General features: G+C 50.9%; 2 protein-coding genes, 1 long non-coding RNA gene and 1 pseudogene across 7 annotated transcripts in view; 2 read left to right on the top strand and 2 right to left on the bottom strand.

Moving 5' to 3' along the window:
* Positions 1 to 62,439: 62,439 nt before the first annotated feature.
* On the top strand, positions 62,440 to 62,761 carry LOC131998716 (transmembrane protein 216-like; annotated as a pseudogene).
* Positions 62,762 to 68,868: 6,107 nt separating this feature from the next.
* Positions 68,869 to 83,609, bottom strand: LOC131999072 (uncharacterized). Of its 4 annotated transcripts, none has more exons than XR_009399004.1 (5): positions 83,520 to 83,609; positions 82,073 to 82,188; positions 73,944 to 74,058; positions 70,310 to 70,461; positions 68,869 to 69,150 (listed from the first exon to the last, which is right to left on the bottom strand). It is a non-coding gene; the product is annotated as an uncharacterized LOC131999072 (long non-coding RNA). The 4 variants fall into 4 exon arrangements; XR_009399001.1 differs by having other exon boundaries at positions 68,869 to 69,120; XR_009399002.1 differs by having other exon boundaries at positions 68,869 to 69,120; positions 82,079 to 82,188.
* Positions 83,610 to 83,633: 24 nt separating this feature from the next.
* RGMA (repulsive guidance molecule BMP co-receptor a) lies at positions 83,634 to 128,359 on the top strand. The gene is made up of 4 exons (XM_059371632.1): positions 83,634 to 83,879; positions 101,917 to 102,032; positions 117,904 to 118,418; positions 125,917 to 128,359. Exons 1-4 carry the CDS (start codon positions 83,866 to 83,868, stop codon positions 126,637 to 126,639), a joined length of 1,368 nt encoding a protein of 455 aa, XP_059227615.1. The 5' UTR covers positions 83,634 to 83,865; the 3' UTR covers positions 126,640 to 128,359.
* Positions 128,360 to 137,966: 9,607 nt separating this feature from the next.
* The window catches only part of CHD2 (chromodomain helicase DNA binding protein 2), a 121,486-nt gene continuing 116,942 nt past the window's right edge, over positions 137,967 to 142,510 (bottom strand). For both annotated transcript variants that reach the window (XM_059371630.1, XM_059371631.1), the window contains one exon: positions 137,967 to 141,541. In XM_059371630.1, coding sequence (XP_059227613.1) covers positions 141,208 to 141,541 — 334 coding nt within the window. In that variant the 3' untranslated portion in view covers positions 137,967 to 141,207. The remainder of the gene's footprint in view (positions 141,542 to 142,510) is intronic.

Below are 142,510 nucleotides of genomic sequence, written 5' to 3'. Positions count from 1 at the left end.
GGATCAAAGGGTGGGAGCTCCACATCTAGGGCCCTAAAGGAATTCAGAGTCTAACTGGAGATGCAAGGGACATGGACACAGTGGTAAGCCCGTAAATTGGCTCTCTGTGGGGGAAAGAACCCGTGATGGATGAGTTTAACAATTTCCATGCTATAAAATATTCCCACCATGGCCAGGCTACCAACATGATGTCACTGACCCCAGAGGTGAGAAGAGATGCCTATAAGCCAGTTCCAGGACAAAACTGCATGAGCTTGAAAGGCTAAAATATATACCTATGTGTACATACATAAATGTGTGTGTATGTATGCATAGATGTACATGTGTGTATTTTAGCTCCTTGTGTTCATGTAGTTGCATGTGTGTATGTGTATGTACATATAACCAGACGAGACAACCAGAGCAGACACTTACTGAGTAGGCAATCCTGTCACCATCATCTCCTTCATCATCAATATTTACTGAACATTTACAATGGGTCCAGCCCAGTGTTCAATGTTTTATATGCATTGCTTTACAACTCTTCCTAGGAAGAGATGTCATTACTACTGCCAATTTTGCTATTTTGCCCTTGCGAAAATAGAGTCTTGAAGAGGGAGATAATTTGTCCTTGGCCATTCAGGGCAGTTAGTGGTGAAGCCTGGATCTAATCAGGATCTATCTGATTACAGAGCACAAGTTCTGATGACTGCCCTCCCTCCAGCTTCATGCCAGGGAGTGAAGCCTCAGGGCTCCACACCTTGGATTCCAGGGGGCAGATTGGCCTTGAGTCCCCAGCGTGGACTGGCATTCCTGCCCAGCCACATGACTCCCTTGTGTGACCAATGAATCTCTTCTCCGGTATACAATGAAGGCTAGTCAGTGACACCTTAAGTTGCCCTTAAACTTGCTAGATACTCCTCTCTCCATTTAGCTCTCTTCCCTTTCCTAACAGAAGCCTCCCTGGGTCTTCCTTCTTTTAACTATAGCTTTCTTGTGCCTATGCATTTACATTTGTCTTTGGAGCTCTTTTTTTTTTTTTAATTTCTATCTCTTATCCATAATCATTGATAATTCTTCCTTTGAAATACGAGAGACAAAGAATGAGTATAACTGAAAGGAATGATAGAGAGAGGCAGGCGGAAAGCTCAGGGGGATGGCCAGATAGCGGTGTGTCAGCCAGGCGAGATCACCATTCGAGAAGCACACACGTGTTTATAAACAGCAGAGTCTGTGTAGGAATTCTGCAATAATTCACCCATTCCTTGACCCTAGGGTCTTCAATCTAGTTCCACAACAGAGAGAACTGAGAATCTTGGACAGCTTTGAGCAGAACACCACTGAGAGGATGAAAGAACTAAAGAACGAGATCAGTGATGGCAGGTTACACACACCAGGAATCTTCCTGCTGACGTAGGAGGCTGAGGGGAGAACGGGACCTCATTTTCCACTGAAGGAAGGAATGAGAAATTTTTTGAGTGAACTCCATGTGCCGGGCACTATGTTTAGCATTTTATGTACATGATCTCCCACAACTTACAGTAACCCTTCAGAGCTGGCTGTAGTGAGCTCCATGCTTTCCTATGGGGAACATGGTGTCCATGGGAGTTTGGGAACTTGTTCCAGGAACACAGTGGGCACATGAAGAGTCAGAAGGCAAAGCCCCATCTCATGACATATCTTTTCCACTTTACAGACTGCCTCCTCTTGATGGGGCAGGATTCCTCAACTATAGCCCTGTTGATATTTGGATCCATATCATTCTTTGCTGTGGACACTGCCCTGCACATGATAGGATGTTCAGCCCCATCCCTGGCCTCTACCCACTGGCAGCCAGGACAATCTCTCAGCCTTGCGAGCTGTGACAACGAAAAACATCTCTAGACCCAGCCAAATGTACTGGGTAGACAAACCCAACTATGGTTAAGAACCACTGAGGTAGAGGGAATTCATACCATGTCTAGAGCCCCTGTTCTCCATTTCCCCTAAGGACGTTTTCTTAGGCAGTACTTTGGCCAGAAATAGGTAAGAATGTACTAACCAAGTAAGCTATTAACTTTGGCACATTTCGCTTTACATAGTGGGCTTCCTGGAAGCTGGAGAATGGACAAGACAACCAAGGCCATTCCTTCTCAAACAGAATTTTAAAAAGAGCTGACACTGGGGGTGCCTGGGTGGGGCAGTCGGTTAAATGCCCTACTGGTGGTTTCAGCTCAGGTCCTGATCTCAGGGTCGTGAGTTCAAGATTGTGTTGGACTCCATGCCAGTGCAGAGTCTGCTTAAGACTCTCTCTCTCTCTCTCCTTTTCCCCCTGCCCCACCCTCTTTGTCTAAAATAAATAAATAAATCTTTAAAAAAAAAAAGAGGTACTACTTATTGGGTGGGGAGCTTGAGTATTATTCTAAGGGCTTCAAATGGACTGATTTATCTAATCCCTGTAACAGCCTATGGTGAGTATGATGTGCATTCCCATTTTACAGATGGAGACCCTGAGGCAAAAGGAAGTAAGGAAACTGCCTAAGAGTTCACTACTAATGGGTGGCATGGTAGAACTGTGAACCTGGACAGAAGGCAGCCAGAGCCTCTGCTCTTAACTCCTCCTCCCTGATCTTGCCCCTTATTCCCATAAAGAGCCACGATTTCTTAGAGCAGCAAGGATGAGACTTATTCTCTGGGAACTATTGTCACCAGAACTAACCTTGCACAGAGAGGCTGAAGAAGACTTTCCAGCACACAGCACACCCTCCCTCCAGCACACAGCCAAGAAGACAGCACTTAGTGAGAGTCCTGGTCCCAAGGGTGGTGATTGCAATATCTGTGGCTTCCATGTAATGAAAATTCTGAGATCCCAACCCCAAAGATTCTGATTCCACAGCTGTGGGGTCAAACCCAGGAATCTGCATCTTAACAAGCTCCCAGGCCCTTAATGGTTCTGATGAACTTGTAGAGAAATGAGGCCCTGGGACTTTGGATCTGGGTCAGCATAAAGGCCTGCTATGCCCTGAATGTGTGCGTGCCCCCAAATTCCGATGCTGAAATCCTAACCCCCATTGTGATGGTATTAGGAGGCGAGGCCTTTGGGAGGTGCTTCAATCATGAAGGTGGAGCTCCCATGAAGGGGTCAGCGTTCTTCTACAGGAGACCCTGCAGAGCTCCCTTAGCTCCTTCCACCATGTGAGGACACAGTGAGAAGACACGAGCTATGAACCAGGACAGAGCCATGCTAACATCCTGATCTTGGACTTCCCAGCCTCCATAACTGTGGGAAATAAATTTCTGCCATTTATAAGCAACCCAATCTGTGCTATTTTGTTGAAGCAGCCCAGATAGACTAAGACAAGACCCTAGCACCCAGGGGACCCAATAAATCAGCATGATCCCTGGGCTAATTTCTGCAGGTGGTGGCTTTCCTGAGAGAGATCATGAGATCAGCAGGTTGATTAGTGCTGCCTGCCACGGGTACAGGAATGAGCATAAAGATCTGCTTGAAATGTATCTGCTGACCCAGACTGAGGGCCAAGGTCAGCTTCATTAGCCGTTCCAAACACAAGATCTGTCTTCTGCAGCGTCTGGCAAGAGGGCTTACCGTAACAAACTATACTCCTTCCATGAGATACTGGCTGGCACACCTCATGCAACATTTGTCACAGCAGTCATTAAGATTAAAGCAGGATTAAAAGGCTGAGTGTTGTTGATGGCAACCATCTCAGGCCTGCCTTGACGCTTTTCATGGCCTTCATTTACCACTCCTCACTGAGTGCCCATAGAGAACCTTACTCTCCTACTGAGAGCACATTCAGCAGCTCGGCCCCGGAACCCAGGCTGCACGGGGATGGTGGGACAGACTTTCTGCTCCTCTTGCCCCTCTACAGGAATCCCCAGTCCCGCCACCTGCCAGAGGACTTAGACAGCAGGCAGATGGTCCTCCAGAGACTGAAGTAAAAGAAATGCCTCGTGAAACAAGGAGCTATGTCCACCTTGTACATCTGTCTGCCCAATATCCAACACACAACTGAAAGGCCATAGGAGGACTAAGAAATATCTATGAGAGGAAGGAAGGAAAGAAGGAAGGAAGCGGGAAAGAAGGGAAGGCCAGATAGGAATATTTATTTTTTTTAAGATTTTTTTTTTTTTTTTTTTTTTTTTACTTAGAGAGAGAGAGGGAGGGAGGAGGGAGAGAGAGAAGCGCACAAGCCAGGGGAGAGGAAGAGAAGCAGACTCCCTGCTAAACAGGGAACCCAATGCAGGACTTGATCCCAGGACTCTGGGATCATGACCTGAGCTGAAGGCAGACGCTTAACTGCCTGAGCCACCTAGACGTCCCAGACAGGAATATTTAAAACAGTTCTTGGGAGAAGTTCTGTTCACATGACAAGAAATATGTTCATCATCACAACCCTCTCAACGTCCGTGACAATTCCATCCTATCCCTCCACCCTCCATGGCTGGTCCTATGAGGTCTGCCCTTCCCAGGCCAGTGGGGCCTCTGTCCCCTCCCTGATATTCTATCTTTCCCCTACGCTACTCTGTTCTCCATCCCCAGCTCTTCGTAAACATCAACAAATCATAGCGAAAATTATAGTGAAATTCACCCCATGTACCCTTTAGGCCCATTTTACATGGATTTCCTTGTTTTGTCTTCCCAAGAGCTCTGAGAACTATCTTCGTCCTTACTTTACCCTTTAGAAAACCGAAGTCGAGTTGGCCTCCTCCATGAAGCCTTTCCTGACTGCCCCTGGCTGATAGTTCTGTGCCTTCCTCTCACTTCCCAGCCTCCTCTGGAGCCCATCATAGCCCCCGCAGGCCCCGGCATGTCATTCTTCACCTGTGTGTGGGTATGTCTGGGGTCCTATTGATGGCCACGACTATCATACTATATCAGCATCCCAGAGCTGCCACAGAAAGTACCACAGACTCGTTGGCTTCGACAACAGGAAGTGACTTCCTCACAGTTCGAGAGGCTGGAATCTGAGGTCAAGGTGTTAGCAGGACTGGTTTCCCCTGAGGTCGTTCTCCTCAGTTTGCAGATGGCCGTCTTCTGTGTCCTAATCTCCCCTTCCCACAAGGACTCGAGTCATATTGAATTAGAACTTCCTGTTACTTTAATCACCTCTTTAAAAACCTTACTTCCAAACAGAGCCACATTCTGAGGTCCTGGACTGGGTTAGGACTTCACACATGAATTTGAGAGAGTATAACTCAGCCCCTCACATGTGAGTCATGGTTCATGGCCCACAAGGAAGAATCACATTTGTCACCTCATCTGGCTGTATGGAGGTAGCCGGGGCTGTACGGAGAGGAGGTATGATGATTATTACTATTTTTAATCATCCTCCTCACCTCAGCCTTCACTTCCTGACAGGAAGGCCACAGCTTCACCCAGGGAATGGCCATTCCCAGCCACAGCAGGAAACCTCTCTTCACAAGGTCTTCACACCTGAGAGGATGGTTACCTCAAGGCTGAGTGAGCTGACCCTGCAAAGAACTCCCAGGAGGTGCTCCTTCTTCCCCCCACAGCACCCAACACTGCCCTTGAACTGAGCTGGGGGACAGTTGGTCAGTCCCAAGACTGAGGAAGAAGCCACTAGAAGCTACCTCCACACCCAGACAGACAGCTCGAAGTGCTGTTTGCACCAGAGAAGGCAGAGAAGAAAGAGCTGACGTGAGGTGCTCACTGTTCCATAGTGGCCAGGACCTCATGGATCTCTTCCTTGGGTCCCTCCTGGCTGGAAGGCTCCTGCCTGACCCTGATTCAGGTCTCTGCTCTGCCACACTGAGGCCCATATTTGGCCCAATGTGGGGGCCGGGGCCGGAAGCACAGCGAGGGGGAGACGCTGGGGGCCTGGCCCCTCTGAAAGGCTCCCCCCTCTTCCCTGCCAGCTGAGGAACCCTGCTTCTCAGCAGCAGGGATCCCTCGGAAGCTCCTAGGGGCACACAGGGCAAACCTCTTTTCCCAGACCCAGCCAGGCGCGGTTTCTTCCAACAAATCAGGCCTTGGTGCCTCTGTGTTTACGCCCTGACCCGTGGTTGAGGCCTATTTTCTCTAAGGCTGTGACCTTACCTCCCAGGACGCCTGCCATATGTCTGTTGATTTTTCTCCTTCCTGTCTTCTCAGTTTCCCCATCTTTCCCATCTGCAAATGGCATTTCTTTGGGTGGGGGGAGAGGCCCCAGACCGCAGGTATGTGTCCTGTCTCTGCCCGGCCCAGTCAAAGGCAGATGCCTGCGGTGCCCGGTCCTGGCGAGAAGAGAGGAACGCATCCCGGGCGTGTGGTCAAAGGAAAACCCTGCTCCTTCATGGCTGACTGTTTCAGGGGGCAGCTCTCTCCTCGCCTGGGACGATTTTTACTTTGGAAAGATGACTTCTCCTGTCTGGGGGCTCCTGCTCTGCCTAGGGAAACAAGGGGAATGAAACCACCAAGCGGTGTTGAGCCCAGAGAGTCATGGGTTCAAATCCTCTGCCATCCTGTCTTAAGTGTCCCGAAACTTCCTCCTCTGGAAAGGAGGGATGCTCTGTGAGGGAGGGGGGGATGGCACAGCCACTCTGGCTTGGCTCTGGTCAGGGTGAGGTGGCAGGGTCCCATAATGCCAGCTTCTTTCCCACCCCATCCCACAGGGACCACACCAGCATGAGGACAGGCACTGGTGCTCCCATGCAGGGCGCCCTCCCAGTGTGGAGCCGCACCCTGGAGAGCTGCCCAGGAACAGTAGGCTCTGTGTCACTCCACATCAGCCTCTTGGGCCCTGGAGTTCCCTTCAGTCACCGAACCACACTGTCACATTTTCGGTTCAACAGTGGGGACGGGGGTGTCCTGTAGCTGTTTCCCACCTCTAACCCTCCCCTCCTTGGCCTTCCCCCATCCCTCTGTCCCCATGCCCCGGACCCAATGAACTCCTGCCCCACTTGTGGAGTTCAAGTCCTTCCGGTTCAAATCCCAGCTCAGTTCCTTACTGGCTGTGCGACTTAGGGAAGTGGCTTAACCTCTCTGAGCCTCAATATCCTCATCTGCAAAATCAGTGGGACTGGTGGCAACCTCCTCCTCCCCCAGCTGATGACGAGGTTAAATGAGAGGCCACCCCAGGGACACTGGTGCAGGGCAGGAGCTCAGTGGATTGCCGGGCCCCTCCAACAGGCTGGCACTCCTGGCGGGTAGGCAACGCAACCCTGGAGACCCTCCTGTGCTGGTGATTTATCGGGGCTCAGAACTCTGACCAAACTCCAATCTCAGCAGAACCATGGGTGATTTCTTCAGCCCCCGAGCCACCCTTGACCAGCAGGGGGAAGTGGCTTGAAATAAAACTTTCAAGGTGTGGCTTCTACCCAACTTCCCAACTCACCCCAACCCTCAACGTCCAACCCCACTCCCAGGTGTCCCCAGAGTTCATGCGGTGCCCCAGGCAAAGCGCTTCAACTCCTTGTGGGCGCACCTGACTCTGACATCACTGTGGACCCTGTGAAGGGACACAGGTCCCCCAAGAGAAGGCCAGGCACCAAGAGGGCACCCAGCAGTGTGGTCACCCGCACCGGGGAGCCTCCAGGAAGGCGGCAGAAACTGGGGGAGGGGTTGAGGACCAGCGGGGAGCAGTGGCCACCCCACAGACTCAGGGCTTTGTTTGTGCAAAGAATGGGGACACTTCGAGCCCTCACTGGGTGCCAAGCACTGGGCTAAGGGCTTCATATCTCTGTTTCTTGAGGGACAGAAACCACTGGGAATTGGCTGGCTCACGTCCCCAGAGGTTTCCTGTCTCTCTGTGTGTGTCTAGATGTGTGTCTCTCTTTCCTGTCTGTGTCTCTGTTTCTCTCTCTCTCTCTGTCTTTATCTCTGTATCTCTGTCCCTCTCTATTTCTATCTCCCTCCCTCCCTCCCTCTCTCATATCCTCAGAGGTGTTTATGCTGCGTGGGTGTTTTCACAGAGCTTTCCCCACTGAGCTATCATCTGGGATCTCTATCAGCCTCCACCTGCTTCCAGAACTGTGTGCAAACAGTAACATCCAGAGCTCGGGGAAACAGCGGGCATAAAACACTTTCTATTTGTTCTGACCTGAAAAGCCATACGATCTAGAATGTGTGAGAGAAAGTCCGAAAAAGGAAAGAAGAACAGATGGTCGGGCCTGGTCACAGCCTACCAGGAGCCTCCCAGACCCAAATACTGTGGCTTCATAGTACATAAAAGAAGCCCCCAGAATGGGCCTCGCGCCCCATGGTGGGTCTTTCTGAGCAGCCGCGCGTTGCCTGTCAGAAGAACATGTAGGCCTGGGTTAAAATCCTGGCTCTCCAGCTTTCTACTGTGTGACCCTGAACAAACTCCTGAACTTCTCTGAACCTCAGCCCCCTCCACTATAAAACAGGACTGATAATTCCCACTGTGGAGGAGTGCTGTGAGGCTGAAGTCCCTGGACGGCTGTTAGCCCGGTGTTTGGCACCCCACAAGGACTGGGGAAATGGAGGTGCCCATGTCGCTGGGCTGGTGGTGGTAGAGGCAGTGATGACAGTGAGGGGGTGGGGGAGGGGGGCCCAGGTGCTAACAGTTCTGGCGGCGATGGTGTCAGAGGCAGGGGCAGAGCTGGCTGTGTTGGTGGGAGGGGGATGGGGATGCTGGTGGTGGAGGGAGAGGTTTTAGGAGGATGCAGGTTGGGGGTGGTCATCCTAGAACCTGCCTGTCGACTTCCCTCCCTGCTACATCCTTCTTGAACATCAAGAAGCCTGGCTGTGTGATCCACAGTGTCCCTGCCTTTCAGGCGCACCTTCTCCCTCAGAGACTTCCAGAATCACCTTTCAGCATTCCCATCCCCTCAGCCTCATTCCCTCAGTAATTGCCCATGAGTTGCCTCCCCCTGGACACCACCGAGCCAGGCTCCATGCAAAGACGCATGCGTTCTTTCACCTGGCTCTGCCCCTGTCCTGTCCATGTCCTGCCCCCAAGCACAGCGTGGCTCCCTTACTGGCTCCCCTGCTTTTCTCCCCGCTCCACTTCCGGCTCTGAAAACCCAATCCCTGGGTTCCTGCCATACTTGAGATCTTGCACTAGGGAAACCAAAGTGAACAGCAAAAATACAGATTTTCTCCTCAACATAAACCAAGACCTTCTTCCTGCCTTGCCCCAAAGTTACCAGGAGGAGACCCCTCAACATTTAGAGAGCAAACTCTAAAAATCAAAGTAGCCTCACAATTACAAAGCCAACCTGGATTTAGAGCACGAGTATCAGGATTTGAGTGGCACGGAGAAAGGGAAACCCTCCTACACTGTTGATAGGAACGCAAGCTGGTGCAGCCGCTCTGGAAAACAGTATGGAGGTTCCTCAAAAGTTGAAAATAGAGCTACCCTACGACCCAGCAATCGCACTACTGGGTATTTATCCAAAGGAAAACATAGTGATCTAAAGGGGCACGTGCGCCCATATTTATAGCAGCAATGTGCACAACAGCCAAAGTAGGGAAAGAGCACAGATGTCCATCAACAGATGAACAAATAAAGAAGATGTGATATATTTATATAGAGAGAGGTCTCTCTCTGTCAAATAAATAAATGAATAAATAACCCTTTTTAAGAAAAAAAAAAAGGGGGGGGGGTGCCTGGGTGGCTCAGTAGGTTAAGTATCTGTCTTTGACTCAGGTCATGGTCTCAGGGTCCTGGGATCAAGCCCTGCATTGGGCTCTCTGCTCGGCAGGGAGCCTACTTCCCCATCTCTCTATGTCTGCCCCTCTGCCTACTTGTAATCTCTCTCTGTGTGTCAAATATATATATATATATATAATATTATATATATATTTAATATAAATATATATTATATATATAATATAAATATATATAAATATATTTATATTATATATATATAATATATATATATATATTTAGAGAGAGAGAGAGGAGTATTATTCAACCGCAAAAAGAATGAAATCTTGCCATTTGCAATCACATGGATGGAACTAAAGGGCACTAAGCTAACTAAGCTTTCAGAATAAGTCAGAGAAAGACAAATACTATATGATTTCACTCATATGTGGAATTTAAGAAACAAACTTAGAGGAACGCCTGGATGGCTTAGTCAGTTAAGCCACTGCTTTTGGCTCAGGTCATGATCCCAGAGTCCTAAAATCAAGTCCCGCATCGGGCTCTTTGCTCAGTGGGGAGCCTGCTTCTCCCTCTGCCTGCCACTCTGCCTGCTTGTGCTCTCTGCCTCTCTCTCTCTCTCTCACAAATAAATAAATAAATAAAATCTTTAAAAAAAAAAAAAGAAACAAAACAAAGGGCAAGGGAAAGAAACATAAAATAAAATGAAAACTGAGAGGGAGGGAAACCACAAGAGATGCTGAATTCTAGGAAATAAACTGAGGTTTGCTGAAGGGGAAGGGGGTAGGGAGATGACGTAACCCAGTGAGAGGTATTAAGGAGGGCACTCGACAGAGTGAGCACTGGGTATTATATGCAACTGATGATCACTGAACTCCACCTCTGAAACTAATATGTGTGTGCATGTGTGTGTATAAAAGAACTGAATGACACACTTTAAAAGATGATATGGACCCAGAGCTCATTTCACCCTTAAGTGAGCCAAAACTTCTTGAGAGACAGAGAGACACTGTCCCATTCAATTTTATAGAAAACATGTCATTCTTGGAGATTTCTGGAAGTATGATGCAAGGAAAGAAACAACAGGTCCAGAACCAGAGGCAAATTTGAGATAAATGTGAAGCTTGCCTCCATGAGGATGAAGGCTTGGTCTGTAAACCAGTGAAGACCTCGGCAAAAACGAGCCTTTTTTTTTTTTTAATATTTTATTTATTTATTTAACAGAGAGAGATCACAAGTAGGCAGAGAGGCAGGCAGAGAGAGAGAGGGAAGCAGGCTCCCTGCCGAGCAGAGAGCCCAATTCAGGGCTCGATCCCAGGACCCTGAGATCATGACCTGACCGAAGGCAGAGGCATCTGAGCAGCTTTCTAGAACAACCAAACTTTCATCCTTGAGGGCAGTGCTGTGGCTCCCAGCTGTCCCAGTGCAATGTCCGGGAGCCAATCTCATTCTATTTTCAAGCCCCCTTCTAAAAGCCAAAGTTGCTGTGAGCTCATCACCGGATGAGCTCCCCTGAGAGAGGGTCGGGAAGGCCCATACACTGCCATGAATTGTGGTCTGTGATTGTTATTAATGGAAGCCTCTGGTGCATTGAAATTAGTGGGCCAGCAAACGTTTTGCAGGGTAGCTCATGTATGTGTGTATTGTCCTGGGCCTGGCAGTCTATTCCTGGGGAACTTTCCAGGAAAACAGGGAATGGAGAGTTTTTGGTTTTGTGTTCTTTTTGGGGTTTGTTTGTTTGTTTGTTTGTTTAATCTTCTCTGCCCTTCCTTCTCTGACAAATTCCATTCCCACCAGCCAGGAAATTTGTACGGGGTACAGTCTTCTCATTTAGAGAAGATTGTGGTGACACAACACGGAGGGCAAGTATCACAATTTGAGAAATACTTGGGTTGGTTGGTTGCTAAGTCATTGAAAACCCGCACCCACCCTCCCCTCTACCTACACTTTGCACCTGCCCCCGCCTTACCTGTTTATCTTTTGAACTCAATTCACAGCTCCCTTTTCTGGAAAGCCCTTCTCCTACCGCCCTCTTCCTCTTCCACTTCCTCTAAGCGGTGCCAGAACAAGTTGAACATAAATCTCTAAACTCCGTTCACCCTGTGCTGGGATTCTTTCTTCGGCTACATTCCCTACACCGGACTACCAGCATCTATTGTTTTTTTTTTAATTATATATAATGTATCATATAATGTATTATTAGCCCCAGGGGTACAGGTCTGTGAATCGCCAGATTTACACACTTCACAGCACTCACCATAGAACATACCCTCCCCAGTGTCCATAACCCAACCATCCTCTCCCGACCCCCCGACCCCCAGCAACCCTCAGTCTGTTTTGTGAGATTAAGAGTCTCTTATGGTTTCTGACTATGAGCATCTTAAAAGCAAAGATGGGGCTTCCTTTCCGCATACCTCCGTGTCTCCAAACCCGAGGAAACTGAGTGAACCTGCTCACTGGTGTCGAGGTCTTATTTAGAAACCAGAATCTGCACGTTGCAGGTAACAACTGCATTGAAGGGGAGACAACTCAAAAGGAAGGTGGGCGTTTTGTCTGGAAATTGTCTAGAAATTGGAATTTAATTCCCGAAATCAGTGGTGATCAGGATACATGTCAGAAGAGGTCTTCTTCACATGCATGGCCTGAAACACAACAAACATAAAAGAGAATCAACTAGGGGCACCTGGGTGCCTCAGTTGGTCAAGCATCTGCCTTCAGCTAGGGTCATGATCTCAGGGTCCTGGGATCGAGCCCCGTATTGGGCTCCCTGCTCAGCGGGGAGTCTGCTTCTCCCTCTCTGCCCCTCTCCCCCCACTTGTCCTTGCCTTTTCTACCTCTTTCTCTGTGTTAAATAAATAAAATCTTTAAAAAAGAGAGAGTGAATGAACTGGATTGCCTAAGGGTCGGAACTTTTACAAGTGACTCTTCTCTGCAGTGACTCTGGTTCCCCAGGAACAGGGCGGTCTGCTTACTGTGGAGCCCATCTAGCTCAAACGCTTGGCTTCTTTCTTTTTCTCACTCTTTCTCTCTTACTTTCTTTCTCTCTCTCTTTCTTTCTTTCTTCCTTTTTTTAGAGAGGGAGAGCAGGGAAGAGAGAATGCTAAACAAGCTCCACACCCTCAGAGCTCCACTCAACGCTCCATCTCACAACCCTGGGATCATGACCCGAGCCAAAATCAAGAGCAAGACACTTAAGCGACTGAGCCACCCAGGCATCCCTTGGTTTCCTTCTTCAACAAATGATCACTGACGCCTGAAAGAATTACAAGATCGTCAACCATGCAACAGGGACACTCGCTTTCGTCCCCCATCTGTACCTCACCCCTCTGAAAACACGGATTTGACTGTGTCTCTAAGCATAGGCTACAAACCTAAACTTCTCATAGCCAGGTGGCGTTCCCAAAATCTTCCCTGCCACCGTCCACCACTGTCTGCCACCGTCCACCACTGTCTGCCACGTCCACCACTGTTAAAAGCCAAAGAATTCTCACAAGTCCCAAACCAGAAGGCTTTTGCACCTCATCCTTCCATGTTCATAGTGCTGTGTTTACAACCCCAACGTTTGGCCAATGAGGCAAAGGGAGCCTGTGCCTTCTTGCTAAGCAGGTAGGAGACATCCATCCATCCACCGACTCGGTGGGACACTCTCCTTTAAAATCACGGCACAGATGAACATAACACAGGAAAGTGACTCAGTTTGCCTTTCATCAGAGAATGTAGCTGGATGCCTCCCCTGAAAAATATCTGGACTGGATTTCAAGTCTGCAAATGACTTTTCAGCAACTTGTCAAGAGCACTGCTCCGTGCTGAATAAAGAATTTAAAATTATCCCAGAGAAAAACAGACAAAGCACCAAAAGAAGCCAGTTACAAAAGAAGAGGTACAAACAGCTCTAAAACATATAAGATGATATATTACTTCATCAATAATTTTTAAAAGGCAGATCAAGGGGCGCCTGAGTGGTTCAGTGGGTGAAGCCTCTGCCTTCAGCTCAGGTCATGATCTCAGGGTCCTGGGATCGAGCCCCACATCGGGCTCTCTGCTCATCAGGGAGCCTGCTTCCCTTCCTCTCTCTGCCTGCCTCTCTGCCTACTTGTGATCTCTGTCTGTCAAATAAATAAATAAAATCTTAAAAAAAAAAAAGGCAGATTAAATGACAATAAGTAACCAATTTATCACCAATCAAGTCACTACTGATATTATAAAATTAAACAAATGGTTCTGGAAAAGACACACATAAACTATTATCCACTGGAGGTAGGAATGTGAAATGGCTTCTTTCTGGCAGATTACTAAGAAAAACTGAGGGGCGCTTGGGTGGCTCAGTCAGTTAAGTGCCTGCCTTCAACTTAGATCATGAGCCCCGGGTCCTGGGATTGAGCCCAGGGTGCTGGGATGGAGCCCAGAATACAGCTCCCTGCTCAGCAGGGAGTCTGCTTCTCCCTCTGTCCCTCCTCCCCCCACGCATGCTCTCTCTCACTTGCTCTCTCTGAAATAAATAAACGAAATCTTTAAAGAAAAAAGAAAAAGAAATATTGCATCAAACCCCCCAAAATGTACCATCCTCTGACTCAGCAGTTCTACTTCTAGGAAAATATCCTAAGGTAATAATCAATGCTTATCTTTGCGACATATGTTCAGGGATCTATATCCCTGCATTGTTGAAATAGGAAAAATCTAGAAACAATGCAGTTGAATGTTATGAGATAAGAATATTACCATATGTACATTACTGTATGTACATACACAGAATATTATGCCGCTCTGAGAAGCCATTCTAATACAATAGCATGCAGCAAACATTTTCTTTCAAGTGCCAGAAATAAATATTTTCAGCGTTGTGAGGCCAAGAGGCAAAATCAAGCATATTATGTGGTACTTCTAACAACGAGAGCAAACAAATTCCCACAAACCTTCATTGACAAATTCAACATGCAAAAATGACTGAGTATGACTGTTTTGTAATACAGGCCTACTTGTGAGAATAATCTAATTCTTTTCAGACTAATAACATTTTGCTTAATTGGGGTTCAAAACCAGTTTTTCTTACTGTCAAATTGACTTCAAATGTTCATGTGTAAAAAGCATTCTCAGTTCACAGGCTGAAGGAAAACAGACAGCAGGCTAGATGTGGCTTGTGTCTTGCAGTCTGCTGACCCCTGCTAAGGAGGAATGTTCGTGAACGTGGAAGAAACTTCCGGAACTATCGGGAAGCGGACACTAAAATAGTATGAGCAGCCTGTGGGGTGGTCATCACACTGTTCACCAAATATTCTCAAGGAAACAACACGTGACTCTCAAGGGCCAGACTTGACGGGGGCGGGGGGGGGGGGGGCGTGGGGGAAGGGGAAATATTTGCAAATCACATATCTGACTCTGATCCAGAATTTATTTATTTTTTTAAAAGATTTATTTATTTATTTGACAGACAGAAATCACAAGCAGGCAGAGAGGCAGGCAGAGAGAGAGGAGGAAGCAGGCTCCCTGCTGAGCAGAGAGCCTGATGCAGGACTTGATCCCAGGACCCTGGGATCATGACCTGAGCCGAAGGCAGAGGCTTTAACCCACTGAGCCACCCAGGCACCCCCAGAATTTATTTTTTAAACACTCCTGATACTTAATAATAAAGAAACAAACAACCCAATTTATTTTAATGGGGAGAAGATTTAAAGACCTTTCACCAAAGAAAATATATGGATTGCAAATAAGGACAGTGAGACACAGTCAACATCATAGGTCATTACAGAAATGCACATTAAACCCGCAGTAAGATACACTTCCATACCTATCAGAATAGCTTAAGTAACTTTGTTGAAGATTTCATTTTTAAGTCATCTCTATACCCAGTGTGGGGCTTGAAATTACAACCCTGAGATCAAGAGTCCTATGTTCTACCAACTGAGCCAGCCAGGTGTCCCTGAAATAATTTTTTTAACTGACAATACCAAGTGCTGGGGAGGCAAAGGGGTAACCAGAATTCTCATACATTGTTCATGGGAATGAAAACTGGGACAGTCACTCTGGAAAAGTTTGGGAACTTCTTATAAAGTTGATCATATTTACCAAATGACCCCACAGTCTTGCTCATAGATATTTACATATTTTAAAAATCGATATTCACATAAAAACCTACATCTAAATGTTTATGGCAGCTTGATTGGTAATCCCCCAAAACTGGAAACAACCCAAATGCTCTTTACCTAGAGGACAGATACTCAAGCAGTGGTATATCCATACAATGGAATACTATTCGGTAATTAAAAAGGAGGGGACTATTGACAACAGCAACATGGATGAATTTCAAATGTATTTTCTTTTTTAAGATTCTATTTATTTATTTGACAGAGAGAGAGATCAGAAGCAGGCAGAGAGGCAGACAGAGAGAGGGGGAAGCAGGCTTCCCGCTGAGCAGAGAGCCCAGTGTGGGGCTCAATCTCAGGACCCCGGGATCATGACCTGAGCTGAAGGCAGTGGCTTTAACCCACTGAGCTACCCAGGCGCCCCTCAAATGTATTTTCTAAGTGAAAGCAGTCACACCCAAAATGTTACTTTTTTTAGGATTCCACTTACATGACATTATGGAAAAGGCAAAACCATGGGGCAGAGAACAGGTGGTTTCCAGGTGCTGGGGATAGTGAGGAGTAGATCGACTACAAAATGGAACACGAGGGATATTTTGGTCGATGGGGGGCGGGGGCAGTGACAGAACTGTTCTTTATCTTGATTGTGGTATTGGTCAAAACTGTGCTCAAAAAAAAATGAATTTTATTATATATAATTTTTAAAATAAGTTTTCTTAAGTGTTTAGTAACCATACCAGAAGAAAAAAGGAAAAATACAAATACTAGAGCCTAGACCATGTGGGTGGGCAGCTCAGTCCTGCTCAGCCAAACAGCAAGTCTCCCTGGGTGCAGTGCAGGAGCTGAGGGTGCACTGCCTTCCTAGAAAGGCATCTGCCAGCTCCTGACTCTGCCCTTTGCACAGTCTGGTCCAGCAACTCCCTGGGTCTGTAGGCAGGGGTTCTGCCACATGCTCCCCATCTTTCTATTTCTCTTCCGTTAAACCCAAATCCTCTTAAACAGAAGCAAACAGAAGTCAAGGGAAGAAGCCAAAGGCTCTTGGCAGAATTAGCAGCCTTGGTTGGATGCCGAGCTGTGCCCAGAGAGTAAAGAGGTAAGAACACCTCAAGAGAGATGACCCCCCACCCTCTTGTACAGCGGTGTTCTGCATGAGCCCCAAGCTCAAGGCCTATGCTCCAAGTCTGCATCCTCCTTGCTCAGTGTGCAGCCCCAAGCAGCACCCAGCCAAAGCAGGCCACTGACTTTTGTCAGTGTGACTTCTGTTTGGCTCCTTGATCCTAAGGTCTGCATCCTGGGGCAGGAGCCCGGGTTGAAGGTAGAAGATAAACATTAGACTTGTGTTACACAACCACACGTGTGGTCAAACATCCTAGCAAAGCCTGTAGAGCGCATGTACTGGATACGTGGTCCTGGCCCCAGGGTCACCCCACCCAGAGCCAGCAGGCTCAAAGAGACTGTGTGCTTCCAGCAATGCGTGACCAGTCTAACTAAGTTCAGTTCCACCCAGAACCAGGGCCGCAGCTCCCTGGGGAAGGTTGTGGGTCTCATTCAAGTTTCCAGTCGGCTTGGCAGCAGGCGTAGGCTTAAGTCACATAGGGTGGTAGATGAATGAATGAATGAGTGAGTGAGTGAGTGAGTGAAACTTACTGCGTGCACTGCCGTCTATATGTGTTAGACCAAATGATCAAAATTGGTGAATGAGGGCGCCTGGGTGGCTCAGTGGGTTAAGCCACTGCCTTCAGCTCAGGTCATGATCTCAGGGTCCTGGGATCGAGTCCCGCATAGGGCTCTCTGCTCAGCAGGGAGCCTGCTTCCTCCTCTCTCTCTCTCTCTGCCTGCCTGTCTGCCTACTTGTGATCTCTGTCTGTCAAATTAAATAAATAAAATCTTAAAAAAAAAAAAAGATTAAAAAAAAAATTGGTGAATGAAGCAGAAGGGCACAAAGTAGGTAAATTTGTGATATGTCCCTCCAAGGGCTGTGGGAGGATTCAAGGAGGGAATTCATGGAAAGCACTTAGGACAAGGCCAGGAGCCAGGCAAGTATCAGTGAACGGTGGCTATCGTGATCATTTTCCTAATCATTATCACTATTCTGCAGTATCAGAAGAACGAAGCAGCCAATGCGAAAGGAATGAAATGTGGACACTGCCTGCCTGTAAGCCAGGGACCCCCGACAGACCTAATGAAAGGAGCCGAATTAGCAGATTGCCCTGTAGTGCCTCTACCACTGTAATAACAAGAAAGTCCACTGAATAGATTTTGTAAGGATCCTTTTTCGCTCCCGAGCCTCCAGGAATGGCAGGCAGTAGCCAAACGTCTCCTGATAGCCCCATCTCACCTATTGTCCCCGGCATTCTGCGTGTTGTTGCTATTTGTGCATTTCTGTGTTTCTCCATCACTCTCTCTGAGCAAATCTGATCTCATCAGCAGCTAGGAAACAACCGGCTGTGATCTCAAGTCTTTGGAAGGTCGGCTGGAGAGGCAGCATCTTCCTAGCAACAGTTGCCAGGCAAGATTCTGAGGGTGGACTCAAGTCCCACTGGAGACAAGACAGACGGAGGGGCATATAATTGGTATTTGTTTGAATGGGGGGGTAGAAAGGAGTTGCCCCCACAAAGGGCATATGCAATCTCCCACTTGTGCACTGTTCATCCCTCTCGTTAGGAGCTCAGGCTGACCTTTTTGTTTTACTTGATGGTCATTCATTTTCCTAAAATATTCAGACTGAAAAATTATCCAGTCCAAAGTTCCTACTTCTGTTGAATGCAACATTCCATTTTTATAGCTAATATTTTGCAAATATCCCCCTTGCTATTCTTAGATGTAATTATAGACGTGTAACCTACTGAAGCCCATAATTTTAAAAATAAATATAATGCCCCATAATAGAAATAATATATGAAAAATCAAGTAATTTCTAATAAAATAAGGTGAATTTCAATATGCAAAGGCTTGTGAAAAAAAATACTTAAAAGACGTAACGAATAAATCAGATGTTTATATCTAGTTTCGATGTATTGTCCACATTCATTCTTTCTAGTTGACATTTTGAAGGAAGAGCTAAATAAGTACATTAACAACAGATATAGAATCACCAAGAATTCAATGCCTACGGGTACAAAGCATTAAGAAAGACATAGTCATCAGTGACATGATTTTTTCAAAATGGCATATAACTCTTGGTAAAGCTACAAATAAGACAAAGTGTATACTTCTTCAGGTTACATGTTACTGGCCTTTCTAGAAAATTCAGTGTATGCCAAAACCATGCAACAATGTGTGATTTTATATGTAAATATACACAGAGTTGGGTTTGAGACCCAGGTGATTACAAACAAGTGTTTTACCGACTTGAGAAAGGGTGCGGGGACACACAGTTTAGGATGCCTTATGCACTGTAGGATGCTATCACTCCCTGGTCTCCACCCTACTATCTGCCAGGAGAACCATTCCTAATTACTTGTGACAATCAGAAACATCCCCACAATTTCCAAAACGTTCCCCAGGAGCACCAGGATTTAGCCTAATCCCCTTCATCCCAAAGGTACAAACTGAGGTTCTTTGTTGGAAGAAAAGCCACAATGAAATTCAGACTCTTCTCACTCTCAAGTTAGGGATTAGAGCATTTGCTGAAACTTTGTGAAGCCCCTTCAGTCCTTGGATGTGTAAACCTCAGTTATGGGATGAGATATGTTGACATTATCCATGGTTCTATTTATCTCTGCCTTCTCTCCATTTTCAAAGGTAACCTTGATTTCTGATTGCCAGTGATTTCTCGTTGGCATTCACTTGTGAACTCTTTGGAAGCTCTCTGATTTTGGCAGAAAGGCATTGTTCTTTAGAGAAAAGAATCGTTTCTCCACTTGCTTATTTTGCTTGGGATAGCTCAACAATAGAATCTGTCAGTGCTCAGCCAGTGGAGGACAATGCAATAAAACCATGCAGAGGTCACAGTGAAGCGTTTTTATTTCACTCATAAGCCAAAAAAAAAAAAAAAAAAGTGTGATATTCTGATATATTATGAAATATTTATTTGAGGGACATCTGGGTGACTCAGTCAGTTAAGCCTCTGCCTTCAGCTCAGGTCATGACCCAGGGTCCTGGGATCAGCCCTGCATTAGGCTCCTTGCTCAGCAGGGATCCTGCTTCTTCCTCTCCATCTGCCAGCCACACACCCTGCCTGTGCTCTCTCTTTCTCTCTCTGTGTCAAATAAATAAAATCTTCTTTAAAAAAAAAATAAAAGAATAAATATATATTTGATTTTCATCCCCAGTTCCTGGACAGAATTCTTAAAACCCTGAATTTCTGAGAGATGGGGTAAGAGGAATGTGTTTTGTTATTCATAAACCCCTTTCAACCACACCTGAGTTTATGCTAATGAGAGGACTCCTGAAGGAAGGGGCTGGTTGCCAGGGAAACCAACATTGTGACCAGCGGGTAGAACTTCCAGCCTTGCCCCCTGGCCTCCTAGGAGGAAGGGCTGAAGGCTGAGTTAATCACTAATGGCCAATGACTTAATCAATCATGCTACATAATGAAGCCTCCATTAAGAAAAGTCCTAACTGAAGGGCTTGAGAGAACTTCCCAGTTGCTAAACACACAGGCGCTGGGAGGGTGGTACCCCGTGTTGGGCTGGCAGAAAGGGCTACTTAAGATGGCGAAAGTTCCCGCCACAAGACCTGAGCTCGGACAGGAGAACAAAGACCCAAGCAGGAATCTGAAAACCCTCCCGTCGTGGGCTCCCGTGAACCAATGGGACCCTGACAAGTGGGAATCTGAGAGCCCCGGCCTGGGCTCTAGTGGACCAATGGGACCCTGACGAGCAGGCAAAATATCCGAATAAGGGAAACTTGCCAAAAGACCCCTGAACTCCCCTCCAGGCCCCCTTAAAAGCCCCCTTCTCCCTGCCTTGGGCGCGACTTCCGCCACTCTGCTTTCCAGAGTCGGGGAACCTCGCCCGAGGGTGCCCACCTTCTCCCCGTGCAACTTTACTGGCTCCCCTTCTCCTGAGCCCTGAAACTTCCCTGGAGAGTGTTTTTAATAAATCTTGCCTTGCACCCACTTTGCCTGGTGTTGTGTTTATCTTGCCGGAAAAACTTTACACCCCGCAGACAGGGCACAAAAGCTCCACACCCCTTCTCCCATACTCTGCCCTATGCATCTCTCCCATCTAGCTGTTCCTGAGTTGTATCCTTTTATAATAAACTAGTAATCTAACAAGTCAACTGTTTTCCTGAGTTCTGTGAGCCACTCTAACAAATTACCAAACCCTTGAAGGAGGTTATAGGAACCTCCAAGTGGTTGGAGCCAAGCTGAACAGAAGTTGTGAATGACCTGGAGACCCACAGGTACCCTGGCATCTGAAGTGGGGGATGTGTAAACCTCAGTTATGGGATGAGATATGTTGACATTAACCAGCAGGGTCTGCAAAAACACCAGGTAGAGAGTGTCAGAACAGAATTGAATTGTAGGATTCCCAGTTGGTATAGGAAGGCTGAGACGTGGTTGGTGTGGAAAACCCACCCATTCAGCGAAAAGAAGGAAATAGTTTTTCCTTCAAAAGGTATTATCATGTCGTAAGAAAAAGAGTTTTATCCTCTGATTCACTTTCTTACAAAAAAGTATCAGATGTCATGTATTAAGATTATTATTTAAGGGAAACATTGAGGGACTGATATATGTTCAAAGGTGAGGCCCAGGATATGGAGGAAGTAGAAACTAGACACCAAAGGAGGAGAGAAGACTGAGTTGGTGCTGCTGAAGAGAAAGGGCAGGTTGGAAAGATGAGTTCACCCTTGGAAGTGCTCATGGACATCCATGTGGAAATGCCCAGCGGGCCTTTGCCAATGTGGTCTGAGCTTTGTGGTGAAGGAGCTGGGCGGGAGGCCCAGATTATTGGGTCATAATGAAGGATAAGGGAGTGGACACCAAAAGATTAAGTTACATCACCCCCACATAGACATGGGGACTAGGGGAGAAAATACAGATTAAGGCTAGAAGAAACTTCAGGAAAGCCCAAGGGGCAGAAAGAGGCAGAAGGCCAAGAAAGGACAATGAGAAGGAAAAAAGAGGAGAAAAATGAAAAAAGTGTTGTCAAAAAAGAAGAGTCACCAAGGACAAGGTCTTGTGAAGTTTTACAAAGTACGCCATCTTGCCGAATGCTCACCACCACACTGACAGGGAGGTAATATGATGAGCCCCGATTTATTCTTGAAACCACAGTGAAGAAAGGTTAAGGAACCTGCCCAAGAATGCACAGCTAGTAAGAGGCATAACGAGAATCTGAAACCAAGTCATCTGACCACAAAGACTAACCTCTTCCCTCCAGCTTAATTAAAGGAAACTACAGACTAAAGATTGTGCCCTAGAGCAAGCATTTATAACAAAATGCTAAGGAAAACCCAGATTTTCAGCCCATACAGCTGAGTTAGGGGGTAGGACAATTGTTCCAGATAAAGCCCCTCAGGTAGGGGGCAAAGCCGAGATGAGAGTGAGCTCTGCCATTCTCCATTCGTAATTCTCACCCTCATGCACTCCTCAGCACCAGCACGAAGGGGGAATATTTATCATTTTGGATTTTCTTTTCAACAAAGCGAGAATTATTCCCCCAAACAGATCTTCCCAAATGAGTAAAGGGATGAACAAAGAAAACATGAGTCCAATGTGGTATATAGAGCAAATGAATTTTCTATGAAAACGTGGAAAGCAAAAGTGACTGGATCACTGACACTAGTCATTTCTTGCTCCTAACTCTTAGCAGCCTGGTCATCCATGTGAAACAGCAATGCCTACACTCAGGACTGGTTAAGTAAGAGGACAGCCCATAAAAGAAAACCAAGTATGGACGAATTGATCCAAGCCATCCCACAAGAATGGAGTCCTGCCATTTTGAATCAAACTATCCTTACAGAAAAAAGATGAAATACCCATGGCTTGTCTTTGAGTTTGAGGGATATTTGATTTGGCCAATTTCCTTCAGGAGAGGAGAAATCCAGGTGATCCTCAAAAACAAAATAACAGTCACAGCCCTAGTGAGGCTGTGGTGATGGAGATGAGAGAAGTGGACAGATTTGAGAGAAACTCAAGAGGTAAAATGAATGAGACTTGAGCATGCATAAGGAGGGCAGTGAGAGGGAAGGAAGAGTTGAGGATGACCTGTCGTCACCTTCCTACAGAATGAGGTGAGTTACTGATTTGGGAAAAGGACAGGATGAGGCAGAAAGATCACAGTTTATGGCTGTGGACATTGAGTTCCATCGAGCCAAGACATCCAAGAGGCTGTTGGCATTGGTCAGGATTTCCAGAGAGGGGTCTGAGTTGAAATGGGAGCGACTGGGCCATCCTCATGGAAATGGTATCAGACACCATTACGGTGTAGGAGACCCCTGAGGTTTGAGAGAGACAGAGGGGATGAGAACACCTAGGATCCAGTACTTGAGGAACTCCCAACATTCAATGCCAATTAGAAGAGGGGAATCCGACAATCCAGCAATCCCGCAAAATCGGGGAAGTGTTACTTCACAGGAGTCAAATGAAGAGAGTGATTCAAGAAGGAGGGAGTGATCGTCATTGCGCAACACTATGCAGCCGTCAAGAGAGAGACTTGCAAAATACCCAGTGTTTACACGACAGATCATTCATGCTTTCAGTAGGAACTGTTTCCATGGTGTGGTGGGGACAGAAGCAAGATCGCAGTAGGATGCAGAGGGGCCGTAGGGAAATGAAGGTGTAACGGCTGCCAAGACCTGTCAACTATATCTCCCATTGTACTTAAACGCGGGCCATTACAAAAGTCTGCGCATGCGTGAACCCACAGAGGGCTGGCAAAGCTGGGCTCCACGTCCCGCATCCGGCACCCTGCCCCTCAGTCCTTGGTCCTCGGTCCTCAGCAGAGAGCCGTTCCTCTCCCAGGGCAGCAGGGAGGACACAACAATAATATGTCTGGGGGTGGCTTACTGGCAGGAAATGGGGGCCACTTTGGGGGCCCTGCTGGCTGGTAGCAGACCTTTGGGTTTTCCCTTTCCAAACTGGGGTTCTTTGTATTTTAAGGAAAAGCTTCACTGTCTTTTCTCACATGCCCACTGCCTTCCATATCAATACCATGATCAATAACCAACCTTTGGAGGTACTGCTACTCAAAGTGAGGTCCCCGCGGCAACAGCATGGCGTCACCTGGGAAGCTGCCAGAGACTCAGAAGGACAGGCGGTGCCTCAGACTTGCGGAATGAGAGACTGCATTTTCACAAGACACCTGGGGGGTTCATGGGCACTTTCAAGTCTGAAGGCATTCGTTTGAAGAACACATCCTGTGCATTTATTACTGATTCCTCAAGACAACTCTAAGTCGGGTGGATTATCCCCCACTTACACTTGGGGATACAGGTTTAGAGAAGCTCCATGCCCCGCCCCCCAGAGGGGAGGAGCCAGGACTTGAACCTCTCCTCTTCACCACCACAGTGCTCGCCTTGCTGAGCTGTGAACTCGAGGGAGCTGGCAGAGGGCCGGTCCCCACCTAAGAGCTGGGGTGCCAGGAGGAACCAGCCTGCAGGGATTCCTGTCCCAGTGAAACCAGCTCTGCACCAGTTAAAGCCCAAGGGTGTCTGGGGCACTCTGCTAGCCATCATCTCTACAGTTCGATGCATTGGAAGGAAGGGGGCAGGGCACTGGGAGAGAGGGTCAGGAAAAGTGACAGAGGTTGTGGAATGGAGTGGAACCTTGACAGATGGGAGTCCCCAGGCAGATCTAGAGGACTGAGGGTACATCCAGGCAGAAGGAGGCTGGCAGCAAAGGCCTGAATGCAGCAAACATTGGGGGAACGCTGGGTCTTAGCATGCAGCAAAGTCACCATGGAACCTGATTAAAAATTAAAGCCTGCCTCTCTGTCCTAATGACAATGACGACAAAAGCCAGCTCTGTAGATCTGGGGAGGAACCGGGAATATGCATTTTGAGCTATCATCCCAGATCATTTCTATGCACGTGGTCCGCAGAAGGAACCGTGAGAAATAAAACTAAGCCGGTGTGCATAGCTGTCCTCCAGGGAGGAAGGAGGAAGATGTAGGAGATGAGAAGGAAATAAGGCCTTGTATTCCTGGAGGCTAAGAGATTGGGGAGAAAAATCCAGCGTGGGAAGTCAGATGGCCCTTCAGAGCATCCTGATCAACAGCTTCCTTCCCACTGAAATACCAGCTTACTGCCACAGCATTGTTCCCCAAGGGTTAGTGCATAGTAGGTACAGAGTACTTCCAGAAGGGAGGGAGGAAGAGAAGATGGGAGGGCAGGGGGAGTAAGGAAGGAACAGTGGCCCGGTACAGAGTGATTTAGGAGGAGGTTAGGGCTAGAAGCCCCTTACTAGCAAAAGATAGGGACCTGTCTGCAGCAGGGGAATGGGTGTGGAGAGAAGGCACAGAACGTACTCTCATTCTGGCGAATTTGAGGCCACAGAGGCTTTTCAGTGCTCTTTGGAGGCATTTCTATATTTCTGGCATATTTGGGAATGTCTGTGAACCTAAAAAATATAGGGGACAGAATCAGGACTGAAATGTATGGCAAAGCCTGGCAAAGGCTTCCACCCCACCCCAACCCTGGGAAGAAGTATTCTTCATGCATAGAGAGCCGGGCCGCGGGATGGGGCTCCCGCCTCATCTGAACCAGAGCACACACCCAGACCAGGCGTCGCAATCATAGCTGTTCCAGCCAGAGGTTTCGCTCTGGGTTTGGCAGTCACTTTGGGGTTTCTGCATCCTAGAGACATTTAACTCTGTACTTAATTTAGGTTTAATAGGCAGCTGTTATATTAAATAGAGACCAGCTGAACTGATTATTTAAGACCCAGTTATGGTCATTTAACAACTGTGGTTTGACTGCTACATCTCAATAAAGGTTTTCCAGTACTCCGTGATTAGCACGATCGTGCCCTCAGCCACTGTCCTCGCCCTGCCGCTGATCTCTTTAACTGCTGCCTGAGGGCCTGGAAGCTCCCTGCTCTGCTTCTTCCCCTGGTCCCCAGATGGCTGAGCGTCCGAGAAGGAACAAGTGGCCACACAGATCAGAAACACGGAGCAGGAGGGCCCCGCCCTGCAGACAAGGGCTCTCAGCTGCACGCCAGCTCCGGTCTTCACTGCTGATCACCCAGATTCAGGACTTGCCTCCTAGAGGCAACTTTGGGTGGCTTTGCTGGGCAGCTAGGGGCCCACAGCTGAGCCCAGGAAGTGACTAAGGCACTTGGGAAGCCTCTAGGAGAAAAGACTCTGTATGTAAGAAAGAGAACCAGGAGGAAAACTGTGAGCATACAAATCTCCAGAAGTCTGTAGGGCCGTGTTACTGGAAGTGTGATTCACGGATCAGTGCTGGCAAGAAACCTGTTCGCACAGGTCCACAGACTGAGAATGAGCATTCCTGATCGTGGGCAGCCATGTGAAATTGCTGTGACGGCCAACATGAGATCAAAGCACCTGGCTGGTCAAGCAGGGTGTAGACGAGTGTGAACTCGTGCACAGAGCCGGTGCGCCTGACCTGGCCGGTGACCATTGCTGTGTACTGGGACCAAGTATCTGTCTCCCAGAGTTTAGAAACAGGCAAAATGATCTTTGTGCTCATTTTGAGAACCACTGCCGTGGGGTTATATCTCCCACTGCATTTGTCTCCTACCCTGTGGGCACATTTCAGGGCACACAGCAAAACTTTTAAAACCTTGATGGGTATTTACAAATAGTTACAATGGCAAATCACATGTGTATTTTTTCACAATTTAAAAAAAAAAAAAAAAACTTCCTTAACCTGGATATTTCGGTTTCCAGAATTAAATGGAACCAGTTGTTCCTTTTTAAAAAAATCAAGAAAACTATGTATATTCTAAAAATCACCTAATTGTACACTTTTTAAAAGGGAAATTTTATGATAATTTTTTGTGACTTGTATCGCAATAAAGCTACCATTTTCTAAAAGAGAGAGGATACATGGATATAGATGCTGGATGGATGATATAGATAGCAGTAGATATATACATATTTATAAAGCTGTTATACAGATTCATGAATATATGGATGGATGGATGGACGGACGGATGGGTGGATATAGATGACAGGTAGGTAGGTAGATAACAAAGAGACAGAAAGTCCATAAATGTCTTTCTGTGTCCAAACAAAATCACAATGGAGAGTATGCACAGATGTGGGTTTTATTTTTTAGATTATTATTTACTTGAGAAAGAGACAGAGACAGAAAGTGTGCAGGAGCAGGGGGAAGGGCAGAGAGAGAGGGAGAAGAAGCAGACTCCCCACTGAGCAGGGAGCTCAATGCAGGACTCAATCCCAATCATGACCTGAGACAAAGGCAGACACCGAACTGATCCAGCCACCCAGAAACCCTACACAAATGTGTTTTGCACAAACTATGCTGGACGGTCTTCTAGCCCTTCCAAATCCACTCTCCACCTGCTGTGCTGTGCCCCAGGAACTGGTCACTACTGACCACCTCACTCCGAAAGACATCCTCTAAAGAGTAGAAGTCAAAGAACAGAGAGGTCAGGGCACCTGCTGTCCAGCCCCCTGCATGCTGGGCTGTGGCTGGGCGGAATCTGGGTCTGTCCTGCATGGAGAACGCTAGTCCCAGTACCTGTGTCTTTGGGTGCTCACCACTCCCAGGTTGTTCTCCATAGTCCCGCTCACATTCAAATACTCCCTCCGCTAAAGCTTGCCTACCACCCTCCTGGTACGTGCCATCTGCCCTTTGCCAGGACTTGGATTGAGACACAATTCACATGGATCTCGTGAATCTCCTGCAAGGCACACCTCCTTGGTCCCGTTCCCTTAGAAAAAAAACCTTCCTCTTGGTGACAGACAAAATACTGGTGCACAGACCTAAGGGCAGGTATGAAATAGACAAAAATGTTAGCTGCTGTAGAATTACTGGAGAGCTTTATCCTGGGTAAATATATAACTTCTAAAAGATGTCTTAAATCTGCTTTATGCAACCTTTCAAAGGACAGACTTTTACCCAAGAGCTGCCAATACTCCAACCCAGACATACTGCTAGAGGGTCTGCATGGGGAAAAAAAAAGTATCTCTGAGATGAAAGCCCCACAGGGACGCCCAGGCCTATCTCTGACATTCACTGCTGAGTTCACGACTCATATTTCCGACTGTGCACTGAACATTGTTGCCTTGATGTCTCATAAGTGCCTCGGAATGTCACATACACAAAAACAGCCAGGAGCCTGGACTGCCCCCTACGCTTGCCTTACCCAAAGCAGCTGCTTTTGTCAGGCCTTCCTAAATATCTTAAAAGTCCATTAAATACAAAGGTCCATATTCTGCAGGATTGGGGTATGCATTGTATATGCTCCAGAAAGCGGGCTGCCAATGGCAATGTGGGATGCACAGAGGAATTTAAATATTTGACAGTTCTTCATCTTATCACTTTATGGTCAGTTTCTTTTTTATTTCAAGTATATTTTTAATATATTTTATATTTTCTCATTTGAAAACTTGACACTGTGTAACAAACCACGGTAAATACCAGTCCTGGTGTTGGCAACTGACTCGGGAGCAAGCACACGGACTCAGTTCTGTCAGTCCCCGAGCTGTGAGACAGGAGGTGTTCTGGGGATTTGGGGGGAAGTGTTCTTGTCCTTAAGGAAGATCAGAGCATGAAGTGGTCCCTCTTTCTAACCCCTGGATGTGCATTTGGCCCCAGTTACTCCTGGCAGCCTTCTTATAAGTGCCTAAGGAACAGTCTCAGCACGAAAGCATCTGTATTCATTTCCCGTTGCTGTTAACAAATTGCCACAAATCGAACAGCTTAAAAGACAAATGGATCATTTCTCACTTTCTGTAGTGCAGTCACAGCGCAGCTGGATTCTCTCCTCTGGGTCTTACCAGGCTAAAGTCAAAGTGATTCTTAAAAAGCCGATGGTCTTTGATGCTGATGCCACTGGTGATTATAATGTAGTAACAGAGCACCAGGTACCAAGAACGGTTCTGCAGCCTTACCTACATTAACACTTAATCCTGTGAGATGGGTGCAATTCTGAGCCCATTCTACAGAAGACAGAATGACGAGAACAGTCAGGGAACTTGCCAAAGGCACAACAACTGGCTACTGGATGCTGGCTCTGGTGCCAACCCAGGTAATTTGGCTCCAGAGTCTCACGACTCTGTGCCAGTGCGGGTCCTTACTGCTTAAGCGGACCCCAGATGAATTTGGCTTTGCAGCCCAGAACATTCTAATCAATATCAGTGGCATCAATCAGAATCTTCACAGTTTGCCCCCTCATGCATTCCCTATTATCCCTTTTACCTACTTTCCTTCTCTGGAAGATTTTATTGCTTTTTTTTTTCTAGGTGATCCTGAGGCCATAATCAATCCTGTCTAGGTGTTTTGTGAGCCCATCCAAGGCAAATATTCTCAACAAGACAGAAAATCCTACCAGGGAACATGCTAGAAATGGGGGTATAGGGGGGTCCACTGTCCATCATTTAGTGGCCAGGAGACCTGGATGCCAAAGGTCTCAGTCCAGAGACTCTTCTGTACAATAAGGAATTATCTTGCATCCACCACAACTTACAAATGTACTTACAGACATTCATGTGGGTAAAAAAAAAAAAAAAAAAATCTACTTAAAATATCTGAACTCAAAACTTAACTCCAGTTTAGGGACACTTAACTCCAGTTTAGTACCATGTACAACTCTTGATCTTAGGGTCGTGAGTTCCAGCCCCATGCTGGGTGTAGAGATTACTTTTTAAATATTTAAAAAAAAAATTTTTTTTACTCTAGATATAAAAAACAAGGTCATTTTAAAATAGTTTTCCAGAAATGCAACTCTAATAAAAAGTGTTCTGCTTAAAACTTTTTAGAAAATGTTAAAACATTTTTTTAAAGATCTTATTTATTTGTCAGAGAGAGAGAGAGCACAGACAGAGGCAGAGAGAGAAGCAGGCTCCCTACTGAGAAAGGAGCCCGACGAAGGGCTCGATCCCAGGACCCCCGGGATCATGACCCAAGCCGAAGGCAGCTGCCTAACCAACGGAGCCACCCAGGCGTCCTTGTTAAAACATTTTAACGTAAAATGTTAAAGCATTAACGTGTTTTAGAAAATCCTATCACCCCTGGCAATGCCCCTTGCAGCATGTCCGTTGTCAGTAAACACACCTGAAACAGATCCAGTCTGAAGTCACCACATCCACCACATCTATGAATGAGCGCAAACATACGTATATATTCAGCCCTCATTTATGCAACAAATTAATAGCTGAATGCTACATCAAAAACTAGTGACACTGGCTAGCCCTTACTTGAAAAGGTCAAATATTCGTTACGTTTCAAAATTAAAATATTATCCTACATTTCAAACAAACAGAAGTAAGTTACATTCTCCTGTAAGTTTTGTACTTCATTATTAAATACAAAATATCCTCTTACAAATATTTCTCATTTCTCCTTCATCTGGCAATGAAAGGCATATTTTTTAATTATCTGAGTAAGTAGGTGATATAGACTATGAATTTCATTTCAGGAGAGTAAACAAGGCATTGCCATATGATGGCCATGGAGAGGTGAGGCCCTTTAGGGTTGCCTGTCACCAGTCTGGTTTACCTACAACCACCATCTCATATACACGCTGTGCAGCACAGTCAAATAATTTCCCTCTCTCCCTCTGCTTTACAGGAATGTTCGAAAAAGAAATTAAATGGCCGGGGCACCTGGGTGGCTCAGTTGGTTGAGCAGCTGCCTTCGGTTCAGGTCATGATCCTGGAGTCCCAGGATCGAGCCCCACATCCAGCTCCCTGCTCGGCAGGGAGTCTGCTTCTCCCTCTGACCTTTCCCCTGACCTTTCTCCTTTCATGGTCTCTCTCTCAAATAAATAAATAAAATCTTTAAAAAAAAAAAAAAAAAAAAGAAATTAAATGGCCGAGTTCCTCCGAGGACTCATGTATTAGGTTTTGGTGAACGCATCTTCTATGAGCTCCTTTTGCAAATGAGGGAACAGAGGCCCCGAAAAGTCAGGACAAATACACAAGGGTCACCTGGTGCACTCCTAGAAACCCTTACCTCTGTGCCCTGGGCCCCTGGCAGCTTGGCCCATCCCCCAATGGCCCACTTAGAACCTCCCTGGTTTGGGATGAGTACCAAAGGAGGAAAACAGCAAAACAATGACCTTGGCCCACAGGCCAGAGAGGGATCATTCATACTCCATTAGAGTTCTCCAGAGAAACACAACTAATAGGATAGACAAATGGATATTTATTATAGGAATTGGCTCACACCGTTATGGAGGCTGAGAAGTTCCATGATCTACCATCTGCAGGCTAGAAAACCAGGAAAGCTAGTGGTATAATTTAGTTGGAATCCAAAGGCCTGAGAATGGGAAGAACCAGGGGTGTGTGTTTCAAGTTCAAATGCCCAGAAATCAGGGGTGGGAGGAGATAGTGTAAATCTCAGCCCAGATCTGAAGGTCAGAATACCAAGAGTGCCAATATCCAAGGGCAAGAGGAGATGGATGACCCAGCCCATGTAGGAAGAGCCTTTTTGTTCTGTTCAGGTCTTCAATGGATTGCATAATGACCCCCTGCTTGGTGACAGTGGTCTTCCTTACCCAGTCTATTGATACTAATGCTAATCGTTTCTGGAAACACCCTCAAACACATACCCAGAAATATTTTACCAGATATCTTGGCATCCCTTAGCCCCGTCAAGTTGGCACATAAAAATAACCATCATACACTCACTCAGCCATTCAACAGCCATCTACTGATTCCAACTATTCATCACTCACCAGCCTGAAGACTGAAGATTAACCTGGGGGGCCAGTATTAGCCAGCAGAAGAGAGAGAGATGTGTGCACAACTAGTTGTGACTCTCTGAGTTGGAAACTCACCCGAGCTGTTCATCATCATCAAAGAGCATGAAAGCAGGCGTAATAAATGCCTCATTCACATCAGGGACTCTACACAATCCAGACAAAACTTTGCCACTTCTCCCTTTCCAGTAAATAGAGATCCATTTGACAAGGCTTTCTGGATTCAAGACTTTGACCTCCAGGCACTTTGCCTGGGGTCTGTCTATGAACCGAGGCTGCTCTGTAGTACACGGGCTCCCCCCGCCAAATGAGTCAACACCCCACACCCAACTCTCCCAGATTGGAGGTCTGGGGTTCTGCTGACTTTGACTGCAACTAATTTTGACAGCTAAAGCCTGAGACAAATCTAGGGGAGGAAGGCCTCCCTGGGGTGTTCCTCATGGGCCAAGATACTAAGCATCAGAAACACATGTTTCAATCTGAGACTGTGGAATGAAAAATAAAAAAACAAAACAAAACAAAACAAAAATAATAAAACTGTATCAGTGTAAATCCCACAAGCAGAAAACAAAAATGCCAGAGGTTAGGATAATAGTGCTACAATAGTATCTTTTCATTCATTGTCCAAAAAAGAATCATGATCCAAACAGAATTGTCAGCTAGAATTGTGAATGAAACTTTAGGAAGGACTCTACCAGAATCTTTTCAGGTAAGGGAAATCAGACTTTTGGAGATAAGTCCTCCAATATTGATTTGGGGCCTTGACAATGAGCAGGTAGTTTTCCAAATGCCCGGAAACAAATCAGAAGTCAAGTTGTAATTATAGCAGGCCCCCCTTCTCTGCAGGGGCCATGTTCCAAGACCCCCAGGGGGTGCCTGAAACCACGGAAAGTAGGAACCCCATGTATGCTGTGTTTCTCCTATACATATGTACCTTTGGTAAAGTTTAATTTCTTTTTTTTTTTATAAAGTTTAATTTCTAAATTAGGCACAGGAAGACATTAACAGCAATAACGAATAATAAAATAGAACAATCATAACAAGATACTATAATAAAGGTTATGTAAATATGGTCTTTTTCCCTCTCTCTTAAAAATCTTATTGTCCTGTACTCCCCCCTTCATCTTCTTGGGCTGATGTGAGATGATAAATTGCCCACGTGATCAGATGAAGTGAAGGGGATGACATAGGCGCTGGGACACAGCGTTAGGTTATTAGTGACTTTCTGACCGTCAGAAGGAGGGTCATCTGCTTCCAGACCACGCCTGACCTCGGGTGACCAAAAGTGAAAAGCGAAGGAAGGGTCAAGAGAGAGACGCCGTATTTATGTTAATCAAGGCAGGTTAGTGTGGATGATTTGAGCCTAAACCCAGTCCAAAGCATCCATCTGTCTCCCTCTCCACTAAGCTGACCTCACCCCCACCCCAGCCTGAGCACATTTCTCACCAAACCCCTTACCTGCCACAAAACAACCCAATTTCGGTTCCATCTCCTGTCCAGAAAACACGCTCTGCCCAAAACCCTTATTTAAATGTCCCAAATATCCTACTTTGCGTTTTCAAAAACAAAGTTGCTTTCGTTAAGGCAGCATGTAACTGAAACCACTATTTCTAATTTTTGCTAGAAAGTTATTGACTAATTTGTGAGTCAAAAAGCTGGTTTCAGCCAGTTCCAACCGAAGCACAATGCGCCTTCCCCACCTCCCTCCATTACAAACACAGGACTGTTGTCCATCACAGACCCCTGGCTCTCAAATGCAAGTTTGCATCATAAATTCTGAGAGAAGAGACTGGCCTGAGTGTCTACATCACCCCAGCCCATGTTCCCAGACAACTCACAGGCATCTGGGCCTACGTATGTCTCCCCAGAGGCCCAGCGCTGCAGACCTGCCAACAGCTGAAAGTTATAAATAGGATAGTTGGGGGGTGGGAGGGAGGATTGAGAAGCAAAATCTAATAAGTATTCAGAAGCAATAGGCCAAGAAAACTCGTTGGAGAGACAAAGAAGAAAAAAAGATCAGTGGTGTGTTTCTAAAACCAAATGGAATGGTTGTTTCCATGAACTTCATTGATTAAACCCATTGTCCCAGCGAACCAACTGTCCAAGAAAACCTGAGGAATTTCCCTAACCCGGTGACATTCCTTGGGGGATGTTATTTCCTCAGATAAGATCCTACCCAGGCTAGTGTCTGGGAGGGGGGGGGGTGCTAGCAGGCCCCTCCAAAAGTGGAATTCCAGGGGACCCCTGAACCTGGGCAAGATGGTGCACAGTAGACATGAGGCATGGCCTGCGCCACTTTCCATCTGTTGGGTGACTCACAATGTCTTCCCACCCAGGTCCTAAGCTTTGTCTCTGTCCTCCTTGCCACTCAGTCCCCAGTACCAAGTACCGCACCTGGAGCAGAGCAGGCGTGCATGGTTTCACCGTCCCCTGCCCTGTCTGGCCCGCCTCTGCCCCGAGCAGGGTCTTGCCTCCCCAGAGCTCTGGCTGCACTGTGCTGCGAGCCCGCCTCCCCGTCTGCCACCTTCTGGGCAGTTCAGAGGCCCGTCTCGGGCAGCCTCATGGTCCAAGTACCTCGCATGCCGCCCGGCCCACCAATGTCATGGCACGATGAATTGCTCCCTAAGGAAAACACACAATTTAAAGAGCCCCTTGCTTGTGATCCTTTCCTATTATATGCATTAACAATTTGGGACTCCTCTGTTTCTCCGTGAGGTCATATATTCCTGCCTGGGAGTTATGAGTAAGCTGTTCCTTTATAGAACAACTCAGGGGAGATGAGAAACCACAGGAAGGGAAACAATCCTTTTTGTATCATGCCCGAATTGCTTCCTTAGCGATGCTTCCTTTTCTGACATGTGAGGATTGGCAAGTTCTGTGTGACTGCAAACGTCCCCACTCAGGGACCCCTCCCTGATCGCTCTTATGAGGCTTTCAATCTGGGGACTTTAGGATCCACCCTGAATGGACAAAAACCAGATGTGTCCTTTTGTGCACCAACCACACTTAGGCTCCTTCCTAGGGCCTAGAGGGGAGAGTTCACTGAGTCCCCATTTGCCGGCAGTCCAACGAGCCCCTTCCCCGTGTGTCAGGGGCCCCCGCTCCGGGTGGCTGACCTCGTGCCCTTGGAAGAAGCCAAAAGCTCCATCAGAACTGAGATGAATGTCAGCCCCCTGTCTTCTCTCCCGAGGCCTGAAAGTCCTGGCTTGTGGGACAGAAAGAGGGGGCAGATTGAAATGGATCTGCCCCCAAAACAGATGGCAGGAGAAGGTGGTGATTTTCCCCTTGCATCTTCAAATTATGGTTTACACCAAGAAATTCATTTGTAATCACCATCCGGTATATACTCATGCTTATTCTGATGGGCAGTTTGACGCATCCCTGTGTCTAGGCTACAGTCCCCAGCGATTCAAACACCAGGCTAAATGTTGCTGTAAAGGCATTCTGGAGACATAATTAAGGACAGTAATCAGTTTGCTTTAAATAAGGCAGATGATTCTAGATAATCTGCATGGGCCCGGTTTGATCAGTTGAAAGGTCCTACACGCAGAGCTGAAGTTTCCCTGAAGGAGAAGAAATCCTGCCTATAAACAGAGCCTTCAGCTTGAGATCAGAGAGGGGTCTGCGAGGTCTGGCCGGCTCTCCCTCCAGGCCTGTGCTGGATTTGCCTAGGGAGCACCCACGATCACATAAACCAGTTCCTCTCAATAAATCTCTCTCTCTCTCTCCATCTCTCTGTGTCTCATATACAGATCTGTATATCATATATGTATACATATTCATGTACACAGATCTGTGTGTATATATATGTTTCATACATAAATACAGATATATATAGAAAAGACACCTTTCCAAAAGGAATTTTGAGGGAAAATGTAAACAGGCTGTACTTAGCAGTCCTGCCCACTTGACATAAGCAAGGCCCAGAGAAATGTGGAGGCCTGGGCACCCCAGGGGAGGGGAGGAGTGATAACAGAGTCAGGAACCCTGAGGTCACCTGCGAGACGGAGAGAAAGGAGGCCACACGGATGGGCTCCCCGGGTGAGTGCAGCCTTATCGAGGGATCAGGCTGTTTCTTCCCAGGAGCAGAAAACAAGCCAGGAAAATCCTTGGCAGAAACCGAATGGGAGACAGCATCACAGAGCCATGGAACAAGGCTTGGGCAGTGGAAACAATGTGGGTCTTGGTGGCAGGTTTCCCCTAAAGACAGTGACTCATAAAGACCTCACCTGCTAGGTTGATGGACCCAGGGGAGGGGAGTTAAACTGATCTCAGTACACCCAGAAAAGAGAATCCTTATCCCTGGGGAAAGAAATCTGAGGGTTCTAGTTCCTCATGGGCTCAATAGGAACCAATGGTGTTTAAAAACAAACAAATAGGGCCTTAGGGTGGCTCAGTGGGTTAAGCATCTGCCTTCAGCTCAGGTCATGATCTCAGGGTCCTGGGATAGAGCCCCATGTCGGGCTCTCTGCCTGCTCAGTGGGGAGTCTGCTCCCTCTCCCTCTGCTCGTCCCCCTGCTTATATGCCCTCTCTCTCTCCCTCTCTTTCAAGTAAATAAATAAATAACTTTAAAATAAATAAAATCCATCACGAGAGATCAGCAACAAGTTGCAGGAAATATGAAACACTCTTCCTAGGTGACACAGAAAAGGGGGTCAGGTCCTTAAAAGACTGGTTAGACCCTACTCGGGCCCCCCCACACCCTTCTCAGGCTCCCACATACCTGCTGGAGCCCAGGACCTCTACAGCAGCTCTCATGGGAGCACCCAACACCTCCACGACGAGGCAGCCATGGTGCAAGCATAGCCCATGTGTCCTGCCACACTCTCCCTCCACATGTCGTGGGGCGTGTCCATTTAGGGGAAAGCCAAAGCCAATCTGTGAGGAGTCCATGAGAATACAGAGCCTTCCAGCAGGGATGCAGGACTACTGTGGGCAGGAGTTGCCCCACCCAACTTCCCACATATGTATCTAGGAACACACAGAAAAGCAAACAAGCAAACAAAAAACCCAGAATCCATAGCACCACCGAGAGTCTGGAACTCAGAGCAGACCTGCCATGAAAATCTTTTTTTTTTTTTTTTAAAGATTTTATTTATTTATGTGATAAAGATCACAAGTAGGCAGAGAGGCAGGCAGAGAGAGAAGAGGAAGCAGGCTCCCGCTGAGCAGAGAGCCCAATGCGGGGCTCGATCCCAGGACCCTGGGATCATGACCTGAGCCAAAGGCAGAGGCTTTAACCCACTGAGCCACCCCTGCCATGGAAATATTGAAAGAAGTGCTATTAGGGTGTACTGGGGTACAGGGGCCAACCGGTAGCCAGCAGAAGGCTTTGTCCTGCACAAGAAGCAAGTATGTGGATTCAGAGAAAGTAGCAAAACAATCTTGGACTCTGGGGTCCTATTTTTAAAGATAAACAAAATACTGTATTTTACCCCAAAACTCTCCCTCCAGCTGACCTGCAAATCATCAGCACAAAGTTTAATAGCACAGGCTCTAAAACAGACTACCTGAGCTCAAATTCTGGTCTCACCACCTATAGCTGTGTGACCTTGGACAAATTATTAACCTCTCTGTGCTTCCGTGTCCTGTAAGAACAAAAAAGAAAGGAAATGCATAGAAAACAAAAAATCACTGTACCTGTTAAGTGAGTTAATATATACAAAACTTTAAGAAGCATGGTAGATTGTTAGCTGTTGCTGCGAGAGATTACATACCCATTCTAGACTAAACCTCACCATCACAGAAAGACCATGATGAGAACAGGATCGGTATGGGAGCACTGTCACACAACACACACTAGCACCGTGTGGGGCAAATCGGGTTCTTTGGGGGAAAGTTGGGAGCAGGGGAAGAGGTAGATCCCACACACTCTCGCCCCTGCCTAGGTCAGGCAAGGGTAGACTGCATGCCCCAGGACCAAAGCTCCAGGACGAGAGAAGCCACTTCCCAATATGCTCCACATTCTTACTGCCCCATGGGCAGCTAGAGATATGTGCTTTGGTAAGTATGTGGCAAGAGCAAGTTCGGCTCAGAGAAAGCAGACAGCACCCAGAATTCATTGACTGGTTCCAGCCGTTCTGCCATTGACTTAACTCAGGCCCGCTGCTAAGCCTGCTCGATGCTGCCAAAAGGGAGAAGGAAGTGAGCCTCCCGCTGTGCAGACACGTCTCCCCTCAGTCCACTCCTGGGCTCTTGGGAGATTTATTAACTCCATGTTCCTCCATAGGCTCTGGCTGACACCTGGATTAGTGGTTTCGTAAGCCTTGTCTGGGAGCAAGGCATCAAGGTTCCTCTCAGTTATGTCAGATGGAGAGTGGACAAGCCGCACTCAGAGGCGGATGGCGTAGAGTCTCTGCCTGGGGGAAAGCCATTTTGGCAGTGCATATCCATGCCTGGACAAAGAAAAATTATTTGTGTATCCCCGTTAGCTCTTCACATGCTTCCCCAGGATGGAGGTGCTCCTATCTTTCTCATCAAGTTCTCTCTTCCCTAGCTCGGGGGAATAGCCAGAGAGGCTTTCCTTTCTCCCCAGCAGGGAAATCTATAAGGATCCACGAGCCACCGTTTGTCATCATGAGTGACCTTAGGGACAGGGGAAGGGACTGCAGAACCATCCAAGGCAAAGTCAGTTCCAAGTTCATGTCTATACAGATGTCCTCAGTCTGAGCACTGTGAACCCTCAGATGGCGTAACATAAATTACCATCCTGAGGTCGAGGCAGGCACAAAAAGAAAAGCGAGAGGTGAATGGTTCTTCTTTAAATGTGTCCTGTTAGAAAGAGAGGAGGATACAGTTGCTAGAGCCAGTCAGACCAGCAGGCTCTCTCACTGGAGATGCTGGTCCAGGTGACATGGTCACCTCTGCAGGGAACAGTGGCTTTCCCCATCAGCATCCCAGTCCACGATGGGGGCTCTGTTCCCGCAGTGGACCCCAGCACAGATCCAGAGGGCTGGAGTAGACGCGATCGTCTCATATGCTGACTGGTTGCTTCCCTCTGAGTACAGTTGTTTCAGATACTTTATAACATGAGTAATGCAAATATGAGTGACATGAAGATCAAGTTCGTGATCAGTTCCTTGCATTCATTTCCATAGGCAACTGCCTCCATGATCTCAGGGGCCCAATCCCAGATGTCTGGGGGCCTGGCCACATGGTTAGGTCATTAGCAATGGTCTGCGCAGTGGTTAAAGCCAGGTTTGGGCATTCATTGGAGGTAGCCAATTCCAACTCACAGTGGAATTTTCTAGAGTGTGTGCCATCTTCTGAGAATTTAGTTCCACCAAGCATCGCTGCAGAATCCAGGACAGTGAAGGCGTGAAGCACGCTCCTTGCAGGGGGAGCCGACCAAAAAGGCAGAAACAACACAGGCAGCTCAAGTGCACCCAAGGCCACCTATCAAGTGCAGCAGTAGCCACCTCAAAACAAGCAGGTCTTCAAAGTAAGGCGGATTCACAGCGAGCGGCTGCTGGTAGTCTGGGAAGAGGAGAGTCTGGGGGAAATCTGCAAGATTGTATAAGCTTTGTGGCGGAAAGCCAGCGATCAATAGAAAGGGACAAGGTTTGCAGTCTGAGAATAAAGCCATAGATTTCAATGTTTCCATTAATTAAAATAATACGGAAACTTAACATTCGACTTGAGAATGTTTAAGCCTGAGGAGAGTAGATGAGAAGGCATGATAAAGATAAAGCAGAAATCAAGGAAATTAAAAAAAAAAAAAAATCAAGGAAATTAATGACCAGTAGAAAGGATTGAAAATTCTAAGACCAGCTTCTACAAACATGCATTTCAACAGAGAAATGTCTGAAAAACCCTAACACAGATTTAAAAAGGAAGAAAAGACTGAAAAATCAGACAAAAAAATGGGGGGACTGAAAAATAAGATGTAAGAACAGATATGAAGGGGGCTTTTTGGTACTAAGGAGAACACAATGGTACAGCTCATGCTAATATATTTGAAAGTCTCAATGAAATGAATCCTTTTCTGAGAAAACACAAATTCCTAAATTTGTCTCAAGAAGAAGTTAAAAAAAAAAAAATCTGTGATGACCAGCACGTAAGAGAGCAAACCAGTTTCAAAGAACTGCTTCGTCCCCAGAAGGCTTTTGGGTCAGACTATTGTCACAGAGTGTTCTTTCAAATGCTCACAGAACAGATAATTCTCACGTTATGTCAAGTGTTCCAAAGTACAGAAAAAGATGGAAAACAATCCAATTTATTCTGTAAGTCTAGCACAGCACTAGGAACAAGCCTTTAAAAAAAAATGGATATAGCAGAAAAGTGAATAGATTAATTTCAGTAAGAAATAAAGATACAAAGACTCTAATTAAATCCTAATTCAATCTTAGCACGTTGAATTCAACAGTACAACAAAAGACCGTGGCAGCTTCTGGGGAGATGCGGTAGGATGCATACATTCTAGCCATTTGCCACAGCAAGAAGGTAGGCATCGCTTGAAGGCCATATGGAGGGGCGGGGCCTGGTGCCTTGTCCAGGAAGATGAAGGCTCCCCAGTTCCCCCCAAAAACTCCTCTCTGTATCCAAAGTTCTCAGCTCTCAGAGCGGGAATGCTGACAACCAGGTAGAAAAAGAGACACCAGGACTAGCTGACAGAAGGAAGATTACTGTCCTTTCCCTGTTCCCCATCCCAATGCACTGAAGGAGCAGCCCCAAAATGGAAAGGACAGTGGGCGACAGTAACAGGACCAAGAGCCAGAGGTCCCCACTTGAGTCTGTGCAGAAGGCAAAGTGGGAGGATTTAACCTGAAGTTAAGACTGAAGTATAAAAGCGGGTTGACTGTTGGTGACTGAGAGGAACCAGAAGGCCACTGCTGGTCCAGAGAATCCCAGAGCTTGGCTGAAAGACATGCCCCACAAACAGGTTGTATTTTTTCTTTTCTTTTTTTTTTTTTTAATTGTCTGTTTTCCTAATTTTCCATAATAAGCATATATTACTTTTAGAAACAGAAAGAAAATTTTGAGATGAAAACTGACACTGTGGTGCGTGTGGAAAGGAAAAGTGTGCCATTTAAGAATTGTGTGGAGGGAGGCGCCTGGGTGGCTCAGTGGGTTAAGCCGCTGCCTTCGGCTCAGGTCATGGTCTTAGGGTCCTGGGATTGAGCCCCGCATCAGGCTCTCTGCTCAGTGGGGAATCTGCTTCCTCCTCTCTCTCTCTCTCTCTCTGCCTGCTTGTGATCTCTATCAAATAAATAAATAAAAATCTTAAAAAAAAAAAAAAACAGAATTGTGTGGAGGAAGTTGTGATATTTCACCCAGGGAAGACTTAGAAGGCACTTATCACGTATCCACAAAGTACCTTTGTAACCCGCAACTCCCTGCAAACATAAGCTACAAATAATAATGCAGTAATCTATGAAAGATGGGCTTATTCTGGGATCTTGCCGATGCCAGAACAAGGGTCACTGATTTCCAACCTCAGGGAGACAGATTTCAGTCCCAAGTGAGGACACTTTCTATCCGCTGGGGCAGCCCAGCAAGGATCAGCTGCCGGTCCACGTTCTGCACTAAGCCATAGAACCAACTTCTAAACAGTGGCCTCAGCAGCCCATCCAATGCCAGCATTCCAGGATTCCTGCCTCCAAGGGCCGGCCAAAGCTGTCTGTTTAATGCTAAACCCAGTGGAGATGGGCAGGCCCATTGCTGGCGTCATCAGCAAGTAGTGTGGGCCTGAGAGCGTCTCAAACTCATATCCATAAGGCCGTGTATTTAAAATATTCACTGCGGGGGCCCCTGGGTGGCTCAGTCATTAAGCATCTGCCTTCCACTCAGGTCATGATCCCAGGGTCCTGGGATCGGGCGTGGAGTCGGGCTCCCTGCTCAGCGAGGACCCTGCTTCTCCCTCTCCTACTGCTCATTCTCACTCTCTTTCAAATAAGTAAATAAAATCTTTTAAAATAAAATAAAATATTCACTGTGGTATGTTTGCATGATATGCTATCCTAAAAAGCTGGTTTGGGGTCATGGGGATAGAGGGAGCATGGTGGGATGGGGCGGGGGTGGGGGGGAAGGCAGGGCAACCTAGGCTTTGGAAAAGTTGGGAAGGCAAACTCGCCCTTCTCCCCAGAGATGGGCAGCAGGGCCAGCCAAGTGTGCCCGTGTCTGGAGATGAGCCCAAGCCCAGTGCTGCTGGGAACACGCCTCTCTGAAGTGAAACTCAGGGCATCACGCCTTGCTGAGTAGCCCCTGGACCAGATCAAAAGCTTAACCAGAGAGACCCAGGGACCCTGCTTCCTTTATCAGCACTCAGAACACAAGAGCCCTGGACCGTGCCCCAAAGCCCTCAACAAACAGCTCTCGGCCAAACCCTGGCCACCTTCCAGCTTACCTGGAAGGGACCCGGCGGCCGTGACGGCTTCCTTCCCCCAAGCACCTTCTGCAGGCAGGTCCTTCAGCAGGGGTCACGTATGCCCAGGTGACCCTTGATTGCGAGGGACACGAGGAAGAGAGGCACAACTTTGTCTCGCTCTGTTCTTCACCATCGCTCTGGTTTGCAGCCACGGAGTCCACCTTTGCAGGGAGGCATCGATTCTGTGGGTGTCAACGACTTCCCTAAAGTAATGAAAGGACCCTGCCCGGGGTTAGGAGGGATCGAACCACCAGAGTCTGTAAGACAAAGGGGAGGGTGCCCAACCAGCCCGTGGCAGTCTCGGAGACTCGGCACTAGCGCCTGGCTACCTCTCCAGTCTCAACAACTCCAGCCTGAGTCAGGCCTCCTACCTCCTGGGGCTGGGCCTGGGCCCAGACACCCCCACCCTGCCTTCTGCAGCAACCCCCAATTCCCCCTTCAATTTTCCTCGATGTCTCCTTGCCTGCTCAAGATGCTTTTTGTTGCTCCCTCCCCATCCTCTCCTAGTGACTCCGGCGGGCGTGCCTCTCTCCCAGCCTTGATGCTTTGTTGTCACTCCCTGCCTGCCCCGGGGCTGTGGGTCCCTGGGGATAAGAGCTCTGTCTTCTCAATCCTGTGTCCCTAGCACCAAGCCTGACCTAGGTAGGCACTCCACAAGCCCCGCTCACTGACAGATAAAGCAACCACACCCCCCAGCATAGACGGGTCCCTTCTTTAAATCTGTGCAGGAAACAGTACTCTGAAGCCAAAAGGACCACATTTGACAGTGCTTAAAATCCTGATGGCCCGCCATCCTTTTCGTAACTCTCTACAGCACACTCTATGTCCCATAAATCAATCTAGGTGGACATGATTATTGTGCACTTTGGTTAATCGCAAACCCAATCAGCTCCCATAAAAAGCTGGCATTTTACATAGAGCTGAAACGGGCCACTGGTTTTGAAAGTGCATGTGATGAGGTTGCCTGATGGGCCGAGGAACTTCAGGGAAATATTTATCGTGTTCACAAATGACATTCGAGCTATTGTCCATGTTCCTTTTTATGGTATCGTAAAGATTACTTTTTATGGTCAGGCTGGTTGACATCTTCATCAAATGCCCTAATGTGCTCATTCACTGAAGGACCATTTGTGCCAATGAGTAACATGTAGCAACATTAACAAAGGTTTATTGAGTGCCTGCTATAAGCAGGGCACTGAGGAATGGGATCTGTCTCCAAAGCTTTCAAATACGCTAAAAATACGCTCAGTTTCACAAGCGGTGAGGACCAAAAAAAAAAAAAAAAATAGCCTGCTCTTGTCTCCCCCCTGGGGCCCACTGGGTGAAAATGCACCTAGAGTTGCCCAGGGAAATAAAACCTCCCTTCATGGACCTTCCAAATCTCCTGCAAGGTTTTGTCTCCAGCTGGCTCTGGAGAACCTTCTGTGGCATTCCTTCTGCAAGCCCAGTCTCTAAGCAGATGAACAATGCCTCAGCCCCAGGAGCTTGCTAGTCCAGTCCCAGAGACTGGGAGAAACATGCAGAGACACTAGCCAATCCTCTTCGCCCCCCTTGTCAAAGTTCAAAGGCACCTTCAAAGTTGAGGGAGCAATGTGGTTAGTTAACCCCTGAATCCCCAGCCTTCCTCTCCCAGGAAGGTTATGAAAATGAAAGATAATACATTTAAACCACCTAGCATAGTGCAAGGCATCAAGTAGATGCCCAAAAAGGGTCCATCTCTTTACATTTCTTTGTACCATGCAATGGCTAAACAAGATCTCCCACCACCCCACTCCCCCGACCCACTACCATGCAGAAGCAGCAGAAGACATAGAGAAGAGGGAACCGACCGGGGGAAGGAGACTCCTGATAGACCAGGCATGGGAGGGGAGGGAAAGGGAAGGGTTGACAACCATGCCAAAGCTTCTAGCCCAGGGACCATGTGGATGGTGACACCATGGACACAGCCAGGGCAGAACCCCACTTGCTTTGAGAACTCTTGGCTCTGGCTTTTGCTGCAACTTCTGGGCTACCTCACCCACCTTCATTCACTAAACTCTGCCCCCACCATAGCTGTAGCGCCTCCTCATCCAGGAAGCCTTTCTTCATATTAGAGATCTGTTTGTCAAACGTTTCCATGATCATTGGTTCCAATCCCTCTCTGTTAAGGGGGAGTGATGTGCCTGGGTGCCTAAGGCAAGAAGACAAGGACAAAAAAACCCATGAATGAACAAATTGTACCCATGGACATTCCAGCAGAAAACAGAATTCAAGCCGGTGGATCAGATAAAGAGACTCTCCTGAGGGAGAGTATCAGAGGTGCTGGCAGGGTTTAGGGAACAAACAGGGGATGCTGAAACACCCAGAGGCAAATACCAAAGGCTGCGGGGGTGGGGGGTACTATTACCACCTCCAAGAGAGGGGAGGGAAGGCGCGTACAGGACGGGAGCAGGGGAGGAAGAGATGCTGCCTTTGCCCGTGTCAGGTGCAGGAAGAGAAGAGGCAGGGAGCACGCTTGTCCCTTCCTCCTCTGATCTCGAGCCCATGGCTCCAATGGCTACCATTGCTGACTGAGCTCTGCCCCGACCCCTGCCAAATTCCTATGTTCAAGTTTTAACCCCCAGTACTTCAGAATGTGCCTGTATCTGGAGATTGGGCCAAAAGAGGTCATTAAAGTAAATGTGGTCATTAGGGTGGGCCCCAGTGCACCAGGACTGGTGAGCTTGTACGAGGAGATCTGGACCCAGGTACAGGGAAGGGGCTGGGGGCGGGGCCATATGACGTCACAAGGAGAAGTAGGCCGCACCCACAGGCCGACAGGAGAGGCTGAGCAGAAGCCCACTCTACTGACACCCGGATCTCCAATCTCCAGAACTGTAAGGGAAAATCCCTGTGTGGTCTCAGCCTCCCGGTCCTGGTGAGTTGTTAACAACGACCCAAGCAAGCTCTTAACAGCTACCCTGCTGCAATCCAGCAGAGTGACGTGGCTGGATGGTCCCCAGGGTCCCCAGGTCCCCAGGTCAGCCTCTCCTGGATGCCAGAGCAGAGGTGGGCAGAACACGAATGGGGGCTGCAGCAGGGAGCAAAGGAAGAATAACCGAGACCCCACAAATCACCAGCTCATACTGGATATTGGGCGCCGAGCTCAGAGGAGGCCATTCGGCGCTCGGAACTGAGCATGACTCTGGAAGTTGGAGCTGTGTCGGAGTGAATGGCCTCTGCACGGGAGCCAGGTCATCGTCCCCTGCCAGACGGGACACTAAGGGCTCCGAGAGCCTCAGTAGACAGGAATACAGAGATCACAGCGACTCACAAGCCCGGAGAAGCTGCACGCAGACATGGCTTACCCTGCGAGCCCAGGACACAGACGGTATCTACCAGCGGGTCTTCTTCCCCGCCTCCGTGAGCCGGTGTTTCCAGAAGCCAGAGGAACCGCAAGCCCCGTGACCAGCACGGCGGGGCTCCCGTCGTGTCGGACTTCCACAGGTCCGACTGTGCGCCGCGTTTCCCGGGCATCCCATAATCCCGTACGTATTCCATAATCGCACGATTTCCGAGCAGGAATTGAGCTCGAATTTGCACGCAAAGAGACTGAGGGAAGCTCTCAAGGGGGCCTCGCCTGTGTGGGGGCAGAATCTGGATTTTGCTCTTAGCACTGGATCCAAAATCAGGGAACCCAAGATGCCCTGGAGGAGCACATTCAAAACGCAGGTTCCGGGGCCCCAGGAGAGGAACTGGAATTCGGCGGGTGCCCCGGGGACCCCGTGCTTGCGACTGCCGTCTTGGGCGTGCGGCCCGCGCGGGGAGGGCACGGCGGCCTCTAGTGAAAGGCCAGCCCAGCGATGCCTGTGGAGACCTGAGCAGCAGAGAGAGGCGAGGGGCCCGGAGGCGGAAGTGCCCCCTGGATGTGTCTCTTGGGCGTGGCAGCAGGAGGGGGCCCAGGGGCGGTGGCCCAGCAGCTGGCACCATCGACTCCCGTGGTAGCGCACCCCGCAGGAGAGGGTCGCCGGAGTGCTGTGAACTGACGCTGGCAGGAGGGGAAGTCCCACCAGGATGAAGTCCCGCAGGGGGTGAAGCCGACATCAATTAGCAGAGTCTCTTTCCTCCCTACTAGGAACCGGCCACCGGAAGGACATGGCTCCTCTTCCGGGATTGCGGCCGATTGGAGTCTCACGCCCTCCTCCAGCCAGCACAGGGCACAACTTCCCGCCAGGGAGGGCCCGCCCACCGATGGGTCGGCCACGTGACCTGCCTCAGCCAATGGCATGGCAGCGAGCAGCAGGCTGGCAGAGGCTTTGAACGTGGTCCTTTGCGCACGCGCCTAAAATCATTCAGAAAGTTAAATGTCCGCCTCCACCGAATGGCAGTAACTCCAGATTTTTTCTGCAGCAACCCTTCTTCCCCTGTGGGCGCTGGACAGGCTGCTGGTGGAGGGAGGAAGGGAAGCATGAGCCTTCTTTTCTCTCCCCCTTGTCCGGAGTTTCTCTCCTCCTCCAGGTCCTATCCCGGTAGTGGCCCTCCTGGGCAAGGCCGATTAGGGAAGAAGGGCCTAGACCTGTTCTCTGGCCGGTGTTGTCCAGCTGCATCACTCCTGCACCTTGCAACGCCAGGGACGGGACTCAGACCTCAGTCCTCGGTTTCCTCAAATCCAGTGGATTCTTCACGCATCGCTCTGAGGCCTGCCCTTTCCAGCCAGGCTTGAGGCAGGGAGAGCTCCGTCCTCCTTGACCCTCTTCTCCAAGGACACGCACCTCACAAGCCCCCCGCTTAGGACTCTGCACCTCTCCAAGTCCTCAGGGTAGTCATGGAGGGACGCAGGAGTCAGCAGTCATTCCCAAATGCCTACTTGGAAGAATCACCTGAGCGCCTCCCTTTCCATGGAGCATCTATGCTAGCTCAAGTCTCCGGAGAGGTGACAATTGTAACACCCTATTGGCCACACCGTCCCCCCCCCCAAAGGACAGTTGGGTGACTTTAGTAACAATGTGCTCTCTCTTTGCTCCTCTGTTCTTTTTGGTTTGATAACTTTTATTTATACTGCACATCCTTCCTGACCATCTCTGGAATCCAGGAAACCCTACCCCCTATTGAAAGATCAGGCTTCATTATCTCTCAAACCATGACTTGTCTCTGCTTCCAGGCCCACATTCCCCACCCAAATCCCTCCTGCCACCAGCAAATTCTGCTCCTCGGCTTCAAGACCTTCAGTAGCTCTCCACTGTGAGAAATGAAGACCCTGGCTGTGTCCAGTTTTGTATAACACCCAGTGCTCATCACATCACATGCCCCCTAATGCCCATCACCCAATTACCCCATCAGAGGTGGGGGGCCCAGACTTGGAGGTCCAGATGTGTCATATCTATGTGCCCGAGACCTAGCCCAGTGCCTGGTGACAAACACGTTTGACATGGAGCTGTAGCTAGACGGATGAACAGACGTACAAATGAATGGATCTTTTCTCAGAGTCACCTCCAATCCTTTTAAGAGACAGAAATAAAGGAAATATAAAACCACAACAACAATGATAATAAAAAACCAGCTATTAGACAAGTGTCTTCTGAGCCGTGGGGTTGGGGCCCAATTCCAATCCCCTCCCCCTCCTTTCTGGCTTGAAATCACAATCCTTGGTAAATCCTCTGCAAGTGGCAGAAACCACCTATAGGATTTGTTCTCTCACAAGTGTCCCCAGGAGCACAGGGGACATGGGCCTGTGCACACAGCTGCTCACCACCCAGCCCATCCCCCACCTGCTGCCTCTAAGGCCACTCCTTAGATCCCAGCGCCCCCTGCCCATCTCTTGAGCCTTTTCTTTCTCAGTCCATCCGGTCAGGAGCTACCCCAGATCCTGAGAGTGTCATGATGACAGCTCCTTGAGGTGGGCTAGGCTGGGCCTGGCATCTGAGAGGCAGGTTTCCCACCATCCTTGTCCAGCAGTTTTTTGTTTTGTTTTCCTGAGACTTTTTGGACAACAAAATCCTTTTTTTAAATGGGAACCTATTATGAGGCTGGGCAGTTGCCAGATCTAACTCCCCTCCCCATTTAGCAGCCATTCCTACCCTGAGACATTACCAAGCCACAGGGCTTTATAGCATGAAGTTTAAGCTCCACAGCCTTCATCCTGAATCTGGGCTCAAACCTTGACCTTCTCCCGCCCACTGAAAATGTTCAGGCATCCTTTTGGCTATTCCAGGCCCCTCTAAAACCAGTGTCCTGACTGAACCGCAATAACTTAGCTGGGCCCCAGCGCCCTCCATCCTACCCACCCCGACCCCGGCAGGCTCCTCTTCTCAATACACTACTTCTCATTACACTACCATGAAAGGAGAGATTGCCCAGAATTACGATGCAGCCCGAAGCTTCTGCTGCCGAGCCCTATCTAGCTCATTGCAGACTCCCATTGTTTTGTTTTACTGATTCAGCTTGTTCAGAACCCTGATATTCCTCAAGGGAACGTTTCCCCCCACCACCACCATTTCCACCCACATGGATGGGACTGACTCCATCGGTCCCCATCCCAACATAGAGACACCCCACCCAAGCTGGATCAGTGGGAGCACCCAGCCCCATAACCGGCAACAGAAATGAGATTCAGTTCTGGGATTTCAACCAGAACTTCCTTCCAAATGTTATTGCTAGCTGCAGAAACCACAGCTGCTGGTGGCCTCTGCATGAGAAAAGCCTGTCCCACAGTGGAGTCACAGAAAGGAAAAAGGAAAGAGATGGGCAGAGACCTATCTCTATCCATCGCAGCATCTGTATCCCATCATGCCTGATGCTGGTCTAACCCCGGGGCTTCTCAGTAATAGGAGCCAATAACATTACTTTCCTTTCCTTAAACCAGTTTGAGTTGGAAATGGATACAATCCTCCTAGCAGCTGAACTCTCCCTGACCTCACTTAGAGGTCAGGTGCCCCTTAGAACATATGGTAAACAAGCACCCTTCCTTGCCTGGGCAGCTCTCAAGCTCAGTGTCCCCAGCACCTTGCCTCCCAGGCCACTGCCCTTTGGGAACATCCTCTGCCCTTCCATCCTCCTGGGGCCATTGTCACAAGGTAGCTGAGGCCTTCCCCCAGCCATGCTCCTTTCACAATGGACAATGCTACCTCTTCCAGCCCTTCTCTCCATCTTATTTGACTCTGATGGCTGAAAGGAAAATGAAACAATCACTCAAAAGCAAATAGCAACATTCTTTCAATGTGTTTTTTTTTTTCTTCCTCTGCCTGCAGCACACACAATCTGCCTGTTACACCTGTCACTCCAGCAGAAGCATCGGAGCCAGAGTTGAGGGGGACATTTAATTGGTGAGAAAAACTATTGATTGTTGACATGCTGCTGGGTCCAGCTCATCGGTTCCTCCTCCTATTTAGCAACTTGCCCCTTCCCTGTTCCAACAAAATAGGTGCATGCGGTTCCCAGCCTGGGAAAGAAACAGGAGCTGGCTACGTGGCAGTGAAACATATTTTCTTTGTTTTAAAAGCTTTGTTTTCTGGGGCACCTGGGTGGCTCAGTGGGTTCGGCTCAGGTCATGATCTCAGGGTCCTGGGATCAAGCCCCACATTGGGCTCTCTGCTCAGTGGGGAGTCGGCTTCTCCTTCTCTCTCTGCCTGCCTCTCTGCCTACTTGTGAGCTCTCTCTCTCTCTTTCTGTGTGTGTGTCAAATAAATAAAATCTTAAAAAACTTTGTTTCCAATGAACAGCATCCCAAGGGCCCAAGATTGAGCCACTTAAGTATTCATTGACCCCCACAAACACACACTACGATAGTAAATACACCAGATTCTGACCTCTGGCCTTCCACCCAGAAACCGTGGCCCTGCAGAGGTGTCCCGTGTAAGATTTCCATGAGGGTCCAGGGATTGGCGCTTACCCTCCCAGGTACAAGAGATTCCGCTGCCCCCTCAATGTCATCACGGCAGTGGGCGTGAGAAATATTAAAGGCAAATGCTGTTGGCCAGTGAGGCTTGGTGTCTGCTGACCTGTAACCTCCCTGGACAATCTCATCCACCGTGGAATCCGTTCCTGCTTTGAAGCTCTGTTGCCAGGTCTGAATGTCTCTGACATGACAAGGTCTTTGAGCCCCAGACTGAAGCTCCCTACTTCTAGGGCAACTTCAGATAACCCACAGATGCCTCAAACTCTGTCTGTTGTCCCCAAACCTGATCATCAGTCCGTGGTTCCCGTCTCAGTCAACTGAACCACACATGAGCTCCAGGCATAGTCATGAAAATCATCCTCAACCCTTCCTTTGACCAGCTGCCACCGCCAGAGCCTGTTGGTGCTAAATGCTTGACATCTCTCTGCCACTCACTCTTCTCCATCCCCACAGCTGGGCCAGAGCCATAGCCTCCCAACCCATCCCTCATTTCCCCTCCAACCCATCCTTCGCCCTCTGGCTGGAGTGATCTTCTCTGCCAACGCTGACCTTCTAGCATAAACTCTGCTTCCAAACCTGGTGGTCCCGGGTAGATCTGTCTGCACTTCCCCCAAGACGTTTCATGCCTGCAGACCCTCATTCAGGCAGCCCTCCACTGGGCCACCTCTCCTCCGTGTTGGTCACTCCATCTTCTGGGTCCCCCATCATTCAAGCCTTCCTCTGACATCGCACTTGCCGTGTGCCTTGTGGTCCTTAACTTCTGGGTCAGTCTCATTCATCAGGAATGGGAACCCCAGGTTTTACCCCTGGGTGGAACCTCCTGCATCTTAGCAACATTCAGAAAGTCCCTTCCAACTAAGGGTCAGAAGGAGTTTTTGCCTTATCAATAATGTTGCCCTTAGTCTTAGGATGGCCCTCCAACTGATCTCAAAATACCTCCAGTCTTGGTGTGGACAAGAATCCATGGGGCAGTTCAAATTTTTGTGCTGAAGCAAGTGCCCCAAGAGATTACAGTGTGGGAGCCTGCCCTTTTGGGGAAGAGAAAATGGTGCAAGCCCCTTACCTACCCCCAGCAAGCCCAGTATGTCCCCAGAAAACTCCTCCTGTCCCATGCATTCTCACTGGTCACTAGGAACACTCCTGGGTATTTATAAGTGTAGGGAATGCTGCTATGAAGGGCTTTTTCCTTCTATTAAAACGTTTTATGTTTTAATGTTTGCTGTTCTTCTCAAATGCAGAAATGTTAGTGACGCCTTACCCTGAAGACCGGTCTTCATTCCTAGGGGATCACTTCACCCGGAAGTCATCTACAGGATCCAGATCCCCAGCCGGTCCTCCAGAAAAGCCACCAGGATGTGGCCCTCAGAACCCAGAAGCCCCAGCTCAGCTCAATGCTGAAAATGAGGGAACAGATGGAGAGAAAGAGTCCACACTTCTCAACAAATTCCAGAACACCAAGTGAGAGCCTGTCCAAAGGCATCATGAAACACACATGCTTTGAACTGATATTTTCCAATGAGCATCTTCATCACGGAAGGTCACCACACTGCCATCAGCCTTTGCTCAAAACACAGGAAACCAGGGGCGCCGTGGTGGCTCAGTAGGTTAAAGCCTCTGCCTTCAGCTCAGGTCATGATCCCAGGGTCCTGGGATTGAGCCCCATGTCAGGCTCTCTGCTCCGTGGGGAGCCTGCTTCCTCCTCTCTCTCTCTGCCTGCCTCTCTGCCTATTTGTGATCTGTCTATCAAATAAATAAATAAAATCTTTAAAAAAAAAAAAAAAACACAGGAAACCCAAGACCAACAGTGACTCTGGAGTCTGAGACAGAGCCACAGGGAGGCCAAGGCAGGAGTAGAACCAGTCCACCAGGCTCACCGCCGCATGGGACACAAGAATCCCTGCTCTTATTCTACTGAGAGGTGGCAGACAGTGGACAAAGCTGGGAGGGGCTTAAAGCCAAGAGGAGTCTGGATTTCATTCTAGGAGCAACCATAGGTCATCAGGGGCTCTTAAGCTAGAAAGTGACATTCTCTGGTTTATTTATTTTTTTTTTAAGATTGTATTTGAGAGAGAGAGATCTCGAGTTTGGGGAAAGAGGCAGAGGGAAAGGGAGAAGCAGACTCCCCAGTGAGCAGGAAGCCCCAGGATGCTGGGATCATGACCTGAGCCAAAGGCAGATACTGACTCTGCCACCTGGGCATCCCCAGGTTATACTTTAAATGGCCATGGGGCAGTTAGGCAAAGAATGGATTGCTGGAGGACAACAGTAGAAGCAAGAAGATCAGTGAAGAGGTATTATAGACCCAGCAACTGAGGAATTTATCTGGAGGTGGCTCTGGAGATGGCAGGGGACAATCCGAATCTTCTGTTGGACATGTTAAGTTTGAGGCATCAGCATAGCGATGTCAAGGAAGCCCTTGGGACACAGGAGTGTGTGTCGTGTCCTATAATCTGTGCTGTCTACAAGGCAGGGGAAGGTTGAAGAAAATTACCTGGTAAGTCCTGATTCCTTAAGCTCAGAGCTGCAGGTAAGATCCAGATGGCTCAATCAGCACTCAAGTCTAAGAGTCGAGTCCCCACCATGGGGGATGGGGCAGGAGAAGGGGAGGGGGCGGGATGAAGGGAGACGATGCTGCAGCTGAAACTGATAAATATTGATTGTTTCAAAAATAAATATATGCACGCACACGGTCTGGAACTAAAATCCAGCTGAACAAGTGACAAGGCGATGATGAGAGAGTAGCGAGGTCAGACTGGCCGGGATTCGGCCATGGCAAGGAATGACGTGCGGATTCCTGCTCCCCTGCCCCTGGCCCCCGCCCATGAACATCATGCAAAGTGTAACAAGCCTGCTACAGAAGTCCGCATACTGCATAAGCCCATTGACATGAAATAATTGAAATGTCTGCAGTAGATAAATCCACAGAGACAGAAGGTGGCTGCGTGGCTACCTGAGCCTGTGAAGGAACGGGACTTGGGGGAGAGGGGATGATGATGAAAGCGTCCGGGGCGTGTTCTGAGGGGGATGGAAATGTTCTAGAACTGATGGTGGTGATGGTTGCCCAACTTTGGGAATACACTAAAATTCATTGAATTGTATATTTTGAAGGGTAAAGAGTACAGTGTGTCAGTTATAGCTCACCAGAGCAGTCATATATATTTTTAAGGGAGCTGAGGCTCTCATCCTTGTTATGGGCAGAGTGGTGGGGGGAGGGGGAATAGATCCTGACTAATTCTAAGGGATTCTAGATGAAATGCCTACTATTAATTCAATTACTGAAGTAAGAGCCACTCCTCTGTCACAGGAGAGCGGAGGCTATTCAAGAAATGTGGCTTTCAAAAACTACTTGCTGATTTCATTGTATTCCTAGGCTCATGGCGGGAGGGGGAGGGGTGGCGGGAGGAATATCATGGCTGGCTGTTGTGGAGATGGAATAAAATGAAATCCATGTCATTTCTGTCAATTCTGGCAGTTACAATGTGTGCAGAACCAGAACTGACCCCGTCGGTGTGGAGGAGACGCCATGCTTGCGGGGCTGGTGGGCAGAGCCAAAGAGAGGCAGCCTGTCCTGGTAGAGGCATGCTGGAGGGGTAGGAGCAGGATGGTGGGGGTCGGGGGGTGGGGTTGCTTGCTGGGTGTGGGAGGAGAAGATGCATACCTTGCAACTCAAAATCCTGGCTATTGAAACAAATCTATTGCACTTAGCTTGCCCCCCATCCAATGGGTTCTCAAACGTGAGTGTGTATCAGAATCATCTGGAGGGTTTGTTGGAACACAGCTTACCAGCTCCCATCCCCAGAGTTTCTGCCTCAGTAGGTCTGGGGCAGGGTCTCAGGATTCACAACTGGCCTCACAAGGCAGGATGATACTGATGCTAAAAAGGAATCAGCCAGACCCTGGACCACACTGAGCAGCTCAGTGTCGGGAACCTGCCAGGTGCATCCCGGTGCTGGATGGGAAGATGCCGAGTGCTCCCGCAAGAGACATTTGGTAAGACCTCTTTGGGGATGGAACAGAAAGGGTTAAGAGAGAGGCGTCTCGCCCCTAGATGACCATCTGGGGCCCTCATGCCGTGGAGATTGGCTTCTAGGCTTCTTGCTTATTGATCACCGTCAGTCAAGGTATACCTCTGTAACAAATTGCCTTAAATTATTGAAATGGTAACAGGCGCAGCTGGGTAAATAATGCACAGGGCAGTGCAAGTCTATATTCATTAAGTGGTTGCCCACACGGCATGGCTCCCGCTGGGTCCGACTCAAACTGATTTCTTCCCACCAACCTGATGGCTCTCAGTGCTTTGCCCTTCTGCAAACTTGCCGTTTCAGGGGATTGAAATCCTTCTTGGATTTCTGACCAGTATCTGAACACGGGCTTCAAGGTTTTGCTGCCCATATTCATGGGGTAGTCCCACAGACACACATCCTCAGTGTTTTCAAGCTGTTTCACAGCATGGATGCTAAGGGTATTATCTCCTGACCATAATATCAACTCACGACTAGAAGTCAGTTACTCTCAATTACGGGAGGCATTAGAGACAGGCAGATGAGTGAATTCGAACCTGGGAAGTCTCTGCTTCCAAAGCTCCAATTTTTATTTTCTCCCAGCTTTAGGGAGATATAATTGACAAATGGAAATGTATAAAGTGTACAATGTGAAATTTGACACATGTATGGATTGTGAGATGATCACAATAAAGCTAATGAACATGTCCATCACCTCAAATAGTTTCTATCATGTGTGTGTGCTGAGAACATTTATGATCTCCTCTCAAAGCAAATTTCAAGTATACAGTACAAAGTTGTTAACTCTAGGCACTGGGCAGTACATTGGAATTTTTGCCCTGGTGAAAGAAGCACTAGGAAAACACTGTTTTCCTAAGGAAACTTTCGCTGTAATGAGATAACAGCAGAATCCAGTCTCAGGGGCTGACGAAGATTAAGATAGGCTCCTTAGAAAGCTTCATGAGACGAAGCATGCAAATCACCATGGAAACCAAGCCATGTTTTTATTGTATAATAGGTTTGCTAATTATCCTAAAAAGGTAAGAAAGCCCACTGCCTCAGGGGAGATCAGAGTGAGTAGTAATGAGTCAGACAGCAAGCAAAAAGAGGAGCGGGACAGCTAGAGAGTGTCCATCTCTTCCAGGACCTGCCAAGCAGCGATGATGTACAGGGCTGGCGGTAGTTTCTTGCTGGCCCGTTGGAGGCAGGGCTGTGGGCCTTAGCCGTGGACTAAGGCCTGGTTTCCCCAGCCTCCAGCTGCTGTCTCTCTGATATTTCCAGTACCCAGAGAGCTTCCCAGACTGTGGGAGCAGCTATGTAGCTATAAGAGGCTCCACCAGAACTCAAAGACAGAGAAGGAGGGTCCAGACCCATCCTGGGTGCCTGCCCTGGGAACTTTCACCCACCTCAGCTCACTGAATGCTCTCTTAAAGCCTGGTCCAGACAAGACTGAACATTTGCTGAATGCCACTGATGTGCCCACCATTGGCCCCTTTTCTTTTTAATTCTGAGCATAAAGGGATATGAAGTAAGACATAGGATAATGCTCTAGGTAGGCATGGGCTAGATTTAACATATATAGACTTGCCACGCTTAATTCAGGCCTTTTTATCTTCTAAACACACACCTCTGATATAATTTCCAGAACTTCTGAAATACTCAGCTACGGATGGGTAAATCCTTCCATGTCTCCATGGTTTTACTCTTCTAAATATCTATCCATAAAAGGACACGTAATAAATATTGTGTTTTAAATTTTAGATAGCTGGTACCAAGTTTTATTTATATTTATTTATATCCTGCCACTTAATGTTCTCACTTGACATTGAGCATTCAAGAACCGTGGGTACTGACAGTGTAGATCGCTATGTGAGTTCAGCAACACTGCTGAGTCTATGCTTGAGAACAAGGAGTGTACAGCTGTTGCAAGGAATGAAGTCAGCCTGTATTTTTAAGGCTTAAGACTTTGAGACCTAGAATACAGTCAGTCCATGGAAACGGTCCATGTGGGCCTGAGAACACGCATTGTCTCTGTTTATGGAGTTCTTTGTCTATTAGAACTAGCATGTAAGTGGCATATACTTACTATTGTGTGTTTATTTAATCTGGTTTCTAAAAAATTGTGTTTAATATTATAATAATAGGACCTGACCTGTGTTGGTTATTTTTGATTATCACAACTCTTTTTTTTTTTAAGAGTCTGTGTGTTTATTTGACAGAGACAGGGAGAGCACAAGCAGGCAAAGCAGCAGGCAGAGCAGCAGGCAGAGAGAGGGAGAAGCAGGCTCCCTGCTGAGCCGGGAGCAGGACACAGGACTCGATCCCAGGACCCCGGGATCCTGACCTGAGCTGAAGGCAGATGCTTCACCAACAGAGCCACCCAAGTGCCCCGATTATCACAACTCTTCAGAAACTTGTATGATAGGAGTCTTGCAGATGAAGAAATGTAAAGTTCAATGCCGGGAAGTGACAGACACTGGGCTGGAAACCATCTGCTTTCCAAGGCAAGCGTTCCTCCACCAGTCCATGGCTACAACTAAAGAAATGACCCAACCACCTCCATAAAGAGAGGCAGTTTGGCTTACATTTAAATCCAGATCTGTGAGGCTCTGAAATGGTAACTCTGGACATCTGAATGGTTGCACGAAATCTAGCAGACAGAAACCTGGACTCTCTGAATGACATCCTACGCTTCAGTACTTGGCATTTCAGTTGACCTTGTCGGCTGACATTGGACGGATCCCCCCGACCTTCCCCAGTATGTCCCTATGAGTACCAGGTCCTCCGGGTCTCATGCCCTGGCCTACCTGTCAGGGCTCCCCTGACTGACGGCGGGCCAGCAAGAGCAGGTCCATGAAGTAACAACCAAAACCCAATCCAAAATGTCTTCTTGTTACGTTTGCATTTCCTGCCTATTAGAATGGAAATTTAAAAGGCAGATTCACCATGACATGAACGTGGCTGAGGCATCAAGGCCCCTCCTTTGCAAAGGCCCCAGTACTTCATTCTGTATTCATAATTTTGTTCTCTCAAAAAGGATTCAAAAAATTGTAAGTTCAGGCCACCCAAACCCGGGATCCACCCCTATGGAAATGACTTCTCCTGAAGATCTCCTAGTCGAGTGGTGTGGCATTCTTGGGGATTTTCAGGTCATAATCTCAGGATTAAAGCTGAGGCCTCCCTGTGCCCGGTCTCCTTCCACTTGTGCATCAGGCTGCGGGCCTTCTCCAACCCCATGGGATCCACTGGCCTTGGTCAGCCCTGTCCCACGGTGGCCTTCAAGCCAAGGGAAGGCCACGGCTCCCAGCTCAGCAATCTGCCTGGGCCCCGCCCTGCTCCAGCTGTGTCCACTGGGCTCTTGGGGAAGGGCCAGCCCAAGCCAGATGATCTGACATGATGAAAAGGGAAATTCTCCACATTCCTTCTGCAGAAGACATTTGCCAAATACAATGCAGTGAGGAGAAGCAGGCTGGGGTTTTCTTGGGCAGCCAAATGCATCTTCAACCCCAACAGAGTTCAATGTAGCAAAAACTGGGTCACATCTAATTAAGTTGAGTTTCAGGAGGAACTAGTATCTGCTGTGGACAGAGCAGGGGGCCAGGGAAGCGGAGGCCAAGCGAGGATGTGGGACCAAGCATCGAGATGCTCTCCTAATGCACACGGACTTCCAGTTTTGGAAAAATGTCTTCATATTCCCAGAAATGACCCAATGGAACAATCAGACTACATTATTTTCTCCAACCATCAATGCACAGTGATGGTTCCAGATGGAAAGGGCCAGAATCCTGTTTTTAACTCTGTCTTGACTTCACACTTAACAACTGCCTGAAGTTTCTCATAAAGGTCCTTTCTCCCAAATGCTCATTTTCCTTTCTCACCAGGAACAAAGGCAATTCAGTGGGGAAAATGTCAGTTTTTCAGCTTGAACGTCCCAAGCTGGCTTCAGCTGGTTAGTTTCCATCAGGATGTCTGAGGGGTTGCCCAGAAAGCTGACCAGATCCCTCTTCCCCACAGCCAGTGGGCAACCAGCAGCTTTAGAATTACCTCCTAACCACGCCTCTTAGGAGCCTAGGCATTTCAGTTATTAGAAGCATTAGATTAGCCAGTCATGCTGGCAAGGCCAAATATTCCTTAAGATTCAGCTGATCCCTTTCTCCATGAAGCCTTACCGTTTTTTGGTTTTTTTTTTTTTTTAAGATTTTATTTATTTATTTGACAGAGAGAGAGAGAGAGGACAAGCAGTAGGAGCTGCAGGGAGAGAAAGAAGCAGGCTCCTACTGAGCAGAGCACGGACATGTGGCTCAGTCCCAGGACCTTGGGTCATGACCCGAGCCAAAGGCAGACACTTAACTGACTGAGTCCCCCAGGCACCCCCATGAAGCCCTATCTGACTGCCTCCCAGCTTAAAGCTGATTCATCTTCCCCCCACCAGCAACATCTCTGCATAATAGCACCTACAATCTCTTATCTCTGTCTACCTCAGTCCTGGCTGAAGACACCACATGCATAGCATTTCTATGTGCCCACCACATGCATAGAGTTTCTATGTCCCCACCACCCTCCAGAGCTCACGATGACCTGTCATTTACTGCCCAGTTGGTCATGGTGGGAATCCTCCACTTCACAAAGAAGCTGAGTCATGGAATGACTGTGCCTGCCCAGAGTCCCAGAACTGGTGTGGGTCAACATCTACATGTACACCCAGATCTTCCGGGTCAAGGGTTCCTTCTGCTGTTCTGGGCCTCTAGGTAACAAAACTTTAAGGACATGAAGACATTGGGGGGACAAAAATCTAGAACATAGCTTCCCTGCCCTCAAATGGAAGATGAGATGATAAGTTATGGGCAGAGGCTCCCCAAATACGACACAGTCACACATGAAAATGCCCACAGAGGCCAGTCAAAGGCAGGTGAATGGTTAAAGTAGGCTAGGCAGGGACTATCTGTGTGGCACCTGGGAAGCCGCGTTCCCCTGAAGGGCACATCCTTCATTCAGAGCTGACAGATTGCTACTACACAGGGACCCAGGCCCAGAATTACTCATTTTAGTTTTATAGTTGGAAATCTCAACTTTAATATAAAATCTCCAACATTTTTCATGTTGGCAGCTAATAAACGTTTAAAAAGGAAACTGAGGGCCAACTCTATCTTCAAGCTGGGTGTGGCCAACAGTTCAGGAGTCTGCAACCCCTGATGTAGACCCACTCCCAGGCCATCAGATCAACCAGTGCAAAGGAATTTACCTCACTCCGGCGCCCGCCCTGGCCAACTCACATGGCGCCATCTTGCCACGAGAGAACGGGATGAAACACAAGGTTTCCTAGCATGTTCCCTGCATCACTCAGATGGTTACCTCTTTTGGAGAACCAGATTTTTTGAGGATTCAAACACGCAAACGGTGGGCTTCAGTCACCGGGCTCCCTACTTCAACTTAACCTTCTGTTCCTCCATGATACCCGTGTCCTCAAGCTTACTGTCGAGTAACCTCATCATTGTGATCAACCAGTGGGCCTGACACTTCAGTCAGCCTCCTAGAAGGAGACTGTTGTGTTTGTTTGTTTGTTTGTTTGTTTCAGTTCGTGTTTGATGTGGCATTTCTTTTGCTTCCATCAGAATGTCTATGACTTTCTTACAGAATTCCTTTCAGATGGTTCTTCAGGTGCCCCATAGAATCCCACACAGTAGTGGCACAATCACAAACATTCCATAAATGTAAAGCAGAAGTACAAATGGCCTTCCAGACCTTCAACACAACCTCTTCTCCTTGCCTCTCTGCAGGTATTTTCATCTTGGACCAGCTGCCAGGTCAACTCTGCTGGTGCTTCCGTCACCTACCATCACCAAGCTCCTGCCATGCGGCGGTCCTACTCCTCATCCAGTCTTCACAACAATCCTCTAAGACAGGTCCCAACCTGTCCTCTCCTATGGATGAGAAGAACGAGGTCCAGAGAAGAGGAAAACACTCGAACAGTAAACTCAGGGGTTGGACCCCTGTCAAAACAATCCCAGAGTCTACCCCCAATGACTCCAGTTGTACAACGTCAGTGGGTTCTGAGATTATCCCCACATTACAGATCGCGAAAGAGGCCAGAGAGGTTCCAGACTTCCTAGACATCACCCACCCCCACCTGTAAAAAAGCAGAGTTCATGATTCCGTCAGGTCAACCAGAAGCTCAGACCCAAGGAGCAATTGTAGACCCACTTCTAAATTTTAACATAGGCTTCCATGAAATGAAAAAGAGAACTATAATAAACAGAAGAAAAGAAGTTTAATGCCGGCTTTGCTCTAATCCCTTCAAATCATGCCTTTAATTAAAAAGCTACAAAAAGGTACGCATGAACTTAACATGTTGGCTCCTTCCCGTCATTGGTGACTCTGATTCCTTCTCTCTTTACAAGTACACTCCTGCCTCACGGCCTCTCGCTACTCAATGTGTGGTCTGTGGACCAGCAGCAGCAGCAGCATCTGGAGTTTCCCAGGAATATGGGGTCTCAGGCCCCAGCCAGACTCACTGCATCGGAGTCTGCACGTTAACAAAATCGCCAGGTGACTTATGTGCAGGGGAAAGTTTGAGAACTGGGCTATATGACCCCAAGGAATGTCAAATAAAACCATTTTGTGAATAATTTTCTTCAGTGTTGTCTAAAGACAACATTGAAGGGGGTGCCTGGGTGGCTCTGTTGGTTAAGCATCCAGCTCTTGCTTTTGGGTCGGGTCATGATCTCAGGGTCCTGGGGTCGCGCCCCACATCGGGCTCTCTGCTCAGCAGGGAGCCTGCTTCTCCCTCTGCCTTTTTCCCCCTGGTTTGTGCATTCGCTCCTCTCTCTCTCTCTCCCTCAAATAAATAAATAAGATTACATGACTAATGAGTACTGGTTTTTAAATCCAAAAAAATCTGCCCAGCAACACAGCTCCCAAGCAAGAACCGCTGGATGGGACCACAGTGAAATGTCTCAGAAATCTCAGTTCTCAGGTGAGCAAGCTCACTCCTGGGGGCCACCGGGTTACCCCTAAATCCTCAGGTCCCCTGCAGCCAATCCTCATCCTCTAGTCTGGTCTAGCTTAGTCTGCCATGGCTACTTGGCTCCTTCACTCAGTATGCCCACCGGACCTTAGGCAAGGGTCTGTTTTTCACAGAGCTGGAGGGGGTCATGGCTTTGAAAGTCCATGCTGAATGACTAGAGCAAAACTGATCTTTTGCCACATGGAAGAACGCACCCAAAAATGAAGTAATCGGGGAATAGCCATGAACCTTAGGGGCTGTCCCTAAAACAAGCCTAGGATGGGTTGGAGAATGTCCTTATAAAGCCATATGATGACTCCTTGGTGGCTGAGCTGTGGGTGGTATGGGACTGACCAGACTCGTGGAATCCCGGGTTATAGGAAGGTCGGAACTGCTTTGGTCACCAGCCAAATCTACAATTAGTCCTTGGGGGAGATGCACGGGAAGGGACCCTTGGCTGGAAGGGTGGGTCAAGCCCAGGAAAGCCAGAAGCCTTCCCCAGAAGGCGGTGCCCCACTTTTCCTAGGGCCTGCTGGAATTTCATTATCCTGTTTGCACTGTACAGATGGGAATTTAGTAATTAATTAGGGAATAGCTCACCCCAGAGCCAGGCAGGGGGATTATACAAATCAACTGAGATGTAGCAAGGGGCTGAATATTTCATAGTGTGTTTAATTTGCAAATGCTGCCCACTGAGAAGGCTTAGGCAGGGAACCTACCAACATAATTATTATTACTCCTGCAAAACTACTTGAGTTTCCATCAGACTGCCTTCCTTTCGATTGTTTTCACCAAGCACTTCTTTCAAGACATGTAATATTTTTCAAAAATGGGAGGAAAAAAGAGCCAAAATGTAAAAGAATATTTATTAGGAATGAAATGAACCTGTTCAGATAAAACAAAAACTAACCTAGACCCTACATTTGTTCAGCCTGTAACTCTTTTTAACACTCAAAGAGCTCCATCCTGATCATTTTCTCTCTTGTGAACTCTGTTTGAGGAAGCTTGACACTAAAAGAATCCAAGGCATTACTTTTCATGTGTTCCGCACATGATTTCATGCATTAATTAAACCACCTACTGATTCTGAGCACCCTTGATACCCTTCCTATACATTTTCCTTCCCTTACCTAAGCAGAATAATTCTCTACTATCTTTGCAACAAGAACTCTCACTGCTCTAGCTGGTGTGGACAATAGGGGCCAGAGGACCACACACCCACAGACTTCTAGCTAATTCCATCTTTTCTACCACCACCACCATCACAAGTTGAAAACTCAATCATTTAGAGCAGGGTCAGCAAACTTTTTCTGTAAAAGGACAAATAACAACTACTTTAGTCTTTGCAGCCCATATGGTCTCGGTTGGAACTTCTCAACACTGCTGTCTTAGGGGAACGTGGCCACAGACTGTATGTAAACAAATGAGCATGACTGTGTTTCAATAAAACTTTATTTACAAAAACAGATGGCGGGCCAGATTTGGCTGCCAGCCAAATTTCTAGATGTTCTGCTGTAGCATTTCTTAGGACTTCATCCAATTTTATGCTTAAAAAAAAAAATTAAAGAAGTTCTTGGAGCGGCTGTGTGGCCTACACAGTTTCCATGGGCACTAAAGATGGTTTCCAGAAGGACATGGCTGGCATTCACCTCCACCACTGGAAATCCTGTTCTTTCTGAACAGGTGGTACTATGTTACCTGAATCCTGCTGGAACTCTTCATATTTCTGTCGAAAGCTCTCCTGTTACCATATCCAACAGCGAATCTAGTCCTAGACATGGTGATGTTTCTCCTTTGCCTTGGAGTTGAAGGAGTTCAACTATTTTTTGGTACAAAGGGAAACCTCTGCCAATAAAAGATGCCCCTTGGCGTTAGCATGGCCTTGACCTTCCCACCTGTCACAGTGGCCTCCGATTATCTGCCATAACCTATGTGCTCCACCGGAAGCCATCATGAACAGCATCTCACTCTTCTTCTGTGGCTCAGAGCTGCTGCCTGAGGTGTTCACCCTGAAGGTCTTCTCCAGTATGGACCAGATTGGGAGTACAAACATTTCATTCAGCAGCCCTCCACGGGGTGAGACCATAGATATTTCCACTCTTTAACCACACCACTGAGAACTGGTGGGTCAGGTTGTCCTGGGAAAGGTTCCACTCTTCTTTGGCACAGACATTTGGGCAACAAACTGAGCAGAAGGCCACTGGGCATCATCTTCTGAGCCAGGACCATCAGCCTTTAGCCTGATCCAGCCTTCAGTTCCACATCCAGTGTTGGGAGGAACAAGGTTGTCCCATCCTGGCCCTTCTCAAAAGCAGTTCCTTGGGGCCCTCAAGTTCCCTTCGATCGTCGTGGCCAAAGCATCTTGTCCGGACCGTGTAAGCACCTTGGGCTTCCAGCAGGACCGGAACGGCTTACTCCCCGTGCGTGCTGTGCACACCTGTCCCCTGAGCTCAGCGAGCCTCAGGACGCTCTGCTCCCAGAGTAAAGCAAAAGCCTCTCACCTCAGTCCTCAGAGACTGAGCTCCAGAGCCTTTTTAATAGCTCCTAATGTTACTTTTCTACTCTCATCATGAAACAAACATTATTTTATAATAAATGTGTCTTTACTGTCAAAAAAAAAAAAAAACAAAAGATGGACTTTCTCTGTGACTCTGAGTATGTGTCTAAATAGACCTAAGTTTATTAGATTAAACCAGTGGTTCTGGGGTGCCTGGGTGGCTCAGTGGGTTAAAGCCTCTGCCTTCAGCTCAGGTCATGATCTCAGGGCCCTGGGATTGAGCCCCACATCGGGCTCTCTGCTCAGCGGAGAGTCTGCTTCCCTCTTCTCACTCAGCCTGCCTCACTGCCCACCTGTGATCCCTGTCTGTCAAATAAATAAATAAATAAATAAAATCTTTAAAAAAAAAAAAAAGAAAAAGCAGTGGTTCTCACATTTGGCAATGTCTGGAGACCAGAGTTAGCCTCATGGGTGTCTACATCACACAGCTGAACGGGGCACCTGAATTAGGAGGGCCCAAGCCCCACACTTGATTTAATGCTCTTCTGGTGAGTCAAGGTCAGGGATGCCACTCAACAACCTAGATCACGTAGGTCAGTCCCACAGCTCAGCAAAATAGTATCAAAATATCCGCAGTGCCAAGATGGAGATATCCTGGGTCTGACCGTGTGAAATAGCTGATAATCTGCCATCTCTGACGGACACATAAAATCACAGGGTACGGTGCCGCCTCGTGGAACTCTCCTTTACATCTTTATAAGATTTATTTTGTCAAAATATTTACAGACCAGAAAACAGGTCCTCTCACAATCTGCACGTTTCTGACTTCTCTTCGTTCACCACAAAGAAGCCTCTTTAAATCTGCCCCCGATTCGTGCCCTCGTGTCTTTATTTATCTGTCGTGGTTTTTGTAGGAAAGTAACACACACAAGTGCCGCTGATATTCAAGGTTCTGAAACAGTCGGGCGTCTGGGTGGCTCAGTGGGCTAGGCCATTGCCTTGGGCTCAGGTCATGATCTCAGGGTCCTGGGGTCGAGTCCCGCATCGGGCTCTCTGCTCAGCGGGGAGCCTGCTTCCTCCTCTCTCTCTGGCCACCTCTCTACCTACTTGTGATCTCTCTGTGTCAAATAAATAAATAAAATCTTTAAAAAAAAAAAAAGGTTCTGAAACAGTCTAGTTGACAGGGACTGTCCTGCGGGTCCTGTCCCCCGCCCCCGTTCTCCTTCTCAGAGCAAACCTGTTGATCACTTTTTCATCTGTCCCTACAGACGTTCTGAAAATGGGGCATTCTCCCCACACGGTTCCATTCTAGCTTTCCTTGGGATGTCTCTTATCGGCCCACCTAAAACATTCACCAGCGATCCCCTGTGCCTGGTCCAATCCTGCTTTGCTCCCCATTTCTCGGGGGCCACCAACTTCAGTAACGGGGACTGCAAACGTTCCAGAGTCTTCTCTCCAGCAACTCTGCCTCCTTATTAGATTCCCTTACCCACCCCCCTTTTGAAGTCCTGGCTGAATTAAAAAATAACATTCATTTTCCATTGCCTAATTTCTCCCCCTCGGAGCTCTTTGTCACAGAATGTATTATTGCTCTATTTAAGGTCTGTGGGGACCCAGCGCCTGTCAACGTTGTTGAACAGAATAAGAAGCTCTTGAGCTTGAACCAGGCCAAACCTATACATAGACTTGACCCTAATTTCTGTTCCAGAAAGAGCAGGAAAGAGTCTGATGTTGGAGGCTCTGATTTCCCTCCTATCGATTCCCACATGCAGGGGGAAGGAGGGGCCTTCTCCCCCCGTGCGTGTGAGCGTGAGTGCATGGCACCACACATCTGCTCATAAATTATTAATCCCATCTTTGAATCAAAAAGGGGGAAAGACAAGCAAAAGCAGCCAGAAAAGCATAAGCAGGCAGAGAACACCAATTCAAGAGAACGATTAATTATTTAGAGGTATTTAACCACTGTCTTGATTCAAGGGCAACATTTCTCGTTGGGAGAAGTGAGAAGTCTGCAGGAAAATGTGGCTCCGGCCGCAGCCAGCAGCACATGGCGGCTGAGAGGCCAGCAGGTCCCAGGGAATCTGCCTTATGTTTCCTTCCTGACTTCCCATATCCCACAGCCGCCACACTCTGTCTCCCAGAGGGAAAGCTGCGAGCTCCGGTTTCCCCTGGCCCTCCAAGGTGAGAATGAGGTGTCCTGGGAATGGTTGTCCCGACTGATGTCTGAAGTGGCAGCTCAGTAATGGAAAGAAGGCTGGACTTCACCCTTACGGATGGGGGGCGAGGAGTGTGGTCTCAGAAACCCAGGCGGGTCTGGCATTCATGTCCCCCAGGCACCGCTATCCTCATGCTCCAAGATGACTGGCGGAGAGGATGGGGAAGCCAGATCTGGGGATGCTTGTCCCATCCCCAGTGGAACAAGTGGGTGGCTTGAAGGAAGGCTTCCAGCGGCTCTCCTGGCTTACCTTGTTCTGCTTCCCGGTGCTACTACCATTCTGTCCTTCCAGGCACCGATGGGTTTGTCCTGGTTGCGACCACATTCCTGTCTAAATGAATGGCTTGAGATGGGGATGTTAGGGAGACAGGTGCAGGCTCAGCTAGGAGCCAAAGAATGGCACGGGGGCTTTCGGAATGGTGAAGTTGCCTCAGGATCAAGTTCCCAGACTCCTTGCCCTCGAAAAGCCTGTACAGCTTTGGCGGGAAAGGGAGGGTGGTAAGAAAAGACGTGTAACATAAAGTGTACCATTTTTTACCAAATTTACCAATGTCAACCATTCAAAGCATACAGTTCAGCGACATTAAGTGCATTCACACTGTCGTGCGACCTTCACCACCATCTGTCTCCAGAACTTTCTCATCATCCCAAACTGCTCCCCATCCTCCCCTCCCCCAACCCTGGCAACCACCATCCTTCCTGCGTCTGTGCCTCAGACTACTCCGGGCACCTCAGAGAAGCGGAATTATACAGTATTTGTCTTGTTGCAACTGGCTTATTTCACTTAGCGTGATGACCTTGAGGTCCATCTCTGCCGCTGCGGCATGGGTCAGGATCTCATTTTTGGAACATTCTGCTGAAAGTCTCATCTTCTAAGTGGGACGAGTGTTGACTCTGGAGTTCCTAGAAAGGAGGCCTTTAACCAAACCTAGGATAAGTCTCCCAGCTCCTGTAATACGGATTTCCTTGTTGCTTAATTAGATTCTACGGGGCATTTTCAGGGAAGCGTACAGTATGAGCCCGTCGTGCTTCCTGTGATAGTTCACACAAATCATGTCCAATGCCCTCTAGAATGCTGTGTGCATAGAAGTTATTACTGTGTACATGAACCAAAGAATGAATGCACGCTCCTCCTATGTCTGGAGCTGACCTGTTTGAGTGCTGTATTAGTCACGGCCTCCAGAGAAATGGAACCGGATATATACAAGCAGATTTATTTTAAGAAATTGGCTCACATGATTGTGGGGGCTAGCAAAAAAATTTGCTGGGGAGGCCAGCAGGCTGGAAACTCAAGCAGGGTTTCTACGTTTCGGTGGGGAGGCAGAATGCCTTCTTATCGCTAAACCCGTCTTCCTCTCAGTAGCCTTCAACTGGTTAGATAAGGCCCACCCACATCATGGAAGGTACTTTCTTTAAAACTCAACTGACTCAAAAAAGGTAAATAAAGAAAGTCAACTGACTGCAAATGTTAATCGTGTCTAAAAAGTACCCTGCACTAGTGTTTGGGCAAACTGGGCACCATAACCTAGCCAAGTGAACACGCAAAATGACCTATCACAAACACATACCTCCCGAATCTAGAGATTTATAAAAATGCAAGTTACCATGGATACTTCCAAAGGGCAGGAAAATAAGGATGTGAAAGATGGACAACTGTTAATAATAAGATCACCATGAGCTTGTGATCACAAAGTCTGGAATTGGGATGTTGTTTCTATTTATATCCTGCTTGCTTAGAGAAAATATTTGAAGAATCAGAGTCAAGAGCAAAAACCAAGAAATTGTCAAGAGAGCTGAAATTGAGCTTCCCTGAATGTTCACTTTAGTAGGTAATAAAATCACATATTATTTTATGTTTACTAACTCAGGATTTTGGAACTCGGAAGATCTCAATTTGGAAACCACTGTTTCATATTCACAAAATCCAGGACTAAAGAGATGAATTTACAAAATGTCACACTCTATGAAGCCATGGGCCTCAGCCACACTGCAACCAGTCCACACATTCAAATTAACCTGACCTTTATAGAGCACCTACTGCGTACCAGGCTTTCTGACAGATACCTTGCTAGATACTGGAAACACATGCCAGACTTTTTAAAATCACTACCATCACAATGATATTTTAAGAATGTAACTATTATCCCGGTTTTCCAGAAGAAAGTATTGAGTTGTAGAGCATAAGGGATTTGCCTGAGGTCACAAAGCTACCAGGCCAGTTACTGGAATTCAAACCCAGCCAGCAGGGGCCTGGGTATATATCCTTGTCCATCATATGATACTGTTTACAGTAGGGAAAATAAAAACATATGCAAAGGTTTTCAGGGTTTGCTTTTTTACTGTTAGGAAGGACAACATGAGACAAGAGTCTTAGAACGTGCCTGGCGGTTATGCAGCTAAGAGAAGAGCAGAGAAGCGCGGTGAGCAGAGAAGCGCAGTGCGCATAGATCCAGATTTTGTGGGACCTGAGGCGCATGTCATCTGGGGAGTGTCTTTCAGATACAAATCTATGAACACAAAATTAGGTGCCAAAATGAATATTCACTTAGCACAAGAAAACACCACACTGCAAATTTTAAAAAGTTGATCAAATACTGCAAACATTACAGTTTGCAGGAAAGAAAAGAAAGAGACAAAAGGAAAGAAAGAAAGAGACACAATAATTTCATTCATGATCTGCCTGATTCACCTCTGCAATACTTTCATCCCTATATGTTTGTCCTGCCCACTCTTCGATTGCCCCATCCTATAACAATGCAATATTTTTTACAGAGAAAATGGATAATGTTGTCCTTCCTCTCCCATGGTGGATAGAAATTTTATTTTTATTCTTAACAGTTTAGAACCAATTCTTTGCACTTCTTGCTAATTTCTGGGGCGGCTGTGTAAATTTCAGGATTATTGTCAAAACTGAGAAAAACCTCTGAAGGTTTATATATGAGCTGTGAGATTTCAGGGTATTCCGAGTTTTCTTGGGCGGTGACTCATCTTGCTGTCCTCAAATTCTCTGAATTGATGAAACTCATTAACCACTTTGCTGTCGATGTCCTCATTATATTATGTGTTTTAAGTTTAAATTATATTGTTGATATCCATGTTTGTGTGCAAATCAGCAAGAAACTTCTATCTTTTCCCAATGTGTACAAATGTTTGATCCTTTCAGTTAACTAATCTAGTCATCACTTCCATTAGAAAGAGAATATCTTTCTCTTAATGAATTTCTACCTTTGACATATCTTTAAAATTTTTTCATAATCTTTAACGTCAGAATGATTTCTATCAATTTCATGGTTTTTTAAATTACATTTTGTATATAATCCGTTAATTTGCTCTCAGCTCTTTTTTGTTTGGTTTCCCATTATTATTTTATATTAGTTCACTGGAGTAGAGTTGACCACATGTTACATTCACTTTGGGCGTACGACATGGGAATCCAATTTCTGTACACTTATGCTGCTCTCAGTTCTTTAATAAATTTAAAGACGACACAATAGGTTCATTTTCATCCAAATTAGGAGTCTGTGTTTTCTCACTTCTTTTATTGACATGTTCCAAAGCATCCTTCCAAATTCTAAGAAAAATGCATATTGAAGGTTTATCAACTTTTTTGCGTAAGCTTTGAATGCTTCTCATTTATGTTCGATCTCCTCTTCCAAGTCTTCGAAAATATATTTTGGAGCTCTCAACACATCCTACACTGCAAGGCTCGAACAGCTTCATCATGGGCAGAGATTCTCAAGACACTTAAATTCCTTAAAGAAAAAAATCCAAGCTTAGCCAACCTGAAAAGAAAACATGTAACAGATAAAACATAGGAAGTAGTCAACAACTTTAGGTATGGCAGGGGCAGTGAGGGACAAGGACGGGACATGCCCAAGGTGGCTCCTGATTGCAATGAAAATATTTTATTTTTGCAAATTGACAAAAAGGTATGACTGTGTAAACACACTGGCCTCCTCCCAGACCTCAGAAGGACCCTGAAATAGAATCTGCAAGGTGGAGAGGAGGTATCCCGACAAGGATGAGATAAAGCAAGACAGGGTGCAGGGAACCGTGGGCAGATGAGCCTGCGGAACAAGGGCAGATCAAGGTCACTGAGAAAGGTCGTGCCGTGGATGGTGAGATGCTCTGGAGGGTTTAGTGTTTCTTCCCAGTGTATAGGGAAAGGGAAAATGGGAAGTTAGCTTTTATTGGGTACAGAGAGTAAGCTGGGAAGGTGCAGAAGTTCTGGAGACGGACGGTAGTGATAACTGTACACCAATGTGAATGTGCTAAATGCCCGGAAGTACCACTTAAGAAGACTACAATGGTCAATTTCCTGTTATGTACGTTTCACCACCTACATACATTTTAACACAAACACATTTTCACATTTTAACAGTTTTTTAAATTGAGCTCATTATAGATTCATGGTTGTAATAATATGGAAAATTTTCTGGGGTGTCTGACTGGCTCCAGTCAGTAGAGCATACAACTCCTGATCTCGGTTGTGAGTTCAAGCCCCAAGCTGGGTATAAAGATTACTTAAAAAAAAATTTTTTTTAATCTTTAAAAAAAAAAAAAAGGAAAGGAAAAAACCTTATACTTTACCTATGGTAAAGTTTGTCCCCTGGTAATTCTTTGTAAGACTCTGGTACAATATCACAGCCAGGATATTTACACTAGTACAATTAATGTATTCTGACTCCCCCATTCTACTTGTATGTGTGTGTGTGTGTGTGTGTGTGCAATTTTACTGCCCAAATGGGTTTGGGTATCCACCACCACCGTCAAGCTAGGACAGTCCCACCACAGGGATCCTTTATGCTGCTCTTTTATAATCACATCCACACCCCTCCAACCCTGCTCCCCATCCCAAACCCCTGTCCTCCATTTACAAAATGGTATCCTTTCAAGAATGGCATGTGAATGGAATCATACCTTCATCTCACTCATACAGACCTTCTTGGTTTGATCTTCTGCACCCAGCATCATTTCCTGGAGGTGCATCCAATCTGATACAGGTCTCAGCGGCTGGCTCCTTCTCATTCTTGGGTACGCTCCATGGCTGTGTCCCAGTTTGCTTAACCACCTATTATTAAGGGACATCTGGCCTATGGAAGGACAGTTTGGGACTATTACGAATAAAGCTGCTCTGAACTTTTGAGGATAGGGCTCTGGGTGAACATGAGTTTTTATTCCTCTGGGGTAAGTGCTCAGAAATGCCCTTGCTGGGGTCTCTAGTAGTTGCATGTTTGTTTGTTTGTTTGTTTGTTTGTTTTTTAAGTAATTGCCCAACGGTTTTCCAGAATGTGTTTGTGAGCTCTGGTCCATTCTACATTCCCACCCACAACGTATGAGCGATGTAGCTTGGGTGTGTCCTCACCAGCATTTGGTGATGTCCCTGGTTTTATGTTGGCCATCCTGATAGGTGTGTAGTGGTGTCTCCCGATTCCGATGTGCGTTTTGCGAATGACGACTGATGCTGAGCATTTTTTCATGGGGTGAGGTGTTAAGCACGGGAGTGAGTGGCAAAATGGGCACTTCTGAAGGGTTGTTATTGGAAGGGGTTCCCATAGTCCTTGGTGACAGCCACTGGGGGCCTGAGCTGGGCCTTGGAAGCCAATGGACAGAGAGGGGTGGGCTTGGAGGAGTCCAGAAAGGCTTTAGGAAATAAAATGGGCCAAACATGGCAACCAGTGAGATACGGGGAGGAGACTTCCTGCCGAGGAAGACAGAGGAATCCAGAATAGAATTCGGTCTGGCAATGTTGAGGTTTGCCTATGAAACATCCAGGTCACTCAGAGCATTTGGATATGAGTGTTCAAAATCAGGACTGAACCTGGGCTGAAAACATGGATTTGTAAGCTCCTCAATTTCCTCCACTAAACTTTGCAGGGGAGGGACCTGATTTTTTGAACTTCTAGTTTACTGGTTCCCCTGGTAGGCCGAGGACCCCAGGCATCTGGGGACCGCTGCAGAGGACCCAACAATCCACATGCACACCAAGAATTTCCAGGAGCACATGACTCCCCTCACACACCTAAGTGTTATTTTTCAGTTATAGGTAGATTGGGTTATAATTTCACAGATCTGTTTACAAAATGTAATTTTAGATTTTTCCATTATGACTACTTTTCAGGGAGATAAGAAAATCTCTCAAACTGGTGTAAGAGCATACAGAATGTTTAATCATCTAGAAGTGGCCGTGACTTCTGGCTAGTTCGTCTCCTTGGGGACAAGGGGTCTCCACTGCTCTGAAGCCCCCGCCCTTGGGGTCCCCAGATATTCTTTCAATGAAGGCGACCTTCCACCTGCTGCCCTGGGAGACTCCCTGCCCTTCCGCCTGCCCCCAGGCTTTCCCACCAGTTCCTCTGTAGGTAACAGGTGGCTGTAGACCTTCCTGCTGAACTTGAGAATCCTCCTGCCCAGACTACCCCTTGCAGAAGCCCACCTTCCCCAGGGCCAATCCCCTCTGAGTTGTGCCTGGACCCCCTCCATGCCCCACTCACCCCTCGGGGGAAAATGCTGCCAGCTGTGCACCCCAGGGGCTTTTTCCCACACCTGCTGTGAGATTTCCTTTGCTGCCTTTATAAAGACGGTAGAATTACTGTTCTCCAAAAGCACAATTCCCTCACTCCACCCCCTACCACTACCCCCACCTCTGTAGTATGAAAACACCAAGACAGGCAGAAGAGCAAATCATGGGGTCTCCGTAGGACTGACTCAGTGCCCCAAAGCACCGGGCTGTACCTGTCCACGTATAATACAGCCTGCACTGGACTTGGCCAAAACACAGTGACTATGGAGTCCAGCCTTGCCTCTGGCATCTCATAAAATGGCTGCTTAAATATAATTGCAAAGAAATTGAGGTTCTCTTTGGGAGGGAGCGGGGGGGGGGGGAGGACAAGCTTCGGCCTGCTCTGTTGCAATCACTGAGTCTTTGTGACACGGAAGCCGTAGGTCAGATCCAAGATCTCACTGTAGACCGGAGGGAACTGTTGTCTCAGGAATTCGACACTGGGCTCTTATCTTATAACAAGTCCCCTGAAGTCTCCTGTACTGAGAATTAGCAAAGATGATGACACAGGGGACAACAAGGGGACCCCTGCCTGCTGTCCTTCTGCAACCATTTAGCTGATTCTGTTTTCCAGCTCTTGGTTCCGAAAGCTTTATCGTGCTTTTCCAACAATGGGAAAAATTGGAAAGCTTCGATTTTCTTATATTTGTCTTTATGCCTTATTTTTGGAGTTTTCTAAAATTAAAAATCCGATGTCCAGACCCTGGTTATTTAAAAACAGGCAAGTTAACTTCCGCTGCATAAAATTTCCCTGGAGGCCCTGAGATCCCTAAAGGGAAGCCGTCTGAGGAAGCCAGGAGGTAGGGAAGGAGAGGGAGAGAGTCGTCGAGAAGACACCGCTCTTACTCTGCTTCCTCAGTTTTCCTTCCAGAATCTTCTCGGGCCTGTGATCCAAGGACCTCACACCCCCACCACACACCCTGTGCCACCTCCCACATCTGTGCCAACCCGGGGGCCCTCCGGAATTTGGCATCACTGCCCCTCCCCAGAGTGATGGAGGTGCCCCAGTTCCCACCCTGGGTAAGGAAAAGGCCTTCTCAGCAACTGAAAGGAGGTGGTGTCATTCTTTTGAGGCTTAATGTAAGAAGTCCCCCAAGCCTCCCGTTAACACAGAATGTCGTAGGCACAATTACATGGAGAGCCTCTCCCTGAAATCTGTAGAGCCAATGATTTGGGGGAGTTCACAGATTTTCAGGGGGAAAAAATGGAGAAATATATATGCATTTGTTAGCTCTTTGTTGTGTCAAGAAAGGATTTTTTTTTTAAGGTTATTTATTTATTTATTTATTGACAGAGAGAGATCACAAGTAGGCAGAGAGGCAGGCAGACAGAGGAGGAAAGTAGGCCCCCTGCTGAGCAGAGCCCAATGCGGGGCTCGATCCCAGGACCCTGAGATCATGACCTGAGCCAAAGGCAGAGGCTTAACCCATTGAGCCACCCAGGCACCCCTAGGAAAGAAAGGATATTTTTAAAAGAACTACTTTCTGCTAGCACTTTTTAAGAAAAAGCACTTGAACTCGGGCACAAATATAGGTATGCAAACACACCACACAGAAAGAGAAACCCTCCCGAGTACGAAAGAGCCCAGCAGTGGACGACGAACCTCAAGCTTTCTGAAAAGCCAACCACTGCTCCAGAAGCCCTGGTTTGGGTACAAGTCCCCTCCCTCTGCCGTGTGCAGGGACCCAGGCTACATCTCCATCATTGCTCAGCAAAGAGCAGTGGGTTCAAGGGCCCCGATGTTCTGCTGGGAGCTACTCTGGGAAACGTAGGTAAGAGCATAAATTGGCTCTTCTGAAATCCATCCCCTCCCTGGAGAAAGAGTAGAAGCGTGACGGACAGACAACCAAAGTCGAGGCCGTTATTTACCCCTTAAGGATGGGTTTCCCAGGTCAACTTAAGTCTGAATCTTTGACTTCAGGGGTGACAGAGGCCTGGCCCAAAGGGCAGCCTGCTCTGCAGTATAGCCTGTTCCTGGGTCCACTGTGCAAGGAAGGCTGCCTGCTTTCATCTTACCACCAAGCCTTAGTCGCTCCAAATGCCCCACAAAGACCCAGTAAGGCATCACTGGACACCACGTAGTCTGCGCTGGATGCCCATCGGATCGCTGTGTACACGGCTCCGCACAGACCTGCAGAATGGAGAAATAGAAGCCTTCATTCGGATGAAGATGCTGATGCCACAGCTTTGCACCAGGAGGGAAGGCCCCATGTTATTCCCAAGGGGGGACACACCCCTGACCCAGGTTATATAAGCCTAGCCTCTTAGTCACTGTTGGCTTTTCTTTGCAAATGCACGTTTTGGGCATTGCTTCCAGCAGCATCAGCCATGGCCAATTTATATTCTAATGGGAGGAAGGACAGGGCCTCTCGGGAGCTTGGCGGGCCAGGCCGGAATCAATTTCCCTCCTCCTTGCAAATGTTCTTCCACCTGAACGTGTGCCTCTGAGGGCACATGAGGAAAAAGATCATCAAGAAACAGCACTTGCAGATGAAGCTCATTCTGAAAAGGGACAAGCTGGTGAACAGGCCACCAGAAAAGATAAAAGACGGAAATACAAAGGGCCGATAAATAGATGTAAAATAGTGAATGCAACTGGTAACTTTTTAAAAATGTGAACTGAAACAGTGAGATTCAATGAGTGATATAGTGCATGTATGTCTAGTGTATCCAATTGACAAAATAATGTTACAGTCGATCTTGTGTCCTAGGGTCTGAGGAAGCTGACCCCAGAGAAGGAGTACAAACAATGGCCATTTTTCTAGAAGTCAGTTTTTCTCCACTTAGCAAACCTCAGAAACCTGCATATCTTCCATCACGACACCTGCACAAATGCATTCTAGGAAATAATGACAAATATACAGAGATATTCTTATGTAAGGATGGTCTTTAAATACTCCAACAGAGGGGTGCCTGGGTGGCTCAGTTGTTAAGGGTCTGCCTTTGGCTCAGGTCATGATTCTAGGGTCCTGTGATCAGGCCCTGCTTTGGGCTCCCTGCTGGGCGGGAAGCCTATTTCTTCCTCTCCCTCTGCTGCTCCCCTGCTTGTGTTCCCTCTCTCACTGTGTCTCTCTCTGTCAAATAAATAAATAAAATCTTTAAAAAATAAAAATAAAAAGATAATAAATACCCCAACAGAAGGGGTTGATGAAATCAGTTACAGTATACCTAAGTGATAGAACAGGGGACGCTTACAGGGTAACAGGATGGTAGTTGTGTATTTGTTGAAATGGAAAGCAGTTCAAAATATACTGTTCCGTTGTAAAAGAGTTTCAGGCATAGTAAACATAGGGGCACCTGGGTGGCTCAGTCGTTAAGCATCTGACTCTTGGTTTGGGCTCAAGTCATGCTCTCAGGGTCATGAGATCCAGCCCTGTGTCAGGCTCTACACTCACAACATGGAGTCTACTTGTTCCTTTCCCTCTGTTCCTCCCCCCACTTCCAAGTGCTCTCTCTTTCTCTCTCTCAAATAAATAAATAATCTTTAAAAAAAAAAAATAATGGCGAGTGTATTTTTTTTTGCTTAATTCATCATTTCTTTTTTTTTTAATATTTTATTTATTTATCAGAGAGAAAGAGGGAGAGAGCAGGCACAGGCAGACAGAATGGCAGGCAGAGGCAGAAGGGAGTAGGGAGAAGCAGGCTCCCTACTGAGCAAGGAGCCCGATGTGGGACTCGATCCCAGGACGCTGGGATTATGACCTGAGCCGAAGGCAGCTGCTTAACCAACTGAGCCACCCAGGCGTCCCTAATTCATCATTTCAATCAATAAATATTACTAAGCAAGAAGAATGCATCAAAGACCAAGACAGATAGCACCCCACTCATAAAGATTGCATTTATTGCAGTGATGGGGCCTGGGGATTGGACAACAATAAAAAGTTAATGAGACAATTATTATAGTGTGAAACTGCTAGGCAGGGAATTAAAGTAGGAGACATAACAGAGATGTTTCTGAATTTTAAACTGAGATGCCAGTAAGAGAAGGAGAAAGGAGTGAGAGTGGTCCAGGCATCAAAAACAGCTTGTGCAAAGGTCCTGAGGCAGGACTGAGCTTTAGACAACATGGTCAGACCTAGCTAGACCATGTAGCTAAAGCCAAGTGAAGGAGGGACAGTATGGTAGATAAAGACAGAGAGGGGGTTGGAGCTGGATCATGTGGGGATCGTTAAACCAGGGTAAGAAGCTGGGAATTTTTTCTACGTGCTATGGGAAGAACTGCAGGTCTCAAACGGGAGGTATGATCTCATCAGTGTTACTAAACTTCACACTGGCTGCTGTGTGCAAGAACGAATGTAAGAGCCAAGGATGGAGGCAGGGAATCAGGTCACCCGGGCTGCTGCAATCGTCCACGCCAGGTCTCAGGGTGGCTTGGACCTGAGGGGCACGTGGCAATGGAGAGAAATTGGATACGGTCAGGATTTATTGCGGAGTCAGTACCAGCAGTATTTGCTAGTGGATGGGTGACTCGGAGGACTTCCCCCTCGTCCCTCCTGTTCCAGATGCTTCCAGCTCCACTTCCCTGCCAAGGTTCATCCATACGCCCTGCCTTCGGGTTTTGTGGGATGATCAGCCCCGTAAACTAAGTCTTCCTCTCCTCAAACTACCTCCAGCTGCTTTTCATTCCTTGCAAGGGAGGTCATTGAGCACCTGCTGTGTTACAATCCTCCCAACGGCCCTGTAAGGAGGGCACAGCCATGGAAACAGGCAAAGCTCAGAGAGATGAGGTGACCTTCCCAGCTCAGAACAGCAGAGCGAGGATTCAAACCCAGGACTTTGGGGTTCAGAGCAAGCTTGTCCTCCTCTCCACTATGCTGGATCATCGAGATGTATCCAGCTGCTAGCTGACCCGCAAATACGGCTAGTTAAGCACTGAAATCTCAGCTCCCTCATTGCACGGAAGGAGAACAATGGCCGCCTACCCACACTAATTTCCCAGCCTCCCTTGCAGCTGGTATGGACATTCAACTTTCTCCAGTGGAGTCTTAGAGGAAATGAAGAGTGTGGCTCCTCCACACCCTTTCTCTTTCCTGCAGGCTGCAAGCCGGGCTTGGCAGTGTGCCGGCTTCAATGAGGCAGATCGCAGTAAGTCTTTGCGGGGGTTGTGGAACAATGACTCAGAAGGAGCCTGAATCCCTGAATGACCACATGGCCCTGAGCCTGCCTCCAGCCTGGAAAGCCCACCTAGCCTGGGTGTGTGAGAGAGGAAGGATAGAACTCTAATCTTTAAGTCATACCATTGCCAGGTTTCTTGGTACAGCATTCCAGCCTTATGTTAATTGATACATCACCTCGACATGATCCATCTATTTTAAATACCAGTGGTCTCTGTCATTAAACACTAACTGAGCCCGTCAAACAGTACCTCCAGACAACAGGTAGACCCTTGAGTTTCCCTACTCCTGTCCATGGCTAAACGTGTCTATTCTGTGGAACAGAGTCCATGCCTCATGCACTCCTAGGAGTACCTTCAAAACCCAGTTTAGGGGTGCCCTTGTGGCTCAGTAAGTTGGGCATCTGAATCTTTTTTTTCCTTTTTTTTTTTTAAACAATTTTTATTTTATTTGACAGAGATCACAAGTAGGCTGAGAGGCAGGCAGAGAGAGGGGTAAGCAGAATCCCTGCTGAGCAGAGAGCCCAACTCGGGGCTCGATCCTAGGACCCTGAGATCATGACCTGAGCCGAAGGCAGAGGCTTAACCCACTGAGCCACCCACGCATCCGGGGCATCTGAGTCTTGATTTTGGCTCAGGTTGTGATCTCAGAGTCATGAAATTCAGCCCCACGTTGGGCTCAGGTTCAGTGAGGAGTCTGCTTGAGATTCTCTCTCTGTGTGCCCCCTTGCACACACCTCTTTCTCTAAAATAAATAAATCTTAAAAAACAATAAATAAATAAAGCCAGTTTAAGTTGGAAACCAAAATCAACAAGACCTCCATGCATGAGAAATTTTTTACATACAATTATTTATAAAAATATTTGAAGTGTTACATTCTTTCTTGATAAATGCTTAACAATTGATAAAGCAAAACTTAACAATCCTCCAATCTATTGTTAAATCTTCTGGGAAAAGACCAATTTTATTTATTATTATTATTGAACTGGGTTTGTTCCAGAAAGACCAGCTTCTGGGGAGCACGGGCTCTGGCTTTCATACGTTAATAAATCATTTTACTTTTCAAAAACGTGGTGGGTTTGTCAGGGAGCAAGCCAAACACCCTAGTCGATCATGATGACAATTTATTTATATCAGACTGTGCGCTTCTTCCCACAGGTTCCAAATTTAGAGACCAACGTTAAGTTCCCCTGAAATAGGTGTGACTCAGTTACTTCCTGGTAAATTCCACTGAATACTAAAATAAACCCAGTATCTCCCTGCACTTCTCCATGGTTCACAAGTGTGACAAAGCTCTCCGGAGTCCACTAGGAAACCAATCTGCTTACAGAGCTTGCCTTGTGGACACTGGATACTTTTGGCTGGAGGTGACAATACAGTCATACTCCACCAGCTTCCGCAGCACTGCAGAAAGTAGGGTAAAAACCTGTTCCCCACAGTGGTGAGCATAGGTGTTTCCATAAGGCCATCAGGAAAGATGGAGAAAGGACGGGAAGGAAAAGGCGGGGCACACACTTAGTAGTGAGAAATGTACCAGTTTGGGATTCAGATGGACGCAGATTCCAATCCTGACTCTACTACGTGCTGTTCAACTCACGAAACTTCTTTAAACCTCAGTTCCCTAGAAAGACACCCACCTCAAAGAGCGTCATGAGGATGGAGGAAGTATCTATAGCTCATATAGAATGTTCTGGCAGACTTGGCACTGAGCCAGTGACTGCAAAACAAAACCCAAGCCGATCCTGCCTCGAGATAAAGAAGTCAGCAAGCCTGCCTTCTTTGCCAAGTCGCCATGAAGGAACGCAGCAGGCCAGCTGGCCTCAAGGTTTCTAAATTGTCAAGGACGGGCTTCTGCGGGTGCTCTTGTGGGGCGGGTGGATATGCTCGCTGACCACATCCCAGCTGTTCTCCTGCAACTGTGGCTGCCCAAACCTTCCAACTACTCTCATGGCTAAACCAGCCAGCAAAGCACAGTCAAGGCCTCATGGAAAAGTCTGTGTTCCAGTCACCTACTTCTGCTGTCCAAGCTCACGCACAACAGTGAAGGACTGCTTTATGTGCTTTCTGTTCTGGAGGCTGGTCATCCCCTTTTTTTTTTTTTTTTTTTTTAATTTATTTGACAGAGATCACAAGTAGGCAGAGAGGCAGGCAGAGAGAGAGAGAGAGAGAAAGAGGAGGAAGCAGGCTCCCTGCTGAGCAGAGAGCCCGATGTGGGACTCAATCCCAGGACCCTGGAATCATGACCTGAGCCTAAGGCAGAGGCTTTAACCCACTGAGCCACCCAGGCACCCCATCCACTTTCTTAACAATAACGAAGTACAAAACCAAAAACAAAATAATCCTCGTGTGCCTTGATTATGGTCCTTACCGTTACACAGCCAACAACTGGGCTATAGGAAAAAAAGCTATAAAAAGCAACAGTGAATTCATTAGGCTTTTTTTTTTTTTTTTTTCATGATGGGCACAGGCACTGGATTTTTTTTGGCTTCAACCCATGACCATAATATCAAATATGGAAAATCAAGTAATGCCCTCAGGACAGTTTTGAGGCTCCCTCCAATGCTGAGACCATGACCGTCGGTCTGATGGCCATCCACACCTACTCCTTCCAAGCTTGTCCTCATGACTTCCCAGTCTCTGTAATGAGCATTTACTCTCTCTGATACTTTGACATCCCTCCAGCTCCCAGTGAAGCATGTGGGTCCTCCATCAGCCCCTACTTCCCTGTACACTCAGCATCTTGAGTCATGTTCTGATAACATCATACCAAGACTATTAGGATCTTTTGCTGGTCTCCCACCTCCTATTTCTCCAAACCATCTTCCACTGACCTACCAAAAAGTAAGGCTTTATCTGCATCCTTCCTCTGCTCAGTAACCTTCGATGGCTCCCTATTACTCATTCTGCAACCAACGTTCTCCACGATACAGCCCTCAACTCCCTTCCCTATCACATCTCTCCTCCAGGACCCACATTCGCACTAGATTTAATCACTCCTTATTGAACTTACTGACCTTTTCCCATCCCCATGCCTTTTTCATGTGATTCTTCCCCCCGGAATTCTCACGCTCCTTCCCATGCGCCCCCACACTAAACTCAAATCCATCTATCAGAGATCATCTCAAGGGAGACCTCTTCCGTGAAGACTTTCCTAATCCTTCCAACTAGCAATAAATACACCTACCTTCTAAATCCCATGACCTTGAATTTGTACTTACTTTCCTTCTGTCTCTTGTTCCCCTCTACCTTGCAGTGTCAAGCCCTAAGCATCCATGGGGGCTTTTGAGCACGATCTGGTGGGAAGGGAAGGTGGGGAAATGGGCCTTCAAGCCACACTTGCAAAAGCATTGGTTTTACTACAATGAGATAGGAAGAGAGATCAGATAGGGCTGCTGAGGCACGCACAATCCCGCCCACACCATGCAGCCATGGAGACCTTCTCAGCCTCTTTCCTGTCTCGCACCAGACTGCAAGTATATGAAGGGGAGAGGCTGTTTTCCTTAAGTAAATGCCTGCCACAGGGTTGAGCACGACACCCGCTGTGGAGAGCTCCCGGACACGAAGCATGCTGGATTTATAAGAGCAGATAATGCCTGAGATGTGTCCAGCCTACACGGCTTCTTCCGGTCTGTGCTGAACAAACAGGTCTCCAGCACCCATTCCCTCCCGACGTCTTACTGAGGCCAAGTGTGGGACAGCCAGTCCCTCCTTCTTTAACAGGCTCCTATGAGAGCTTCTGACCTGCTTCTCCTATAAGCTGCCCGTTTACTTCTGAAACTGCAATTTACCCAGGAACCCATAATGGGGTGATCCCCCCATCCAAAGGCACAGCCCCCAATGCCAACCCTGAGTGAAGAGTCCTTCCAATTTACTTGGCATGGTATTGTCAGCGGGAAAGAATCCCTTCATGGGTTTCACCAGGAATCCACCTTCCCAGGGTACCCGCTCGGCCTGCAGCCGCCACCCCCCATTTGAAGCAGCCAGAGACAGCAAATTGCCCCCATGCCCTGGTAGTACCCACTTTCCCTGCACTGGGCATGGGGCCTCCTTCCTCCTGCTCCAGTCCGGAGGCCCCACTGACGCTGTACACTTTTCTGTAGGTGAAAGCTCTCTGCACAAAGTCGGGGCTTCCAGAAGGGGCATGGAGGGGGAACCAGCCACTGCACATATCCCTGATTAAAGAGAGAGAGAGAAGAGGAAGAGGAAACAGTGGCCAAGACAGGATGGGAGCCCCAGCTCTCCCGTTTTCCTATACAATTATAAGGCCAGATTCTAACCTGTGCATGGGTGATGAGAGAGAAACTAACACAGACATGACTCTTGCTCTGAATTAGACCCTCACTGCCTTCACTTCCCTACCCCTTGTTTCTTCATGGCCTTTTTTTCTTTATTTTTTTTTTTTTTTTTTAGCACTTGAACCCAGGTTAGCCTATTTCCTGTTCCTATTTTTAAGGAATTCAGGCTCTCTGCAGCAAAGAAAGACAAGCATTCCCTGGAGCTTTCTATTAGGAATGTTTCTAGATTGTTCGTTGAAAGCATGTACATTTGTTAATTCGCGCCATAAACACACCCCACGGCCTCATTTAGCTCTGAGCGCTCATGTGTGCATTGCGACTACCTATGATGCATGGTTCCAACTTAATCAAATACTTAATGAGCAGCATTAATATTCGTTGCCTTCTCCACAGGAGCCTCCGCTCATCAAGGTAAATAACAGTGGGTTGTCTCCACAGCCTGTGGTTGAGCTAAGAATTATCTGCCCTTTCTCAAGACAGGGAAACTGTTGGTCCCCCAAGATGGGAAAACCCTGCTGGGTACTTTCCAAAGGCTTCACTGTAAAATGAGATGTTTCCACTTAACAGATGCTTTACCAACATCAATGTCAAGCAATCTGGAAGAGTAATAAGAGATCCACCATCCGGGTGATGGTCAGAGATCCTTCTAGCGTTCTATTATGTGCCAGACACTGGAGATCCGATGAGGACCTTTCCTCACAGTGCTTGCAGTCTAGTGGGAGAGACCTATACTTACACTTACAGAAAGGTCATCCTAGAGGACACAAAATCACGGAGTGAGATCAGGGTTTGTCAGGAAAAGCATGGGGTGCTGGGAGAGCCATTCCCTAAAGAAGAGATACTGGAGTTGAGCTGAAATGAGAACGGGGAAGGGATCAGTTATTCGCTATTAGGTCTGCAGCGCACACGTACGCGCGCACACGTGCACACACACACACACACAGAGCAAAACTCCTGTATTTATACCTAAAGAAACTGAGGCCCAGCAGAGCTAAATATCTTGCCCAAGGTCAGAACTAATTATAGAAACTGCCCATCCCAGTATCTAATCCCTTCCTGCTAAATCAATGGATTTTATGTACCTCCCCACCATAGATTATTTCAATACACTTGGCCAATAAAACGCAGAATATTGAGTTAAACCCACATCCCTCGAGACCACAAGCATAAATAACGATCGTGTTTTAATGCGGAGGATACCTTTTCATTGTGCAAATCCGAATTCTCATCGTATCATAATCCAAGACAGCTTGTTTTCAGGAGGAACGGGAAGGTCATAACCCTGTCTCAAACGCACTGGCAAATCTCTCTAACCGTGCAATGCTAATTTGGGCGTGAGCTGTGTGTTTAGGCTGACTTCATGCCCCAGCTGGGGTTTCAGATTTGCACACGGCATTGGGTGGCTCTGTGCTGTTCACTGCAAGGGGACTCCGGAAGCCTCTGGGGACTTACCGCTAGCCTCCCAGTGTGTGCCTGCGCTGTGTGGCTGAAACATTCTTTTGAAAAGCCCGTGAGAATTCACTTGCAGTCTGTGCGTTTGCATGTAAAAGCAGGGACTGGAGAGAACCGCAGAGGATCACGCTCTGACCCGAGGTTACCTCTGGGAAGCAGCTGCAGTGGGGAGGGCATGGGATACGCTCTTCTTTTTACTCTAGATACGCCCGAGTTGTGTAGAATTGTACACAGGAAGGTATTACATGTGTATAAATTCTTTTAAAGAAAAATCTTAGACAAAACTAACATCTCAGTAGAACAAAGGTGCGTCTCCGCAGGGAGCAGAGGCGTTTCTTCTGGACGTGACTATATTCCAGAAACCTCAGAGCAACTCCCGCGTTGACCAGCAGAGAACTGAAGGTAGAAAACATGCCCTCCCAGCATCCCAACGGGAAATCTGGAAAGTTGGAGGCGCCTCGAGGGTCGCCGCCCTTACGACCCGCCCCCACCTCCCCGCGACAACGGGTGCACTTCGGCAAGTCCCGACTTCACCGCGTGCGCACCCAGCCACCCACCCCTGCCCCCCAACCCGTGCGGGTGCGGGAGGGTGGGGCCGCGGCGGGGCGGGGCCATCCGAGCCCGCTCCCCCACCTCCTCCCGCGTCCCCTCCCCGCCAGCCCCGCCCACGCTCGCCCCCCGCCCGCGCCCGGGGCGCCTGGCCCGCCCCCTCCCCTAGCGCGCAAACGAACCTCGCTACGCGCTCGGCGGCGGCGGGCGGGGGCCGGGCGAGGGAGGGGGCTGGCCCGAGCAGCCCGACTCCGCAGTTGTTTCCCGAGCGCGGGCTGCGCTGCCCGAGCCGCTGGGCTGGGGAAGCACTAGCCGTTGGCTCCCGGGCCGGCCCCTCCAGGCGCTCGCAGGCATGCAGCCCGGGAGCAGGCGGCGTGCCCCGGGCCGCTGCTGAGCCGGCCGGGGCGGCGGGGACCAGCGCCTGCCGAGCCCCTCCCACCTTGCCCCGGGGCCGACGAGCAGCGCCCCGGCACCCTGCTCTTCGCCCGCAGCCCCGCCAGCGCCACCCCCCGCGGGCCGCAGGGGCTCATGCAGCCGCCAAGGTAAGCGCGGGCCGGGAGCGGGGCGGACCCGGCTCTGACATCCCCGAGGAGCCTCCCGCAATTGCGGGGGCCACGGCACTGCTCTGGTCCTCCCCGGCCCCGCGTCTCATCTAGCTTCAGTCTTGCCCAGATTTGGAGCTTTGCTGCGCCTCGATCGCTTTAGTCTTGGCAGCGGTAAAGTTTTTGTGGTTTAGCATTTGCTCTTTTTTCCGCTAAAATGCTCTCCCCGGGCCGCCGGCAGCGCGCGTGCTTGGACAGACCCGGCGAGCGTCTCTTCCACTGTGTGCGGGCTGGGAGCTCCCTCTCTCCCTCGCGGTCACCTCCTCACCGGGTAGCCGCACCGCCCGGCCGGCGCAGCCTGGACGGAGCCGGACAGAGGGCTGTCCCGCCGCGAATCCCTGCCGGGCTCCCCACTTCTGCTCCGCGCCTGGCTGCCTAGGCCAGCTGCAGGGACGCGGAACATGCATGCGCCTGCCCCCGGGCGCGTCGGTGCTGCACCGTCTGGGCTCGGGTCCGACAGGTCCGTGACACTGGGAGCTGCAGCGCGCAGGAAGGTGCGGGGCTTGGGTTCAGCGCTGAGGGGTCGGACTCCCGCGTGGCCCCGGCGTTCCCAAGTGGGCGGGTGGGCCCGGCGGGCGGGCACAGAGACTGTTCCGCGCCCGGCTCGAGCGGTGGCTCAGGCCAGGGAACTAGCTGAAGCAGGGGTACAGGTGTATTTAGGGGGAGGGCCGACGCGGGTGGGTAAGGGACGCTCGGTTGCAATTCCAGATTGCATCCTGTTAGTGTAATTGCATTAGATTTGCTCGGAGGCAGAATCAATTCCCCCAGATTGAGATTTTTAATGGGAGCCTGCGAGTCGCTATTATGTGGTGCGGTTTCGGGAGGCGTTGGATTGTATTTCTTTTCTAAGTCGGGCGTCTGGCGGGCGGAGCAGGGGAAATCGCGCCACCTAGCGGAGCTGGCCAGCTGCGCATTCCTTCTAGGCGATGAAGTTGGGTGTTCTCAAAACTAGGAGACTCCAGCGCCAGGCCGGGAGGCCAGAGGAGCCCTCCCGGGAAGAGCAGTTACGCGCGGATCTAGAGTCGGGTTGAGCGAGAGCCTCCCTGACCCCCAGCTCAGCAAGCCAAGCAAGCCAAGCTCAAGGGACAGAATTACAGGTTGTCCTGCGAGGCAGGCTGTCACCTCGAGGAGATCTGTCACCTCCCATCTGGCTGGAGGGTCCGCCCGCAAAAATACAAAACGTTGCCTGCCACTAAGGGGCATCTATTTCAGAAGAAAGGGGAAGAGAAGAAAAAAAAAAAAAAAAAAAGACAAGATGTACGGACTTTGCTGTCTTCTCCAGTGCATCATAAAGGGAGATTTGGGGGCGGATCTTGAACCATGACCCCTAGGAAAGAAATTGGCGGGAAGGGCAACTGAAGGACAGTGGGAAAGGGCCTCCTGGCGATCTGTGCAGGGAAGGGATAGCATACCAAAAATGGCATTTTAAAAAACACAACTCAAAGGGTATCCTGATGTTCCACTGCCACAGAAGGTGAGAAGCAAGCCCCCTTTATAAGGGATATGGTCTCCAGTGAACCACTGGGCTGACTTTGCTAGGTGACAAGCCCCGCGGACAAAGGCTCTGGGTGGGGCACCCACACACCAGGCGGGCTCCACATTCTCTGTGGCTGGTTTTTGCTGCCACCTTCCAGGCCGGATGATATTAGCAATGAGCTGAGCTCTCCCTGTTCTAAAGGATACCTTGGTTCCTTGAAGAGCAGCATGGTGGTGAAGACCCTTGCCCTGTTGAAATCCTCTTTCCTGTGGTGCTGGGGAGGAAGGTCCCAGATCCCTTTTCGCAATAGCCCTGCTCTTACCTTTTCTTTCCCAGGTGACAGACAGGTGCTTATATTCCAAATAGACATGTGGAATGGTGGGGGGGGGGGGGTGCATATCTGCCCCCCCATGCTGTCTCTCCCTTTGCAGGTGTTTATTTAATAACTAGCTTTGTGACCAAAAGGGTCTTACGGTAACCTGGCCTCTTATTCAAGGAGGGCTTCTCTGACCTTTGCTAAGAAACCCCTTGCAAGGCATGACTGCTGTTCCCTTAGTGTGCATGGTAACGCAGAACAGAGCCAGGAGGGGCTCCTATTATGATAGGAGGTCTTACAGGTCCTATAGGACCTTTGACTTGGCCCTTCGGCCACCCCACGTGGGGCCAAATACAGGAATTCTTAGATGAGATGCATAATAAAATGAACAGGTACTGAGCATCCCTGACATTGGGACAGGAAGTTTTTCAAGCCATCATTGTACTGATGCTCACCAGAACAGGGGCTGGCATTTCCATTTCCCTAAAGAAACTGAGGTCCAGACGGGTAGAGCCCAGGTTCTGCGAGTTGAAGGTGCCCTTTCACTTTCAACAGTGCTACCAAGTGAATTATATCCAAGCACTGGCTTCTACCAAGCCCGGCCCCCAAATTCAGTCACGCCTTAGGAGGTCTGATTACCGATCTCTTGAGAAGTCTGCCATCCAGGCAAAGAGACGGGGATAAACCCAAGTGAAACAGAGCATCAGCAAACTGGAATTATCAGAAACCAGCGCAGGCTCGTTTGAATCCATTGGTTCTGTGAAATGGAAAGGCACCCCTCCAGAAAGACCCCTGTTCTTTAACTTGACTTACAACATCCCGAAGTTCAAATAACTTCTAGCCATTCCGTGTTTCTGTGGCTCTTCAAGGACAATGGCTTTGCTTTTCAAACAACATCCATTGTTTATTCATGCGACAGACTTGACATAAATGTACCCTGAAAATGGGAGGCTCCAGGCTCTCCCACCTGTCTGGTATCCAGCCCCATTCAAAGGACACACTCCCGTTTTTCTTATTTTGACCGAATGATAAGTCCCGTGTCAGCCTCCCTTCCTTTCAGACCAACAGATCTACGAAGGAGCAATGAACAGGGCCGTGGAAAACCTAAGGACTACACTTACCCAAGTGTGTGTGCATCCAAGGTCAGGCAGAAGTCCGTTTCCTTGGTGACAAATAAACATCTTTTAAAAAGATGCCCAGTTTCTCAGCCAGGTGTGACCCTAGGAATAGAAAATGCAGCATCCTATTAGATCATAGGGGTCAGGAGGCAAGAATGCGTGCTGACAGGTGAAATTTTTCTAATTCTAAGGGCAGTAAGAAGACATTTTGAAACTTGGGCAGCAATTTTGTAACAAAGTAAATGCAAATATCTCGTGTAGTCTCATTTTAAAAATTTCAAGGCACTGTTACTTGATGAATATAAAAATGCCCTTTGTACTAACTTGACTTATAACATTATTATATCCAGATTACTAAAGTGAAGAATTAAAGTGTAGCAAACACCGTTGATGCAGGAAAAAATAACAAAGCTACCGGCTGAGTTTACTTCTGGTTTTTCAGTTGTTTGTTTAAAGTAACACTACGAGATGAGGAACTTTATGGAATCAAGATACTAGATTTGGGGCACCTGGGTGACTCAGTTGTTAAGCTTCTGCCTCAGCTCGGGTCATGATCCCAGGGTCCTGGGATCGAGCCACACTGGGCTCCCTGCTCAGCGGGAGGCCTTCTCCTCCCTCTCCCACTCCCCCTGCTTGTGTTCCCTCTCTCGCTGTAAAAAAAAAAAAAAAAAAAGATACTAAATTTGCCAGAGTCTGAAAAATCTGGCCCTTGATAACTTAAAAACAAAAGAATCTGTCAGCTATCTGATGGATCAAGGCCAGTTCCTATAGGTTCTGCGGCCTCCACAGGGCAGAGCAGAGATTAGCAGATGTGAGTACAAACTTACTGATCTGTATCTTTGAGGCCCTGTTTAGTGCTTACCATCCCTCATGGCTGTTACTTATGTTTTATTTTTCCATCTCCGGGGACTCTCCTTCTCAAGGTCTCCACAGCAGCTTTCCTGGCTGACCGCAACTGTTTGTCCTGGGTCCTGATAATGCTCAGCTCTTCTGCCCTTGGGAGCAGAGATATTCTGGCCAAGTCCCCAAGAAGAGCCTTGGTATCATCCCTTTATTCTTCATACACTGATCTTCTGAAGACGGACGCACACAGTTTTCGTCCTCTTTAGGATGTTGAAGACTTTTCTCTTGATTGATGTCTCTGAAAGGCGCTTAGGGGGAAACACCCTAAAGCACACCAAGAGTCACCCCTCTGGCCTCCTAAACATTTGTGTCATCAGCCCTGGTGGCCACAGCGCAGACACTCAGCTTCAGAGTTCGGTCTCCTGGTAGTCTTGTATGCGTTTCCCTCATCTGTGCCCTGCTGTGTCTCTTCCCAGCTTTAGCTCTTTAAAAACCAGGCTACCGGGGCACCTGGGTGGCTCAGTGGGTTAAAGCCTCTGCCTTCGGCTCGGGTCATGGTCTCAGGGTCCTGGGATCGAGCCCCGAATCAGGCTCTCCGCTCGGCGGGGAACCTGCTTCCTTCCTCTCTCTCTGCCTGCCTTTCTGCCTACTTGTGATCTCTCTCTCTCTCTCTGTCAAATGAATAAATAAAATATTAAACACCAGGCTACCTCATTGTTCCAGGTGCTGCCACAAAGTTTCCTCCCTTCTCTCAAAATCTGATCCTCTTCTGCAACCATAAGATGTTGCTGGTTACCCGCTGCCAGGGGGAGCTCAGAAAAAACGTCTGCTGGGCAAAAGTGACTTGAAAATTCACTGCCAGGGTGCATTTTCAGCTTCTGACCCTGGCATCCTGGAGAACAGACCGCTATCATAATACATCCCTCGGACCGCTGGGAGTTGAAGCCACTCTGTGGTGCTGCTGCCTTGGCAAACGTTTCATTTGGCCACATTGCTTGTATGTGTGTGTGGAGGGGGAGGTCTTAGACTGGTCATAGCCTCCCCCCACCCCTGTCCCCCATGTAAATGCATGCCCTGGACAGCAGCTACCAGTCCCAAGCAGATGGAAGTTCTAATAACTTTCCCCAATGGCTTTTGTGATGAACAGTCTCCCCCACCTCCCAGAGCTGTCCTTGATGCACCCCTTGGAAAAAGACCCCCCTGGGGTTCACCAAAGCCCACTCCTTTGGTTTGAATGGACCAATCTAGCTTTAGCACAGAAACCCTCCAACGCTGGACCCATGCACCCTAATAAAGGCTTGAGCCCTAGTCCTGTCTCTCTCTGCCCCCTCCACTGCCCCCTCCAGGTGTGCCCTGCTCATCCTCTAGGATCTGTGACTTATAAATGTCTCCATTTCAGTTTCTCCTGTGGTCCGCCCTTGAACTGTGGCTTGCCACCCAGCACCCAGGGCTCCACTTAATTTGACAGATTTTGTAACAGAAGAGCACATGGAAATGCGTACCTCATTCTCATAATCATAAACACGGCAGGGTTTCCTCAAAACAACTGGTACTTTGGAAACAGTAAGAATTCATGTTTGTTTGGAAATCTGGGTGTATAATACACTTTCGTTTCCATTTAATTTAATATCCGGTATAGAAAGAGCTAGAGTATAAATAATAGATTTTGTAACACCATTGCATTTTCTCAGACGGGTTTCCATTTATGCAAGAGAGGCAAAGCAATGAGAAATGTAGGGCTTAGAGACCAAGCTCACCTGGAGACACTGTGAGGTTCACGACGGCACCCCCTCAAAGGTCCACACCTGCTAAGAACCCCTCCCTGCTAAGGTGGGCAGCTCATTTTGCACCAGAACAAGGGATTCGTGGGACATTCGTTTATGTTGTCTCACACCCTTTGGTGCAGCTAAAACAGTCTGATATTCACCTTTCAGAATGCTGATTTCAGAATGCTTCCCTTCCTATCTGGAAGCATGGTGGGCTTTGTATCTTTAAGTATCTCAAGAGAATATGGTAAGGAAAAGCCAGATGCCACCGTTTTCCCCACTGTGAGGGTTTTAGCTTGCTTTTATTTTTCTCTGCTGAGATCCCTAAACTCCCAAGTGTCTGATTTCTTTATGAGCAAATGGATGCTTTTGGCAGATTCCACAGACCTCCACAGGCCTAGTTAGAATGTAGCCCCCCGAGCCTTGGCCAAGAGTCAACAAGGACAAAGGAAACCCAAGCCAAGATGGCACCCAAGCCTTCCCTTTCCGGGTCATTGACCAGCCTGTCGGGGCAGAATCCCACCAGCTTAGAATTTGAGACAAGGTGTGGATGGCTTGATTGATAGTCTAGATAGGTCTACTAAACATCTTGTTGTGTCATATTTACCTTGTCAGTCACAGGCTGCATCCAAGTAAACACTCTGTGAAAACTTGACCTAAAAATACCATTTAGTATCCCAAAGAAAGGAAAGGAGTTCTGTAACTATTTCAACTTCCTAAGTCTTTAAAGGGCTGGGGTAGATCGTTCAGGGAAGTTGTTCTTTTCTTAAAATATTTTAAGATTTTTAATTTATTTCCAGAAAGCAGCATATCTCTAAACATATTCTCATTTCTTGCATTCTTTTTGTTTTGTTTTGTTTTTTAAGGTAGGCTCCACTCCAGTGTGGGGCTTGAACTCACAGCCCGTAGATCAAGAGACACAGGCTCTACCAGCGGAGTCAGCCAGGCACCCCCACCCCCATATTCTCATTTCTAACACGTAACCCACTATTATACAAATGGAGTGTATTATTGGACGAACAGGAAAGAAAGTAAACCCCAGTTGAAAAAGCTGGGAAGCAGCTGTACTTTGGGGTGGGGAACACTGAACTTGGCATCCCTTGGCCAGGGTCTGGGGCTCTCCCTGCTCTGATCTTCTTAGTGACCTTGGACAAGTCACTTAATCTCCCAGTGTGTCTGTGTCCTCACTCATGAAACGAAGGCGGCTGCTTCCACGACACAGTTGGGACCACTCAATAGTTACGTGGGAAACTCTGCTGTATTGTGGTCGCTCAACAGAACTTGAATGTTACCAGCAGTGCACTTAGAACCCACCCAGTAATCAAGGATGTCCACGCATCCTCGGGGAATTCTGCAGAAGTCCCCCCTGTTTCCACACAGACAGAGGCAGAATCGGGTGCACAATTGAGACTCTTATTCTAATCTAAAGAATGGTTCTTGTCCGTGATATAAAACTGACATGGTCAGCTACCTAACAACACTCACTCTATGCCAAGCATCTGTTCTCAGTGGTCTGTATCGTGTTAGTTCATCTAATCTCCCCAGTAACCCTCAGAGGGAGCAAAGCATATCCCCACTTCACAGATGAGATCACTGAGATTTAAGGAACCAGTGTTCAGACCACACATTGTCAGCCTGCCTGCTGTGTTGTCTCTCTCGTATCAAAGCGAAGCCTCCAACAAACGTTAAGAAGAAAACAGTGCGGGGAAGGAGGTTGTCACATTAAGGGACACATTTGCTCGCGTTTCTGCTTTGGCTCTTTTCCCCCGCCTCCCATGAGCCAGCGATCTTTATTTCAGCTTTGCATTAGCCATTCTAAACAGTTTTGAATTTGATGAATAACTTGGTTATCTGTTTCTATTGCTAAATGTCTATGGTATTTGTGCTTGGCACCAAATTGTTCATTAATCCAAATCCCCCAGCCTTCTGCCGGTTGAGAGTGAGAGAGAGAGAGACAGACTCGCTGTCCGTTCAGACAGTTGCCGTTTGGTGGATAAATGGCTCCAAGCTGCTGCTTCTCCCCAGTACTTACTGGAATGAGGAGAAGTAAATACTGGGTGGTCTGTTCTCCATGACAGGAAGCTGGTGTGTCTTGGTATGGGTACCCAAACGTTTCTTTAAAACAGGAGGTGATTGGGGCACCTGGGTGGCTCAGTCAGTTAAGCGTCTGACTCTTGGTTCTGGCTTAGGTCATGATCTCAGGGTTGTGGGATCAAGCCCCACATGGGGCTCTGTGCTCAGTCAGGAGTCTGCTTAAGGTTCTTTCTCCCTCTGTGCCTATCCCATTTGCTCGCTTGCTTGCTCTCAAACAAAATAAACCTTTAAGAAAGAAAAAAAGAGGTTACTAAGTGTTTTTGAGGTTTCAGGTATACAGGTATTGCTGGGGATTACTGCTGAAGAATTTCATGGTGACACTCAAACATAAAAATGTCGCTCTTCAAGCACCATTTCCTCCTTGCTCGGCCACATTTTTACTTGGGGAGCCCAGAAATGTTACAGATGAGGCCCCAGAATGGCTCCTTGGAGTCCGGTGTGGGCAAGGCTGATGACTGACAGAGCCAGCTCGGTTCACCGGGTCCCTAGAGATGCTAGAGCAGGGAGCTGGCAGACCCCTCAGGGGGTGGCCAGACCATGATTCTGCAGACTACAAAGCTGACGATCTAGAGACAGGAAAGACCATTCAGGGGCCTCCTAGCTTGAGGCGGAGCTGCCCCAAATCCTAGGTCTCTGTCTTTCCCCAGATCCACCGCAATGTCTAGAAAGTCTGTCTCCACGCTGACAGCTAAGCACTACACAAATCCTATCCTGTTCATCCTGGCTCTATAGGCAGAAGAATTTGCAAGCTGTAGACCAGACGGTAGGTGTGTGCTGGCCTCCCAGTGCTGAGGGTCAAGAGGAAAGTGAGGGAGGGAAGACTTTCATATACAAAACTTCAATTATACACTAGTTTGACATCTCCATATAGTCATCTCATCTCCACAGGGAGAGATGCGAGAAGCATCCAAAGAAAAAGCGTTGGCACCTCCAAGAGTTTACAGTGAAACTCAGAAGTCAGGAAGGAGAGGTGAGAAAAGGAGGAAGGGGGTGCTCATTCCTAAATATCATGGGCCTGTGACCCCAGAAAGTGTTAGCATGTGATCAGGAGGGCTCCAACCCAGCCTGGGTAGGTGGGGGGGAGGGGTGGAACACTCACTCCTTTTGGAGGATCAGTAGAGGCACAGGGGAGACCTGGCATCTCGTGCCTGGGAAGGAGTTGGGGAGCTCATCAGAGGTGGCAGAACAGCCAGGAGTCACCCGTGCCCCGCTTTGCCACCAAGCCAGCTGGGTGACCTCGGGAAGGTTCCTACATTCTACGGTGTTAGTGGGGGCAACCGTGAACTGTCCGGCTTCCAAATGAAAGAGGACAGAACAAGCATCTTTAAACAGGAATGGGAGTCCAGAGAGAGCAAAGGATGAAGTCCGTCTGTCTATACATCTGCAATCCCCTTTGGCTAGTGAGCTCAGGTCTTCTCTGAGTGCTCAGCCCATTCCATGATGGAAGAGTTTCCAAGAATGTTTAACTGAAAGGAAAAATAAAATGGGAAATACCTACTGGGAGGGAACAGTCAGAAGGTGGCTAATCATTTTGGGTGAAATGATAGCTAAGGAGCTAGACTGGTTGCTCTTCTATATGTGTTTATATGCCCATGGAAATATCTAGAAAGATGCACATGAAACAACCAAGAGTTACTGCCTCCAGGGAGAGTCACCTAATTTCATTGGACAGGAAGTTGATTTTTTTTTTAACGTGCCAATATCATTCTTTCATTTTTTTTTTTTTTTTAATAAACTTGATGTTGGGCTGAAGGACAAGGAAAGCCCAGAAAAATTGTTCTTCCAGCATTTTCTTTTTTTTGCAAAATCCCTTTTATGTCTTCTGGGCACACTGAAAATGTCCATGTCTATCATGGGGGAGGGGGCACTCCATATCAATGTCCCACGCCTAGTTGGCTCACCAGGCTCGGAAAGTCTCCAGCCTCTGTTCCTGAAAGCAGATTCACGACCAGAAATGCTAACCCAGGGGCAGTCTGAAGTATTGTCCCAACAGGTGAAAATTGGAAGGAAGGTGTTCCAGACAGCATGAGGCTAAGGGAATGTAGATGTCACCAGTCTTCACCGTCGGTGGTCCCGTTTGTTAAAGAAGTTACTGGTATAAACTCCTCATCAGGGGCACCTGGATGGCTCAGTGGGTTAAAGCCTCTGCCTTCGGCTCAGGTCATGATCCCAGGGTCCTGGGATGGAGCCCCCCATTGGGCTTTCTGCTCAGCGGGGAGCCTGCTTCCCTTCCCCTCTGTCTGCCTGCCTGTCTGCCTACTTGTGATCTCTGTCAAATAAATAAATAAAATCTTTAAAATAAAATAAACTCCTCATCATCCTCAACTCTGAGAGACTCACCAGTTTTGCAGAAGTTGATTTGCAGTAACGACAAAGGGGAGTAAATGCGGGTCTCCCGAGACACATGAACGCCCACCCCAGAGTACTGAGCATGAGATGCGGAAATCATTTGTCTCTACATCTGACAACTTGCCTGGGCTGCCAGGAGGGGGCCGGGATCGTCTGCCCCCATCCTGAGAACCCCCAAAGCCCCCCACTCAGAGCTGAGTTCTCAGTGCTCCGTGAATGCTTGTTGAAGGAGTAAAACAGAAGCACAGTAAATAAATAGGAAGAATGTGTCTTCTGTGGGAGCCAAACAATGTGACTGGTCTGATCACATCCGTTTAAAGCCATGCCCAAGAGCAAATAAAATCTGCTGACGTGTCTTAAATCCATCTGAAAGAATTCAGAGAAAAAGTGAGATGCCTCTTCAGTTTCTAAAGAGAGCTGTTGGAAGGCCAGGGGAACCTGTGTTTCAGAACACCGTTAAAGTATTGGAATAAAGTCTCCACATTTTGGTTACTAAAAATAAGCATCCCTCGTGGTGACACAGAAGCACATGGAAGGGTGTGCACACAGGACAAGGGAAGCCAATGGCAAGAGCTGAGAAGACAAGATTGGCCAAAGTGGGAGCATACTGAGGCTTTCTGAAGTCTACAGGGAAGGGGTCTTTCATGCCAGCATAAGAACAAGACTCACAAATGGTTTGGAAGAAGAGGAGCAGGGAGAGGTCCTCTCCTCAATCATCATGGAAACAAACAGCAGGGAAACTCTATGGCCTCCTACCCTCCAACCATCTAGAGGGAAGGAAGCAGGGGTAATTAAAGATGGTGTCCTAAAAAATTAAAAAAATTAAAATAAAATAAAAGCAACATACAAAAAAAAAAAAAAAAAAAGATGGTGTCCATGTCCCGATGGCCAGAATGGGCACTGACTTCCATACTGGGCCTGCGCCCAAGGGTGTATACCCTGGGCCCCCTGCCCACAAAGGGAGCTCCCCCATCTAGGAAGGGTCCCTCTTAACAGCCACTTCATGGAATACATGCGAAGATGTAATATCACCAAGAACATCTGGAAATCCCAATGAACTGGGCAGAGCACCTCTGAGTTCTCTGAGAAGAGAACATGAAACCGGAGAAATCTATTAGCATTCTGGGAGGAGGTAGAAACAGGGCCGGAGACGAGGGAGAAACCCAGGGATGAATTATGTTTAGACGTTCAGAATTCCTTCTGAGAAAGTTCCACCCCAGAGGTCACTCGCAATAGTACGTTGCTCCAGAATGTGCGGGGAAATCACCACAGACTGGAACTGTCCTTAGAGACAGGAAACAAAAGATAGAATAAACAGGTACTTTGCTGGATGGAGAATTATAAACGGTGGGGATCCCCAAGGATTACTGGGGCTCCCAGACTTAGTTTCAGTGTCCATAGATCATCTGAAGGAGCGAGTGCCCGGATGGTTCCAGGCCTGCCGACGGAGGCTGACCACACTTATGAGTTAGTAAGAAAATACACATTGAAGCCTCAGTTACTGCATTTAGGAGCACAGCATCCAAACGATAACAAAATGGACTCTGTCCAGCCTGTTTACAGCCCAGAAGGGGATCTTGGGGGTGTTTGCAAAATGTTCGTTTGCTAACAGCCATGCAGGACTACATGCTCAGAAAGTGCAGAATGCTTCCAGAAACTGCTTTGGGAGCTAAGCCTAAAATAGGATTCTCCCTGGGCTAGACCCATACCTGGGGGTTTTATGACTTTCCACCAGAGAAAAATATCTCAGTACTGTAGAAAGGTAAGTAAAGTCACCACCCAGATAAAAGACTTGCCTGAGAAGCTGGACTGCTTTGTTCTTCAGTGTGGAAAAATGAAACCAAAAAGATGATATGGTCAAAGCCTATTAAGCCTTGAAAGTTACTGGGGTGAAGGGGCGCCCGGGTGGTTCAGTCCATTAAGTGTCTGCCTTCAGCGCAGGTCATGATCCCAGGGTCCTGGGATCGAGCCCCACATTGGGCTCTCTGTTCAGCGGGGAGTTTTCTTCTCCTTCTCTCTGCCCCTCCCCATTGCCCATACTGGCTCACTCTCTCTCAAATAAATAAAGAAAATCTTTTAAAAATTTTTACTACGATGAGAAAAACAACCTTAATTTTTCCAAGTTGCTGCTTACGCATTTTACAGTAGGAGAACCCTACTCACACCCTGGACATTAAGGTCAGGACTCAAATTTAGGGTTCCCTGCTTCGCTTTTTCCAGGGTACCTTTTGAATTAACCCTTAGAGTTCAGCCCAAGAAAAGGGAGTGACCTCCACCCCCACCACCCTGTAAGGAGTGGGTGCTTGCTACCCTGCTCTCTGTTCCCGGCTCTCTCTGAACCTGGGATGGAGGGCTGCCCCTCGCCTGCCTCCCTGTACACCCCAGCAATCCCACTCTTTCCGGGACCTGTTAGTAATAAATCTTGTGACTCTAATTCCTTGATGTGGGTTATTGAAAACGCACCTTGAATCAGAAACAGCCCTGTGGGTCTCACTTGCCCAAAGTGGGAGCCTGGATGCTGAGGGGACCCCCTGCTGACCCGTGGTGGGGCGGGGCGGGTCCTGTGCCCCCCATGGAGCAGGTCATAATCTGCAGATTCTTTATGTAATACACCAGCTCCGGCTTCTCAACACAGTTATGGGGAGAGTGAAGGAGGTCTCGTTCATCAAATCTGAGACAACCAGACCCCACAGGAGCCCTTGGAGTTTGAAAGAGGAACTTGAAGTCAACCTTGAGTTCAGTTAAAGAGGATTGGGTCCCACGTTCAGTTGTCAGTTGAACCAACTGAGTTCCTTAAGATATGGCACAGCTGAAATGTTTTCACAGGTCGGGGGTGGAGGGCATGAGAATAGGCTCAAGAAATGTTACCAGTAAATGAATGAAGGGTTAGACGCCATTGACAACATACCTTTGTGCTTGTGAGGCCGGTGGAAGGACTTCTTGGGACTGATGTTGGACCATCTGCTCCCTCCCTGTTAGGAGTCTGTGCGCACGAGGGAGAGAATCCTCAATCAAACCAGTTTCAGCAAAGTATCGAGATCTGTTGGCTCCCACAGCTGGAACGGGTAATCCTATAACTCAGAGGAGGTGTAGGGAGAATCACATGCTGGAATGGCGTGGGGAGCCCTGAAAATCTCCATCAGCCCCAGAAAAGCTTGCCTGATAAAGTGCAATTTTAGTAAAAACAGTGTGCCAACTCTGCCAGCACAGCTTCCCCTGCCAGCACTCATACCCACCGGCCTCTCCATCAGATAGCTACCTACAGACCCGTCCTCTGGAATCAGAGACCAGGAAGGGGCTCCCCCATAGCAACAGCCCAGGACAGACTCTGATCGGTCAGCTCAGGTCACACACCAGTCACCGCTTTATTGAAAGTGCTTGTTAAGTTATCTGTCTCAGCAGCCTTGACTTTAAAAGGATAAAGTGATAGACTCAACCTGAGTCTTAGCAGGCACCCAGGGTCAATGACGTGTGATGTGACTTACCAACCTAGCAAATCCCTACAATTTCGTCACCTGGGAGAGCTCGTTAAAAACGCTGATGAGGGGCACCTGGGTGGCTCAGTGGGTTAAAGCCCCTGCCTTCCACTCAGGTCATGATACCAGGGTCCTGGGATCGAGCCCCGCATCGGTCTCTCTGTTCAGCAGGGAGCCTGCTTCCTCCTCTCTCTCTCTCTCTCTCTGCCTCTCTGCCTACTTGTGATCTCTGTCAAATAAATAAATAAATAAATAAATAAATTTTTTTAAAGATTTTATTTATTTATCAGAGAGAGAGAGGGGGAGAGAGAGAGCACAGGCAGACAGAATGGCAGGCAGAGGCAGAGGGAGAAGCAGGCTCCCTGCTGAGCAAGGAGCCCGATGTGGGACTCGATCCCAGGACGCTGGGATCATGACCTGAGCCGAAGGCAGCTGCTTAACCAACTGAGCCACGCAGGCATCCCAATAAAAATCTTTTAAAAACAAACAAACAAAAAACGCTTACGCCCGGGCTCTACCCAGGGATTCAGATTCGGCTGCTCTGGAATGGTTCCTGGGCAGTATGACTGCTCTCTCCTCTTCTTGAGACCTCAGGAGGGGATCCCAGGTGCTAAAAATGGACCCCCCCCCCCCGCCCCAGCCCATCTTGTACAAGCCCCTGCTCTCCCTGCAGCCTCATCCTCTGGCTTGTCCAGCTCCTGGGGCAGGTCACACCTTGGAACAGGCCTGGAATCCTTACCCTACTCTCCCTCCCTTGCTCACCACCTCCGTCCACCCCCCACAGCACTCTTGCACACTTGGAAAACTTCCCTCCCCACCCTGCACCCCATCCTGGGCTGAAGGCCCCTCATGCCCATGTTCTGTGTCTCCGCTGCCAGAGTCTGTGTTCTGCTTTATTGAAAGTGATTGTTAAGTGATTTGTCGTCCAGCCGTGACTTGCCGCCCCATGCAGGCTTGCACCGCGGGAATCGATGGCACGCACATACAGCACATCAGGCGTGGGCTTGGGGTGCTCAGATCTCTGGTTTAGTAGCCAGTCATCAGGTGAAGACCTGACTTTACTCAGCCTCAGTTTCTCATCTGCAAAATGGGGATGGCTGTAGACCTTAGCTTGAAGTGTCTAGAAACATACTTAGCCAGCACTTGACATAATGTGAGAGCGCGTCGAAATGCAAGGCAGGATTACTGTCAGTCTTCCTAAAATCCTTCAGAACAGCCCACGAGACACACCACCTTTTTGGTAAAGCCTTCCCCATGCTGTTAGTCACTCACCCCTCACCTTCCTCTAATATTGATTTCTACCAGCAGTGCAAAGACAGGGTCTGTCTTATTTATTTCTTTATCCCTTAGGGACTAGTATGCTGTAGTTTTTTTTTAAATTTCTTTTATAAACATATAATGTATTATTAGCCCCAGGGGTACAGGTCTGTGAATCACTAGGTTTACACACTTCACGGCACTCACCATAGCACATACCCTCCCCAGCAACCCTCAGTTTGTTTTGTGACAATAAGAGTCTCTTATGGTTTGTCTCCCTCCTGAGCCCATCCTGTTTCATTTATTCTTTTCCTACCCCCCAAACCCCCCACGTGGCATCTCCACTTCCTCATATCAGGGAGATCATATGATAGTTGTCTTTCTCTGATTGACTTATTTCGCTCAGCGTAATACCCTCTAGTTCCATCCACGTCGTCGCAAATCTAGCATGTTGTAGTTCTAAATATGCACTTATTGACTGAGGACTCAGGCCCTGGATGTGGGAACACCCTGTATGTACCCAGAGGAAGGGAAAGTTGGAGCTGCCAACTTGCCTGTCTCTGAGAGAGCCTCAGCCTTATGTAGAACCTTGCCTTTCGGAAATGCCTGGCCCTTCTGCCACCCAGCGCCACTGTCTAACCCTGGAGGCTGGGGGGCAAGGCTTCGTGCTGGGCCCAACACAGCCCACGTTGGGTGATAGGGAGCTAGAGCCACACAAGGGGAGATCTCTAACCCAGGGCTCAGAGTACAACCTAGGGGAGAACCCGGAAGTGGCCACACTCTATAATAGGAACTGTTTATAAGAAGTCAGCCACGCTTTGAGTTAAGTGAGTTTCTTTGGCGAATAGAGTGCTGAGTTCCATAACCCGGTGTTCCAAGAATTTCTTATTGCAAAGACCTGCGAAATTGTCAATAAGCTGGTTGGTTTGGCCAGTATAGATGGGTTGCTCAAGGCCAACATGACCCCATACTGCTCTTTTGGGGGATTGCCTTTCTCTTGATAGTCTAAACTATGTAAAGGCCAAATCTCTACTTTCGTGATGTCCAAATATAGCCTCACACATCTCTCCTCGTGAGGAGAAAAAAAAAAAAAGGAAGCCTTCTGTATCCCTTTCCTAAATCATGGACTTACGTCATAAGAATTGGATCGCCTCACAAAATGGCGGCCAATCTTGTAGCAGGAGCTCAGGCGTTCCCATGGCCCGGTGCCCCTCTCAAACTGTATTTGTTTGCAGTCTCAGGGTGACCATATTATCAGCCTGCCCCTATAGACGATGAAATTGAGGTACGGAGGCTCCAAGTCCTGCTTCCAAAGGTCCACCCTCAGGCAAGGACCACACTGGAAAGGCTGTCCAGTCTTCCAAGCCCAGCAGTGCTTGTGTCTGAGTCACTGTGGGGGCTACCTTGCTGAAGAATCCCTCTCTCATTAGCAAGAAGCTTTAGAGCTAACTGGGAAGGGCACAATCCCGCAAATGGTGTTAATGGACGGACCTTAAAGGTGCCTCTGTGCTGTAGGGCTCTGTGCCTGCCTCAGTGGGCCAGGGCTGTCCTAGGATTCTCTAACATAAACTGTTAGGTCTGGCCGGGGAGCGGGGGCGGCGCTCTAGAAGAATGCCAGGAGAGCCCTGGGTTGGGAGGTGCTGGACTTTCCACCCAACAGGACCCTAGCATTTTACAAATCAGAGCTTAAAATGAACCCCAGTTTGGGGAAATGATACTTAGAGCCTGTTAGGTGGTGACCTCACTCTTTGGGGGAAATGGGCAGTGCAACTTTAAAAGATGAGCGATTGTCTTCATGGAGTTTTTGCACCAAGGGGACCACAGCTTCCTGTGGCCCCATGGTACAGCTGGTTGAAACAGTAGCCCCCTTTCTCACCTGTTTTGCAGAAGCCAGATTTAGAAGGCTGACTGGGTTGTGACTTCACGGGACATACGGCTTTCTTCCCCTTGCCCAAAGCCTGCGTCCCCAGAGCTACCCTCCCCTCCTGGCAGACAAGAGTCCTAAGTGCAGGCAAAGCCTTGCAGCCTGTGTGGCCTTCAGCAAGTGAGGACTGCGATAGTGCTTAAGAGAAACATCAAAATTGGATAAAAATTCAGAATTTTTTTCCAAAGAGCCAGATGAGTAGGCTTGGAGGAGAGGTGAGGGGGGCCAAAGGAGGGATTGGTTCGACGCAAAAACACTTGCTCTGGCCTATTTGCATTCCATCCAAAAGATGTTTCTCGGGGAAAGTTGCCAGTCTCTTAAATATCCCAACAGCGGCAGAAGAGCCGCAGGTCCTAGGCAACCTTGGGGAGGAGACATTTTTCTCCTGGAAAAATAAGCGACTGAGTTAAGGGAAGTCGCCACCCTGATGCCCTCCCAAAAGCGGCCTTGGTGGCCTTGCCCTGCCAGCCCTAGAAGGCCCGGCCCAGCGCACCGCAGAGACCGCTGTATCCCCACCTCCTCCGGGGTGGCAGCCGTCCTGCGGTCTCCGTCAGATTCGCAGGCCCCCAACTCGGGACTGCAGCCAGGGCAAGTACCGGGGAAGCAGCGAGGTGCTCGAAGGGGATGCGGGAGGCTCAGAGTCCCGGCAGGGTGGGTGGCCCGGGGTCCCGGCGGGAGGGATCCTCGAGGCGCGTTGGCGGCTGAGAGCCAGCGGGTCATCCCGGACCCTCGGACAACTCAAAAGAGGATTTTCCAGCCTCCTGCATGGGGGCGTGGGGGGTGGAGGGGCACCTCTGAGTGAAAGAAATGAACAGGGGGGTGTGGGTGGCGGCGTCGGGACGGCAGTCTGGTTGGAACGGGGTCCTGGGGTTTGTCTCCTAGCGCAGTTTCTCCTTGGGTTGGATATTTACAGGTTGGATTAGGGGGGCGCTCTGCAGGCCGTCCGGGGGCGCTGGGCCTCCTCGGCCTGGGCCGCCGCGGGGATCGGGGAGCCGGGGCGCACGCTGCACCCCCTGGGCCCGGGTTCCCGAGCTCCCCGCGGCCAGCGTCGGAGCCCCACCGCCCCGGTCCCCGCCCAGCTCGCCCCCACCCCCACCCCCAGCGGGCCTCGCTGAAACCCGAGCGCGAAGGGGCGGGCCGCGCGGCGGCTGGGGCGGCGGGGCCGCGCCGACATTGGAGGGGACACGGGGGAGGGAGGGCGAGGGAGGGGCTCCCGGGGAGGGGGGGGCGCGCCGGGCGCCCGCGGCCGAGGGGGACCGAGCCTCCCGGCTCGCTGCTCCCGCCGGCGGAGCGAGGCTGCCCTTTCTCCGCAGCGTGATTTATTTTCCTCTTCTTTTCTTCTAAACTCTTCTTCCAGGGAGAGGCTAGTGGTAACAGGCCGAGCTGGATGGATGGGTATGGGGAGAGGGGCAGGACGTTCAGCCCTGGGATTCTGGCCGACCCTCGCCTTCCTTCTCTGCAGCTTCCCAGCAGGTAAGGCACTGCCCCGGGCGCGCGGGGACGGCCGGTTGCCGCTCCCGGGCCTCGCCGCCGCCCCTCGGCCGTACTTCTGCGAACCGGTCGGAGCCGAAGTTCGCCGGGGTCCCCGGGACCCCCGCCTCCCCATTTCCACCGGTCTTTGTTTCTCCCGCGCCCCGCCGAGGGCACGATGGATGCCCGCGGGGACCCGGACGGGGGCGGGGGGGTGGGGAGTAGAAGGACCCCGCCCGGCTGCCACGGGAAGGAGCCGGAGTAGGGAGGTCGCAGGGGCCGGGGGCGCCTCCCTCCTTCCGAGAAAGGGGGTTCCTGGGACGCGCCCCTTAGGGGCCCCGCAGGAGGGGGCATGGAGAGGGAGCGCGGACTCGCAGCGGGGGGCACTTTCTCCGGCTGCTCGCCCATCCGAATGCGAACCTGCCGGGTGCCCAGGGGTGGAGCCGGGGCCGCCCCTGAGGTCCCAGGCGGGTCCCCGGCCGCCCCCTCCTCCGGGACCCTGTCCCGTCCAGCCCCACGCTGCTGCCCACGCGGGGAAGCCCACGAACGAGGCTCACGCGAGCCCGGGTTCCTGTTTGATAACATTCCGCGTCGCCCCCTGTTTGTTTTTATTGTGTCAGAAAGGGAGAGAATTTCAGAATTAAAGCTGAAAAAGCCATCTGTTTCCAATGAATCCCCCATAGTTTTTCACAATGTTTTTGGCAGATCGCTGCTTTCAAATTCCTCCGAGCCCGGACCTCTTGTTTTTGTTGGGGGAAGGGAGACCGACTCCACAGAGAAGCATTTGTTCCTTCCCAAACGCTCCAGTTTCTTCACTTTTTTTTTTTTCCTTTCGGGGGGAGGGGCAGAGCACGAAACTTAAATCCCCAGTCTGTTTTCTTTATAATGTTTCATAAAACTTTATTTCATTTTAGCCATATGCTACTCACAGCCTGGAAACGCCAGTTAAAGCCTTTATACCCATTTTTTTCTCTTGCTTAAAATACAAATAAACCCAGTGTCACGGGCCAAATGGTCCCCGATGCAAGGCGGGATCTCTCGGCCGGCTCCATTGTGTTGCGGGGTGCCGAGGTGTTTGTTTGCAGAAGTGCGAGCCTCTGCGGCCGGGCGCGCGTCCGCAGCCCCCGCGCACAACCAAGCTCTTTGCAAGGAAGGATTTCGGTTAGACTGGGATTGGGTTGTTTTGTTTTGCTTCCCAGCCAACTGGGTTTCAGGAACTGGCAGAACTGGGCAGTCCGGGCTCTGCCTGGCTGTGAGCTGGGGCTGCCGGCGGGCGGACGCTGCTGGCAGCGGTGAGGGGCAGGGGATCAGTTTACCTTCTCGCCCCAGCCGGGTTGCGGGGGCCTCCGGCGCCAGCCGAGTCCAGCGTGCCCAGCTCACTGAGCAGCTGCGTGCCCCAAGGGCATCACGGTGAGCCACAACCTGCTCCCAGCTCTGGATTCCACTGGGGAGGCCAGGGCCAAGGACAAGAAGGGGGGGTGGGTCAGTGACCCAAAGAGACCTTGGACCCTCATGCGCCCCCGTCGGGGAATATTAATACCTCTATATAGTGAACCCAGCAAGGAGTGGCCTACTGCCCCCTTCACCCACCTTTTAAAAGGCCTTTACCCCTTTTACAGTAGGGCCTGGCTGAAAGGCTATTTTGATTCTCTTCCCAAAACTAAGAATAATAATAATAAATAATAAAAAGGGCAGTCTTCTTTAAAAAGAAATCCACCTTTTGGAGGAGCAGGACTTTGCCTGGTGTGCATCTCAGTTTGGTCTAGATAAAGATCCAGCCTGTTGGAAGTTTTATCAGATGGGTTGATAAATAGCTTTTGTCCCTTGGCTGCCTTGGGGGATGTGATCTCAGCTTGGAGCTGAAATTGAGAAGGGGGGCTTAGAGGCCCTTAAAACAACACCTTCCCGCTCTTAAAGGGGCAGCGCTTATTAACTGCTGGAATTGGGGAGAGGAAAGGCAGGGCCGGCAGGACTCGCTCGCAAGGAGGCAGCTGCCAGCACCCCAGTGGTGGGGTTTTCCTTGTTGCTCATTTCTTGTCTCCATCGGAAGAACTTTATTTTAAAATCTACCCCCAACACACTGCTCCCCCCACCATTCCCCCCACCGCGGTCCCAGGAAAGCTGGTGGGTTATATAATTCACAATGCACATTCCATCACTTTTGTTTCCTAGAAGCCCATTTCATTTTTGGCTTCAAGGCTGGTAACTAAAACCTGGCAGATAGAACAGATAGCCCCAGCACCGTCATGCCGGCTGGCTCGTGTTTCTTCTAATTTGAGGCCTTGACAGCTGCATTTAGTCAAAATTGCCCACCTTACTGAAATCTGAGCTTCCAGATACACGGGGGGCTCCGAAAACTTGCAGGCGCAAGGAATCTGGGTCAGAACACAAGTTTCTTAAGGGATGAAATGGGTCCTTTTCGCGGCACAAGAAGGACAGACTATCCTCTTCTTGGACCCAATGGCAGAGAGGCTGCTCTGGACAGAAGTCGAGAAGCTGTGGGTCTGACGGAGAGCCGGGAGAGCCAGCGGTGGGGGCTGGAGAAAACCCAAAGCCCTGGCAAGTGTAAGGCGTGGAGACCCAGGGGGCCCTGCCTGCAGGGGCCTCTCCCACTGAAGACAGGTGGAATCTGGCTTGAGCAGGCTCAGGAAAGAATAGGTTTGTTCAGCGCTAGTTAGCTTGAACGGCTGCCAGGAGTAAACCCAAAGGAGTGCAAATTAAATTGGACATAGTTATGTGGGGAAAGATGCCTTAACCTCTGCAGACTGAGAGGGCATGTGTCTTTGGAGAGTGTTTACAGGGACTCGCCCAGTGCCTGTGGCCCCCTGGCATGCCTGCTGGGTTCCTGACTCAGTGGCAGCCTTCAGGACCCTCCTCCCAGCATGGCTGGCGGATCCCCAGCCTCCTGATGGGAAGGGTTCTTTGGTAGTCCTCAGGCTGCAGGGCTGTGTGCTTAGACGGTGCTGTGCCCACCGTGGTTGGGGATGGCCTAGCTGTGGGCAGGGACAGGGGTGGGGGACAGATACATAGATGCTTCTTAAACTTCTAAATCACTGTGACTTCATCAAACAGATTGCTAAGAGAACCCCGTCAAAGGGTTGTAGATATGTTGGCCTGTTTCCTATCAACTTCGGGTGGGTGAGTGTGGTCTATACTCGCACTGGAGTTCTTCAAGTCTGGTGTCTGGACCCGCACCCTCAGCCTCCCGCGGGAGCTGCTGGTTAGACACAGACAAGCTCTGGGCCCACGCCGGATGCACCGAAGCCCATACCCCAGGGTGGGACCCTGCCGGGCCCTCTAGGGGGTTCTGATATACCCTCCAGTGTGAAGACTGCCCTTCTAAAAATTATTGCCTGTCTTTTCCCCTCATTCCTTTCCCTTTACTTTTTGAACTGTGCCAGTTACAGAAATGTCAGTCCTCAAAGGGAAACTAAGGCCTGTGGAGACCAAGGGCCGTCTGCGGTGTCCAAGGGCATCTGTGTCAATATAGGGATGAGAAAAGTTCTCCCAGAGCCGGTGCTTGGAAATGTGCAAGCAAGTCAATTTGCTTATCACAATTTTGTTCTCCCGGTGGGACTTGGTGTCCCAAAGGGAGAGAATGATGTCTGGTGGCAGGAACCAGAGGACAGCAGAGCCAGCTAGCAGGTCGGTGTGGGACACACAGAGCCTTGGCTTCCAGGAAGGCCGGATGTAAGATCCTGTGGGCAGTTTACCTGTTAGCCCCTGACGGTGAACTGGGAATAAGGAGAGGATTTCCTTCCTTCCTTCCTTTCTTTCTTTCAAGATTTTATTTATTCATTTGACAGACAGAGATCACAAGTAGGCAGAGAGAGAGGAGGAAGCAGGCTCCCCGCTGAGCAGAGAGGCCGATGCGGGGCTCGATCCCAGGACCCTGAGATCATGACCTGAGTCGAAGGCAGAGGCTTAACCCACTGAGCCACCCAGGCGCCCCAAGGAGAGGCTTTCTGGTCTTGTGGCTGAAGAAGGGAAACCTGTCTGCAAGGTTCAAGTACTTGTAGCAATCACGGAGAAGTGGGGACAGGTGGTCCATGGGCTCGGATAAGGACGCTCTGTGCAATGGGCAGGAGGGCGTCCCAGGACCCTATGGGGGTAAGAGGACGAGGTGGGGACCAGTTTTTATACTGGGGGTCACATGGTTCCTGCAAAAAATCCCCTCTTCGGTGAAATAGGCAAGGCCCGGCACAGAACTGGGCGGAGAACCCCAACTTTCTGTTTTGACGGAGTGGTTGACTACCATGCTATTCCCATGCTTGGCTCAATTTAACCCGCAGAAAACCGAAGGCGCGGTTTCTTCTAGAGTGACCCACACATCCTAGCATACCCCGGACTTTTCTAGTTTGAAAGCTGAACGTCTGCTGTCCTTAGAAACCCTCCCAGTCCTGGACACACCTCCCAGTCCTGGACACACACACCAGTCCTGGACACACCCAGTTCACCTACGATTCCTCCCCTCCTGCCCCCTGGGCCAGTGCCTGGTTTGCCTCTGTTAAACTGCCCAGAACGGCTAAGTGACAAGTGTGACATGGGCCTGTCCCTTCGGTCCAGGTGCTTGGGGCTGGGTCTCCTTCCTACGCCCTGTCCTGTCTGTTCCCATTGGCTCCTCACTACAACAGCTGGCCAGCCCTAGGACCCACCCCTCCGGCCCCCCGACCCCCGTGCACACCCCCAGATGAGCTGTTCTAAAAGCCCTGCTCGGGAACTTGTGCCTCCTTGTAGCATCCAAAAGGGAGGACCCTCTGACTTCTGCCCCCCGCCCCGCCCTGAGCTTCTCCCAGGCCTTATTCCCATGGCTTCTGGCAAATCCCCAGGTCCCAGGTCACTCCTGCCCCCCAGACACACAGACACAGTCTGCCAGCACCCCACCACGCCCTCCCGGTGGGCAACTCCCAGGCCCCCCGTGCTCATGCTGCTGCCCATACTGGAATGGAAATGCCCCCTCGATCAAGTTCAGTGGGGTCTCTCAGGGTCCGTGCCATCCCTCTGGTGACCGAGACACCTGTCCTCTTGGCTGCAGACATCTGTGCTTCCTCGCAGCATCATGGCTTCGTGGGTCTTGGGTTTTTGTCCTCTCCTAAATCACCAGTTCTTTCAGTAAGGGCAGAACGCCATTTTCTGTTTCTTCATACCCTTCTTCTTGCTGCACACCCCAAGTACAACCCATGCGGTCCTGGGAAGGGTGGGGCCCTTGGGTCTTTGGTATTTCTGTTCTATTTTCTCAAGAAACAGAGACCACGGGTTTTCTTTTATCCCCCCAGATACCCCAATCTTTTTTCTAAAATAACTTTTTTTGGTTATAAAAACAACCCTCACTTTAAAATCTAAAAACCGAAAAGGATAAGTAAGTAAATGAAAATAACCCAAATTCCAACCTCGCACAAAGATTACGCACATCCTCCGAGATATAAGAACTTGTGTTATTCTCTCCAAAGTATGATCATCTGAATGGGGAACAATAATTTTTAAACCTCTCTTCATTTATGGAGTGGTCACAAGACACCAGGAGCTCATTAAAGCTCATTAGAGCCAAATGCTTTAAATACAACACCTCCTGAGCTCACCACCCCTTCCTCATGGAATGTCATCACTCCCACTGCCCTGTAGAGGAGACAGAGGGTCAGAGAGGCTGCCTGACATTACAGAGCTAGCTAGTGACAGAGCCAAAGGGAGAACACGGACCCCTACCCTTATCCATATCCCCAGTTTTGAGTAAACAAGCCCATTAAGTTTGTTTTGTGGCATCTGAGAGTTTGTGCTATGGATCCTATAAGGCTTTAAGGAAAAATAAGGAACATAATCAGGAGCTATTCGATAGCAGAATGAAGGGAGACCACATTTTCTGCAGACCTAGCATTTTTGCCTCCTCCCAAGAGCCCTCTCTGCTCCCTATCCGTTCCCTCGCTTAGTATTTCAAAGAAGAAGATGCCACCCAGCCATAGGTCAGGAAAACGAGTTGGCAGGGCTGTCATTGTGCAGATTTTCCCAAGTCAGATTTAGGTCTTTTGGGTTTTGCTTATTTATTCATTTCATGCACCATTTCACCCAAGCAGTCGGAATACCTAGACGCCTATTAAAGCGGTCCGTCTGCACCCAGGTCCCTGCAGAAAGGAGCCCATTCTTGCTTCCCATACTGAGGAATGGCCCATGAACACAGGCTCACACATGTGTGTGCCCAGCTGGCGTGCATTTGCCCTCCCACCGCATGAGGAAGGCGGAGGAGGGAAGCCTGCCCGTGGACAGTGGTGAGGGCAAAAAAGCCACTTCAAATGAACTTGGACCTGGAGCGGGCAAGCAGATGAGCCCAGGGTTCCTGGAGGCAGAGCCAGGATGGAAAATTATCATTACGAGAGCCAGCCCCTAGACTCAGGAAACGGGGTTATACCTCAAAGCAGGAAGACCAAATTGCACACCTGAAAGCTTCATTTATGTAGGAAAAGTGATGTCTTTGCCCAAAACCGCCCTCCTTGTGGAACTCGGGGTAGCTCAATGCTATGCCTTAAGATAAGATGCTCTGGGCATGACATCTCGCTCCCCGCTCAGCCCTTGGCTGGCATGGGCCCCTCTTACCCAGAGGAACTCTAAGCCCACAGGTGCTTTTTTGAATTCCCTGTTTGCCTTTGATCAGGCTCCCCATGACCCCAGCGAAATCTGTGGGGGGAGGGTGTCCCGTTTGGCAAGCTGACGTGTGCCCTTTTCCTTGGCGTGCTTTCTTGTAGCAACTTGGCCTGCGTGGCTGAGTGGGATGAGGGGGCAGTGCCTCCTGCCTCAGCTCCGTGGGTGGCCGTGGACCTGGGTGTGCTGCTGGAGGTATCTGGTGTCTGACAGGCCGATGGTGACGCCATGATGATCCCGGGCAGGTCCTGCGGGAGAGACCCAGGCAGGTTCCAGGCATCTCTGAACTCAAGGAGACTCCAGGACATTGTCCAGGCCCGAGTGTGCCCCGTCCTGGCAGCAGATCCGTTCGCTGCCCTGTCCTTGAGTCCCTGCTGAAGGGACAGAAGAGAGTGCTGGCAGCTGTTGGCTGCCAAAGCGAGAGTCCCATGCTGGATGCAGGCAGGCTGCCCCCCCCTTGGTGCTGCTCCGCACCTCCTTCAGGACCCATCACAGCTTGATGAGAGGGGAGCCTCCGTGCCTCCATGGCCCAGAGTGAGCGGGGACAGGACCAGGTCTCTGGCTTTGTGGGTGACATTTTCACAGAGGCCTGGTCAGCCCTGTTTTTTCAAGCCATTCTGTGCGGGCTCTGTCTGCTTGACCCCAAAGAAAGCCACCACCTCCTAAAAATAGTATTCTGATCATGCCGCGCACTTCCTGAACATTTTCCTGGGGCTCCCCACAATCAACCTCATCAGAGTCTGAAATCAGGCTGGGGCGGCAGGGTCCAGGCAGGAGAACAGAACCACAGTAGGGTACTTCCACGGAGGGACCTGAGCCTAGCTGATTGCTGGGTGCTTGTGGGAGCGCCTTGGGAAAGGCCACGAGGGCCCACAGAGGCACGCACGCTGCAGGAAGCATCTTGGTCCCCCTGGGGTGTGGGGGACCAAGGCAAGAGGAATTGGGGGGGGTAGGTCGCTGAGGAGGGTGGGGTGATACCAGCGCCCCCTTGTGGTGGAATATAACGGAGCTGGGTGACCCCTGGTCCCACACTGCTGAGGAAAGCGCTTTGGAGCTCGGTGAGGTTTGCTACCAGCAACCAACCAGTATTTCGGCTCCAGCCAACCTCTGCTGTTCCCGAGGCCAATGTACCTCCTAGACCTCTGTCCCAAGTCACCTGCCAAATCCCACTTTCCCTTCCAGACCGGGCTGAAATGCTTTTCCCCGGGAACCCTCTCCTGCCTCCATCCTAACGTCTTTACTGTGACTCAGGAGTCACATGAAACGTGTTTATTCTGCCTTCTAGAAGTTTGGGAGCTGCTTGCCCCTGAGCAGAGAAACCCAGGGACTTGCCCCGAACAGGCTGAAGCACCTGGTAGGGTCCAGAACTTGCAGCAAGTAAATGAATCTGGGCAGTTGCTGTGCTACAGCAACCCCCAACACACACACACACACCCCTATTCCCACCCGACCCCCCACGCCTTGCCCCAAGTCGGACAAAACTGACCGGATCATGGGGCTTGTATTCCAAACGAGACTTACCCCTTTAAGAGGAGGCACGTTTTTCCCCCTCTCCCAGCTCACCCCACCCCTCCCACACAGCCACTGAAACCTGATCTAATCCCTTCGCACGCGGGTAATTTATTGGTCTATTGGGCTTTTCTTGGTGGCAAATTGCATTGTCTTTATTCCTGGGTTCTGGCCGTGGAGTGGCTCACCGCATTCCTGAGACTCCTTTCTCAGGGCGATCCTTCACACCCCCTCCGTGCACAGTGAAATAAGTTTTATTGGACTTCTTTGTTATGCAAACAGGGCAGTAATAATCAGGCTATTATTCCGAAAGATTGGGCTTGATTAACAGTTCAAAGGAGGTCTCTGAAAGCAGCGAATGCCGCCCCGGTGCGTAAATATTTTCCTCCTGCCCAGGTGGGTACGGCGGGCCCCCCCCCAGCTCCCTGCCCCCAGCTTGCTGTTTCCAAGGGGCTCTGGGTCACTATTGAAAGGGAAGGAATTAAGTCAGGCCGGCAGTGGGGCTCTCACTCCTCTCGCGGGCACGTCTCAGCCCACAAAGGAGGCAGTCTGGAGCCCACCTCCCCCCAAAAGTGAAATGTTACGTTTGCACATAGAAGCCTCCAGCAGGCCCCCCCCAACCCCCCCGAGACCTAGCAGAGCCCGGGGTTGGGGGGGGGGCTTAAAAAAGGCATCAGATCTGCTAAGATGCTTGGAGTGCGGGGTGGGGAAGATGGGGTAACCCCACAGCTGGGGGGGGGTCCTCCAGAGGCTGAGGATGGCGACACAAAGTGACCATTAGATAAAGCGATCTTGATGAAGTTGATGGCACAGAGGCAAGGAGTTCCGGCCCCAGTGGCACAAGTCCGGAGGCCCCAGATTCACTCTGCCCAATGACACAGAGGCTGAGATGGAAATGATGCTCAGGAGAGCTGAGTTCCCATCAGATTCTTGATCCCCTGGCTCTGCTCATATGGACAGTCTTGGATCCAGCCAGAGGTGGCTGGGGAGCCAGAAGGGGGCCGCTTTGCCATCTGGGGGAGCCAGAAGGGGGCCGCTTTGCCGTCTGCAGGAATCAGGCAAGGAGGGGGCAGCCGCCAGCTTCTGTCACCCCGAAAGCACCAAGGGCTCCTCGATCTGCAGAGCCCGGTCTCCTCTCCTTGCTTCCTTTCTTGGACTTTCACATCAGGAAAAGGCCAAGCCTTGCTGCCTGGAATTAAGGTCTCCGCTTTTCTTTCTTTTTTTTTTTTTTTTTTTTAAAGATACGGCACATAAAAATCAGCCCCTCTGGGGTTTCTTTGGCAGGTGACACCACAGCCAAGAGCTTTTTCTTTTGATGCTGGGCCAGGTTACATTCAGATTCCTGACCTGGGGTGGCCTCCAGCCCGTGATGTAGCGGAGTAGACATGGGGCGGCAGGATGACTCTAATGAGGGCTCGAGGGCCCCTCGGCTCTCCCCCTGGGGGGACTGTCCAGCCCTGGCATGCTCAAAGCCCTTCCATGAGACCCCCAGGAAATGATGGCTCATGCATGACCACTTCAGGCAGACCCAGGAGGGCTGCATTGCCACCTGGAGAGAAGGCAGGGGTGGGGCGAGGTGCCCTCAAGTCTGGTCCCAGCTCGTCCCTGGCCTCTTGCACACCATTCTCCCACCCTGAGCTCTAGCTCCTCCATCTGTGGTGGGAGTCCTTGGCCAGGAACCTTAAACAAGAGCTCACTGTCCATTTGGGGGTGGTCACTGTCCTGGGAACCGAGGGTTGCCCCTGGCCCTACATCAGGGACTGGGAGTGGTCAAAGAAAACCCATCTCGGTGTCAGGAATTTTAGGACCTGGATCCTTCTCAGCTGGTGTCCCCAGAAAGGTAGGGCACGTGCACTTCGAAAAGCAGAGAAAAGAGCACCCCAAAAACCTGGCGGCTGTGTGAGCCAGGCATGCTTGCGGGCAGCAGATGAAGATGATAATTCTTGCCCGCCGAGTCAGAGTAGCTGTGAGGATCTGGTGTTGGAGCGGTTTGCAGTCTACACGGGCCAGGGAAGATCGGGGCGTCATTATTGTCATCATCATTTCCTTTTTGGAGAAACCTGTGTGTCCTGCAGGTGCGCCCCCACGGCGCTCCCCCACTCGTGTACATGCATGCTGCCCATGTCATGAGCACCCCCCAAAGGGCAGAGTCTCCTCTTCAGCGTCTTTGTGGCCTCTGGGATCGGCCCAGTGTGTGTGGAGGTCCCTAAAGGGAGAGCCGCTTGGGGCCTGAGAGCTGTGGTTCGTCTCCTGCTGCAGTCAGAGTATCTGGGACAAGGGGCTGTATAATGCCACCAGGCCTCAGTCTGCCTGTCTGTTGAATAATCCTAGGGCCGTCATGGGATTAATGGAGATAGCTGTACAATGTGTGGCATACAGTAAGTACTCAGCACACATTAGCTGTGAGGTACATCTAAGTCTCGCCCCCAGATTACCATTTAAACAAACCAAGTTAACACCAAACTGATTTCCGCTGAGCTGCCTTCCCATGTTCTCAGGGTTTGCTTACATCAGCTCCACTGGTCCCTGGAGTACTGATGACGTACTGACGCATCTTCATGGCACAGAGAGCAACACTGAGCTCAGAGAGGTTAGTGGGTTTGCCCGTAGCCACACAGCACTGAGTTCCAGAGCTGGAATCAGACCACAAGCATCTGCCCTTGGAGTTACATAACTTGAAACCCTCCCCACCAGCACTGCTTCCCAAAGCGAGGTCCCCCGGCTCCCGAGAACCTCCAGCGTAGGATTGCCCAGTGACAGAACCTGTCACCAGCTGCCTTGTTGAGCCCAAATTCCCCCCGTGCTCTGTCTGGGTGGGAAAATGGCCAGGGCTCTCATTTTTCTTTGTGTCCCAGAACTCAAGGTCTGTTCCTTTACTCATTAACAAGAGCAAAGGCGAGCTTGTTGAAATTTTGCTTCAGGACCCAAAGTTTCTGATTCCGGCATCTCTCAGAAAACCTCTGGGTGGAAGAGGCATTGCGGGGTGTGTCGGACACCTGGGGGGAAGGGTCGGCATGGCAGTGGGAGAGAAGGCGGGGCCTGCAGCCAGAGGAAAAGAGCTAGGGTGGGGGGAGATGACGTGTGAAGCCAATGAGAGCTCTCTTCACGCCTCCCCCCAGCCCTCTCCCCGTCAAGTGCTGAGAGAGTCATCGCAGCCCAGGTTACCCCTTGGTGACCACAGGTCCTTTCAAGGAGAGGGGACAATGAAATATGGGGAACCAAGACTACCTGGTCTTCTGGCCCCTGGCCAAGTGAATGTCTCCAGTGATCTGGCTTCTTCAGAGGAGGAGTCAGGAGGCTGGGGAAGGGGAGGAGAGATGGGGCCAGGCTTCTAGTCCCTGAGGCTGAAAGAGAGGCATGGTCGGGTTCTGGTGGCAGCTCTCTAACTCACCCCTCCTTGCTGTGTCCTCCTATGGCCCAGTGTGAGCCCAAGCTCTGGTGTCTCTCTCTTCCTATAAGGATGCTAATCCCATCCTGGGACATCCCTCCGGAACTTGATCACCTCCCAGAGGCCCCGCCCTTCCAAGCACCATCACACTGGGGTTGGGGCTTCAACATAGGAATTGGCGGGGGATGGGGGGCACATTCAGTCCATAGCATCCTCTCTGGTGAAAGACAGTGAGTGAGGTGGTGGGCAAAGCCATCCCAGAGCCCTTGGGAAGTGTGGTGCCCGGCCAGTCATGGTCCGGGACCAATGTGGGTGGGCGGCAGGGGTGGGTGCTCCGTTCACAGAGCACTCACACTCAGCACACCCAAGTCCAGGTGGAAGAAGGGCAGAGCCCAGCTGGGGCCCTAAGGTGAGGACAAAGGAGAGGTGGGGGAGGGGACACTCTGGTCCACTGCCCTTCCTGTCCCCTCCCTGTCCCGGCCTGTGACTTCTAACTTCTTACCTTTATCCCCCTCGGAGACCTTAGCCAGGGCCCCCGTTTGTTGATCGCCCACGGGGTCCCAGGCAGAACAAGTGCCTCTTCTCATTCAACCCTTGGCCACTCTCTAAGTTCATAGATAGGAAACTGAGGCAGAGCCAAGTTCCCACAACTACAGAGAGGGGACAGAGCAGGACTGTGAGCCTGACACTCTCCCTCCAGTGCCCACCACTCCGTGTGGCCAGTGTCGCCTTCGCATCTCCCCAGGTCTGTCCCTAGTCCTGGGTGACAGCATCGGGAACATTCTCCAGATAGCTGAGAAATGGGACGGGCAGGACTTCAGGGGAGTGAGGGGCTGGAGGAGTTCACCCCTGTGCAGACCCTGCTTGGGGTGGAAGGTCTATCTCTTTGGGGCAAGGGCAGCCCCAGGATGACCTCGGTCGCCCCCTGGGGGTGGTGGGCGGAGCTGCCATCACCACTCTTGGGAGGCTCCAAAGTGGGTGGGGAGCAAGAGAAGGAGCCCCACTGAGTTGAACTGATTGATGAAAGGCCTGTTCTCCAAGGGCAGAGGGTCCGGGGGCGGTGTCCAGGACTGCTCTGGGTTGGCAGCTGCATCCCTGCTGGGCTTGCCCCTTGGGAGAGGGGCCTCCTCCCTTTGCCCCCTCTGCAGCCCCTCCCACCCCAAAGGAAATGCCCCGTGCACACACTCCAGACTGGCCAGGCTCCAGGAGGTTCTAACTTGGCCCTTTTGGGACTGTTGAAAAGAAAACGGCCCAACTCTAAAGAGTGCACCAGCAGCACGGGCCTCCCTGGGGAGCCTGGCTGAAGTGCAGTCTCCAGCCCAGTGAGGCCTGGGGACTCTGCCCAGGCAGCTAGTGTGCACGTTTGAAGTGGACTTTTGAAGAGCGCTGCTCTGAACAGAGGATTAAGTGCTGGCAGATCCCCGCTGATGACCCCAGAGCATGGGAGGGACCCACTTTTGTGGCACCTCTGGAGGATTTCAGTCACGAGCCCCAGACATCCTGGAAGAGTTCTACCTCAGAGACACTGCTCTGAGCCATTTTCAAGGCAGGAAAGACATCAGACTCTTATCACCACCTGTGGAGTCGCCCAGGGGTGGGGATAGAGCCACAAATGGGGGTCAGGAGTGAGACACTTCGCATACCCCACATTGCGTGCAGGCTGGTCCTGCCCGAGGCCCGTTCTCGCCCCCTGCCTTTGAGCCACCCTGCAAAGCAGGCCCTGGGAACTAACTGGTCTACAGCGGGCACGGCCACAGAGCACCTGGGGACCACAGGCCTCCCAGCTGGTGGGGGAATCCGCAGGAGGGGTCTACAAGGAGAGGCTGGAGGTCACTGGTGGTAAAGTGCACCCTTGAAGGGCCAGCTGGGCTCAGTGGCTGGCGGGGCGGAGTCGATGCTCAATGTGCTAATTGCCAGGGAACTGCTCTGCGCGTGGGCTCTTGGGCCCGAGAGGCCAGATGCAAACCCTGCTGCAGCTCCTTCCCAGAGACCTGGGGCCAGAGAAGCCCGCAGGTGAGCCTGGTTGTGCCCCGCAGGGAGGCGAGCAGGGCCAAGGGGCCTGACCCTGGAGCCACAGGGGGAGCTGGAGACAGAGACCAGCAGCCACAGGGAGAGCTGGAGACAGAGACCAGCCAGAGACAGAGTCTGGTAGCTCCGACGTGGCTCTCTGCTGTCCCCAGTCCGCTTTGGCTGAGCTGAGGCCAACAGAGCTCCTGCTTTGGGGTTGTGCCATCTGGTTGTAAGGGACAGGTGGTGGCCCTTCTCCCCTCCGGGCACGCTGAGCACCAGAGGGGGACCCGAACCTGGTGGGCGGTGTGGGCGCGGCCCAGGTGGCCACCACTCAGCACAGGCTGTGTCCTCTTTAGATCGTTTCCTCTGACATCCCGATCTCCATGGTTCTGAGAAAGCAGCAACACAGGTCAGCACATCCTGCACCTGGCACTGGTGAGGCTGCCTGAGGGGACCGTGCATGGGGGCTGCCAACCATAGGCGGAGAGGTGGTGGCCCCCACAGCCAGTGTCTTTGTACCGTGTTCCTCTGCACGGCAAGCCCTCCACTCACCCTTACCCCCTCTCCTCACCTCACCTTAGCCCTTTTGCAACGTCGGTTGGGCCTTGGGTGTCTTCTCTAGGTTTAGTTAAATATGAAGACGGCAGGGCCAGAGAATCATCTAGCTGCGTTTCAAGGGACCCCTGCCCCAGGAGCACACATCTGTGGGAGGAAGACCACTGGGGGGCAGGGAGGGTGGGGGGTCCCAACGAGTGCCTTTCCCCTGTTCACCCCAAATGCCTCTTCTTGGCAATTACCCCCTCTTATTAACCAAATCCCCTGGAGTCAGCACGGTTCTTCTACTTAAAATAAAGCTGTGAAAATGGAAAAATCTATAGCTCTCATATCAAATTTGCTTTATTTTTCCTAAGGCACATTTAAGTAAATACGTAACTTCTCAAAAGAAAAAATGTCCACCCAGACTCCACCAGAAACACCCTTGTTTGCCAGCAGTGGTGACAAACACAGGTGAAGTTAGGAGAGGAGCCTGAATTTTAGGACAAGCGCGGGCTCCCCCGTGCCCAGGTGTGTGACCTGGGCCCGTCAGCTTCAGCTCCACACAGGTGTCTGCAGAGGGAACAGATCTCTAAGAGGCCATCCGGAGCAGCTGCTCAGATGTTCCTTAGCCTGCCCTTACCTATTACTGCCCCTGGCTTTATTGGCAACTTGATTTTGAGAAGCAAACTGACTTTCCGAGGGTTCACAAGCCAGGCTGGGAACGAATGCCCCATCCTCCTGTTGATCACTCCAGCGCTGGGCTGCAACCCAGGCTGGTCTGCCAGTCCCTTTGCTCCTGGAGCCTGTGGAGAGCCTTCCTTTCTGCTACCCGTCTGCATGCCTGGCTGCCGAAGTTACTAGGGACCGTGCAAAAGAATCTGGGAAGCCAGGAAGGCAGGCTCCATGTGTCCAGGTACAAGATTCAGGTGTGTTCAAGGCACAGTTTTCAGGCATAGCCATTTGTAGCTAATTGTCAGGTCTCAAAGATTGTGGGTGACTTAAAAAAAAAAAAAAAAACAAATTAAGGCAGATCCAAGGTGATGGCTCTCAGTTGCTTCCCAGCATACTCTCCTGAGCAGGACAGAGGAGGGAGGGAAGGAGAGATGGCGACCAAGAGGGAAGCCGGCCGTGCTCGGCAGACAAGGAGACAGGACCCAGGCATCCCCCTGTGACCAAAGCTCCTTGAGGAATCCTACTAGCCAGCTGTCACTGACCTGCTCTAGTCAGTGCTTCTCTTGGTCCTTTACTACGCTGACCAACCGCACAAAGCCTATACTACTATGCCTCATTTTCTAGGTAATCTAATGAGGCACAGAGAAGTCTAAGGATTTGCATAAGGTCACACAGCAGAGCCCAGAACACACAGTGGGGCTTAATTCCCAGCCGCATTTCTGTTGAGGATGGCAAAATGCTTGGGGGTAGCTGTGACAATGTTAGCAGACCTCAGAGGCCCAAGAGTGGCTTGTCGGCTCCCACAGCCGGGCTGCCCAGAAACCCTGACCCCTCCGCTTTACCTGCTGGGGATTGTGGGAGGAGCCTGCATGGTCCTTGCAGCAGGTGGCTGGCGCATGCCTGGCCCCTTGGGGTCACCCCAGGCGGAAGGAAGGCAGGTTGGGCACCGCACGTCCACCTGCAGGCACTATTTACTATCCGGGCGCGAAGGTGACGCAGGGGTGGGGCCGTCGGGGTGGAGATGCTCTCGGGCCACGGGCCACGTGCCAGCGGCGCTGGTCCCCAGGGGCAAGGAGACCAGAGACCGCCGGCTGGCCTTGACGGCGTGTCCCTTCCTTTCCCCCACAGCCACGTCCCCGTGCAAGATCCTCAAGTGCAACTCCGAGTTCTGGAGCGCCACCGCCGGCAGCCACTCCCCGGCCTCGGACGACGCCCCAGAGTTCTGCGCGGCGCTGCGCACCTACGCCCTGTGCACGCGGCGCACGGCCCGCACCTGCCGGGGCGACCTGGCCTACCACTCGGCCGTCCATGGCATAGAGGACCTCATGAGCCAGTACAACTGCTCCAAGGATGGTCCCACGTCGCAGCCGCGCCTGCGCACCCTCCCGCCTCTGGGCGACAGCCAGGAGCGCTCCGACAGCCCCGAGGTCTGCCACTACGAGAAGAGCTTCCACAAGCACTCGGCGGCCCCCAACTACACGCACTGCGGCCTCTTCGGGGACCCGCACCTCAGGACTTTCACAGACCGCTTCCAGACCTGCAAAGTGCAGGGTGCCTGGCCGCTCATCGACAATAATTACCTGAACGTGCAGGTCACCAACACACCTGTGCTGCCCGGCTCGGCAGCCACCGCCACCAGCAAGGTAAGGGCGAGGCTGAGGCTCGCGCGGCCCTGCTGTCCCCAGCGCCCAGACCCAGACACCGCCTGCAACCCCTCCCCCTCCGTGTTCTTATTTCCAGCCAATGGGCTGGTTATTTACAAAGGAATGTTCTAGATGGTCTTTGTCAGGAGACAAACCCTCCGGGAACCACCTCTTCACATTGTGGGGAGCGTGAGCATTCTCAGACTGCGGGTGCTGCCCATTGGGGGTTTGTGAAATCCCTTTTGCCGGGTCAGAACCCAGCGGTCACTTTTTTTTTTTTTTTTTTTTTTTTTAATTGGGCAGCACAGGAAGGCGGGCCCAACCAGACACCGCTAGGAAAGGCAGGTTGCCCATGTGTCGCACCTGGGAAGGGTACATGCCTCAGGAAGCTCAGTTCTGGTTGTGTGTGTGCCCGTGTGTGTGCTTGGGTACCTGGGCCAGTGCCGGGTCCAGGGGTGAGGGGGATTTCTTACTGGGGTTCTTGTCCACAAATTTTAGAAACACTCGCCAGAGCACTCTGTTTCAAGCTTTGGGAATATTCTTTTCTTGCCCCCAGATTGTGCTTTGTTAGAACTCAGGTATTAAATCCCAGTTAGACAGAATCCTCTTTACAGGTGTGTCTCCATCATTGCCCTCGGTGGGGGGCAACTCCGTCCCCCTCCCAGGACACATGAACCCAGGGCCCCGGAGGTGAGGGTGATCCTGCCCGTGGGTTCTCACGTGACTGCATGTTGACAAACTGAATAGATCTTAGAAGATAGTGATTCGAGGCCCCTCTCCCGGCGGGTATGGCACCAGATCTCTGGGTGCGGTCAGGCGTGCTGTGTGTGTGTGTGTGTGTGTGTGTGTGTGTACACGCATGCGTGTTTTTAAAGCCCCCAGTGATTCTGGCCCGTGGAGGGGGTCAGGAACCAGGGCTCTAGGATGCTGATGGGGTCAGCAGGGCTGCATGGTACCCCCCTGCCCTTCCTTTGCCCCATGCCTACCCAGAGAGGCTGCAGGCCCAAGGCTGACCGGCTGTGGTGTCCGGGAACACCCGGAGATGGAACAAGTGAGGATAGAGAAGCAGCTTCCTGAGCATGCCAGGGGCCACCCAGGCAGCTTTTCCCTCCTCCCTCGGGCCAGCCCTGCCTGGCTGGAGCAGCAACCTTGGACACATCCCCAAAGTGGGATGTACCTCTCCACCCCAAGTGCACCGGGCTGGGAACGCTGAGCTAGCATTTGACCTGGGCCAGGTGGCTGTGCCGAGGGGCATGTTGCCATTTGCCGTGAGACACAGTCCTCATCCGGAGCCCCAGAGGCCGCGGAGAGCTGGTCATCTTCTGACCCCAGAAGGCCTCTGTCTCTGGGTGGCAGGTCTCAGGTCCTGCTCACAGGGCCACAGCCAGAGGCAGCCACAGATGTGGCCCACGGCCCAGGCACTTGGACACCCCCATCTTCTCCCTCCCCTACCTGCTTCCAGGAAAGGCTCCTTTGACCCCCTAACCAGACCTCAGACCTCAGCCATCAAAGGGCGCAGCCTCATGACTAGGGGGCTGGTGGACTCTGAGCATGCAGGGGATGGGGACCTGTGGGCCGCCTCGGGGCCTGGCCCACCAGAGCCCCTGGGGGGTTCCGGACTGGCAGCGCCTCTGTTTTCCTAGGAAAAGCACGTTGCAAGGCAGCACGTTGGGCAGCGCCCGGCTGGTCCACAAAGGGCGTTTCTGTTCCTTCCTGCCCCCCACGCCCCACAGGAGGACAGCGAGGTGACCTGCAGCCAGGAAAATACCTGCCATCTCCCTCTGCCCTGGTGGCCGCCACATGCCTCCAGAGGGTCTGTTTCTGGGCCCAGCTGCAGGATAAGAAACAAGTGGTTCTTTGCCCCACAGACACCCCAGCAGGCCCTTGGCACCAGGCCGTGAAGCCTAGTAGACGGCAGAATCACGGCCAACACTCTCTCCACCCTGGCCGCCCTCCACAGAATGGGGGGAGGGGGGTGTTGTTGCATCAGGGACCCAGCCCCCTTCCCTGGGGCCCCTCCATCTACCCACCTCCCTCCTTCCCCAGAGCCAACATAAATGTACGCCGGGAGCCTGAGGCTGCAGCTTCTAAATCCAGCAGCAGACTGCGGGAGGGGCTCCCGCCTCCCTGTCCCACCCCGGGCCGGGGCACACAGGGGAGTCTGAGGGTATGAGAGCGACGTGGACCTCAGAAGCCCGCCCCTCCTAACCCAGGCCGGTGTGAGCACCAGATGTGATGACAGAGCCCAGCGCCGATCTGGGAGGGATGGTGGTTTGTGACCCGCGAGGCTGGGCTGCAACCTCCACTGACGAGGGGTAGGGGGACGGTGACCGTGGGAACAAGAGCTTTTAGGCCACATCCCATCGGGTCCCGCAGGCCGGGGTGATGTGCCCGGGCTTAGAACCCCTGCGTACCTCCCTCAGCTCTTCCCTGGCGTACCCCGGGAGCCCAGCAGTGCTGTCCCCAAACCACCTGGATTAATGATCTAGTGACTTGACTATCCAGTCTGCACCAGGCGCCCAGGGATCGGGCAGCAGTGCCCAATCAGGGGTGGGAGCTCCCTCTTCCAATGCCAGCATGGGGGCTCCGGAGAGCATGGGGATCCCCCGCAGAGCTTGACGGACCCTGCCGCTTTCTGCTGTGACCTCGGTCCGCTCAGTCTTCCCAGCAGGCGCAGAGCCCTGCGGCCTTCTGTTCCCTCTTCACCAGCCAGGAGGGAGCACAAGGCTTGTCCCCCCATCCCCACCCCCAGAGACCCAGCTGGGACAGGGTCCGGGTGTGTGGCCACGTCAGTGGCAGGCCCCCCCAGGCAGACCGGGTTACACCAGCAGCTGCTTTCCAGTGCCCTCGGCCAGCCCGCACCTGTTCCCGTAGGCCTCTGTGCTCAGGTGCACTGGTTTTGTTCGTTCGTTGATTCCGCAGACGTTTACGAAACATCTCGGAGCCAGCCTCCGTGCCTCATGCTTCTACCACCTGGCCGGTCCCGGGCTGATCGTGGAGGACCAAAGCAGGCCGAGGGGTGCTTGTGGTGGAGGCAGGACGCTCTGCCCTGAGCCCTGTGGAGGGCCTCCTCCAAGTCCTTTGCAGAGCTTGGCTCGGGAGAACAGGAGCGGGAAGCTGGGGAGCGTCAGGGCATGGGAGGGCAGCAGAGCCTGGCAGAGCGTGGGAGGGCCGCCTGGAGCCTCAGTGGCAGCACGAGAAGCCAAGGGGCTGTTATCTCGGAGGGGTATTTGTGCCTCCCCCCAGGAGCCCTCTGCCAACCTCTTCTGCCCGCTTGAACCTACATGCCCCCTGCCCTTCCCTCTGCCCCAGGGCCTTTGGCTCATTTCCCAGGATCCTGGCATCATCCAGCCCGACCCGACCCTCTGTTCTCATAGGCGATCCAGATGTTGTTTTCCAGCCCAAACTCATGTTTTAGCCGGCTTCCTGCCGCCCTGAGCTCAGCCCCCAGCTCCACCGCCCGCCCTCCAGCTGCGCCCGGAGCAGCCCATGGTACAGATGAGAAGACTGAGCCACTGGGAGGAGAGGAACTCACGCGCCTGCCTTCCCCTGCCCCCTTGCCCGTGCTGGTTCTGCCCTGAACGTACCATCTGTCCCACCACCTAACTCAGCCCCCCGGTCCAGCAACGCTCCTGGACTGTGAGCTCCTTGAGGACAAGGCTCTTGGACTCCTCGGCCCCCGTGTGTGGATACGGTCCTTAGCGCCGGGCCTGGTGTGGTGGAGGGGCCTTGGGTGCCCCTGGGAAGGGGGGAGCGGCAGAGGCAGGAGTGGCAGCCGCACCCGTGGCCGAGCTGGCAGCGAGCCGCCTGGCTTTCGACAGGCCCCTTCATGCTGTTACTTGTGGTTGAGTCCCTGGCACTGGTGCCAAGAAGAGTCTAGCAGGCTGTCAGCCTTCCAGGAGCCTGTCTCCACGAGAGATGACGGTTAGAGGGAAACCAGCCTTTCCTGTTCCAGGAGACTGATGGCACTTGGAAACCAGCAGCACACACCCCCCCCCCCGCCCCTCTGCTCCCCAGCACACCGGGCAGGGACACCGGAGCCCCTGGTCGCTCACCCCCTCCCCAGTGTCAGGACCACCCACTGCCCAGACCACCCTGGCTCTACCTCCCGGCCCCCCACAGGCAGCCTCCGTCTACATTGGGGCGGGCGCCATGGGACGTGGGACAGAATGGAGGTGGAGCTATGAAGTGGCCATTTTTGTCGGCCAGGGATGGTGGGGGAGCGGCAAGTTCCTGGGGTCCGACAAGTAGGGCTCCAAGTGGGATGCAGGGGCCGCAGCCACCTGTGACATCCCACAGCAAATCGGGGTGCCCTGTTTCCTTGGGACCGGGCAGTGGCCTTGCAGGGGGAGGATAAGGAAATCGAGTCTGGTGCCCAAAGGGCGGTGCCCACCCCAGACCTGGACTCTGGCAGGCCCCCCAGCCTCCAGCTACAGAGCTGCTCCTCGTGTCCCCTGCAGACAGCAGAATGTGCCTCCATCCGTCCTGACCATCCACCGGGCCCCAACAGGCACAGCGCCAGGGGCCCCAAGACTTCCAGGGACCCATGAGAAAGCTTTCATTTGTTTTCACGTCAGAAGGAAAAATCAGCATCATCTAACCTCAACTGTATTCGTCCGGACACGAGTGCAGTCACAAAATGTAATTTTAGTTTAGTTTTTTTTTTAAAGATTTTATTTATTTATTTGGCAGGCAGAGATCACAAGTAGGCAGAGAGGCAGGCAGATAGAGAGGGGGGGAAGCAGGCTCCCCACTGAGCAGAGAGCACGATGCAGGACTCGATCCCAGGACCCTGGGATCATGACCTGAGCGGAAAGCAGAGACTTAACTCACTGAACCACCCAGGCGCCACAGTAATTTCAGTATTTTTGATGGAGGCCCAAGGGTTTGAAGTCCCCATCATTTCCCGACTGCAGCCTGGCTCTTGCCCTCAGCTTTCTGAGTATCAGCGTGAGAAGGGGGAGTTTCTCTCTGAGGCTCCAGGCCCCTCATGCACTCCCGGCTGGGTCACCCCTACGCTTCACCAGTGTGAGCAGTGACGAGACAGCCCGACAACTCCAGCTGGGCCCTCGCTACCCTGTGGGATGGCCTAGAACTTCAACTCTGCTCCCGAGGCCCCAGACTGAGACTGCGCCCTGCCTGCTTCCCCCTGGGCTGCCTGGCTTGTGGCCCGGCCCCAGATCGCACCCTGGGTCCCTGCCTTTCCGAACCCTGGGCCTGAGCTGGGGTCCTTCACGTTTCTCCTGCCTCCCCTTGCCTGTAGGACCTGCTCGTGGTTTCTAGCACACCCGGGCCCTTGTACTTGTCATACCCCCACTGTTTGGCCAGAAACTCCCTTAGGGCTTCGTGCAACTGGCCCTCTACTCCCAGGGCCGTCCTTGGTGTCCCCCTGCCACTGCCACATCGCCCAGGGTGCCCAGGCACAAAATTCAACCACAGCCAGGACATCAGGGCCCCCTCAGCCTGCAGACCATCTGAGGACGTATGGTACCAAAAGGCCTGGGTGCCCTCTTGCTCCATGACCCGGCCTCCCTCCCTGGCCATGGGCTGGAGTTCAGGTCACAGCTGCCCTTGATTCAGGGGGCAGTGGCCTTCAAGCCACCAGGGGCAAGAAGCTGGCACCTAGGAACAGGAACAAAGGAGCGGTGGTCCTCTCTCTCCCGGATCTGATTCCTGTCCCCAGCCCATGCAATCATCCTAGTTAGGATTAGAGGGAAAGTGCAGCCTGGCCCTACCCCCAGGATGAAAGGGGAAATGCTCATTTCCCCAGGCTGTTTGTCTCCAGCCTTCTCCCAGGCCTCCTACCCTGGGGGCTTGTGGCCAGAAAGAGCCCAGGGGTTGGAAACCAATTGACTAAACTCTGCTCTACCTCTTGCTGGTGGCTGTGCAACCTTGGGCAAGTCACTTGACCTCTCTGAGGGTGACTTTTCTCCGCTATAAATGGGAGGTCATGTCATCCTTCCCAGCAGTGCCCCACAGGACTAGGAGAAGCAGCACCTGTGCCTGCGTCTGTGGTCGTCAGGAAGACCCTTCCCCATGGAACCTCCCCACCAGCTGCTTCTGCTGTGGCAGCTCAGCCCAGCCCCGCAGCCCCGGCTGCAAGTACCAGCAGACACGGGCCTCCCTGCTCCTGCCCTGGCCAGAGCTGCATGCTCATTCTCGAGCCCCCCCATCTTCCTTTCCCTGACTGTCGCCCTCCTCCTCTCTTTCTTGCCCCTGCTCAGGTCCAAGGCCTGGCTGGGTGACCCCTCAGGGCAGCCCTGCCACCGTGGCCTCTGCCGGCCTCTGCCTGCCCGTTCTTTCCCTGAGCATGAATCTGTCCCCTCCCACCTGCTGTGATGTTCAGCCAGCGGCTCACAGCCCTTTTGAAGGCATTTGGTGGGAGGTCCACTGGCGGCTTGAGAGGTCGTGTGAGATGGTTGTGGACCGTATTAGTTTCTTGTTGCTGCTATAACAAATACCACAAACTCAGGGTTTCCCACAAGCAGAGATGTATTCTCTTATAGCGCTGGAGACAAGAAGTCTGGAGTGCATCTTCAAGGGCTAACATAATGGTATTAGGAGGGTCGGTCCTTCCAGAGGATTCCAGGAGAAATCGGTTTGGTGTCTCTTCCAGACTCGGGTGGTTGCCAACATCTCTGGCCTGTGGTCACCCACCTCCAGTCTCTGCCTCTCTGGAAAGAGCCTTCCCCCTCTTCGATGGTCCCATCTCCCTCTGCCTCCATGTTAAGAGCACACCTGTAGCTCTATTTAGGGTTTACCCCAGCCAATCCAGGATAACTTCTCCATCTTGGTGCCCTTAACCCAATCACATCTGCGAAGTCTCTTTTGCATAGCCGGTAACTGGTTCCAGGAATTAGGGCTTGATATCTTGGGAGCTATTACTCAGCGTACTACAATAGATAATGAAGTTTTATTTTTAATTAGCTGTGCTTTTCTTTTTATGGTGCACCTCTATATATAGTAAATGAGCTGGTTTTCTATTTAGGGTAGTGATCTAAAGTTCCGATTCTAAGTCAGGTTGTTGGGGTTTTTTAAAATAAAACAAGTTGGTTGTTTTGTTTTGTTTTGTTTTGACTAAGTTTTTAGTTTCAGTATGGTTCACATACAACATATGATTCCATACATGACTCAGGGCTCACCAGGGTAAGTGTGTCTTCATCCCCTTCACCTGTTCCCCCCGAACCCCCTCCCGCCTCCATCCGAGAGCCATCAGTCTGTCCCCTATCATTAAGACTCTGTCTCTTGGTTTGTCTCTCTCTCCTTTTTTCCTCTTTATCCTAGAGTAAAACAAGTTGTTTTTAAGAAGAATATTAAGTGCATAATAATGCAGGTGGTACCAGGGTGACCCAAATGGGGAAGGAAGGGAGGGTGTGGGGCACAGAGGGGGCTGCTCCTGTCTGCAGCATCGCCAGCATGGGCTGGGCCTCCCGCCCCTCCGCTGTCTTGGCACCGCTGACCACCTGTCTCCCTGTCCTTCCCTCCCTACCCCCACTAGCTCACTATCATCTTCAAGAACTTCCAGGAGTGTGTGGACCAGAAGGTGTACCAGGCAGAGATGGACGAGCTCCCCGCCGCCTTCGCCGACGGCTCCAAGAACGGCGGGGACAAGCACGGGGCCAACAGCCTGAAGATCACGGAGAAGGTATCGGGCCAGCACGTGGAGATTCAGGCCAAGTACATCGGCACCACCATCGTGGTGCGCCAGGTGGGCCGCTACCTGACTTTCGCAGTCCGCATGCCCGAGGAGGTGGTCAACGCCGTGGAGGACAGGGACAGCCAGGGCCTCTACCTCTGCCTGCGGGGCTGCCCCCTCAACCAGCAGATCGACTTCCAGGCCTTCGGCGCCAATGCCGAGGGCCCCGGCCCCCGCAGGCCGGCGGCCGCCAGCCCAGCCCCCGCGGCTCCAGACACCTTCCCGTACGAGACGGCCGTGGCCAAGTGCAAGGAGAAGCTGCCCGTGGAGGACCTCTACTACCAGGCCTGCGTCTTTGACCTGCTCACCACGGGCGACGTGAACTTCACGCTGGCCGCCTACTACGCCCTGGAGGACGTCAAGATGCTGCACTCCAACAAGGACAGGCTGCACCTGTACCAGAGGACTCGGGAGCCACCGGGCCAGGCGGCAGCTGCGGGGCTGCCCCCCGCCCCCCGGCCCCTCCTGGGCGGCCTGCTGCTCCTTGCCCTGCTCCCCGCCTTCCTGGAGGCCGTGGCCATGTAGGGCAGAGAGGGGCCGTTGCCTATCCCTGAGCCGGGGAGGGAGCGGCTGCAGGAGGGCTGGGGCTGTTGTGAGGGGGGGAGGGCGGGGAGGTGGAGACCCCGCAGGGTCTGCAGGGGTCAGGAGTGGAGGCAGCCGCTGGCCGGCGGGCTGGAGACGGTTACCTCAGAGCTCCCCGGCTGTCTGTGGGAGCGGCCTCCCCCCATGGCCCGCGCCCTCCATCAGGGGCCCTGAGAGGTCCTGGTGACTGGTGCTGTGATGTTTGTGACAGTTGAGCTGTGTGAGAGAGGGAGCCACTCCCCTCCACCCGCCCCGCAGTGTGAATGTGCAAAACAGAGCCCCTCAGGCTGAAGCCCCCCACCCAGGCCCCGCCAGAGACACTGGGATTGATCAGAGTTGAGCTCCTCCCCCTCCACCCCTGCAATGCACTGAAACAGGCCCAGCTGACTGCTGCCCTCGCCCGCCACACGCACACACACTCACACGAGCACACTCGCACACACTAAGCTGAGGGGCTGGGGCATCGGCGAGGCTGGACCCCCCCCCCCCACCAGGCGGGGTCTCCTTTCCCTTTGGGCCTTAGGACGACTGGGGCTGGTGGGGGGCTGCTCGGCATCTTTAGCAAACCTTCATCCTTGACCCCAAGGTTGTGCCCACCTGGTGCCTTCCGGCCCGTGGCCTGCCTGTGAGCCGAAGGGAGACTCCGGCCAGTTAGCAGGCCTCTGCCCCAGAGCCCACAGCTAGGGCGGCAAGTGCTGTCTCCCGAGGTCTGTGCGACGCCACTCACGGGCTCCAACGCTCTGTTCTGGCTCCTTCCCTCCCCGCCCCCAACTCCCCCCTGTGCTTAGGAGGTCACGTCCTCATGTCTAAATGTCTGAATAGAAGTACCCCTTGGTTTCTGTCCCCTTCTCCCCAGCAGATGGCAAGAGTCCCTGGGCAGGAGGAGCTTGGGCCACCGGGCGGGGGCAGGAGGCACACACGGACAGGGCCAGCTGGCCTGCCCTGATCCTCTTCGTCCTCCTCCCCTGCCCCCCAGAACCCCACTCCCCACCCGTCCCCCCACATCTGCAGGCCGGGGAGAGGAGCAGGGTCCGCAAGCTTCTCAGCCCCGAGCATCACGGGCTGGTCTCGTTCCTCTAGTCCCCTCCCTTAAGCCCGTGGCCACACAGCCAGAAGAGGCCTGCCGCCACCGAGAGCCCTGGCGCCCACCTACTGTGAGCCCAGCTGCCCATCCGAGGAGCCCCAAACCAGTCCCGCCCCTGCTGCTGTTCCAGAGAGCCCAGGGACCCACGCCGGGCTAGGCTCCACTCCCAGAAAGGGGCAGGAGGGCGGTTGCCACAGCCCCGCACTGCCCTGGCCCTTCAGTCTCGGGGCAGCCCTTCTGCTGTTCCCCAGGGACCTCTCATACACTGGCCCAGGAGGCTCCCCGCCTCCCCTCCAAGAGGTCCCCTCTCGCTGCCCAATGCCAGGGCAGGCAGGTGGGAGGCCCGGCCCCGGCCGCCCTGCTGGTTTTTAGATGGTCCCTATGTTGGAAGTAAAAAGTGAAGCACTTTATTTTGGTTGTGTTTGATCGCGTTCTGCTAGGAAGTGGGGACCCCTCACTGCGTCCTTGTGTCTGCGACCTGTGTAGAGTGTCACCGCATGTATATATTGTAAATTATTTATTAACGGCTAAATGCAAGTAAAGTTTGGGTTTTTTTTGTTTTGTTATTTTCTTTTGGAACCCGTGTTGGAATTCGCTTTCTGAACAGGCTGGCTCCGTTGGGGGGCGGGGGGAGGCCCACGTGTGCGCACGCGTGAAGGGGAGTGGCAGGTGTTTGTGGAGGGTGAAGCCATTTAACACAAGCTCCCTACTTCTCTTAAAATGACTTTTTCTCCTTCTGGGGCTTGAGGGCTCCAAGTGTTCTTGCCCCCGGGAGGCTGGAACAGTTTCGGGGACAGATGATAGCCACGTGGTGGTGCAACAGGAAGGGGGTAGGGGCACGAGGTTGGGTGGGCTGCCTTCAGACTCAGGATGGGGCCATGTTGGCCGTCCCCGTCAACGTAGGAGCCCTAGAGCTGGGACGGTGGCTGCCACCCTCCCCTGCTGACGCAGCCCAGGGCCAGAGCGATGGCTCAGTAGAGGGGACAGAGACTTGCTTGGGGACAGGTTTCCTGCTAGCTATCATCTCATTTCGCCTCTTAAAACCAGGCAGTGAATCAGGAACACATTCATGCCCGTTTTTCAGACAAACCGAGGCTCAGAAAGATGAATTGATTTGCCTATGGTCCTTAGGGCAGGGCCAAGATTGTACACCTGGTCCGTTTGGCCCTGTCTGGGTCTGCTTTTATTTTGTTTTGTTTTTTAAGATTTTACTTATTTTATTTGACAGACAGAGATCACAAGCAGGCAGAGAGGCAGGCAGAGAGAGAGAGGAGGAAGCAGGCTCCCCGCTGAGCAAAGAGCCCGATGCGGGGCTCGATCCCAGGACCCTGGGATCACGACCTGAGCCGAAGGCAGAGGCCTTAACCCACCGAGCCACCCAGGTGGGCCTGCTTTTAATACCAAATGTCAAAAGGGGGAGTGGCAGCAACGGTAAGCCAGGCCATATCCCAGGGTTCTCCCCTTTCCTAGCCCTGTGACCTTGAACAAGTTACTTAACCTCTCTGAGCCTCTGATTCCTCCTCTGTAAGGTGGGAAGTGCCTATCCTATAGGATGTATGGGAGATTCGGCAAATGAACTTACTCCTGTAAGGACTTAGGACAGCGCCCGGAGCACAGGGAGTGTACCAGGGCTGGTGGCCCTGTTTTCCCAGAGCGGGAGGGGCTGAGTGGGTGGGGGTCACGCAGACCCCAGGAGCTTGGGAAAGGGTAAGCCGAAAGGCTAGCGAGGGGAGGAATCTGGAGAGTGAGCGTGTAACCAGTCCAAGCTGAAGGAGAAGGTCAAGGGCAGGAAGGGAGAACGTTCTAGAACCCAGCTCTCACACAGGCTCCCAGAGGGAGCATGGGATTCTGGGCATTGGCAGGAAGAACCAGACTGGAAGGGACAAAAGGAGTCCAAACATACCTACACCTCTTATACCATTGCCAAAGCCACTGAGACCAGTAGGCTTCTCTCTCTCTCTCTCTCTCTCTCTCTCTCTCTCTCTCAGTTGTAGCTGGGTTGGAATAGCTTGCAGGGGAGGCGCCACAGAGGCAGCAGAGCCCTTGGCAGAAGAACCAATTACGGAGAAGCCAGGGCCCATGGGATAAAAAAAAAAAAAAATGCCGCTCACCATCAGATGAAAATGCTGCAGCACTTGCCAGAGAATATTCTGGGTTTGGAATTCGTTCAGGACCCTAAACTTAACCAGCTGGAACTCCTTCCAGTACCATGCTACTGGTCGCCCGTGAACATGGAAATTTGCGTTTCATCATGAATATGGAACAGAGTCTTGAGCTAAACGATCCCCAAGAAGCCGCTTCCTCTCGCTCTGCAGGCTGGGCTGGGAGCAGCTCCACTGAGCCAGCGAGTCGGGGCCGGAGGTCCACGCGTGAGCAGACGACATGCGTGTCCCCTCGCGGCCCCAGCACACGGATGTGCGGCAGAGACTCGTGAGGCCAACAGAATTCGTGAGAGGAGACAGGAGGGAAAGGGCTACTGGAAACCCGTGCACGGGGGTCCTCCATAATGAAGAGGGCACATTCTGGGGTGAAGACCCTCACCGGGACCCCCGGGGCAGAGACACAGGTGAGCCAGGTGTGACCAGGGCTCCTCGGGGATGCCAGCGAGCCGCGTGGAGCGGGGGGTGGCCCTCGGTCTCGGGCTCCAGCCCACTTGGCGTCCAAACCGGCTCTGCCCGTCACTCGTTGTGTGGTCTCCCTTGGATTTTTGGAGCCTTAAGACTCCTGATTTGTAGAACGGAATTATGAGTACTAGTTCCTGAGGTCCTTATAGAATATCCAGCGAGCAGATGTGCATAAATTTCCTGGTACAGGGGCCCTCGAGCAGCCCTGGGAGGCTGCCCAAGGTGGCGATCCCCTGCCTCTGCCACGGCGCACCCTGCACTGTCCCTTGCTAACTCCTTCGTGGGGGGCATGCAGCGGAGTCCGCACGAACTGCCTTGCCTTCTTGCTGGAGAGGCCAGTCTGTGCACAGTGACGCGACCGGGCGTCCAGGGCGACAAGCATCCCAGGGACGCAGGCTCCTCTGAGAGGGAGACCCCCCCCCCCACCCCAGAACGGAGGTGGGAGGAGCTTTGCTCTGGCCGGGTCCAGGGAGACCTCTGACCAGATCACCTGTGTGGATCTGGGGGACGAGCCAGACCAAGAGCAAGGGGGACCCTTCTATGCAGAGAGGTCAGGGAGCACAGAGGGCCTGGCCACCCAGTGTGGAGTCGGAGGACAGCAGGACACAAGGGGACGGGACCCCCTGAGCCTGGGGACCAGGGTCCAGGTGAGACTGCAAGTGGCAGGAGGGAGCCCTGCCCGGCCCACCAGTGACCAGGGGGGCCTGACGTCTTGCTGCACCTGCCAGAGGAACCCCTGTGCCGCTTTGAGCAGGGGCAGGACGTGCCCAGCTTGCTCCAGACAATGTGAAGTGGGGTGGGGGGAGGAAGTTGGGGTCTCCGGGGCAGAGCTGGTCAGAAGGGGGATGGGGGCTGGTGCCAGAGGTGCCACGAATGACCCACTTCAGGGCAGAGCACAAGGGTGCTGCAGGTGGGGTTTGGAGAGCGGGAGAACCAGGGGAGGTGCTGAGTGCCTGGGTCGATGGGGACGCTGCTTACTGAGCCCCAAGAGGAGTGCGTTCAGGACGCTAAAATCAAAATCTTACTTTAGGACACATTGGAAACCACATGCAGTTCAGTGGTCTTTAATTATTATTATTATCATCATTATTATTATTATTACTATTTTAGATTTTATTTATTTCAAGGGTAGGGAGGGGCAGAGGGAGAGGGAGAGAGCAAATCTCAGGCAGACTCCCCACTGAACATGGGAACCCACACGGGACTCGATCCCATGACCCTGAGATCATGACCTGAGCCTAAACCAAGAGTCGGACCCTTAACCGACTGAGTCACCCAGGCGCCCCTATTGTCTTTAATTTTTAAATTAAATGATGTATACTTCCCAGGAACGAGTGTTTACAGAGTGCAGGGCTCATAAAGGAACACCCAGAACAAAGGGAAGGTGTTGTCCTTGAACAAGATGGTTGCAATGGTGTGGTTGGTAAGACTGGCGGATGTCACTTGCGGGCTAGTCCCAAGGCCACGGTCCAGAGCCCCATGGCTCCGGGGAGGGGCAGAGCTGGGGGGCAGGCCATATGCTTGGAAAAGGACAGCTGGACTCGCCAAGATGAGTTCTTACCCCAAATACATAATTATGTAGGGACCAAGGTTCTGATCCCGATGGGGAAAATGGGGGTAAAATTGTAAAACGGAAAATTCAAAGACTAGCAAGGAATCCTGGGAGGGACGTTATCGACTCCCCACAGCTACCGGCTGGTGGGCAGGAGCCTCCGTGGGCTAGAAGGAGGCCCGTCCCATGCCTGGCCTTGCCTCTTGCTGGCTGGGTGACCTGGGACTTCAGGATCTTTGTCTGCACAAGGAAGGTCATGGCCCTCCTACAGGGTTGCTTGGGAAGACTGGGGCAGGAAATATCAGAATATAGGGAGCCCATCCCAGGAAGCCATACGCCCCAACAAGCACTCCCTCCCTCCCCTTCTCATCCTACCGGGTCACACCGCCTTAGGGGGCTCACTGCTGGGGCCGCCATCCAGGGGACGCTCCGGGACTCCAGGCAGGCCCCGGGCCCTGCTTGCTCCCAGGCTGACCGCGACCCAGAGAGTTCCACCCTCTGGCCCCCCACGCAGGGATCTCCAACCAGACAGGAAGAGCAGGAACCCTACTTTGTGTGATGGGTTCATCTCTTAGGAATGATCCAGAAATCACATCTCTTTGCTCTGATTAGCCGTATTTGTCCAAGTCTTGAAACACTTGACAAGCTCTTTGCCCAGCTGCCACCTGGGCTGGAGAAGCTTGGCGTTCTGGCCAGGGGTCAGTGGGAACCCCGCATGCCCAAAGCAGGAGTCTAAGGACCTCTAATTCCATGGAGGTCCCCAGGGTCCCCACACCCTGAATCTGTGGGCCATGGGCCCCCTCCCTGTCTCAACAGCTTCCCCTCGGCTACCTTCCCCATCCTTCTGGGCTTCCCACACTTTTGACAGTTTGATAACTTCCAGCCGTGACCCGGGTCTACACCCTGAAGAAGAGTTACAGAGAGAAACACCCTCAGAGAGGCCCCCCCAGAACGGAGTTAATTAAGAGATACAGGAACGGCAGTCCAGGGGCTGGCGTGGTGGGGCAGGGGTGTTTCTGGGATGCGGGGATGCGATCCCAGGCAGCCTAGATCCCAAGGCCAAGGCCGGCACATCCCCGGGCCTGATTCCATCCTTGCCCAGAGGAACCCTGGGACCGCTCACGGATGCCTCCACATTCGAACCCGTTCCTGCTCGTCTCCTGCCTCCCTCCCGCAGGAACCAGAGCCCGCCTCAGGCCTGATGCATGTGCTCTGTCTAAAGCCGTGTTCAAACCTACTTGCCACCGGGCAGGGGTCAGTGACTGCCGCCGGGGGCTGGCGATGACAGCCCCTCCCGCACACTGTCCTCCTGCAGAGCAAACACCTACAGATGACCCTGACCTTGAGTTGTGCCGCTGCTTTGACAGTTTTCATGATGCCCCGAAGGTGGATGCCTGGCTATTTCCAGATGAACTCCCACACCCAAGCCACCTGCCTGCTTGAGGATGGAGAAGGGGCGCCGCGGAGTCAACCCGGGGTTCTGGTCCTGGGTCAGCAGGGAGTGAGGCCAGACCCCACCCCCTTGCCGGAAGGCTGGGTGGGTGGAGGGACTTCAAATCCGGACCCTGAAGAGAAGAAGGATGGGAGAGAGGGTCCTTCAGATCCGAAGTCTGAGAGGCTCAGGGTTCCAGAAGGAGAGGGTGCGGGGGTGCCAGTGAGCTCTCCGCTGGGTCACTGTGGTCCAGGGGTGGTCCTCCGCCTCCTCGCGGGCAGGGGGCAGGCCTTCCCAGACATGACGCAGCTGCTGCTATAGAGCCAACCCCCGTTTACACGGAGACTGGGGCCTCCAGCGTGACAGCTACAGGTTTGGGCCTCCTGCCATGGGTCAGGCTTCCTGCCAAGTATTTGATCCAAGTGAGGATTTATCGCGGTGGAGCCCCCTTCCGGCCGCCTCTGCCCTGGAGTTCAGGTGACTCGAAGCCCAGGCTCCATGTGAGACAGGGGCCTGGAACGCGGGGCTCCTGAGTGGCCTTCAGGTCAAGGCTGGGGGCCTGGACCACCAGAAACCGAAAGCCAAAGTTAGGGCCGGGCCCCCCTCCCCTGGACAGGACGGGATAACGGCACCCTGGGTCTCCTTGCTGGGATCGAGGTCCCTCTTTGGTGAGCCCGCTCAGCTCTGCATCTGCTGCCCCCGCCTTCACACCTCCTCGCCTCCTCCCCATTCTGCCTGGTCCAGGGAGTCCAGGGCCAGGACGTGGGCTAAGGCAGCTGGGGCTACGAAGCACAGCTGGAATGGGACCGTAATGGCTAGTGAGCGCCTCTCCGAACTGCCCGCCGGGGACCTCTGCAGCCCATCACCCTTCCAGGTAGCGCCCTGAAGGTCCCCGCACCTTCCCTCAATCCAGCAAATAAAGGGTTATCCTCTGGCATGCCAGGAGCATTTGGGAAGATGTTCCAGAAGAGAGAACCGACTGCTTGAAACATCCCGGGAATCAGGAAGGCCTGCCTGCTGTGACCCAAACTCAGTCTGAGCGCCAGCTTGCTCAGCCCCCTGGGCTCCAAGCCCAGCCTCCACAAGGGCCTCGCGGAGGCCATGGCTATGACTACGTGGAGGCACCAGAGTGGGCTGGGGCTCCAGTGGCAATTGTGGGCACAGGGAAGGGACAGACAGGAAGGGAAGTGGGAACAGCAGGGGCCGAGAAGGCTGCTCAGAGGGAACCAAGTTTGAATTGCATCTTGAAGAAGAACCCAGATTCATCAGGCAGCTGGCAGTGATGGAGGGGGTCGAGGGACAGCAGCCTGGAGGTCAGGCTCTGCCTCGAGGACTGGCCAGAGGCTGCAAGAGCAGTTTGGGGGCAGAAGAGAATGGCCAGCGAGGGCAGGTCACAGAGGGCTGAGGAACCCAAGCCAGGAAGCTTAGAGCTCCGGTGAGGATCGGGGGAATTACAGTGATGCCTGGCCTTGTGGCTCAAGATGTCCCTCTGGTGGCCACATGGAGGGGAAAGGGAGAAGGGACTGGACCCAGAAGGAGCCAGAGCCCGCGTGTTCCGGAATCAGGGGCTGCCATAGGGAGAGAGCCACCTGGCTGGCTGAGGCCTCTGAGAGGGCTGGGCCAGGGCTGGCCAGCACTGCCCTCCGGGGCCTCCTGCTGGTGGAGCAGGTGAGGCCGGCTTCTCCTGCAGCCTCCCCTCCTCCCCATCCCCTGTCACACTTCTTGCAGGGGTGAGGTGACTCCCCGTCTCCGACTCCACTGTGGCCTTTGGAGCTATGGGAGGCGCCCTCCAGGGTAGAAGAATGAGGGTGAGCCTCTGGGGGCGGGGGGGGGGGGGGGGTCTGTAAATTCAGGTGTCGGCAGCCAGGCAGGCTGTTTGTGGAAATCTGCTGCCCCCTGCAGGAAGATTCTAGAACCACAGTCACTCAGGACCCTCCCTCCAGGAACGAACGGGAACTTCAGCTCCTCTTCCAAACGGCAGGGGCAGGCCCCCAGCTCTGGTGGCAGGAGTGGTCTCCACTGAGCCTGGGGAGGTCTTAACACCGCCCTCAGAGAATGATGACAGATGCCAAGCCCAGCTCAGCCCCCTCAGTGGCCTCACTCACCCCACCACAGCCCGGCAAACTCTGTATCCTGTACTTGAGGCACGCAGAGGGAGAGAATGAGCCCCAGAAGGCCAGCTGCTTCAAACCCAGCTCGGTCCCCTTCCTGGACCTATGGCTTCCCCGACCCCCTCCCCTGGGCTCAGCTAGCAGCACCCCTGTCCCCACGCCCATCTCCTCTTTTCTCCCTGGCGCTCGTGACATTTTGTCTTTCTGTCGTTGGTCTAGGTGTGCCTTGCCAACCCTCAGAGGGGCCCTCATCCTGGTTTGCCGAGTCTGTGTCCCAGCTTCTAGAACAGGGCCTGGCCCACAGGAGGTGCTTAAGATCTTACTTAAGATTCTTAAGAGAAACTTTCTCTCTCATGACCGTCTAGTCCCCACGGGACGGTGAGCACCCTGCCAGGTCTTCCTACCAGGGTCTAATCTCCTAGAGAGGGCGCTCTTCCGGGGCCCCTCCAGGGAGCTGGGATCCAAGAGGAGCAGCCCTGCTGGTCTCAGAAGTTTCTGGGCTGATGCAAGCTGGGGCCGAAAGCTAAGTTGGGCCTGCCCTCCGGGCTGGGCAGGTGCCCTCCTCGGTGTGTCCCCATTGTCCCGCTCCCAGCAGGGGCTGGTGAACACTATCTTCTTCTGGGTAGCCCATCGCAGAGTTTACACCTTTCAACACTGAGCTCTCACGGTAAAACCACATGAACCCTAGAAGCCGCTTCCTTCATGTACAAATGACAATGTCTGGGCCATCTGCCCAGCTGCACCCAGAGGGAGGCCAAACGGAGACAACACACTGCCCTTCCTGCCAGCCCCCTGGAGACGCCCTGGGACCCCCAAGGCCACCATGTACACAGGGTTAGCAAGGACCACACTATAGCAGTGACCGTCCTCTTGTGGTTCACAAAACAATTTAAGATCCCAAGTGCAAACCCTCCGTGGGGCAGCTGGCCCCAAGCAGTAGATATTCTGCCTGATTTTGAGGTGAGAGGCCTGCGTCCATGTTCCCGCACAAAGCCAGATCTCACGGCCACACACCCGGCTGGGCGACACCCAGACCTCAAGCCTAGGACGGGGTCCACCAGCACCAGGCAGGGCCCGAATTCTACGGACCAAGAGCGTGTGTTGGGTTGGGCTCCATCTTTTCCCCAAGGCAGGGAGCAGACACCACAGGCGGGCTGGAGGCCGGGGCCCGAGCGGGATTCCAGACTCAAAAGGATGGAGGCTAGGAAGGGCAGTAAGATGGGCCTTGAAGGCAGACCCGTCCCTGCTCTTTTAAGAGCCACAGGTTGGAATCCCAAGTCCAGACCAGGCTGGCAAACTGCAGGGCCTCGCGGTTCAGTAAGTGACCTTTCTGTTGGTGCTAATTGAGAAGGACCTGCTTTAATGCCAGACATGCGAGGCCCCGCCAGGGAGCAGCTGGTGGGGGCGGGGGGAGCCTGGGCCTGCTTTTTCCAGTAAAAGGCGGGCTTCTTGGCAGCAGCTGGTTTAGAAGCCGCGTTGCTATTGTAAATCATAAGCTGATTATTGCAGCGCTTTCAAGTTTCCCAAAGAGGTTCCAGCCGAGCTGTGAGTTGCAACACGACTGTGAATTGTTTATCGGCAGGAGGAACCCTCAACTCTGGAGTCTCTGCCTCAGGAACGCGAGGCCCTAAAAATCCCAGCCTCTCCTTCCTGGCCTGGCCAGGATGAGCGGAGGCCCCCCGCCGCCAAGCCTCCTGGGTTGACGGTCACGCGACTTAACGGAACGTATGGGTTTACTGGGTATCAAGAATCGAGAGCTCTGTGAAGATCGGAGTTCGGTTTTGCAGTCTCCTGAGTATCGACAAAACCCCTTGGGTCTGGCCAACCCCTCGAGCTCCCGCTCAGACGGCATCTCCGCCCTTGGGCTGTGCCCGGCTTCCTCCGTCTGGGCCTTGCAGGAGCTGGGCCTGCCCCTGTGCCAAATTGCGAGAGTTAACATTGTGTCAGTGTTTCCATTATAAAATGCCTCTTTCCCCCCTTCATGAATATATAACCCAACTGTTAAATTGCCCTCAAGGCTGTGGGCTGGCACACACGGCTCAGTCACTTCCTCTGGATGGAGGGGGCGGGGCAGGACCCCTGTCCGGACAACACAGGTCTTCACATGCACATTGCCGGGCTCCCGGGCACCACCACGGGATCCTAAGGGAAGCTCTACTCCACCAGGGGCTACAGATCCTCGGGCTCTCCCAACCCCACCGCCCAGTGCTCAGGACACTGAGGACAGGAGCTGCTCGGCCAGGGGCTGTCAGCTTCGGGGAAAATCTCAGAACCCCCCCACCCCCGACCCCCAGACCCAACGCCACAACTGGCCCCCGAAGGAAAAACAATGAGACTTTAAGAGGCTCCATTTCACACGCTGGCGAACAGTCTGAATGACCCAGAGAACAAGGGGAGGGAAGGGGAGCCGAGGTGCGGCCAGTCAGAGCTCACGCCAACCCAACGCAACGTCACAGTGTTCGCCCAATTCTAGAAATCCTTAGTAACACTTTTTAATATACAAGAATCAAAAGTACAGCAGTTTTACAATGTAGGAAAATTTAATACATACTATATAAACAACATTATTTACATCAGAAATCACTAGGACAGTGGCATTTTTCACAAATATAAATTAATTACTGTTTAGTCAACAGGTTTTAAAAGTCCACAATTTTACAATAAAGAAAAACCATCCGTCCCCAAACGTGTGGGGTCCGGACAGACTAAAGCAGCCTGGACCCTTGGCCTGGCTCTCCTCGCCCGACACGGCAGCCCTCAGACAAGCCAGAAGACCGCTGGCGCTGGGCCCTGGGCCCCCGCTCCTGCTGACGAGTGGATTTTGGTCTGTAGGATTCCAGTGTCCCTGTGTGAATTCGTAGCGGACTCGCATGTGCACCACACGTCCTGATGCGGCTCTCGGGCATCAGGCTACAATGTCTGCAGCACGGTGGGAGCAGTGTTCTGGTTTCCCGTGGAAGGGCTAAAGGAATGACTAGAAGGGGCGGGGGGCTGCCCTGGGTCCATCAGATCGGGCTCTGCAGAGGATCTGGCTGTTTCTCTGCAGCCATCTCTGAGAAGACCACAGTGATGTACCTGGGCTTTCAGGGCCCCCTTTCCCAGGGCCGTGGTACACCGCGTTAATCCTCATTCATATTCAGATCTCAGATGATGCGGACGCCCCTCTTCCTCGACCCCCGCTGTTTCTACCCGGTTATGAAATCCTTCAAAGCTAGGCTCCATGGACTGCCGCCCTCACGGGTTCCTGGGGCAGTTTATCCCACCCGCAAGGGAGAGAATTCCTACCTGTGCAAATTTGTTTCTGATAAGAGCATACAGTATTCATACTGATTTAGGTCAATGAGGAAATGCCTCCTTTTTCCCAACCCAGTCTTCAAACATACTTCAACATCTAAACTAGATGCTTTTATGGGGATACTGTAATTTTATAATCAATTTAACACTGATCCGGCGAATATAGCCTTTTGCTACATCATATGGCACTACAAGTCCTGAATGTAAACAAAAGGAAGTTCCTTTTTCTTCATGATGAGACATCTTTGGGAATAACTCACATCTCCTATCAACCTCAGAGACAATCAATCACCCTTGCGGAGCCCTGAAATTCAGAGCCTCCAGCAACTCCTCCCAGCTTCCCTTAAGGGAAGGGTGATGCCACGCCTCCCAGGACACAGCCTGACCTCCCGCGGGGAGACACGTGCTGGTGCTCATCCCTCCCCCCCACCCCAAAGAACCCGGCAAGCCAACCTAGCCTTCCACTTGGGCCTGGGCAAGAGGAACACAGGGTAGTGTGAGTACTGTTGGCGGGAAGCTCAGCTGGTGGTGGCCACAGCAGACACAATCTTCTCTCACCGAGCAGTCGCCGTGGGACGACCACGGCCAGGGGCTCCTATGCGTTCCTTTGTGCTGTGCTCCGGCCATGCTGACCCCCTTTGAGCCCACGCTGCACATCCCTAGTACCATGAGGAGATATAGGTAAGGACGGGGCAGGCCCACTACTCCCAGCACAAGCTGTGAGGACCCAGACGCTGGCCAGCCCCAGGGCGCCGCGCACAGCGAGCAGAAATGACCCAGTAGAGCCGTGTCGGCTCCACTAAGGCGCTGGGACTGGGGGCTTTGCTAGTAAAGGCATTAATGGTGCTGCCCAGGGTACCGGCAGGTAAGTGATGATCATTTTGTGACGTCCTCACAGGTTAGTTCAGGGAGTTGAACCCTGTGCGTGCCCAGCGGGAAGCTTCTCACCAGCTCTGAGCCTGGACACGTTTAGGCACGGTGTAGGTTCAAGTCAGTGCGTCCACCTAGAAAGGCCTTTGGATATTCACACAATACTGGCAAGCGGTATTTTGAAAGAGGAGAACGGAAGGCCCAGCATCAGGGGAACGGAAGCAGCCTAATGAACTGGTGCAACCAACCTGCCTTCTGACTCCGTTCGGCCCTGCACCACTCTGACCGTCAGCGCGGTCCCCTGGCCTTGGAGCTTTCCTAGTTTGCAAAAACTCTTAAGTTAGGTTTGTATTTTATTTGATCTCATTCTAAACAACACTGGAGTTCAAGTCTACTGCTGCCTGCCTAGCTGTGGGAGCTGTTCCCCGCAGGTCGCTGAGCCTCACCAGTGCACCCGCCACACGGGGTCAGCAGACGTGTGTTCCGCGTCATGCTGGGCAGAGGAAACTAAAGTGCCTACAAGGCGGCTACTGAGGCTGACCTGGCACAACACCCCAGGCCCCCTCTCCCCACGAGACCCACTCACCACCTGCACCTGTACCCCACCCCGCCCTTGGCACCTGCCAGCACCAAGCTTCCCCCGCCACCCCCTGGCCCTCAATGGACACTTCGCATCCCAGGATCAGAAATCCACCAGGGATTCCGGGTCCCTGGCCACACCACCCCCACCCCAGCCCCGCTTTCAGCCCACTCCCAACCAAGGAAGACCCACGCCAACGCCAGTGCCGGCCTGCTCACAGTACTCTGAAGTCCACCAGACGGGCCCTCGCCTCCCTGGCACCAGGGCGAAGGAGGCCCACGGCGGAGACTAAGCATTTGAAATGTACAGATAGTGTGGGAAAAATTAGTGTCGGTCAGGAAGGGGCCGCCGTGGAAGCTGTTCCCCTCTGTCTTCCTGTGCCACAGATGTCATGCTGAGGCCCAAGGGTACGGTTTCTCCCAAGAACATGTCTGAGGAGTGTGCCCACTCCCCCTTTAAGTCCCACGAGGCGAGACCCAAGCCCCGCTCCCTGTCAGCAGCATGTCACGTCACAGTGAAGCAATCGTGTGCCGTCCAGCAGGTCCAGGCAGCCTGCACGCACACGCTCCTACCCAGCCCCCCGCACCCAGGCTCAGGGCGCGCGGACCCCGGCAACAAAACATCCCGACTCTAAGATCCCATCTTCCTTCACTGGGGAAACACAGCCCACGAAGCCGGTACACACAAGTCACCTCTTCCTCCCAGCACCCATCGCAGTGGCAGGCTGGAACCAGGCTGGGTGGGATGGGGTGTCGAAGTGCAGGAGTGGCGACCCAAACCCAAGCGGGACCAAGTGAAAGGCCCCCCACTCCTTGAGGTGCTCCTTCGGCCGGCAGGCTGACAGCAGCAGCAGCATGTCCAGAAACTCCACTCACTGGTCTAGATAACTGGCTCCCATTGGATCAGACCAAAAATATCCAGGTGCTTAATGACTCTTGCTCTCCCCTTCTTTCCCAGCTGTCCTTTATGTTTTCCGAACATTCCAGTTATAATCTGGGTTGTTTTTCTGTTCTAGTGATCTCTCCAATGGAGACCTGTGATCCAGGGGTGACTTGGAATCATGGGGAGATTTCTGAGAAGGGGGCGAGCGAGGGTCTGAGACTGCGGGGTGCAGGGGGGGCAGGGGCTGTTTATATTCCCCCAATTTGTCTGTGTGGAAAGAGCGGTAATGGTCCGAGGGTCCTTGGCCATGGTAGCCCATAGGGGGGCGGTGGTCAGACATTCGTCGGAAATCCTGCTGGTGATAATTTTGAGGCCGAAATTCATCGGATCTCCTCCGCTTGGAGTCATGATGGTGCCTGAAATGGAGATGCAAAGATCAGCGGAAAGACGGAGCCCGTCCCCTTCTCCCTTCTCCACTGGCTCTTCCCTGCGCATTCATAGTCCAGGACACTTCCAAAGGACTGTTTGTAAATGCTTACTTTACGAGGAATCCAAAAAAAACAAAAAAACAACAACAAAAAAAACAACCCGCACAAGCAATAACAAAGGGCTATTTTACACTTATTGGCAAAACATATCCTTTGAAATGACATAAGCCTCAAGTCTGCAATGAAACAAGTACACACTTGAATCACTGGTGGCTTTGTAAAGCTGTACTCCCTTCAGGAAAACTGGCAAGATCTACAAACATTTTCATATTCTTTGACCTCGTCCAGGAGAAAAAGAGCCACGGAAATGATTTGAGAAGTTATTAGTAACAGCAAAAGCTACAATCAACCCCAACGGTCAATAATAACTGATGGGTTAATTACATTATTTTAAAAATTGATTCAATGTGAGGAATATTAAAATTTTTAATTAGCACTACAGTAAACTACTTGTTATCCCATTAGGAGAAAATTGGTGTAAGTCAACAACGAAAAGACAAACAACCCAATTCGAAAATGGGCAAAGGACAAAAACAAACATTTCTCCAAAGATCTACAAATGCCCACTAAGCACATGAAAAGATGACCCACATCTTTAATGAACATTAATCATCAGGGAAATGCAAATCAAAATCACAATGAGCTAGCCCTGATTCGCACCCACGAGGATGGCCACGTTTAAACACACATGCACACACACATGCGCCAACAGAAGGTAAGTGTTGGCAAAGGTGTGAGAAAATGGCCATTCTTGTACATTGCTAGTAGGAGGGTAAAATGTTTCCACCACTGTGGAAAATCAGTGGTTTCTAGGAAGTCAGTAACAGAACTACCATGTGAGTAACAATTCCCTCCTAGGTGTATGCCCAAAATAACTGAAAATGGGTATTCAAACAA

Source organism: Mustela nigripes, chromosome 13 (assembly GCF_022355385.1).
Source record: "Mustela nigripes isolate SB6536 chromosome 13, MUSNIG.SB6536, whole genome shotgun sequence".
Taxonomy (NCBI): domain Eukaryota; kingdom Metazoa; phylum Chordata; class Mammalia; order Carnivora; family Mustelidae; genus Mustela; species Mustela nigripes.
The sequence above is the reverse complement of the archived record's forward strand: the minus strand, read 5'-3'. Positions and strand labels throughout refer to the sequence as shown.

Bases quoted from the DNA above. Each gene is read 5' to 3' on its own strand.
- RGMA (XM_059371632.1), top strand. The intron at 102,033-117,903 runs GTAAGGCACTGC...TTTCCCCCACAG, and splicing joins TCTCTGCAGCTTCCCAGCAG to CCACGTCCCCGTGCAAGATC. The intron at 118,419-125,916 runs GTAAGGGCGAGG...TACCCCCACTAG, and splicing joins CAGCCACCGCCACCAGCAAG to CTCACTATCATCTTCAAGAA.